Source organism: Lissotriton helveticus, chromosome 8 (genome assembly GCF_964261635.1).
Source record: "Lissotriton helveticus chromosome 8, aLisHel1.1, whole genome shotgun sequence".
NCBI classification, from domain to species: Eukaryota; Metazoa; Chordata; class Amphibia; order Caudata; family Salamandridae; genus Lissotriton; species Lissotriton helveticus.
In genome coordinates, this window is record NC_136069.1 from 498,126,831 (window position 1) to 498,271,009 (window position 144,179).

Below are 144,179 nucleotides of genomic sequence, written 5' to 3' on the forward strand. Positions count from 1 at the left end.
ATGTAAAGTGATCCAATCGAGTTGCTGCGTTTTTATCCCAGATAATGCTCCGACAGTTTACGAGGCCATTTCCAGGTTACATAAGATCTCCGAGTCTATACATGTGGACAAAGGAGATTGGCCGTTGATTGGATGGTTTTGGGAACGGTTATCGACCTGGGGATGGAAGATTCTGATGATCATTGGGATGGCTTTAGCGACTCTTTTCCTATTCTGTCTTTGTGTGCAGTGCGCTCCTGCTATATGTGGCCTCTGTGCTACTACGTGTGCAAGGCGACCTGTCCCAAGAAAGGTACTAAGTAATAGGATTATGCTCCAGCAACATCTTGATGATCTGATGAATATAGACTTGGATTCAGATTGACGTGAGTTTAGGTTATTGCCTATGTAAGGGCAAAGGAGCTTCTGAGGTTCCGTGAATTCTGAACCCGTTTCATAAAGGTCATGGTTTCGTTACGAATTTTATAACCCTTGGGTTCCATTTTGTGTATGGCAGCCATTTTGTGGTTGCCCTCACATAGGCCGATGACTGTGGCTGAACAAGTCCTTTAAGTACATGTACCTCCAGTTCGTGCTGACTCCTGTTTGACCTGAGTGAACTGACCCTGTTGCCTGAAGCTGACCTTGTTAAACCAGTTCCTGCCCTTTAGCTGATCAAGATTAAGGATTAGAGCACAGGACATCGTAAAACTTTTATTGCACACAAATATGCCTTATCCTCCTCACACCTGTTTCTGCTCCTTTCTTTATGGTCTGTTTACGATGGGGATGTGCCTTTTTGGGTTTTGCCTACGCAATGCGTACGAAGTACGCATGCGCTAGCAAAATCTAATGATATCTCTATGTAGGGTCGGGTATCCGCCCCCTCCTCCCATTGGCTAGCTCCATAAATGGAGGCTAGCCATTGGTAGAGGGCTCTGTCTGTCAATCCCAGACCAGATTCGGGGGCGTTCCCGAGAATTTTTCCCTTTTGGCTACGTCACGCTACGTCAGCCAAAAGCTGGGAACGCCCCCGAATCTGGTCCGGCATTGAACCGGCACCCGCCTTCCTGCTTGTGTGAGTGCTTTGTCGAAATATCACAAACGCCGCCATTATAGCGCCTGCATACACCGTTGATGTCTATGGGGCAAAAATACTAACTACACTTGTGAAAGGGCGGAGGACACCGTTTCATAAAAAGATTGCAAACTCGTACAATACCGTCGGTCGGCGTGACTAGGCGTTTATGAGCGCAGGTGAAAGCGAGACAGGGTCACAAAGTGTGACCGGCTGAGTGAACTTTGGAATGAAGGCGCCCCTGGTACACATAGCGTGAAAGTCGACGATTTGAAAGCGCTCGGAAGGCCATCTTGATGCGATCCAAGACCGGCAGGGAAAGATTGCACTTATATTGGGCCTCTCGTGACCCTGATGCACTGTGTGGGTGGGGGCGGGTGTAAGAGTAGGCAGACAAGACATGCCACACGGTCCCTGGGGGGCTGTCGTGAATGCGCTTTGAAATCAGAGCTGGAGAAGGGGTTGGGGGGGGGGCATGGGGGCGGCGCAGCTCCAGCTGCCGATCAGATTTCTATGCAGCCGTGGCAGAGGCAATCCGAGCTCCAGGACAGGCTGAGTGGCCCGACAGGCCTCCCAGCCCCCACTCGCCGCCTCGCCTGCGCATATACCTCCACGCACCCCGTCCTCCATCAGAGAATCATTATGCATTTTAAAGTTAATCATTGAAGTTTTTGTCTGCATGCACCTCTTTATGTATGTCCTCTGCTTTTTGACATGGAGTTGGGACCTGCTTTCCCTTATTCATATTTATTAGTGGAGGTGGGCGTGTGACACGGTTCAAGCATAACCTCAAGCTGCACTCTTTATTTTACACGCTATACTTACATGAAGTTGAATAAAATGCAAGAATACAAATAAGGATATGTTGCTGCTTTGTTGTGTAGATACATATAGTCGTCATTGTGGTGTAGCGGGCTCCCGTACACCTGGCACATATTGCCACTAATGATAGGTGCGCCCCTGTCGGCGTGCACAGATTTCCGGTGATCTTGGAGTTGGAGCAAGGTATTGCGAGTTCTAGTCATAAGGCATCTGATTAACGGAACTTCCGCAAAAAGGTGAGATCAGTTGAACTTTGACCACTGCAGTACCTGAGCACAGACCATGTGAGACAGGAACTGGGTGGTCTGTTACTGTCTAAATTGAGGTTATTATATTGCTAAAGCTCGACAAGGTTTGTTTGCTTATTCTACTTTTTCTTCATATTAACGGTGGGACAGGCACTGTTAAAATTCAGGGGATTTCTTTGTTTTTGCCTACAGAAGCGATGTGAATAAATGCATGCGATTAAAAATCGCTATTCAAACTTGTTTAATTTCTCAGCATGTCATTGAAATGTGCTTGTCATCAAAAACAACAAAGCTTTGCTCATAAAACAATCCAAACATACACCAGAAAATGTAGCCTACTTCCGTAGGCCGGTCCTACCGAATTAATATGTGGTGTGTATACATATCTTTTTTGGGGGTGGGGAATTGGCCTGCTATTTACAAGTAAGGGTTCACCAATCCCACATAGACAGGTGTTTGTGCACTCTTTTACATATAGCCGGCGCTTTTACATAGAGCAGTTTGTTATTGAGTGTTTATGTAGATTGTTAGCCGTTGACTGTTTAAAGCGTGACAATATGTGGTGGCTTCTTTGGCGTGTCTGCTTACAGCTAAATAATTGGGATGTTTGAATCTTCCTTCCCTCTCAGTGGCAGTTAAAACAGCAAATGCCAGGGGCAACTTCTTGACTTATTGCATAGAATGCCTCCCAATTACCTATTGTGAATGTTTTGCTAATGTCCAATGGCTGAAAGACAGAGGTATTTTTGTTTTGATTCTTGCTATGGTGAGAGGTGTCACTTGATCTAGTTTTCTCCTCTGCATGGTGTGTGCCTGCTCCCTGGTTCACAGGCCAATTTCGAACGTTGTCATGTTTGCAATTCTTTCAGCCCTAAAGAGTTTCTGGTGTTGCATTTGCCCTTTATCCAGTGAGAAGGCGTTGTTTCCCTTTATTTACCGTACCCTTAGCTGTCCATGGAGTAGGCCCAGAATCAGCATACCCTCATACACCTAATCCAAACACACGATTTGAGGTAACTTCACACCGAACGTTGTTACTTTGCAAGCACACCTTTGGAGACCAAACGACACCTATCCCTCCCTCACCACACACCTTCCTACTCCATGCATAGCGCATCCCCAAAGCGCAATGCCCGTCCATCCTCTGACACCAAGCAATGAACACACTTACATTCACCTAACATTCAAAATCAATAACATCGGAACACAAAATGTAACCTAGCAACCGACACATAACTCTTTACAGCACACCCTCACACATCCGGTCCTAGCAGACTACTCAGCAGCCGGTACACACATACCTCACTTTACTCAAGGTAGCTTCTTCGCGCGCGCACCCCAAGACATGGTGCACTCCGAGTCCCGTCACACTTTGCCAAACACATCACACAAACTATACCACGATGTGCGTGGCATGCCTCCACGCACACATCAGGATACCACTCCATGCACATCACACACACTCCCTGTTGTCGCCCTCTGCCAGCACGCACCGACTCCTAGAACTATATGTATGTGCGTGTGGGTATACGTAGAGTGTGAAACTACTCGCAGTGTGTGGGGGGGCTCTGTGTGGGTGTGTGTTGGGGGGCTCTCTGTAGGATTTTGTGGGTGTCATTTGCGAAAGATAAAGCTAGTGGCATTGCAAATGACAATGCCATTTATTTATGTAAAAAAAAAAACATAAATAAAAATAATGTCAAGAGCATTGCCAATAGCTCAAACTTTAACAAAGGCAAAACCATTGCATTGTAAATGCTTGTTTTATTATGGGTTCGTTCGACCTGTCTTAAAAAGAATGTTGGGTTTGACCAATGATTGATCATGGGCCGGGTAACTGAAAAATGGGTTTTACCATCATGCGATACTTTTGGTGTGGATACATGTGATTGGACAGTTTGTAAATGTAAGGTATTTGTCTGAAATGTGATTTTTGGCATAAAAAGGGATGACTTGCTTTGTAAAATTGAGCAGTCTCCTGAGAACTCATACCGTGATGACTTCTAGGACTTCTGTTACTGGCTGCAGCCAATAAATTTGATCTTTGACGCCACCAAGAACAGTCCCGTGTCTCTGTATTCTAAGACAGGTGATACCCGAAGACTTTGGGCATGCCCCTGGCGCCGCCGGGTCTTAAATAACCCGGTTCTTCATCCCGAGTGGAGAGGGGACGGAGGCGTGTGAGTGGGCTGAGCTGGGGGGTGATGTTCCCACTTGGGGGTTAATAGAGGAGGGGAGGAGGGGCAAGGATGGGCAGGCTGTCTGATTGACAGGGATGCTGCCTTGTGAACGTAGAATGATCCCGAGTGATTCCGGAGCGGGGACCTATGGGTGGGCTGAGCTGGAGGGAGATGTTCCATTGTAGGAGTCAGCAGAGGAGGTAAGGAGGAGGCTGGATAACCACGTTTTCTGATTGGCGGAGGGTAAGCGGAAGGGGGAGGGAAAGAGTTACAGTGGGGGACTTTGGGTGAAGGCTGTCTTATAACCTGGGAGTGAGTGGAGAAAGGAGGGGTTGGGTTGCGAGGGGGGTCACGGGTTGATGCCGAGGTGGGTGTCTGGGCAGCTGCAGGATGGGTCTGATTCGCCTCCTGTCGTGGATATCTATCTGAATGAAAGGCTGGGATGGATCCGAAACCTGAAGTGGTCAAGGGGGCTTCTTTTAGTAAGAGGAAGAGAGAATCGAAGTTCACAAGGTGAGCGTTTTTGGCCTGAATTAAGACTGTGCCATTTGTGAAAATAGTAATGAAGATATATCCGTTCTTTAGCTGGAGATTCGGGAGGGAGGTCGTCAGTTTGCAACTGAGGGGAGTGGAGGTGGTTTTGAAGATGTTTAGAGTAGAGTGCCAGAAGTCCGGCCTGTCCGTGTGGAAGATAAGGTCCATTTTGATCTGCCCTCTGGAGAGGCAGTAGTAGGTGTCAGCGAATAGAGTCTCGGAATGATGTCTGAGAAGTTTATGTTTGAAGAGTTTCTTCGCTTTACTAGAGAGTTTGGAGGGGAAGGCGATTCCGAAAGAGTTCGGACCATGGGGAGTGAGGTGATTTGAAGTTAGCGAAGTGGCAGCAGGATGCGAGTTCGGTGGCATTTTCCTCAGATATGAGGGGGTCGGGTGTGATCCGGAGGGAGATGGGGAGGAATGCTGAAGAGGAGGGGTGAGAGAGTTCTTGTCAGGCGGGGGGGAGGGCGGTGAGTAGGAGGGGTTGCTTCTTGAGGGGAAGTGGGGTTGACTCTTGTGGGGGGTTCTCCCGTGGGGGAGGAGTGGTAAGGGGGGCGTGTTGGAGAGGGGTTTCTCTAGGCCTGAGAATGGGCAGTGTACTAATTGTAGAGGATTGTGTACTCTGGGGTATTGATGGAGGTTTAACCAGAATGTAGCATTAGGGATTCTGCTGGAGGAAAGCTGGTTTCATTGATTCTTCTGGCGGACAATATAGGAACAGGCGTCAGGGTCCTCTCTCTGCCGAAGCTCAAGAGATTTGGACACTTTTGATGATCAACGCCCCATTTGTTACTGTATGTTGGCTAGTTTCATCCTTTGTTGCTATTCTTGTAGGTGAAAACTTTTTCAGATTCAGTTGATGCACAGGACTCTGTTACTTGTTGGTTATTCTTAGCTCAGGACTCTATTAATTAATGGCTAATGAGTATTAGTGACCTTATTGCGATGAGTCCTGCTGAGAGTTGGCTTTCAACCTTTGATCGCTATGTAGTTAATAGCTTGGCCTCGGTGTCCTCTTTGGCGGCCATTTTCAGGACAGGCATAATGAATAGCCTTAGTAGCGCTCAAATTGTCAGCCGTTGCTCAGGTGAGTCAGTCTAGCAGGTGATCTGTGTTCGTTAGCTCCAGACTTCTGAGCGCTGGCAGCTGAGTTGGTGAGAGTTGGCTTTCCTTGTTTAGGGGGCTCCGAAGTTATTAGCTTGTCCTCACTGATCTATTTGGTGGCCATTTTGGGGACAGGCGTGTGGTTGTGACTGAGTAGCATTAAGATTGTCAGTCTTTGCTCGAGCGAGTCAGTCTGTGCTCGTTTGCCCCAAGCTGCTGAACAGTGCATTTGATTTGAAGAGAGTTGATTTTAAACTTTAGGGGGCTATGTAAATATTCGCTTGTCCTCAGTGTCCTGATTGTCGGCCATTTTGGGGACAGGTGTATTGTATTGAATTTGTGGGGCTCAGAATAGTCAGCCGTTGGTCGAGGCAGTCAGATTAGCAGGAGTTCTGCTCTCAATTGCCCCAGGCTGCTGAGCGCTGGCAGCCGATTTGGAAGCAGAGGCTAATCAGGACTGTGGAGCGAGCTGCAGCTCTCTATTTAATGGGACTTTGGCGGCCATTGCAGAGTCAGACACTGGGCACTGGGAACTCTCACCTCGGTCCCGGGCTCCTCTGCCGTCACCGCGCGACCCGTGGCTCATCCGCAGCAACGCTGTGTTCGGGCCCCCGATCGTCTTGCCTCGGCGTGTCCTACGTTGTGTGTCCATGTCTACATCTTTGCCCTTCATGTAGAGTAATATAATCAGCTCTATTGCCTGAGGTCTTTCTTTATTGACAGATCGAACATAATAGTTAATCAACAAAGTTGAAATTCGTCATACAAACTTCTATCACACACAATATAAAATACATTAAAACAAAAACTTATAATATACAACATTTTAAATCAGATTCAAAAGCATAAAGAAAATTCATCCATATAAAATAGCTAAAAGTTCCATAAAAGTGCTCAAACACAGCGCCCTTAGCAAGAAAATTTGCAATTAGTAAATTTCATTGTGATAAGCAACCATAATCATAAGAGCAAAATTAAGACAAGAATAAAGTGAATGTGTGCCAAAGGGTGAAGCTCTCAAAATATGTTGATAACAAGTGGGGTGCTAATGACTTTGGGCCATATGTATCAACAACCCGATTTGCGATTCTGAATTTGCGATTTTTTGCGAATCGCAGATTCAGAGTCGCAAATCGGTATGTATGTAAAAAATCGCAAATAAATAGTGATTCGGTAAATATCGCTATTTATTTGCGAGATCCCCAAATGCGATTCCTTAACCTTAAGAAATCGCAATTTTGAGATTTCTTAACGGAAAAAATTGCAATTTTGCAAATTTCGCAAATCAGCCAATCGGAAACTCAGGTGCAGCATGATGACATCACAACCAGGAAGTGACTCACTACCCATGCTACACCTGAGTTGCTGATTCAGAGTCAGAGTGAAGGAGTGTTGGAGAGTGAACTGTGCTTCTGAATCAACATGGCTGAAAGTGGATACATGCCCCGGCAGGAAACCCAGCAGCAGGAGGGAGAAAGTGCAAGGAAGAGGAAGCAGAAATTCTCTGAGGCTGAGCTGGGGGCATTAATCCAGGAAATGGTGCCAAATCATGAATTACTGTTTGGCAAGAAATCTCTGAAGGTACTGGAGGCCCGTAAAAGGCGCATTTGGGCTGACATACAGCATAAAGTGAATGCACTGGGGGTGACACACCGGAGTGTGGATGAACTACGGAAGCGCTGGTATGACCTGCGCCAGGGCTCCAAAGAGAAGTTAGCTGCCAGGCTGGAGTAGTCCAGGCATACCGGTGGAGGGACCTCTAAAGTGTCGGACTCAACACCTCTGGAGGAACTGGTGGAGGGGACCCTGCAACCAGAAAGCATGAGGGGTGTGGCTGATCTGGACAGCTCCGATCAACGAGCATCTGGACCAGGTAAGAAGCATGCCATCACACCCCTAACACCCCCAAACACCCCCCAGCAGCGACCTAGGGGCAGGGAAAAAGATTTGTACTCCAGAGCAGGTACACAGGCAGACACAGCAATGCATTATGGGAGATGTAGTCACATGAAATTCAAAGTTGTGCATTTTCAGTCAAGCAATTCAAAAATAGCATGTGCAGGTCAGGAAAGGGAAATAACTAACAAATGTAATCCCAAACTGTGAAATTCATTTATTTACACAGTGCAAGTGAGTACAGTTAATAATTGTGTACAGCACCATCAACAACACATCCTACAGGCAGTGGAACTGTGAATGAACGTCCAAACTCAGGAGACGCATGGCATGAGGAACACACAGATGGGGAGGACAGCCCTGTCAACCCTCCAAAGAAAAGAAGGAGACACATAGTGAGACCACTACCACCAATGGAGGACGAGGCAGAGGATAGTGATGAAAATTTGCACTCTGATAACACACAGCCACAGCAAGAGGTCCGTGCACAAGACCACCAAGTCCCACAAGGCACAGGCAGGCGCAGACGTCACACAACCAGCAATAATGAAGGTCGGGGTGAGGAATCTGTGTTTGCCGGCCTGGAACTGAATATGTTGGAGGTGCAGCGCCTGCAAGCGAAAAACATAAAAGCATTACAAAGAGAGGTGAGGGCAGGCTTCAGGGGAATAACAAGTGAACTGAGGGGTGCCATGCAGGCGATTTGTGAAGAAATGCGCGCGGACCGCGCTTCTAGGCGCCGAGAGCTGCAGCGCCTGGATAGATATACACAGATGGTCCGGCGGAGAAGCTGCATAGGTATTGCCATGAGGGGTCACCGAGAAGGAAGTATTTTCCAAAGGGTGACACCGCCCCCCCTGAGACCATGGAGTGCTAGTAGGCACCACGCAAAATAAGCAGCATTACGTCACATCGTATGTATTAATTACGCATGCCTTTATTAGTAGCAGCGTTGTGTGTTGTATTTATAACACTTTATATTCCTATCTAGGGATTTATAGGAGTGGCATACACAGGGCTGGTCCCTGTGTGGTCCTGAAGATAAGCTAGGGGAAGCTTTGAAACATGTCGACCGCACACTGATCCCACCTCCATTACAGGTCGGAACACAGTGTCCAACCCCATTTTTAATATACCTAACCTAGGAGCAGTAATACATTTGTTGAGGCCCACTAGCAAGGTATTTTTAATTTACTCACACTCACTCCACTACACTTTGCACCACACATAGTCCTTCACAAAACAAGTGCTCCTACGTAATTTGCAAGTCGCAGCACGCCCCTTTTCGTAGAGAACTGGGATGGCCCTAATGATGAAGCATGTCACCGTGGGGCAACCCCGGTGAGTGAGGGGACTCTAGAAAGAAATTTTTCTTTCTTTTTTGTCTCTACCTGACCATATTGGTCAATAGGCCACAACACAAGCTAGGTCCCGGAACCCAATATCTTGGGTCCCTTTTTTTCTCGATATACTCGGCCATTAACTGCTTGGCCTCTGCCACAAACATCCAGACCAGGCGCAGCATAGACATGCAGCCGCAGTTTGCACATGGTAGCCAGGATATAGCTACTGCACTTGTGCAGGTAACATCTGCTGTTGACGAGCTGCAGGCAGTTCGTACTACAGGGCCTGGAGTACTAACTCCCAGTGAAGAGGACGCACAGTCAGGGCGGAGCAGCAACACCCCACCACCCATCATGGAGAGGCGCCGTAGTGGCAGGAACAACAGGCCTACAACGTCCAATTAGAATAATGCTGTGCATCATCCAACAGGGGCCTCAGCTAGGCTGCACCGCACATGAGGTGTTTACTTTGATACCACTGGGAGAGGTGATCTACAGACTTGACTTTACACTCACTCCTGTTTTCTATATAGCACTGTGAGTAAAACATGTGCATGACAAATGGAGTGTGACTAGTTGCCATTAAGGACGTGTGACATTATATCTCCTGCAATTAAGGAATAAAAACACAGTCACACACATAAGATATGCCATTGTGTCATTTTTTCTTACCTAGAAATAGTTGCGCGTAATCTCTTCACGCCTATGGCGCCCAGCTGCTGCACCAGCTACTCCAGCTACCATATGTCCTGGCCCAGGCCCCTCTACGTCAGAGGATTCTGATTCACTCAAAGGCACTGGTGTGCCTTTCCTGGTGGCAATGTTATGCAGCATGGCACATGCTACCACTATCTTGCAACATGTTTGTGGGCTGTATTGGAGTGCACCTCCACTTTTATGGAGGCAGCGGAATCTGCTCTTCAGTATACCGAATGTCTGTTCGATGGTGCCTCTAGTTGCCATGTGTGCCCTGTTGTATCTGCACTCCCTAGCATTGGCAGGATTGAGGTAGGGCGTCATGATGAAATCCCGGACTGCATATGCACTGTCACCTGTGGGTTGAAATGTTAATGGTTAGTCACTAAACTGCACATGGTAGTCAGTACAAATGTGCCCTATGTTTAAATGCCTTTACCTAGTAGATATCCCTCACCAAACTCCCCTCTTGAGAGTCTACGTTATAGCCCACTGTGACTGAAGATGAATGCGACATGTGTGCTGCCTGGATACTTTGCTACTGTGTCCGTTATGATGCGTTTGGTATCACACACCACCTGTATGTTTAGTGAATGGTAGCATTTCCGGTTCCTTAAGGTGTATTCATTGTTTGAGAGGGGGATATTGCAACATGTGTCCCATCTATGCATCCTATCACGTGGGGGAATTGGGCAATTTGGTAAAAGTCCTGCTTGGTCTGGTCTAGTGCCTGTGGGGTGCTGGGGAAGTAAATGTGGTGTTGCATCCTATGTACCATGGCATCAAGGAAAGCATGGAAAAAGCGTGATAGGGCACTTTGCTGACACCCCTCCTGCTGAGGCTATCACACCCTGAAATCTACCTGAGGCCAACAGGTGTAGTGAACACAGGACCTGGATGTGAGTGGGGATGGCTTGTGTCCTGCGTGTGGGGTGTTCTAGGAAGGGTCTGAGTTCTTCAATTAAATCATGAATACTGTCTTCATTCAGTCGATAGTGGGTCTAGATGTCCTCCTCAGTGCGCTGGTAGATGGTGATGCGCGCACGGAATATCCTGTCCTGGCGTCTCCTCCTCTGTGCAGCAGCTCTCAGTCGCATCATCCTGGCTATCAGGTAAAGCCCCGCCATTGTGGTAAAAAGTCTGTTGCATTCTGGTACTGCTTAAATAGGTTGCACCTGGTTACCACTTGCACCCACTTGGTGGTAATTGCGATTCTGTAAATTGCGAATTTCTGAAAATTGCTAATTGCGAGTTTTTCATGCATACCATTGCAATTTCTTATTTTGCGATTTTCCGTTAGTGAATTTCGCAAACTAAGAAATCGCTAAAATAGGTAATCGCAGGATATCCGCACATTTTTCATTCTCGCAAAATAAGGAATCGCATTTTATGGGATTCCTTGTTTTGCACAACATTTTCCTACATGCATACCATTTAGCAAATTCGCATTCGTAAACACCGAAATTCGGCGAATTTCGGCGTTTGCGAGTGCGAATTTGCTTGATACATATGGCCCTTTGTGTCTAATCAGCCTAGCTGAAAAGAGGAATTTAGAAACTGCAATCACTATTTTCCTTGTAGAAACGCTTATGCAAATTCTGACCACATTTATAGGATTTGGTAGGCCCAAAAAAGATGACACATAGGCACTATCCACCTAGACCTTGGTTTAGAGTACATTGCACAGAAGAATATTAAATGATCTTCCATCTCCTCAGCATGACGGAATGGTTTTGGACACAAAATAGACTAATCCTGCGATGACGTCAATCAGCTCACGGTAGCAATGGGCATAATGCCACACCTGAATTGTAAAAAGAGGGTTTTTGCACATGCAATGAAAAGATGTCTAGGAATTCCTCAGCTCATGGCACGCCTTTATGCAAAACAAAAAAACAGGTACAACTGCCCGAGGAACTTGTTTACTTATTACAGGCCTCGAATTGTACCAAGAACCTTGATTTAACCACATCTGCAGGGAATGTCGAGATAAAGGAAGGATCATTCCAATAATTGTCCATCCTCAAATCATTGAAGGACTCTTTGACATAGACAAACTACTGGAACTTCCGATTATTATGTAAGCTCAAGATATTGATAAGGACATCTTAATATGGCTGTAGTTCCTCTGTAAACCACATAAAAAGCCAATAGAATGTAGGACCTTGTCTAAACAGCTCTGAAATGGGTTTGAGTGAAAAATCTAGTCCGAGGAGAACTAAAGGGGTGCCTTTCCCCATGGACGCACGGAATTGTATAAAGTTATTCACACCAACCCCTAGGAAGACTGCAGAGAACTGGCCCATTGCTTGAGCCTTATATATTTCAATTTCTGGAAGGATCGGCTACCAAGGCGCCCTCTTTGAAATCTAAGGATAGTTAAAGCTCAATGGTTAATCTGGAGTTTTTAGAGATCTGAGGGTGTCATTGCCATCCAGTTTACAGAGTTAGGCACGGCCGGCTTTAACTCTTAAAAAGTTTTTATAAAGTACAAACTTTGACTAAATCAAACAGTCGTCCAATCTAGCAATTTGTATACTAGGTGTGGTAACGTGTGCAATCAAACCTGTCTGGCCATTGTTGTTGTTTAATGGCTTTAGCACTGGCGGCACCTGGTACGGCAACCATATTTGCCACCACTCCATGACCTCCTCCTCTGATTCCCTCAATACCACCGGACAAAAGTTCCACTGCATCTCTCCATAGCCCCTCTCTCATTTGTTGTAAAGGACTGGTGAAGGCTGGCTTTACTAATAAGACTGTATAGCTCTATCCAAACAATCAAAATCTTTGTAGCAATATTAAGAATAGATAAGACTGGGGGGAAGTATAACTTCCTAACTCATTTTATGTAGTTTGCATGCAGTTCTTTGATGACAGTTTGTAAAAGACACTGTTCTGTGTTGGGTTTGTATCTCGTGACCTGCAGAAACAAGAGGATCTCTGACAAGAGCAGTAATCCACTAATTTATCCTAAAAAAAAACAGATCTGTGATCTGCATTGCATGCGTTCTTTGCAGCAGGCATATTTACCCTATTCTACTTTTTGGCGAGGCAAAGCTGCCACTGGAAAAAACTCTGATCTTTCTCTCTAGAAGAAACATTAATCACAAGAGTTATCTTGATATTTGTATTGCTGGTTAAATGCTTAAAGGACAGGGAACACTAGAGCTGGTGTTTTAAAATCACAATTTTTTGCTAAACACAGCAAACCCCTGGGCTCAGCGCCCCACCACCCCAGGTCAGCCCCCAGTCAGCCACACCAGTAGCACCACCCTAAAGTCAACCCTGTTGTCAGGTATTTCACAGAACATCCTAAGGGGTTGGTCTTTTTGGGTATGTTCATGTTCATGGAGATGCAGAAAGATGGTTCCCAAAGCTTTGAAGGCAGGGGAACCAGCTTACCTGCATATCCACCATACCCAGCGCTAATGCTGACTTGTAAAAAAGGCGAAGCCCATATTGTCACTACAACGTCAAAAAAGGGATGTTATGGTGGCGACAGGGGCTTGTAAATATGCCCTTATGTTTGGCCATAAAGGCAAATTTCAGTGAATATCGGGTTATACAGGTGTGAGCAAAACTATGAATAAAAAAGTTTGACAACTCTCCTTAATCAAATATATGATGCATTGTTTCAGAAAGACAACTTTTGATGAAAACAAACATTTCTGAGATAGCTTCTAGCGGCATGGTCATTTTAATGCACCAATACATTTTAGAATAATTTGATGGTGTCTCTTCAATTCTTCCCTTCTGTTAACACAAATCCGGCTTCTGCCTTCCTCTGAAGTTTATGAGACTGACATGGAGGGTACTGCTGACCTAATTCTCAGTCAAATACCTGAATCTGTTTTTATATTTAATGTTATTGCACACTGTGATCTGTATATAACATTTCTTAGCACAAAATGCATCCTTCCAGCCATTTTGGATGCAAGGAAGCATTTTTACTCTAAAAAATAGAGCTTAATGCAGAATTACTCTTCTCACGTAATTTCACATAATCTCGAAGAATTTTTTGATAATTCTGTGTTATTATTCTAGACGGAATTCGCGTAAACCCACGAATAATGACCACCCTACACCTCCCCTGAATGTGCATGGTGTGGTTTGCTTCATATTGCTATTCGAGTTGTTAGCCATGAGCTTACTCAACTATGGCTTGCATCCCTTAAATAAGGAACTGTTTTCTGGAATAAACCCTTTTCAGTGAGAGTCGATACTTTAGCTCCACTAGATGCAGCATTTTACGAACAAACTGGGTGGCGACCAATGAGCTAGAACAACACGTGTATCAATTTCAGCTCCTTAGGTAGTTTGGTTCTGCACATAAACACGGTGCTGATTACACTTCACAGGCGTCCCACTGCGGAGGCCTGAGTGACAGACTCATTTGCTCGGACTGTCGACCATTTGCCTCCAGCAACTGGTTGATTGGCCGGGCATGGACCTCATTAACATATGTCTGCACGGGTGGTGTGTCCCAAGGGGATAAAAGACCACATTCCGATGCAGCAGTCACAACTCTGCCTGCAGGGAGAGAAGCCGCTTTAAGAAGGATTGATGCTGCAATAAGTTACTAAAGTGGCCGGGGTTTCGCTGCGGCACAAAGGAGGCTACTCGTGCTGAAACTTCAGACAAACTTTTAAACGTCCCGCGCTCTGAACACTTTACTTGTCTCGAGAGCCGGAGGCGAAGCTCCAGTTAGCGCAAGGATGGTGTAGTGACATCTTCATAAAGGGGACGAACTCCTTGAAATGGTATTCAGGTATTTATTCGAGATGAACTTCAGGAGAAGCAAAGTGCATGCAGTAACACAAACAGGAACAGCATAAATGAGATCATAGCATTCCTATTCAGTACAGAGCAATGCAGTAGATTCCATTACACATAATAATTCTAACAGCTCTTAAAGTAACATGCAATCACCACACATCCCCCTTCCTTAAAGCACAAAAGAAGGAAGAATAAATAATAATCACTGAAGAACAAAATCATCAAATTTGCTAACATGCAATCACCACAGATGGCTTCCAGCCAGACCTCTCTCTGGAGGGCCATTGTGACCTTGCTACTTGCTCTGACCGCCCCCCTGTCCCTGGCAGACACCTCGCGGTACTTCACCTACGAGGAGGACCCGCCGGGCTCCGTGATCGCGGTGCTGTCCGAGGATCTGCTCTTTAACTCTGCGGACAGACCGGACAGCAGCTTCCGCCTGATGAAGCAGTTCAACGCGTCCCTGATCCGCATGCGGGAGAGCGACGGACAGCTCTCCATCGGGGAGCGCATCGACCGGGAGCAGGTCTGCGGGCAGACCCCGCACTGCACCCTGGCCCTGGACGTGGTCAGCTTCTCCAAGGAGCAGTTCCGGCTCGTGAACGTGGAGGTGGAGGTCCGGGACATCAATGACAACGCCCCCCGCTTCCCCAGAGCCGAGATCCCTGTGGAGGTTTCAGAAAGTGCCGCCCTAGGCAGCCGCCTTCCCCTGGACATCGCCATCGACGAGGACGTGGGGACCAACTCTGTGCAGAGTTACCAGATCTCCGTGAACAGCCACTTCAGCCTGGAGGTGCAGACCCGGGCGGACGGGGTGAAGTACGCGGACCTGGTGCTGGTGAAAGAGCTGGACAGGGAGAACCAGGGCACCTTCACCCTGGAGCTGGTGGCCAAGGATGGAGGGAGCCCGGCCCTGTCTGGCACTGCCACCGTCACCGTCCGTGTGCTGGACTTCAATGACCACAGCCCGGTCTTCGAGCACCCCCTGATCACCGTGCAGCTGCAGGAAGACGCCCCATTGGGGTCTCTGCTGCTGGCCCTGAGCGCGGCTGACCCCGATGAAGGGGTGAACGGACAGGTGGTCTACGGCTTCACCTCTCAGGTCTCCCCCGAGGTCCGGGAGCTCTTTAAACTGGACTCCAGGACAGGGCGGCTGACTCTGGACGGACAGGTGGACTTTGAAACCAAGCAGACCTATGAGTTCGATGTGCAGGCGCAGGACTTGGGCGCCAACCCGCTCTCTGCCACCTGTAAAATCATCGTGCACGTCACTGATGTCAACGATAACGCGCCCAGCATCACCGTGACCCCCCTGACCTCCATCACCGCCGGGGTGGCGCACATCACTGAGGCCGCCAGCAGGGAGAGCTTCGTGGCCCTGATCAGCACCCTGGACAGAGACTCGGGCCCCAACGGGCAGGTGCACTGCTCCCTCTACGGGCACGAGCACTTCAAGCTGCAGCAGGCCTACGAGGACAGCTACATGATCGTGACCACCGCAGCCCTGGACCGGGAGAAGATCTCCGAGTACAACCTCACCATCGTGGCCGAAGACCTGGGCTCCCCGCCCTTCAAAACCGTCCGTCAGTTCACCATCCGGGTCAGCGATGAGAACGACAACCCGCCCTTCTTTGCTAAAGCCGTCTATGAAGTTTCTGTCCTCGAAAACAACGCCCCGGGCTCCTTCATCACCACTGTGGCGGCCAGAGACCCTGACCTGGGGCACAACGGGAAGGTGACCTACACCCTGGTGGACACCGAGGTGATGGGGGCCCCCCTGTTTACTTTAATCACCGTGGACCCGTCCTCGGGCTCTCTGTATGCAGTGAGGCCTTTTGACTACGAAAGCCTGAAGGAGATAGAGGTGGAGATAGAGGCCAGAGACGAGGGGCTGCCACAGCTCTGCACCCGGGCCTTCATCAGGATCAAGGTTGTGGATCAGAATGACAACCCGCCCTTCATCACCTTCCCCCCGCTGAGGAACGACTCTGCCGACATCCTGCTGCCCCTCAGCGCCCCGCAGCACTATCGAGTGGTGCAGCTCAAAGCGACGGATGAGGACGAAGGGGTGAACTCCGAGCTATTCTTCGCAATACTGGATGACCAACAGGCCATATTTGCTATCAACAAAATGTCAGGAGAACTGTATATGAAAAGTCGCCTAGGCGCCTTTAGAATTGCAGACACTCTATCTGTTGCCGTTGCTGTTTCTGACAGGGGGACGCCACCTATGTCCTCTGTCGTGTATCTTAACTTAATTATTTCGGACACAGCGCCATCTAGCGACCAGCTCGTGACCTTCCACTCTACAGCTGTGATACTAGACACCTCGATTCTTTCCATTACTTTGTTGGCCGGGGGCTGTCTATTGCTTTTTGCCGCTATAATCTCCGTTGCAACAAAGTGCAAGAAAAACACAAAACATATTTCACGGCGCAAGGAAGACAATTTGCTTATCACCACTACTCATCCAGAAGTCGGCAGCTCCAAAGACAATGATGCCCTTTCAGAGAGGATTCACCTTTCAGTCAGCACCGAGTCTGAGTGCAGCGACGACTTGCCATGTTCAGGTGACAGCCGAGAGTCCGGGAGTCTTTACACAGCGCGTGACAATGACAGTGGCGCAGACGTGAAGGTAAGACTCGTGACCGTATTAATACTGCCTGTTTCTCCTTCTTCCTTATAGAGTCAGGATATTTGCCACCCACAGAGACGGAGACCCATACTTACTTTCATGTCCTGCCTGTCCCTTACCTTCGGAGGCGCAGTATCACACTTAACCGACTGGTGTACGTTAATTGGAAAACACGACACATAAAAGCCATCGACACATAAAAGCCGTCGTGCTCTACGCACCCCTTTAACAGACTGAGCACAGGGGCGTCGCTTCCATTGGTGCAGCAGGTGAAGTGGCACCGGACCCTGAGGTTTGAGGGGCTAACCGAACTATGATTATTGCCGCACTTTATAATTCAAACAACAGACGGGGGAGGGGCTTTCTTCCTTGCACTAGGGCCTATGATACACTGATAAACACTGCTGCTTGGGTACCTGTCAGCTGAAAGCAAATGTTCCTGGAGAGGTCAAACACAACACATATTTACCTACACTAATTCACCACTAATCCTTTTTGGGTTCCAGAGTGGCCCATTGAAAAGTGCTATAGGAACTCATCAGGGGTAGCAAGAGCTATATACATGCAAACCCTTCCCTCTTTCATCCCCCACTATGCTTTTCAATCCAAATAACAGACTAACATGTCCACCACTCAAATTAGTTTCATATTTTACTATACTAATTCACCACTAGTCCTTTTTGGGTTCTGAGTAGTGTGCTATTCCCCGAAAACGTGCGTTGATGCCTGGTCAGGGGTAGTAAGTGCTATATAAATGCAATTACATTACAATAGAATATGAAACATTATTAGCCATAACAATAGACTACAATGCATGGGAGCACATGACACATGGGTCACTCAGCTACCTTTTTTGCCACAAACTGTGTTTACCTACAGTATAACTCTCACGAAACACCTCCTTGAGCGCTGCTGTGACACGATCTTTCAAATTAATTTCATTTTACAGGACACGGACACCCACATATTACATCAGAGCACGCCTGCATAGAACGAATCCTCCCGTTTCGAAGTTAAAAGCCCCTCGGCCTTAATGGCTGTGCTGCAGCCCTGTCTTACAGATCAGAGCACATATTGTCATGGGTGGAGTAGGGGTGAATAGGGGGGGGGGGATCAGGCCTCTCAAGGAGGCAGTCAGTCGCATTCATTGATAAAAGCTTTGATTGTTTCACTCCATATCCCGTCTCCACCCCTCGACCCTTCGGACTCTACGCAGCACGAGTTTATGACACCTCTTACCGTCAATGAAAGCAAGAAGGTCATTAATAGTCCGCAGTTTCAGGGGGTTTGTGCCAATCTGATGTTTATTGGTTGTAAGGTGGTGGAAAGGAACAGAAAACGTCTTTGTTATTCACTACGTCTTACCCTCACACCCTGAAAAAGAATCAGCACATGAAAGGGTCTTTCTAGTGAGCGTGCTGTTGACGCTTTACGAAGGAGACCCAGACACAATGCGCATAAGCGCGCTTCCTGTAACCTAAAGTGCTGCCATGGGCGCTGTGTTGCAGGCCCCGTACGCTTGAAAGTCAAATAGGATTAGGGAGGAATAACTTCCAATCATACAGCGCCCTTTATTCCTCATCGCTGTCATCCGCAGGGTACAACCTCTTTCTCAACACCTAATGCCTCCACATTTTCATTAACGTCTCTCACGCAGGAGTCCGTACTTTTCCTCCTAGCAAGACTTCAAAACACCACCTGACCCCTGACACATTCTAGCACATTCTGCTGGGGGTCGGAGGTGTGGCTTGGACGACCGGCAGGGGTAGTAGGTCAAGGTATAAATAGATGACTTGGATAACTTACCTATCGCACCTTGATTCCTGGCTGCCCCTGACGACCACCGATGCGCCATGCTGTTCCTACTTTCAGTCCTGGAGGAGTTCCAGGGTTCCGGCCCACCATCCCTGTAGCTAGCATCCTGGAGTGGAGTTGTTTGGCAGGGTAGGAGTCATGTTTGGCCATAAAAGTGCGGGGGGATTCACAATGGAATGGGGTGTGAGGCCATTAGTTCTAACCAAGGCAGTGCTACTACGGTTTCTAGAGAGTGGCTGGGTCGCCCACCACAGATTGTACCTAGCCTTCCTAAATGGCTCTGGGGAAGTGATTGGATGGTGACTGCAACAAGGGATCAATGTATGGCCCTGATGCCCAGGCCCTTCTCACAATGCGTGCCAGTAGGCATCCCTTCATTGAGGTGGCTCAGGCATGATTGTTTTGGGAGGTCCAGATTTTCTGTCGTCCCACACTCCCTCCATCTTGAAGGAGCAGTTGAGTTTGTCTTATAAAGTATAATTTATGGGGGCAGCCGCAGGCTGTATCTGGGACCACAAAACAAGTCAATTGAGGTGGTAGATACCACAAGGGCCTGAGGGGTGGTCACCGTGACTCCTTTGGGAATTCTATTGGATATTACGTGCATTAGTTATTGTGCATGTTATAATACACAACAATGTACAAACTGTAAATAATATCAAATTGTTGATTCAATGTTGTATTTTGTGATGTGTGGTAAATACAGCCTGAGAATGGTATCTTCTATAATGCAAGGATGGCAACTGGCTAGCCTCTGGTCATTTCTGTGTGTGATCCTCAAATAATTCTTGGCTGGTGATCACTCTCACAGGTCTCACTATGGTCTCCACCTGTGGTCTTTCTTGTTTCTTCACTTTGTCTTGTCTGCAATTCTACCATAATGCAATCCACAGAATGTTAATGCTTGTGCCTTGTAGAGTGCGGAAGGAACCTGTCAGGTACATTTTTCTTTTAATGCTTGTTTTCTTGTTCACAGGGTTCCACTGCCACTTTGTTCCATTCGGTCTCTCTCTGGAGTGAAGGAAAATCCACCTCAAGGTAACGGCGACCTTCATGTTTTGTTACATGAATTAACAGGGGCATGTTTATATATTATTTGAATTTTGTGTGTATGAATGTTTTGCAAACCAGACAACATTTCTAGGGTAAACTGAACAAGGTGCATTTTGGGAACCAAGATAATGCACCAAGCTTTTTACACGACTGTTCCTTAATAGCTGTCCAACAAGCTACATCAATACTGCCCACGAAGAACTTTACATTCACAGTCTGCCTGGCGTTTATTCATTCCACACACCAAGCATGCCTTAGCGCCGGGACACTCTCGTAGTAGCTGTGCATTTTAGGAAATAATGTAATTCATTCAAAGACCCAGAGTGCTATTCTCTCAGAATATCGACTTTAGAATATCGTGCGAGCAAAATATTGTGAAAAAAATATCGTGGCCCAAAATATTGTGGAGTAATGTTTTATAGGTTTTCTATATTTAACTTCACATCAATTTCTTTTGACACTATGGGGCTCATTAGGATTGCGGTTTTTCCGCATCCTCTGGGCCGGCGGAATCCACCGCCGGCCCGGAGGATGCGGAAAAACCGCAGCGGACCCACCGCCACATTAGGATGGCTGGTGGGTCCTGGTTTCCGTCCGCAGCTTTTCCGCCGCGGTTGGCTTACAACCGCGGCGGAAAAGCTGTAATATGGTGACGGTGTCTCTCAGACACCGTCCACCATATTAGGATGCACAGAAAGAAATGCTTTTACACGGCGGATATTTCGCCGTGTAAAAGCATACAGTGCTTGACTGCGGGGGCCCGTTGCGGGCCCCCTGGGTGAAGGGGGGGTGGGGGGTGCACATGGGGGGTACCTATGGTACCCCCCTGCATATGTATGCAGCAAGCGGCTGGCACTGCGCGGTGCCTGCTGCTTGCTGCATACATATGCAATGTATGCTTTTTTAACATTGCGGCGGGTGCAGCTTGAAGCTGCACCCGCCGCAATGTTAAATATCCAGGATGTGACCGCCAGGATGGCGGTCACATCCTAATTTGCACGGAGGGACCGCCGCAGCCCATGCGGACGGTCCCTCCTACTCTAGGGTGGCGGACGGACGCAAGTCCGTCCGCCATCCTAATGTGCCCCTAAGTGTGTGTGTGTGTGTGTGTGTGTGTGTATATATATATACATTTTAAATGTATATTCAAGGTGTGTGGATGTTCACAAAAGTAAATCTCGACTTTTCTATATGCACTTACCCCTCAGTATTTTGGTCCTTGACATTTAGGCCTTGTAATTTTGCACCCAGGATGTTTTTGCCCTCGATGTTCTATCATACACACTTAAAAGCAAAGCTGTGTACACATTACTGACCCTGATATCTGGACGGTCCCTCCTACTCTAGGGTGGCGGACGGACGCAAGTCCGTCCGCCATCCTAATGTGCCCCTAAGTGTGTGTGTGTGTGTGTGTGTGTGTATATATATATACATTTTAAATGTATATTCAAGGTGTGTAGATGTTCACAAAAGTAAATCTCTACTTCTCTATATGCACTTACCCCTCAGTATTTTGGTCCTTGACATTTAGGCCTTGTAATTTTGCACCCAGGATGTTTTTGCCCTCGATGTTCTATCATACACACTTAAAAGCAAAGCTGTGTACACATTACTGACCCTGATATCTGAAATAGTACATGATCGAGTCCTTAACTACCCATCCAATGCTCTAATCTGTTACACGGAAATCTGGAACATAACATCTACAAATGCCAACCTTTTAGCCACACCAGGGCTACCTTGTCCCATTTCCAGGCTCTCAGCTTTCTTTGTCCTAGACTGCCTGCTCTTCAGCTCTCGCCTGACCATCATGCCAGAGTTCACACCATTAAAAAGACGTCTGCTAACATTGCAAAGTCAAACACTGCCTAATCTGATGTAAATACGTGCAATACAATCTTTATGTTACTTTAGGTATTAATAAGGCACTGCAGTAGAAATGCGCTTGACATCATCAGTCTTACTCATACAACAGTGCATTTTAAGGGAGGGGTGTGGTGCAGCAGCAGGAGCTGCTGCCTCTGGAGCGCAGCGCTCACGGTTCGATCACTGCTCGCAGCTCAGTTCAGCATCATGTGACTCTGACAGTAGCTCACGTAATCACCCCGGCAGCCCCCAGCACCTTGAAACCCTTTGGGGGATGATATGTTAATGTTTTACAAATAGGAATTTAAAGAAACATAAAATGCGAACAGTGTGAACCTTCGACTAAGGTGGGTCAGGGAGCCACCTTACATAGGGTGACCAGATCTTAAGAACAAAAAAAAAAAACGGAACATTTTGCAAAAAAAGAAGAAGGACTACAATTTTACATCAACAGAGGGACGCAGAATGACAGCTCTCATCAACTTAGGAACACAGAAGAGGCACTAAGAACATACATTAAATGTCATTCCTATTAAACGAGCATCATACCCGTTAATTAAATTGTTTACTTTCAACAGCTGCTAACTAGCACAGCTTTAGAACACCTAAACGGTGCCTCTCACTGTTTTCATTTGACCCCCTCTAAAAACCGGGACATGAACCAAAGTTGTCGAAAATCAGTCTGGACAGCTGGTGGAAAACAGGGACTCACCTGGCAAATCCCTGACGCCTGGTCACCCTACCTCACAGTACTCACGTAGAACGATAGTGCTACGTAATATGTTTCTGATTGAAATGTTGCACCTGCTAAATAAACACATTTCCAAAGGCACATAGCAGTGCAGACCTGTCAAGTGCCTGCCCACATCTTTCCCAGCGGGAGTTTCAAAATTGAAGTGATTTATCGAAGCGGGCGTCTCCCCACGAGTTCTGTGGACTGCATGAAAAAGGTGCGGATGCCAGTACTTTCGTTTGTTTTGGCCGTTATTGAAGCGCGCGCATCTATTTCGGTCGCACCACAGCTGTGCCGGTTTCTAATTGCATTGAGGGCACCCGGGCCACGTGCTCATCATGTGAGCGTGCCGTGGAGCGCGGCGGTCCCTCAGCTCCGCTCCGGGCCTTTCACTCCCCGGCCCCAGGGTATAAGCGCGTGATACCGCGTGATAGCAGCCAGGCTCACGGCAGACGTTCTGCTTCACTGTGGGGCTCTGATTATGTTTTTCATACACCTGCGGTCTGTGCTGCACTGTTTTGTCACGTGCTTTAAATATGTGTTTTTGGCATAGAGCAAGTACCAGTGCACCACATAGGGCGTTGGAATAAACTAAAACATGACGTTACCACTTTAGAGACAAACGACCATTACCTGTTTGAAAACATATAGCACTATAGAAGTGTAAATATCAGCGGATATGTTTTATTCAGTGCTTAATTTGCAAAAAAAATAGGTGCCAGGGCTCTCGTCAGGAGGCCACTGCACCTTGTGCCACACATTGCCCCAGCCAGTGATAGTAACAACACAAGTACTACCAGGGATCGAGTCGGGGTACCACGCGGGTGGACAGCGTCCCAGTCCCCGTGGACGGCGTCCCCGTCCCCCCTGCCAAACAGCTGGACTTCACTCTTTGACCTCTCTGGGACGAGGAGCTCGGAGCTCACAGCATGCTGCTCACGCGCTGACTTCTCAGATGCAATCTCATCTAAGGGGTGAGCGAGGGGAGGCAATGAGCCCGATGGTGCAAGCCACCTTTCGGACGTCACTTCCTGTCGTGGCGTCACTTCCGGTGACAGCGTCACCCCAATTCTTTTTTTAAGGACTTGTGCCCTGAGCAGCCGCGGGCCGTGGAGGGAGTTACGGTGGGGCAGGGAGGCGGGGAGGGGGAGTGGCAGGGTGGAGAGGGCAAAAAAAGGCATATGGATAATTACAGGTAAGTAAACAATTAAAATAATAAAACGAATTTTGTAGCGCGCACTGCATCGCGTTTTATTAATTAAATTGTTTACTTACCTGTAATTATCCATATGCCGGTTTTTAGCCCTCTCCACCCTGCCCCTCCCCGCCTCCCTGCCCCACCGTAACTCCCTCCACGGCCCGCAGCTGGCCCTGAGTATAACATCCACACTCCTACAAGTGTGACAATTCAGACGATTTCAGGCCCCCAAAGCTATAAGAATGGATTGGGAGGCAGCTAATTAAAAAAAAATGTGTATTGAGTTAATAATTAACTGTTGTTGTGGTCATCTCTAAGTTAGCCAGACTGCGCTCCGTGTGGCAGACTGCCACGTGCCCTGGTGCTGAAAATTAAGTGTCGGTGCTGAGCACCGGAAATCACTGGCTCAAATTAAGCACTGGCAGGGCATTACGTGAAACATTATAGACATTAAGAACTGCATTGGTGTGGAGGGCAGGTTGGTTCCATTAGTGCAGCAGGTGCAGTGGCACTGGGACCCAGAGGCCCACTGAATCCTGTTTATTGATGTATTTGTATTTTACATGTAAAACTGCGCCCAGGAGTCCAATTTCCTTCCTTTACTAGGCTCATGATACATTGGCTACACTGGAATAAAGGCGCCTTGTGAGACCCTTAAAAAGGGGCTGCACTCCCTTCCTGTCACACTCCTTGCTCGTCATCACCAAGACACTCACAGACATACAGACCTGCTGCCTTGCAACTCTTGAACCCTCCCTCAAGAAGCACCTCCATCTCTGACTTCATGATCTGCCCCATGCATGTCCTTTCTCCCCCTCTCTGCTGCTCTCACTCTATTATAAAAGAATGTGGGTAGTTCAGGCATTCTACTCAGGAGTGACCATGTGGTAGAGAGCTGCTGAAAATGTCACATTTTGTGGTTCTTTTGTCTCCATAAAGATGAGCAAATTCAGCGACCTGCAGGGGAGAGGACAGGGGGTGGTGCCGCAGCGTTACTTACAATTTTACCTATTCTTTGTGGTTTTTTGGATACCTGAGGGAGTTTTGGAAAGTGTTGAAGATAGTTCATATCTGCCATTGCACTGCTCCATTCAGGCCTCCAGATGCCCCTCCCTCGCGTGGGTCTTTGGAGGCACTGTTGATATTGTGGAAATTGAATCGGTAACCTCTTCCTAGTGCTGCCTTTACTGCAAGATGTCACAGTAGCGAATAATAAAAATGTAATTCCCCTACTCATGCTGGCGGATTCTGTGCACAACACCTAGATGTATATATGAGCGCTGTCAATATATCGTTTTCATTAATGGGTTGTAATTGACATTAGATAAAAACAAGAGCAAAGTACAATATGTCCATGATATCAAAAACTCCATGGTATGACAAGTATCCATATATAATATTATGTTGTGTAAACTATCCATATGCAGTTTTATGTTAAGTATGCCCACACAAAATATCTTCTAATCAGATCACTTATGGCGGGGAGTGAAGGCATGGGAAAGCCATGCAGAACATGGCCTTATGTCCCACAGCTCCTCAAACATGCTGTACATTAAAAATTAAATATATCCTGTGTCCTGCCACCCACCATACTTTCTCTCCCTTCTCCTACTCATATATTAAAAAAGACACCTGGCATTTTACTTCTCCCCATTCCACTCTAAGCAGTAGTTTGCCTTCTCACTCAAATATATGACCCTCCTAAACCATACTTGATAAAAAGATTTCCCATTCCATCCAATCCCATCCCATCCAGTCCCATCCCAACCACCGATAAGACAAGCAAATCTATTGGAAAGAGAATCTTGCCAATAGATTTCATATGACACTCTTTTGAAAATGGGTAGATGGCTTCTTAACCTCTGAGATACCTTATTACTGGTGCATAATTGGTAAAAAAAAAGCAGTAGAGACACATAGCTTTCCTTGGAAGCCTTCTACAAGCACTGCCAAATGCTGTGATGTCGAAATCCAAAGGCTGTTTGATCTTTATTTAACTACACGCTTCTTTTTTACACCACTTTAAATTCCCTACCCGCAATGTATCACTCTTGCAGGTTTTTCATCTCTGCTGCCCCCTTTTGTCCTATTTTTCTCATTCTCCTCCTTACATTTTTTTTTCTACCCATATCTCTCTTGCTCTGAGAAAAAGATCTTGTCTCCAAAAAATGACTGCTGGTGCCCACCACTTGAAAACAGCAGTTCAAGTTAAGCCCATTTTATTAATCCAGATGAAAAATGTTACCTGATGGAAGAAGGGCCGCATTCTTGGATGCAAGATACCTAAGTTATCAATTACTTTCCTTCTTTTTGCACAATAATATAAACATTGCCTTGTAATAACTTCCTCACGCTGAAGCTAAAAGTAATTTTATGCTAAAGGTAATTTTATTATGACAGCTTACACCGGGCTCAAGTGCCATTTCACCGAGCTGGCACCCAGCCGCGGCCCGTGGAGGGAGTTTCGGTGGGGCAGAGAGGCGGGGTGGGGGAGGGGCAGGGTGGGGGGTGCTAAAAACTGGAGTATGGATAATTGAAGGTAAGTAAACAATTTAATTAATAAAACGAATTTCGTAGCGTGCCCTGCATCGCAAAATGTGATGCAGGGTGCGCTACGAAATTCGTTTTATTTATTAAATTGTTTACTTACCTTCAATTATCCATACTCCGGTTTTTAGAACCCCCCACCCTACCCCTCCCCGCGTCTCCGCCCCACCAAAACTCCATCCACGGGCTGTGGCTGCTGGCACCTCTCTCACGTCATGACATTCTATCACTACATAAGCTTCCATGACACATCATTGCTTTCAATAATCCGATCCATGTTGCAGTAAAATAAATAAATAATCCACTCTATTTTATGGTATTAATGATGTTCCCACACTCCTCCACTGTTTCTCCAACACTAGAATAGCCTTCTGGCTTATTTGCCCAAATGTAATGGCACTTCCTATGATAAGAATTTATACCAACTATTTTTATTGCATGTCTCTGTGTCCAGGATCAAAGATTGTCCATCTCCCCACACACAATAAGGGAAGAGTTCTTGTTCATAGGAGCACAAAAAGAACAATTGATGGACAGAATGCTGCACAATTTAAACAAATCACCCCAATACAGAGATCTGGGCCTATAGGACCCGTACCCCCCCAGGTGGCTCCCGTACCCCCCAGGTGGCTCCCGGCCCGCCCCGTCTGAACCCACAAATCAATACTTGATGACCAGAGCAGTGGGTAAAAGAGGCCTTGTTTATTACAAAGCATCACACAAACATGACAATATATAATTAATACAATTCCATACGATATGGATTTATCAAATTCTATCTATATGATATTTACATTTAAATTGGTCATAAATTCATCAGCAAGTCTGACAGAACACAATTTATATACACAAAGAAGTTGTCTATTGCTCCAGCACTAGGGGGCCTTCTGGCTCGTGTCCCCCAACCAACTGAGAACCATGCAAGGCGCAATTCCCCTGCTCACAGGGCTAGCGCCGTAAGGAGAAGAGGACGAGGGCCTGGGCAAATTGCCTTAAATAGGCCCCCACCCTCTCCTCCCCCCTCATTGCTTGTCCGACCGGAAGTGACGTCACGACGTTGCCCCCTAAGTAATTCTTGTTTAGTCACGCCCAATACCTCGATGAGGAGTCGGGAGGGCGTGGCCGGGTTCCTGGGGGGCTGTGTCCTAATGGCGCGCTTCCTTATAGAACGCGCTTTTCCAAATCCATTGTTTTTTTTAGCTATTCATGCCATTCCAGTTCAGACCCAGCCATGTGCAAATCAGTCTTGACCCTGTTCCCCATGGGAACATTTCAGCCCGAACCACCAGGCCAGGTCCTTCCTAGACTGGAAACAAACGCCTTGAAACCGGTTTCAGGGCATTGCCCCTCATCAGCCAGGCTAGCTTGACTCCAGTGGCATGTTTGTTTTGTTTTGCTTTGCATTCTTTCCATCATCTGTGTGTCTTTTGCTTTCTCGCCCTAAGTGCGCTGGGTATGCCCAGATGTGGGTCCCGGGCTCACTGTGTCACTGGATTCAAGCTAGCCTGGGTGATGCCCCGAAACCGATCCCAGGATACTTGGATCCGGTCCAGGGAGGACCTGGCTTGGCAGTTCGGACTGGACTGTTCACATGAGGCACAGAGTCAAGACTGATTTGCATATGGCTGGATCTAAACTGGGGTGGCATGTGAGCAAAATAACAATGGATTTAACCCAGGTCTATAGATTGGGGGTGAATGTCTGAATTGCTCTGCATTACGTCCATCATCTGTGTGTCTTTTGCTTGATCGTACGTGCAACATGGTCTATCTGGTAAAAGTATGCATCAAATTATTGCATTAGAAACACTAGACACATTTTAGGCGAGTGAACACTTTCAAAAATACAACTTGAAAGACACATAAGCCTTAAGCAGAGTAGCCTGGAATTATTACAGCGTCCCAGAAAACCACAAAAACGATTGCAATTGTCATTGATAGTCATTGGTCCGCCCAAGGCATCAGAGAGCCTCAGTTGGCTGTGGCCTACTGCAGCTTCTCTTGGAGGGGCACTGGAAATTGCATTACTCCTGCTCTGAGGAATGGCGGTGCTCAAGTGATTGTTTTCATTTTCTCCCAGCGGTCACCTCGATCAGTTCAGTGCGAAGGACAGCGGGAGAGGCGACAGCGACTTCAATGACAGCGACTCAGACCTGAATGCAGAGGGGCTGAAGAGGCTGCCCGAGGAGACCTTCAGACAGCAATCTGGTAGGTGTGAGGGGGGCTCACCCATTATGGTTTCTGAAAAGGAGGGGATCAAAAGATTTACACCTTTTAGTACATACACCCTAACAATATGGACACAACTCCCTGTAGGTACTACACAATGCCACTGCCCTTCTTTAGATTTGCTAGGGGATGCAATAAATGTTGCATTCTGTTTATTAATAGTAATGTAATTTTTAATCAATAATTAAATATCAGGAAAACCCTTGAGCACTGCTACCAGCAAATACTTGGTGGTAAGGTAACTACTCTGATCACAACTGTGAGTAGGTTGCGATAAAGACCATTACTGCATTTTATATCCATTGCAAGTGCGGAAAAGCCTAAATCAGGTGTAAGACTGTGTCTCATTACTACGGCAATATAATTGCTCCATTGACCCATTGCCTCAAATTTAGCACTGAGCTGCAAATGAAGGTCTCGTGTCTTAGGCATGCACATCCTTGACTGTGTTCTGAAACAATCCAATATACTGCAATATGTGTACGGCTGGTACTATAAGAATACCCTTACCAATAGATAAGATATACACAACAGGGGCCTTTGTGCATGCTGTTTTCAGAGATTAGTCAAGTCACAGCAGAATGTTAATCGAGCTGCATACTAGTACAGTGGGTAGCATGCCCATTCTCCCACAAGATTCATACATAGAAGAAATTGTTTTAATAGCTTCTTTCACTAAAGGACCATCCATTCGCTACACAAATGCCTAGTGCTGTGTGTTTTCAGATTCCCACACTTTAAAGTAACCACAGTATTGGCACACAGAGGATAGGAGTAAACTGGTAAGACTTGACCCGTGCTAGTAACGTGGTCCTTTGCGCGGCCTAGCTCACCCTGTCCATGTTTGAAGGAAGCATTCATGCAGGGAATTCGCTGATTGTTTGCACTCCTTCCTCATAAAGGATGGGAATGGAATGACACTAAAATTCAGCTTTTTAAACATATATTGACTTTCCCATGATGATATAGCAGTCCATTGAGATTTGAGGTGGACATCAGCTGTGTGGTAGGTTGTAGCAAGGTTTGCATTCTCTTTAGGATTGCTTGTGTGTCGTTCACATACTTGGCGCACTCTCAGACGTGCGCAATAGTGCACCATACTTGTCAACATTTGGTTCTGAAAAGCTTAAAAGTGGCATTGTAGAGTGTCAGTGGTGTCAGGCAAAGGAAGATCTGGCATAGTTGTAGCTTGTTTGTCAGAGATGATATTTAGGGAGTAACGTTTTTCCTGTGTCTGGAGGGCCCGATATGAATGTGGGCTCACTTATTTATAGCCAGGATTTTTCGAGTCTTTCGGATACCTGTTTCGTGAAGTTCTTGCTTGAGGATTGGTATAACCTTTTAAAGTTGATGAATTTGATGTTGAACTTTCATAGGGGTTCAGAGTACTCTTAAGCTAGTGCGGTAGGATTTGTGAGTAGTGCACACTGAGGTGACTTTAAAAGTCAATCCAGTTTCTTTAATAGCAACTCTAGCTCAACCACATTTTAGTGTGAACATGTTTCTTTTGGCTTATTAGGACATTTGAATGTTGAGAGCTTCATTGAAAATAATGGAGCAGCAGCAGCCTATATGAACTGGTATTGGCCCACTGCTTTCAATACAGCCTTTGCATTTCTCTTTCCCCTGCCTCTCAAAAATATATGAATTAGGCAAAGGAAAAAGGAAGGCAGAGGCCATGCAGGAGGACATACTCAGCTTTTACTCTTCCGTCCTCTTGTAGCTCGGTGGTACTAAGGCTTCAGACAGCCGCAGCCGGTCCATTGGGGCTGAGAGGCCACACACCCCTCCCATCTTTTGCCTCTCATGAACAGTGTCTGTCAGGCTGAACAAAGGTCAGCTTGACAGTCACTGTTCAATTTCAGGTCATGAAGCCAGGAGCCAGACATGCGCTAAATGCGCAGGCTCCTGGCAGGCTTAGCTGACATTTTCTGGGCTGAGGAAGTCAAAGCTCCTGTGGACGTGACCTCCTCAGCTCAGCAAAGGTCCGTGAAACCCTCCTCTCAATGACGAGGAGTAGCGTCACTGATTGCCTTGCACCTGGGCTCTTTAGTTTTAAGCCCTGAAGTGCTCAGGGTCGAGTATCATCAGTGACACTTCATCACAGACTGACCCCATCCCACACTGTGATGATGTTGGGACTGCAGCCTTACCTCCTTAGGTCAGCCAATGAGGGAAGGCAGCAGTCCCAAGCCTCCTGGGACCTCCGAGTCAGAGCTGCAGATACGTGTGTTTTTAAAACAAATTAAGGTTTGGTGCGTGCGTGTATGTATGAATGTTTGGTAATGAGTTTTGTGAATGGATGTGTTTGTGTGCGTGTGTATGTGTGTCCAGTCGTGCGCCTCACCTCCCTCTTAAAATCACTGACCGCCACTGGCTTCAAATGGAGGAAGGGTTGAATGTTGCTTAGCTCCTGAGTCTCCCTGGCTTGGCTGACCTCCTTAAAGCAGTTCAGCCAAGCCAAGGAGAACCAGAGACTGACTTCACTCCCTTTTCACAGATTTAGCTGTGAATGTTCAAAAGCTAACAGCCGTGGCCATGCATGCGGCTGTAGAACACTCACAGCATTAGCTGTGGACAAAGGATTTGAAGAAGAGGAGATTTCAACTTCTTCTAGCTCTGTGAGGCCTTTGTTTTACTAATTAGAACATTCTACCCTGATGGGTGGAATATTCTAATAGCTTTATAGCCCCCCATAGCTGGGCTGTACCGGCCACTACAGCCCTGCTTCCTTGTCCTGTTGGAGCAGGCCTTTAATGGCCAGAATAGCCTGCTACGGTATGCTATATAAAGTTATATTAGAACATTGGATGGTTGAGATCTCCATTGAAGACAACTGAGTCTCTCCGGGCTCATAATGGCTGGTTTAAGCCTTTTGCTCCAACATTCCAATTTCTGTCTTTGTTTCTTCCTTTTTATTTAGAACATTTTCCCCTTAGTGGATGGAATGTTCTAATAGCCTTATACCTCTTCTACCTCAGACCCTCGTCTGCAGTTCAGCCTATAACTCAGGCTCAGGGCCTTTAACAACTGATATAGCCCTCGGCAGCAGGCTATATTCGTGGATCACACTTAGGGGCTCATTTACAAAAAAGTCACGCGGTGCAGCTCAGCAAGTCACCTTGTTGTGCTGCACTGTGTGACAGGAATGCACCATATTTATGGCAATATAGAGCATTCCAGTCCTTTCCCTTGTGCTGTCACCCATTTGGCAGCCTAGCACCAATGCAGGCACCCTTGCAACATGGAACAAGGATGCCTGTGTTGCACGCAGGATTGTTTTTGTGCAGGAAAGGGCATCTTCCTGCATAAAAAGCGTCCTTGGAGGCATATTCCTCTTTCGATGTGTGCACCTACTGCATCATGGCATAATCCTTTCTCACTCCCATGAAGCATAAAAGTTGAGTTCAAGGACCTGATTGTATAAGAAAGCTGAGAATGTATTGCTACTCTTGAAAGCACATTTGACGAGGGCAGTCTCCCCTCCACATTTCTCACTATTAGGACAGTGTTTGGGGCTTTTTACCTGTCTGTATAGTATCTGTAGCTGGTGCGATATGGCAGCAGTGCAATAAACCACCATTTAATAATTGCTGTTATACATGCTTCCTCTGACCCTGTTATGTTCATGTAGCGTGAACACTACATGGACATATTGATAATCTATAGAGCACGATCTCATTGTTAGAGATGCATTTCTTAGCTATAGGATAATTTCCATTCTCAGCACTCTCTATCACTTCTGCCTATGCATTAATATTGACAATTGCCTTGATGCTTGTTCCATAAATAATATCCTTGTTCTCCTGTCTCTTCTAGGTGGTCTAGTGCATGAGGAAAGAAGGATGTACGAGCACACAGGTAGTCTATGCAGATACCCACCTACCCAGTTCCAGAGAGGCCACTGCTCCTCAGCCCAGCACCAGAATGGACACATGCGTACGTACTCTTACGCTCCAGTCTATCAGCACCACCATCAAATCCAGGAGAAAGGCTGCCACGTGCAGCATCAGCACCTGCGAGATTCTTACCATGTTCAGATCGCGCGGAGCGTGAGACTCAACAGTGTCTACGAAAAAGTGCTAGTGAGCCCAGCGCCTTCCATACCACCAACAACATTACAAAGAGGGCGCCAAGAATTACAGCACTCCTCACAGACTCTTGAATCCACCGTAAACTTGAACACTTTAGTAATAGCTACATCTTTATAAGTAGGATTTCTCATACCAGTAAACATGTCACTTGACTGCACTATGGCATGTTTATCAAGCTACTGTTGTGACTTACTGACGCAGGTGAAAAAAATAACAAGTTCAGAGAATGTGTCGAACTGAGGCCACTACATAAATTCATTGGCTTCCATTGCACCGTGAAACACTTCTTGTATATTATGTACATATATGTGCTCAAAGAAAGTCGTAAAATGTAAACCATAGATCAAACTCTTGCTAAATTTGTGGAAGTTGAAGAGGCATGGCTGTATTGACATCTAGCTGCTGATGTATATATTGTTTTGAATGTACATTTTCAGATAAATATAATTTTTTTATGTTACATTTTTTAATAAAATATTTATTTTTTAATGCTGGCTGGAGCGGTGGTCATTTTATTTCTGGCGCAAATTGAACAAGACCCGCCTTATCAGACTGCAGTCTTTATCACCTGATCTACATTTCTTCATTAGACTCCTCCGCTTTTGTGCATGCACCATCTGCTCCACTGCTCTTCACACAATATCATCGTTGCAGACATGAATATCTTAATGGTCTACTTTGTGCATCAAAAATTATCTTATTTACTAACTTTAGCCAGGATGTGTTAGCTGAATGGAATAACGAAACCCTTACAAGGCTCAATGTTAAACCCCATGGTCACAGGTTTGAACCTGGGCAGCACATTTCAACTATTAAAATGGGCGCCATCTTGCAGTGTACATTTCATCATACAACTGAAATGAAGACACAATAGTCAATATCTGTCAGATCAAACCCATCATTACCATACAATGGAAATAGCTATAGAATTAATTTAAAATACATAAACAAAAATAATATTTGTGTAATCGCTGGTGTCTGAGATCAATTGTTATGCCATGGTCCCCTTAACGTCCTGAGTTGGGAAATGGGAGTAGCATTATAAGTCAAATACAAATAAGCACAAATGTTCAAAGGCTGATGCTCCATCATCCTCTGTAACATGCACAAGTGTAATATCTTCATCTTATATCAATAACAAACTTCTATATTTGTGCTACTCATGTTCAAGTAATAAAGCCCAAGTGGGCATAATCTCAATAAAGTAAGACAGGAACGTGTGGGATCATATCCATATCTGATTTGTGTCTCTTCACCCTTAGTCAAAATGGGAAGATTAATCCTATAAAGTTGGAACTCACGTCAATCTCAAATGAGGCATATCAAGTAATGTAAAAAACATTACCCACTCCGGTACCCAAAGTGAGAAATCTTAGGGCAATCTTAGACTCTAAACTCTCCTTTACTGAACGGACCAGCAAGATTATTTTTCTGTTAAAACCATTGAAGAACATTCTACCCTTCATCCCTCTCGAATAACAGAAGTGGTCAATATCTCCCAGGTCCTGTTGAGATTAGACTACTGCAATGATCTTTACTTGGGCATGCTGTAGGGCTCCCTTAAGAAACTTTAGAGAGTGCAGAATACCTCTGCACGCCTCCTCAAGAACATAAGACAGTTCAAACCAGTCTCAAATTCCCTGGAGGAGCTTCATTAGCTCCAGCCAAAAAAGAGAGTGGCTGTCAAAACTCTGTGCACAACACATACATCTCTAGCATACTGGCCCAGAATACCTAATGAGAACATTCTCTTGGTACTCTCCAAAACTATGCCTTCGACAAGCAACTTCACAGTGATGTTCCCAAAATTCACAAGGCTTCCTGGGGTGGTAGAAGGCTCATCTACTCCACCTGTCAGCCTGGAATCAGTTAACCTGGCACCTTGGATGCCTGCCAAATCTGACGTTTTTTAGAAAACATCTCAAAACCAGGTTCTTTATGTTCCCTCTGTAGTTTCCCTGTATTTAGCCATTTTCAGCACAGTTTCTCTTGCAGACGCTAGCACCAAAATGCCCTGGGGCATATGTCACGCTTTATAAATGTAAAATTTCAAACGTTATACAGCACATTCTCAAAGGTGAGTAATTATTCAGAATCATTTGTAAGAAGAGCTCGTCACTTCAATTCAATAATCCATCCATCAGACTTGTCCAAGTACCTATGCATCTGTACAAACCATATTAAAAACCAAATAAAAAAACATATGTACGCACTCCAACTCCTAACCTCAAAAGTTTAACAAAAGACAGCATTTAAAGTAGATCATTTATACGGCACGGTCAGAATACCCCATATGTACTGATAGTTCTTCATTACAAATTAAGCGTATAGGAATCAAAGTGTCCAATTCTTCAATGAAAAGAAAGAAAAGCTGCTCCGGCTGGGTGGAAGCAAACAAAGCATCCGGCTGGTGCTGCACCCAGAATGGGTGCAGGCAGAGGAGCTGGTGGTTCCCCTGCTGCTTGCAATTGCTCTGGGTGTATCAGGAGGGAACAGAACAAACACAGCACTTTGCTCTTTGTTTAGTCCCCTGGGGATGGAGTCCCAGAGCCATGTAATGGCTCGGGAAGGGGTCCACATTCCCCCCTCCCCTATACATAATGATGCGGCCCCTGGGGAATGGGGAACCCGGGGCCTTGCAATGGCTTCAATAAAGATACAAAACCTGTACCCTGGCCCACGTGGGGGAGGGGGGGATTAAAATTGAAAAGGGTGGAAACCTGTCTTTTTTATTTTTTGTTTTAACAGGCCAGCGGATCCTTGGTTCCATTGCATATCTGCGGTCCTATTAATGGAAAAAAATCTCTGGCCCCAGAAGGGGGTCGCTCTAGGTTCCCCATACCAGGCCAAGAGGGTCAGGGTATTCCTACCCTGCTCCCCAATATTTGTTTTTTACCTCTTTGTAGGCTTGAGGACTGAGTCCCTGAGTCCTAAAATGGCTGCAGCAACATCATTGTTGATGTTATGGCATCCAATTATATCTTATGTTTTGATCGGTTGGCTCCGTGGATCCTCTGTGAAATAAAATATACACCCCAAATGGGAGCAACCCAGTTTTCCCTGCCCAGGAGAGTGCTGGCAGGGAGTTTCAGTGCTATCCAGGCAGGAAACAACTCAGTGTCCCTGGGGATGGTGTCCCTGGGACCATTATATAGCACAGTGAGGTGAGGCCCCATGTCTCCCTCATCAAATGAAAAAAAAGACCTCAACCCTGGAGGATGAAGTCACTGGGGCCTTGAAAATGCTCATGGAGGGGTCCATACAGCCCTGTAGCCATTACATAGAAAAAACAAGCATTTACAATGCAACGGTCTCGCCTTTGAAAAAGTTAGAGCTATTGGAATTGTAAATGACAACATTTTTATTTAAGTGTTGGTTTTGAAAATAGATAAATAAATGGCACTGTCATTTACAATGCCAATAGCTTAATCTCTCGCAAATGCCACACACAAACACACAGAGTCCCACACACATACATACCTACAGAGCCACACGCAGAGCCACACACACACACACACACACATACACAGAGCCACATACACAGACACACACACAGCCCCCCCTCCCCCCGTCGGGACGCACCTTCCAGGGCCAGCATGGACGGGAAGTCCTTGCAGTCTTAGATGACCAAAGAGCTGTAAAACACCAACATCTGTTATTACGGACGTTTATAAAATTACAAGGTTCAGAAACCCCCATGCTGTTATGCCAACTCTTGCCACCGCCGAAGATGCAGATGCGGCCCCGATCACAAGATGGCAGCAAGTGCAGCAAAGCATTAATGTATGGCCTCACATTAGGCGAACACGTACATGAGAAGGCAAACCCCCTAAAATAGTCTTCGCAGCATGACACCTTTTGGTGCACTGGACAGGGCATTTCAAACGGACCAGAGGGACCGCAGCAGAGACAGGGCCTTGAACCCTGCTAGTGGTTTTTAGCCAAAACAACGAGGAGCATATCAGAGCAGGTTCCATCATGTGGCCCGCAGAAAGGCTAGGGTGTGTCCAGCGCCCATATTGCCCATGCATTAAAACATTTGAGACCTTGGGGGACAAGTGAAGGTTATTATTGTTTTATTTATTTATTTTGTCTGGGCTGGACTGCTGCTTTCATCCTGACCCCAAGTGTTTTAGAGCGGTGCCAGGAGAATGAACAAACAACCAACGGGGCCCGAACTCCACATGAGTAAAACTCAGATGCTGCCTGTAGGCACCCAAGTGCAACGCAGCATGGAGCCACATGCGCGAACCTGTGCTCTCCCCCAGCCCTTGGCAGACAACCATCCAGCAAACTCCTCACCCACTGCAGAAAGAGGGCCCTGTTTCGGAACCCCTGCCGGCCCCCATGCGCCCGCACCCACAATAACAGTGCTTGTAGGGGGCAAGCACATCGTGATTGCATACCCCTCATACTTGTGCCGGACTATGCATGCTGTGTAAATGCTTACGGGCGATGGACGAACTGGGAGATTTCAAGTCAGGCTTACTTCAATCCTACGAGGCCAGACCCAACCCACAGCTGTGCCTAATTAACAACCGCCCGCATCAAACAGACATGACGGAAAGACAGCAGGAACCTCGCACCCCCGGCCTACGCCCACAGTTTATCACAAGCAGAGAACCAATGGCCTGAGCGGGGGCCTAGAGATACTTATTTTGACAGCCTTTTGCGTTTCATACAGTGCTTTACATGACCGCCTGTTGCATTACAGGAGGAAACAAATTGTTGTAGGTTGGGGGAGATTCAGAGACGTCCAAGCAAGCCTTGAACATGGTTCTGCAGCTCCCCAACATTAAAGTCTACGGCCCTAGCCATTAGGCCAAACAAACGAGCAGCAGCAGAGCAGCTGTTTACATTCCTCAAATCAGCTGTATGTATATATATATATGTATCCCAGGCCATGTAATCCCAACGTACAAAGCTCTGGGTGAAATTCACACTCCACTGACCCTGCTTGCAACCACCCAACTCAATCTCACAGAAGAGAGCCCTGGGTGACATGCACGCGCTACGCATGCAGAAGACTAGAATACCCGCTGCCCTAAATAACAAGAAACACAAAGGGTTTTGGTGATTTGCGTAGATTTAACGAAAAACGGTATCTCCCAAAAGCAAAATAACGAAAGGCATATTCAGAGTAACACAAACTATACCACTTTGCTACTTATGAAGGAAACATGCTCTATAATACATTTCTTCAGGGATGTCAGTTACACTTAGCTGCTCTGCTTTCAGCTGCTTTACTGCATGCTGGTCGAGAGATGCGCACACTCCTTCCTCTGTTCGGCACGCTCGGTCATCTCTCCGTTCTACTGACTCAGTCCTCAAGGCTTTAATTGCGTGGCAGACTCCCCGAGGAACCTGACACCTGAAGACATGAACGAAGGACTAAAACGGCATGAAACGATAGTGTATCAATCTAAAACATGCAATAGGCTACACAGAACCGTGTCGACAATATATGTTACGCCATCTAAAACTGACCAAAAATAAACGTGCATGAAAGAATTACTAAAAAGTCAGCTGATGACGTACATTCAAGATAGGAATCTAAAGCATGCAACAGGTCAAACACAAAAGCTGGGCAAAAGTGAAGGGCCATAGCGGCCATCTTAGAATGGAAATATTTTAATGCTATTAAACGGAGGTATTAATGATTTAATTTAGGATCACCAAAATCTAATGCATTCCATGAGCATTTTAGACTTGAATCAAATGATCGGGAAAATACAAAAGTCTACCTAAGCACTATTATTACCAATCTAATTTTCTTCAGAGCACGATAAATTGTATTACTGATTACGGAGTAATGCAATACATTTCGTTGGTAATGTAATTACCACTGGCTCCCCGGTAACATATGATGCACGCAGGGTGAGTGTTATACACAGACTGTCGACTGAAAGCACAGCACGCCCTGTAGGAATTCGGGGGGGTGTTTTTCGTGCTCTCCCCTTCCCATTGGCTGGAAGGTAAAATTCCAGCCAATGGGAAGAGGAGAGGGCGGGACTTAAAAAAACACACGGAAACGCCCCCGAATCGCGTTTTCACGGGGAAAGCGTGATTGACAGCCAATCTCTTCCAATGGCTAGCCTCCAATTTATGGAGCTAGCCAATGGAAGACAGAGGCGGGACCAAAGCTCCATATGTAGGACATAAGATTTCGCCCTGGGCGGAGCACTGCTTACGCAGTGCTACGCCCAGGGCGAAACCTAAAAAGTTTATCTGTCCCATGGGATGGGGTCCCTAAGGAACTAAAAAGGCTTACGGAGAAGGGCAGCACAAACCCCCTCCTTATTAAAAGAAAAAAAAGAGATTGGCCCGAGGGGATGGAGTCCCTGGGGATTTTAAAAGGTTTGAGGAGGGGTCCTGCTCATCCCCCTGCCCAAATGAAAAAAAATAAAAATATATATATATATATATAAGGTAGATTTGATTAAGATAGCGTTACCAATTGTAAAATTCCCATTTCGGATTAGAACAGACTAAAATAGCCACACAATGAATGAAGTCGAGTTTAGTTGTTTAAAGGTTAAATTTTATGGCAACTAATTGAACAAGCATTTACAATGCAATGGTTTCGCCTTTGGAAAAGTTAGAGCTATTGGCATTGCTCATGACATTTCTTTTTTTTTTTTTACTTATAAATAAATGGCATTGTTATTTACATTGCCAACTGCTCTCTCAGCCCACACAGCTCTCTCAGCCCACACAGCCCACACAGCCCACACAGCTCTCACAGCCCACACAGCTCTCACAGCCCACACAGCTCTCACAGCCCACACAGCTCTCACAGCCCACACAGCTCTCACAGCCCACACAGCTCTCACAGCCCACACAGCTCTCACAGCCCACACAGCCCACACAGCTCTCACAGCCCACACAGCTCTCACAGCTCTCACAGCCCACACAGCTCTCACAGCCCACACAGCTCTCACAGCCCACACAGCTCTCATAGCCCACACTATGCTGCTGTCTCTAAGAGAAGCACTTCCCAAATTCAAAACAGATCTCAGTTTCAGAGATTCATTCCCCAAATGCAACTACAGACATGTGCTTTCCCAAGGAAATATACTGCAAAAATAAAACAAGCATTTACAAGTGGGGCCGGAGACACGGACAGCGGGAGGGGGGGCAGGAACGGGCACACAGACAGGGGGAGGGGGGCGGGAACAGGCACAGGCACAATCAAAAGGCAGAAGGCAAGAAAAAACAAAACAAAGTTGTATCTGTTATTTTGGTGCAGGCTAGAACCCACTTGCATGAGCTAGCTGCACAAAGGCGGAGTCTCATTTCAGGCCTGGAGGGACTCCCTGCACAGGGAGGGAGACTGGGGACAGGCCTGAAGGGACTCACTGCACACAGAGGGAGACTGAGGACAGGCCTGGAGGGACTCACTGCACACAGAGGGAGACTGAGGACAAGCATGGGGGGGACTCACTGCACACAGAGGGAGACTGAGGACAAGCCTGGAGGTTTAGAAAAGGTTAGAAACTGCGCAGAGTATCTCTCTCGGACTTCTGTGTAACTGGAGCTTTGCAAAAAATGGGCAACATAGGAAAGCAAACATTAGCAAAGCCAATCCATCTAGCGTTGGGTTCCAGGCTTTGGGTTTGGTTAATAGTTGTTCTGTATTGCCATCGATTGCATAAAACGCCGCCGTGGAAGTTGCCAGGCCTTCACTAATATTTAAAAAAAATATAAACACGCATTTTTTCTCTAAACAAACACAGTGTCAAAGTGGCCCCTGGGGGGTGCTACTTTGTGTGTGGATGTGTTCATTTTGACAGGGTTTGCTTTTGCCCTCGCTCAGGATGCAGTAAGCCAATGGCTGAAGTGGGCTGGGCCAGGGGGTTCAAAGCAGCGAGCAGAAGAGAAGTGTGAATGGCACAACAGCAGACCAATGGGTGAAGAGGGCTGCCTGAACGCCCTATAAGTAAGAGCAAAATATATGATATTACTAGAACGAGAAGATCTTGGTTCACACCACACCTGAAAAACAAACAATAGATGAGGCTTCCTCAAATATGGTAGTCCAAAATCGTCGCAATGTATCCTCTTCCGACGACCTGCAACTACTACAATTGATGTGCCCTACAGAGACGTGTCAGCAACGACCCTTGCACTGCAAACGAAACCCTGCTAGCTGCACGATTAATGCACGCGCTCAGCGTACTCTAAATGCGGAGTACACTCTTATACTCCCTCGCTGCACTGTACACCCCCTACGGCACTCCTCAATTGCACTTTACTACATCACCGGAGCACAAGAGGTGCCTGCTGTGTTCGAAAATCATGCACCCGTGCTGCACTTTACATACTGCACCCTCAAACATTATTTGTTGCACTTTAAATGGACGCACTGTCCCTCTGGGTGAGGACCTGGCTCCCTTCTCACAGCACTTTACTCGAATACACCCTTCTGCACGTAAGGGCACCTATGTCAGCTGCGCGTTATTCAGTAACGTATTTAAACGTACACTCTGCAGCACGTTCAAAGCACATTACTCATTTGATTTTCACTTTAAATTCACACACTAATTCAATTTAAGCTCGTGCACAATCACTGGACTTTAGATCAATATACCCGGGTCATTTTGTGTGTACAGATGTTGCCTGCACTTCAACTCATTCCAACCGTAAATACTATACTAGACAACACCGCTGCACTTCGGATGAACACGTTAGCACACATTACGCGGTACGCTTATAGTGTGAAGCCGAAGTGCAGGGAATCCCTTTCCTTCCACTGCTTTTTAAAGGACATTTTTTCGACTAAAGTCTCCTAAACGTTCCCGTGGCATTTCGAGATCACACCCATATGCACTTTGCTATTTATTAATAGGTTGCCGAATGTATTTAAGGATTAACCGCCCCAACTTTTTTATCAGCTCCACTTTCACTTATTTATTTCCCCTCTTTATTTTTTTTTTTTAGGTGGGGGGTAGCCTAACGGACAAAACTGTTGACTTTGAATCTGAAGAACCGTGTTGGAGTCTCAGAGTTGGCACAGCGTCCTGTGATTCTGGGCAAAACACTCACTCTCCCTGTAGCTACAAAAAATGAATGTGTCCTTGACTGTGTAATGTAGCTGGTGCTAATGTAAAGCGCTCCGATACCTTCAGGTCGAGTTCATGCTTTATAAACCTGCAACAAAAAACAGTTCTTGCAGCGAGACTTTGGACACCACTTGTCTGCTATGCAGGGAATACAAGCTTCATGTCACACTCAACATCCAGACCCTCTCCACGTTACATTCTACATTGCACTTTCAATGACTATCCCCGCCCAATGCACTTTACAGCGGTAGTTACGGGTGGCACTTTGAAGGGATATACCCGGGACCTCCACAGAGCTTTGCACTGGTGGTTACAGGCGGCACTGATTGGACATCGCCGCACAACCCTCCAACCCCAAAGACACATCACTTCACTCCAGTAGTTATGGCGGCACTTTAAATATTGCTGCTGTTAAAGCTTTGACTCCGCCCTTCAGACCTGAACTTTGACGTCACACTCCACTCCACAGCACTCGGGGTCGTGCTCACTTTACACCTGCAGTGAGGCCAGCCGCACCCTGTTTAGTGGGCACTGGTCCCTATATGGCAATTTCATGTGTTTCACGACAACCACTGTACACCACACCGTGACCTCAGGAGAGCTGGGCCTCCAGGCTGCGTCCCTCCCAGGCAAGAACCGAAAGCCCCCCCTGGGCCTGCTGCTGCCTGACAGGAAGACACAGATCCTCCCGACATGGTCTAACAGCTACCTGAAACCTCAGGGTGTCGCCGCAAGAAAATACTGTGCACGCTGCTTTGCTGCATTATGCAAAAGTAAAACGCATTATGCACCAAGTACAGGTACATAGGTTTACTAGTATATTGTTTTATGCGTTACAAAGCCACATTACCTTTTAGGAGAATATGGCACACAGTGTATAAAATATAAAATGGGTAGATGATGCGCATGCGTGCTCGGCGCCGATCATGTATTTTATAAGTCTAACCCATGTACGTAATGCAAGGGGGGGGGGTGGAGTGTTGGAGGTACAGTGTGAATTCTGTTTTTAAAGCCACACAGCATATTGTCAACATTACCACAAAGATACAAATACAATATCACGAATAATGTGTACGTGAATAAAGGGGCATTAAAATCTATATATCAGCGTGCATTAAAACATGTTTTTCGGGCACACGGACAGCGGGGGGGGGGGCGGGAACGGACAGCGGGAGGGGGGGCGGGAAGGCACGGCGCCGATCATGTATTTTATAAGTCTAACCCATGTACGTAATGCAAAGGGGGGGGTTGAGTGTTTGAGGTACAGTGTGAATTCTGTTTTTAAAGCCACACAGCATATTGTCAACATTACCACAAAGATACAAATACAATAGCACGAATAATGTGTACGTGAATAAAGGGGCATTAAAATCTATATATCAGCGTGCATTAAAACATGTTTTTCGGGCACACGGACAGCGGGGGGGGGCGGGAACGGACAGCAGGAGGGGGGGCGGGAAGGCACGGCGCCGATCATGTATTTTATAAGTCTAACCCGTGTACGTAATGCAAAGGGGGGGGGTGGAGTGTTGGAGGTACAGTGTGAATTCTGTTTTTAAAGCCACACAGCATATTGTCAACATTACCACAAAGATACAAATACAATATCACGAATAATGTGTACGTGAATAAAGGGGCATTAAAATCTATATATCAGCGTGCATTAAAACAAGTTTTTCGGGCACACGGGCGGGGGGGGGTCGGGAACGGACAGCGGGAGGGGGGCGGGAAGGCACGGCGCCGATCATGTATTTTATAGGTCTAACCCATGTACGTAATGCAAAGGGGGGGGGTGGAGTGTTGGAGGTACAGTGTGAATTCTGTTTTTAAAGCCACACAGCATATTGTCAACATTACCACAAAGATACAAATACAATATCACGAATAATGTGTAGGTGAATAAAGGGGCATTAAAATCTATATATCAGCGTGCATTAAAACATGTTTTTCGGGCACACGGACAGGGGGGGGCGGGAACGGACAGCGGGAGGGGGGCGGGAAGGCACGGCGCCGATCATGTATTTTATAAGTCTAACCCATGTATGTAATGCAAAGGGGGGGGTGGAGTGATGGAGGTACAGTGTGAATTCTGTTTTTAAAGCCACACAGCATATTGTCAACATTACCACAAAGATACACGGTCGGCCGCGGAATGGCCAAAACAAACCTGGACGCCAAAAAAAAATAAACCCCGCCCACGGCCGCGATGACGATGTGAAAAGGGTGGAGAGGGAAAGAATCGTCGGGAACGCCCACCAATCGCCTCGGGAAATGACGGACAGTTCTCTCTTCCAATGGCTAGCCTCCATTTATGGAGCTAGCCAATGGAAGAGAGAGACTGAACTAAAGCACACAGTGTAACTCAAAAGATTTCGACCTGCGCCGAAAAGCTGCGCGGCGGAGCTTTTCGCCAGGTCGAAACCTAAAAATGGGTTGGTACAGCGAGTTATAATCCCAATATTTCTAAAGGGTTTCATTCGTTTAAATAGGCACTTGCCTGAATAATTGTGGAACCCCTGTCTATGTATGTGTTTTTGAAAAAATACGAACTGTTTATGCACTTGCACATAATTGAAAAAATGCTTTTTATTAGTTTCTAATATTATATTAAGGATGTTTTTCTTTGGGATTTTAATATTTTTCTACTTTTGTACTGGCTTTTATGCGAAACAATAAGAGTTTTTGTATTTCTGCTGTACCAAAATCCCATTTACCTACAAATGCTAAAATGGCCGCCAGATTTGTAGATAACTGAACAGACCTATGTATGTCCTTTTACAATGTCTACTACTTCACCCATGTACTAAAGAAGGGTTCAATGGCGACGCAAAACATCGTGATCAAGGGAGCTTGACTCCCGAAACGCGTTGATGTAACTGAAAATAAATAAGCCTGAAATTAACAATACCCGTGAGTGCCGGATGATTTCCACAGGTAAAATGGAGCAGAAATCCTATTTTGAATATATATATATATATATATTACCTACTGGCGGTCGCCAGTAGGTATATATAGTTAGGATTTTTTCCCTATGGGATTTTTGAAAATTCTATGTCTAATAACTTTGGCGTTTGTGGACGGAATTGGCTGAAATTTTCAGGAAAATGGCACGTTTGTTTCTGAGCAGCCCTTGAAAATTTGGGGGGGGTTCGTCAAGGGGGGGCCGAGAAAAAAGGGGGGTCCCAAAACGTGTTTTTAACATTGAGTTTTCCATAGGGCGGTTGGCCTCACTTTTAGCCCGAACGGCTGAATGGATTTGCACGAAACTTGGCAAAATTGTAGGGACTGGTAGCCCGATGTGCCTTTTGTAGGTCTCAATATATGTGCTTCAGTGGATTTTGAGAAATTAACGTTCAAAAAAAGATATATATCTGTAACAGCGGACCGGGCAGCGCTCCAGTTCGCGTACTTTTCGCGCAACGGAGCTTTGTGAAGCGAAGCTGATTGGTTCTCCGGCGTCTGTAAACATTCCAAACAGTCCGTAGCGGCCGCCATCTTGTCTCTCGGTAGGATCGAGAGACAAGAGGAGGCCAAAGCGAAGGGGCAAATGACCATAAGGGGGCATAGTAGATCCTCGCTGACCCCCTAGGTTTGATGTGGAGGTTTTAAAAGGGCCCCGCGGGGCAAAAAAAAAAAATAATAATAATAATCGAACGGCTGAATGGATTTGCACGAAACTTGGTAAAATATTAGGGACTGGTAGCCCGATGTGCCTTTGCTAGGTCTCAATATATGTGCTCCAGTGGATTTTGATAAATTAATGTTCAAAAAAAGATATATATCTGTAACAGCGCTCCGCTTCGCGTAACGGAGGTTTGCGAAGCTGATTGGTTCTCCGGCGTCTGTAAACATTGCAAACAGTCCGTAGCGGCCGCCATCTTGTCTCTCGGTAGGATCGAGAGACAAGAGGAGGCCAAAGCGAAGGGGCAAATGACCATAAGGGGGCATAGTAGATCCTCCTTGACCTCTTAGGTTTGATGTGGAGGTTTTAAAAGGGCCCCGCGAGGCAAAAAAAAAAATAATAATAATAATCGAACGGCTGAATGGATTTGCACGAAACTTGGCAAAATTGTAGGGACTGGTAGTCCGATGTGCCTTTGCTAGGTCTCAATATATGTGCTCCAGTGGATTTTGAGAAATTAACGTTCAAAAAAAGATATATATCTGTAACAGCCTCCGCTTCGCGGAGATAAAATTATATCTGTATTACCTAGCTGTTGCTAACACCAGTTAGCGACGGCTAGTAGGAGATAGCGACCATCTTGGGCCCCACTTTGCATGTGAGTGATATTTATCACTAATGACATGCAAAGTGGGCATGCCAAGATCATCGCTATCTCCTATTATCAACTTCTGGAAATATTCGCGATAAGCGCGAATATCTCCAAAAGCTAGCACCTGCCCTGAGCAGTTCTAAGGCATGTTATCCAATGGGAGGTGGATAACATGGCTAAGAGCATTAGCTCGGTAATGCATGAATATCGCTGAGTTTTCAGCGATATTAATGCATTGCGGTAGTTTTTTATCGTATTTGCGATAAACCTTGATAATAGCAAGGTTTATCTGCGATAACTTCTGACGATGCTTAGCGGTAAAAAAATCGTTGCTAAGCATCGTTAGGGATAAATATCGCTTAACTTTGGTAATATGCCCCAACGTCTGTTAACGTTCGATTCGAAGGAAATCAGGAAGTGTTGAAAAACATTGTCTGCGCCATCTTGCCTTTTTTCAAATGCCACACTTTTGTCGTGCACGGCAGTCATTTTAGATGCCTTGACCAGACCCACTCTGTGCACGCTGTCGATCCTTAGCATGACTCCCCACCCTCGCAAGCATCTCCCCCAGACAGTGGTCACCCCCGCTCTCTGTCTTCTGCATGGGTAATAAACCACCCCCCATCTGCGCTGCTCTTCCCTGAGAATCACACCCTGTGCCCGCCCGACACCTCCCTTTCGCCCTATTCACTACCGCACCCTCTGACACTCCTTTTCCTCTGTGTCCGATTGTCCAGGCCGGTCCTAGGGTATCAGCTAGCCCTGCAGATGTAGTTTATGGCCCCAGCTGTAAAGAATCACCCCTCTTCAAAGGAGTTATAGTAGATCAAGGCCCACACTCGGTGAGATCCGTCACAGCAGACGCGTTCCTATTATCTGAAAACCATCCTGTATTGTGATTGGGGAGGGGACCGAGCCTGAAGCGGAAGATTCCAGGGATGACTCTTTGTACATCAAAGTTTTTACAATTATGTGTCACATTAAAAATATATAGCACTCCAACAAAGTAGTAAGATTATAAAACTTTAATAACTTATAAATATATACAAGAAAACAAAAACAGTAATAACATATAAACATTTTTAGGGAAAAACAACGAAGTAGCGGTCGGCTGTGCGAATAGTCCCAACGCAGCACAACGTCCAGATTTCTGGCGTGGGGCGTCGCGGGGGGTGGGTCATCAGTAGCAAACTGTTGTGCGAATAGTTCCAAGGCAGCAGAACGATGGCACCAAGGTGATGTCCAGTAAGTTGCCGCACTGGTTTTGGTATCCTACAATGCTGCTCCGAATAACGGCGTGGGGCGCCCCGGGGGAGGCGGCGTGAACGGGCCTCTCCAGGTGGAGTGTCATCTGTTGTAGTGGGGCGCCCCTTTACCGTTTCAGTTGCCATTCCGTCCGTTTTTGGTCCACTGTGTCAAAAGCCGCAATTCAGCTGAGTTGCGCCCACTCTTGCGGTGCAGCGATAGGCGGCTGTCACAGGACTCTCAAAATGGCGGCAGGCTCTCTCCTTTTTGGGCCTGGTCCTCTGAAATGGCCCTGGGACACCTTGGAAATCGGACGCTTGTCTGCTAGGTCTTGGACCCCATTCTCGAAAGCGTCCCCTCCGCCTTGAGGATTTATCAAAAGTTTTGGGGGCCCCCGACTCCTGTAGGCTTCTGGTGGGGAGCGGTTGCCATGATTGCTCGCGGAATGACCACGACGGAGCTACGAGATGGTGGTGCTCTCATGCTGAAGCCAGCTTCAGTCTGAAACATCCAGAAACAAGGTGGGGCTTTCATCGTTTGGGAAAAAAAAAAAGTTTTCATCCAATGAAAAGTGTTGTTTTTAGGTCATATGATCAAGCCTTCCATCATTAGGAAACCAAAAGTAAAATGAACCAATGAAAAGTTTTATAAACAAGTCACATGACCTGTTATGCGGCATAGGGTATAAAATGCGGAGAAAATACGTTGGCACGTGAGGCGGCGTCAGTAGCGGACCGATGTGCGAATAGGCCGAAGGCAATACAACGCGCCAAGATCCGGATGGCACCGAGGTGGTGTCCAGCAAGTTGCAGCACTGGTGTGGCCATCCTACAATGCTGAAAGTCGGCGTGGGGCGCCCCGTTGGCCTGTGAGTTTGCGTCAGTAGCGGACCGATGTGCGAATAGGCCGAAGGCAGCACAACGCGCCAAGATCCGGATGGCACCGAGGTGGTGTCTAGTAAGTTGCCGCACTGGTGTGGCCATCCTACAATGTTGAAAGTCGGCGTGGGGCGCCCCGTTGGCCTGTGAGATGGCGGCAGTAGCGGACCGATGTGCGAATGGGGCCAAAGGCAGCGCAACAATATTTTCGGAATAGAAGACACCACAAGGCGCTGAGATGCCAAGATCCAGATGGCACCGAGGTGGTGTCTAGCAAGTTGTGGCACTGTGTGGCCATCCTACAATGGTAAAAGTCGGCGTGGGGCACCCTGTTGGCCTGTGAGATGGTGTCAGTAGCGGACTGATGTGCGAATGGGGCCAAAGGCAGCGCAACAATATTTTCTGACTGACACCACAAGGCGCTGAGATGCCAAGATCCGGATGGCACCGAGGTGATGTCTAAGTTGCGGACCGATGTGCGAATGGGGTCAAAGGCAGCACAACAATATTTTCTGTATGGAAGATACCACTAGGCGTTGAGATGCCAAGATCCGGATGGCACCGAGGTGATGTCTAGCAAGTTGCTGTACTGGTGTGGTCATCCTACAATGCTGAAAGTCGGCGTGGGGCGCCCCATTAGCCTGTGAGATGGCGTCAGTAGCGGACCGATGTGCGAATAGGCCGAAGGCAGCACAACGCGCCAAGATCCGGATGTCACCGTGGTGGTTTCATAGTTGAGAGGCACTTCATCTGCAGTGGGGCGCCGAGATCCGGATGGCACCGAGGTGATATCTAGCAAGTTGCTGTACTGGTGTGGGCATCCTACAATGCTGAAAGTCGGCGTGGGGCGCCCCATTAGCCTGTGAGATGGCGTCAGTAGCGGACCGATGTGCGAATGGGGCCAAAGGCAGCGCAACAATATTTTCTGAAGAGAAGACACCAAAAGGTGCTGAGATTCCAAGATCCGGATGGCACCGAGGTGGTGTCTAGCAAGCTATGCAGTTGAGTTGTGTGCGCACTTGCGGCGAATAGGTCGAAGGCAGCATAACAATGTTTTCTGAATAGAAGACACCACAAGGCGTTGAGATTCGGTTACCACCGAGGTGATGTCTAGCAAGTTGCCGCACTGGTGTGGCCATCCTACAATACTGCTCCGAATAACGGCGTGGGGTGCCCGAAGGGGGGGGGGGGGAGGCGGCGTGAACGGGCCTTCCTAGGTGGAGGCTCGTCTGCTGTAGTGGGGCGCCCCTTTACCGTTTCAGTTGCCATTCAGCTGAGTTTCGGCTGCTCTTGATGCTACAGCGACAGGCGGCTGCAACAGGACTCTCAAAATGGCGGCCTGTTCTTTGGATTTGGGCCTGGTCCACTAAAATGGCCCTGGGACACCTTAGAACTTGGACGCTCGATTTTTTTTTTCCTTTCCTGTACATGCAAAAAAAGGTAAATGCCCGGTACGTTACACGCTTCATCTGCCACGATGAACTCTCCAGAGGAACCGAAAAAAAATATAGTTATGGTAACTATACCATGCATCGTCATATGGAGAGGTGGCACCAATTAATTATAGTGCTGCATAAAAGAGAGATTTGGAGGAGAACCCCTGACCTGCTAGTACATTCATCAAAGAAGTGGCACTGACAGCATCAGAGGCAAGGGAAACGGTCCCAAATATTTAGAAGAACTTTGGAAAGATTAAAATGACATGTTTAGATTGTGGCAAATTAATTTCATGTGGACAGATGAGTGTTACTCTAATAAATACAGCATATGAACATCATCATAGTCGATGGTTGGTAGAGACATTTTGACTATATCCTGGACCTGCCCGTCCTCGCCCAAAATGGCGCCGGAATAAATGGGGCTCGTAACTCCTTGTTGTGTACTGGTTGCAGAACCTTGAAATCACGAGATACGTATGCAGTTTTGAAGCACATGGCGGGCGGGGACGAGAATTGATTGAATATTTCGACATCCCTATTGATATTAAGTTCTGATGTGTTATTGATTACTGTACTATTGAAAGTTCGAATTAACGTCACCCATGGTACTTGCCCGCAAATGTATATCTAGATAATTTTATTGTAACTGGCCCTGTCGTATTTTAATTATAAAATGTACGTCCACCGATTCCGTAACTGTTAGACACCTTAGTTCTTGCAACCTAATGGCCCGCCCGTTACGTTCCTCTACAGTGTAAATGTCTACTCATCATATACGATTACAGTTTGCTCCGTGGCCGGCCCACGTGGTTATAGGCTCGTATTTGTATAATGAAATTTTCACAATAAAGGTTTTTAAAAGAAAACATGGTAGTATTATATACATTGGTAAAGTTTTTAATAATAGTCACTGTTTTAGAATCAGTAAAAGGCAAGTGAAATAAAGCAGACCAATTACATGAAGGGTAAAAGGTATAATTCGAAGGAACGCAGTAAAGATAAATGGTCAAGGGCTGTTGTGTTTTCTACTCCTGCAACATAAAGTGATCGATAAGAATCTCATATTCAGGCGTATCGGCGACTAAGACAGCAGGTCGACCCTCTTTTGCTCAACGGCTCCGTCATGGGACGAAGAAACGCTCTTTTTCTCGAAAAAAGAATATATTTTACTTGCAGGACAGTTGTAAATTTTCTGGGAAAGTACATTAGCCTGGAACATTATAACATATATTTAAGAAAAAATAATGTTCGAAAGTAATAAAAAGCGTAATTTTTAGGTCATATGACCAAGCCTTTCATCATTAGAATAAGAAAAGTAAAATGAACCAATGAAAAGTTTTATTAACAAGTCACATGACTTGTTATGCTTACGTTACGCGCTGCGCGCCCCGGATGACTTCCGGATGCGCTAACGCGGCGCGTCATATGACGCATTACGCGACAACGCAGGTCCAGAATATAGTCAAAATGTCTCCACCAACCAGCGGTTGGAACACAACCCCTTTCAGCAGGCTAAATAGTTCTGTTAAATGACAACAGAAGGGACAGGCAACAAGAACCATCAGTCAAAGAGGGGAGGGCTAGTTCTTCTCTACCGGGTTACATTGGGGCGCTACCGGAACTGATCGAATTGGTAGTCTACAGTGTTTCTGGATATTCAGACTGAAGCTGGGGTTAGCATGAGAGCAGCACCATTTCGTAGCTCCGTCGTGGCCATTCCGCAACCAATCATGGCAGCCGCTCTTTATCGTTATTTTGGGCGGGGTGGGTGGCGGAGCCAAGCTGTTTTGCAGCCATCATTGTGTGGAGTTCAGTTCATCTCACTAGTTTTGTATTTGTCATGAGGGGTTGTTCCTAATGTTTCTATTTTAGCGAGGTCAAAAAGAGATCCCATTAGTGGCCTACTGATTTTGCTCGATTCCTTTTCTTTTTTTTTTACACGATTGTTCGTTATCTGCGAAGACTAAACAGAGTATTGCGACTCTGTGTTTGTTTGTAAATAGAGAATGAACCAAAGAGAACCAATTCTAAAACAGTAAATACTTGGATAACAATCAATCAAATGGAGAGAGAAGCAGGCACGACGTATTACAACGGGGGCAAAGGCCTTCGTTAACTACCCTTCACTATGTGCAAAGAGAGAGTACTCCTAATAGAAATGAGGGGGGGGCACCATTCAAAGCAGATCAGTGTGCATAAACACGAAAATGTTTTCACTTACCACGTACTTGACATTCGACAGCTTATGATATTTGCTATTAAAAAACCATTGAAATTCACTGAAAAAACCATAGGTTATAGACCATATATAGTTAGGAATTAGCATTTACAAAACCTTGAAAATTCACTGAAAAAACCATAGGTTATAGACCATATATAGTTAGGAATTAGCATTTAAAAAACCTTATTTTACTCACACAAAACCATTGAAATTCCATATATAGTTAGTTGCACTAACTATATATCGCGCACCCGCAATCCACTGCTGATCATGTCACATATTACATCATTCATGACATGGTCAGTGACATCACTGATGACATCACTGATGACATCTCAAATGACATCACTGATGAGATCACTGATGACATCATCCAGTGACTGTGTGTTTCTGTAAAGTTTAAATATGTTTTACATATTGAAGAATGAGTAGATGTATAAGTGTCTGGACGAAGGATTTAGTAGGTGCATGACTGAATGTATGAGTGAGTGATTAAATGTGTCTCACTGAGTGCATGGGTTAGTGACTAAACTGTCTTAATTTGTGCATCATTATGTCTGTTGTTCTGTAAACTGCTGCATGTGTTGATCAGTAGCTATATGATTAACTATATGGGTTATTGATTGATTGTCCAAGTATTTGTATGGGAGACTGAGTGTGTGTGTGGCTGGCTGGGAGGTGTGTGACTCTGTGCAGATCAATGTGTACTTGTATCAATGATTGTATAAGAAAGTAAGTATGTGTTAGTATATGTTTGAAAATGTAAGGTGCTCTATGTTTAACTGTATAGACAAGAAAATGGAAGTGTGATTGATTCTTTACAGGACTGACTAGGTGTGTGAGTAACTCCATGGATGAGTGGCAGAGTGTGAGTGTCTGTATAGGTGTATGAGTGCATATGATAGTGATGTAAAGATGAGTGATTGTATGTATGAATGATTGTATGGGTGAATGAGTGAATGTGTGTGTAGACGTAGGAATCAGTGAGAACGTATGTAGTAACTAGTATTGGTGTGTCAATGGTTTCAAAAATTATACTCTGTATTTAACACTGGGTGAAACAGAGGTTATATTAAAATGTGAGGAGATGCATTGTATTGTCACATGAATGATATCATCAGTGATGTGGTCATTGATGTCAAATGAGATGTCATCAGTGATCTCATCAGTGATGTCATTTGAGATGTCATCAGTGATGTCATCAGTGATGTCACTGACCATGTCATGAATGATGTAATATGTGACATGATCAGCAGTGGATTGCGGGTGCGCGATATATAGTTAGTGCAACTAACTATATATGGAATTTCAATCCTTTTGTGTGAGTAAAATAAGGTTTTTTAAATGCTAATTCCTAACTATATATGGTCTATAACCTATGGTTTTTTCAGTGAATTTTCAAGGTTTTGTAAATGCTAATTCCTAACTATATATGGTCTATAACCTATGGTTTTTTCAGTGAATATATATATATTTTTTTTTTTTTCCACCCGTGATCAAGAGGTAGGCTTACCTCGAAACGCGTAGGGGCTGTTTATTTTTGCCAAATAAACCTTGAGCACTGAAAGAGAAATTTGGGCCTCGACTCTGGTATCTTTTCAAAAGAGGACTACACCAGGTATTTTGATATATATATATATATATATATATATATATATATATATATATATATATATATATATATATATATATATATATATATATATATATTCACAGAAAAAACCATAGGTTATAGACCATATATAGTTAGGAATTAGCATTTACAAAACCTTGAAAATTCACTGAAAAAACCATAGGTTATAGACCATATATAGTTAGGAATTAGCATTTAAAAAACCTTATTTTACTCACACAAAACCATTGAAATTCCATATATAGTTAGTTGCACTAACTATATATCGCGCACCCGCAATCCACTGCTGATGATGTCACATATTACATCATTCATGACATGGTCAGTGACATCACTGATTACATCACTGATGACATCTCAAATGACATCACTGATGACATCACTGATGACATCTCAAATGACATCACTGATGACATCTCACTTGACATCAATGATCACATCACTGATGATATCATTCATGTCATAATACAATGCATCTCCTCACACTGTAATATAACCTCCGTTACACCCAGTGTTAAATAGAGAGTATCATTTTTGAAACCATTGACACACCAATACTAGTTACTACATACGCACTCACTGATTCCTATGTCTACACACACATTCACTCATACAATCATTCATACATACAATCACTCATCTTTACAACACTATCATATGCACTCATACACCTATACAGACACTGACACTCTGCCACTCATCCATGGAGTTACTCACACACCTAGTCAGTCCTGAAAAGAATCAATCACACTTCCATTTTCTCATCTATACAGTTAAACACAGAACACCTTACATTTTTGAAACATATACTAACACATAGTTACTCTCTTATAGAATCACTGATACAAGTACACATTGATCTGCACAGAGTCACACACCTCCCAGCCAGCCATACACACACTCAGTCTCCCATACAAATACTTGTGCAACCAATCAATAACCCATATAGCTACTTATATAGCTACTGATCAACACATGCAGCAGTTGCACAACAACAGACATACTGATGCACACTTTCAGACAGTTTAGTCACTAACCCGTGCATTCAGTAAGACGCATTTAATCACTCACTCATACAGTCAATCACGCACCTACTAAAACCTTCATTCAGACACTTATACATCCACTCATTCTTCAATATGTAAGACATATTTTAACTTTACAGAAACATAGTCACTGGATGTTGTCATCAGTGATGTCATCAGTGATGTCATTTGAGATGTCATCAGTGATGTAATCAGTGATGTCACTGACCATGTCATGAATGATGTAATATGTGACATCATCAGCAGTGGATTGCGGGTGCGCGATATATAGTTAGTGCAACTAACTATATATGGAATTTCAATGGTTTTGTGTGAGTAAAATAAGGTTTTCTAAATGCTAATTCCTAACTATATATGGTCTATAACCTATGGTTTTTTCAGTGAATTTTCAAGGTTTTGTAAATGCTAATTCCTAACTATATATGGTCTATAACCTATGGTTTTTTCTGTGAATTTCATTGGTTTTTTAACAGCTAATATCTGTAGCTGTAAAATGTATTCTTCTTTAAATCCAAAAATATATTTTATATGTTTATGAATAATTTTTTTTTAAAATATTTTTTTTTCTTCGTTCCCGCTTCGCGAATCGGGAAGCTTCCCGTTAGCTGACCTTGATGCCGCGAAATAGACCGCGAGCCGGTAAACGTTTCTTTACCGCAAGTGCCGCGTTAGAAAACAACATCGTGACGCCTCCCGTCCGCATGACGTTTCACGTTGTCGCGTGATACGTCATATGACGTGCTACGTTAGCGAACTGGTACGCGAAGCGAGTGCCAAAGCGCAGGTTTCTGGAAGCAAACCGGGAGGCCCTGCAAAGCGCTTAACGTAAACACAGCAAGTCATGTGACTTGGTAATAACACTTTTCATTGGTTCATTTCACTTTTGGTTTCCTAATGATGTAAGACTAGGTCATATAATCTAAAATGAACACTTTTGATTGGTTGAGAACTCTTGTTTTTCCCAAATGATGAAAATCCCTCCTTCTTTCCTCACTCTGACTTTCATCATTGTGAGAGAAAGACCCTTTGTGATCACTGAGCAATGGCTTCTTTAGTAGCTTCAGCTGGTGCTTCCCCACCACCTCCACCACATCCAAGGAAGAGTGGATCACCTGCTCAAGTTGTAATTCAACAAGAAGAAGAAGAAGAGGAACAGGAGGACGAGCACGAAGAGAGGCAGTTTTTGCCTGAGCAGCCCAAGACGTCTCACCGGAAAGAAAACTTCATTTGGCAATTTTTTAAAATTCCCAAAGGTCAGAAAAAAGTAAATGCAAGATACGTAACTTGCCTTATATGTCAAGATAGACTGTCCAGAGGGACCGACAAAAAATACAGTTTCGGAAACTACACAATGCATCGCCATATGACTAGGTGGCATCCTAACAACTACAGTGCTGCACAGTTTCGGAACGACCTAGATAATCTCCCTATTATGGCCAGAAGATCTGTTGTACCGGAAGTAACGGGGCCAGAGGGCAGGGAGATGGTGCCAAATATACAAATGAGATTTGGTGAAGTAAAACACACCTGCGTATTTTGCGATGGATTCATTTCCTACGGAGAAAGAAGCATCACTCTGATCAACAGAGCTATTGACTATCATATGCAAGTTTGTCCGAAACGCCCAAAATAATAAATACTTCTTTTTTTTGTTTTGTTGCTCCTGTTGAGCCCTTTACAATGAATCGTTTTCATTGCCCCCTCCAAGAAAAACCCAAAAAAATATAAAACTGTTCCGAAAAATTCAAAAACAGTAAAAAAATGTTCAGAAAAATAAAAAAAAAGTTCTTTTCAGAACTACCTCCCCGTTATTAAAAAATTGGTACAATATTTGGAACTGTGCCAACCTCTATTTCTCTTAGTTCGCTTCCTAGTTCGCTCGCTGGTACGCGAACTGGAAGCGAACCAAAAACAGTAAGTATAAGGGAAGGAAACACACACTTATGTTAAAAGAAAGACAGCTATAGGGGAGTAAACTAGAGATACTATTACCCATAATCCACTACTGATGATGTCACATATTACATCATTCATGACATGCTCAGTGACATCATCAGCAGAGGATTGCGGGTTTTTTGGCAACATGCCTTATCCACGGTTTAATAACGCTGCCTTTTGCTTTATATAAGTTTTCAAATTGTATGAAATATATACCAATGGGTCTTTATGAACCTTTAGGTAGTGCTTTTGTTCATGAGGTCTGGTCGCTTCCATACACATACAGATGTTTCAAAGATGATCAAGAAGTTTATCTGAATGGAGAGGAATGCACTGAGACGCCAGATCATTCACTAATGTGTAGGCACATACAGTTACACGATTCATGCAACAAACACCAACCAAATATGGCTTGCGTGTTGCAAGGCACGCCAGTTCCTGCTATCATCCCCACGTTCAAGTTGTTGGAAAATGGTAGTTATTTGATGCTCAATAATGAAGATTGTTCTGAGTTAATTAAAAGTATTCCTTTTATCGTAACAGTAAGTGAACGGGTTATTTGCTGCAGAAATGTTCTATTTCCTCCCACACATGAACATAGGGAGTTTTCAATCTGGCCACAAATACCAACCTTGGGACACGTTTCAACGGCATGACAAGAATAAGAGCTCTTTTGTCTCAGAGAGAGGTGGCCTTGAGTTCGGCCCGTGAAACTTTCGTACTTCACATAGCGAACACCCGTACACAGGTTTGCCTTTCAATTTCAGCAACATGTTTCCGACTATCTTTAACGCATCCTCCACAAAATCCCTGGCACACTTTTTTAAAGTTGTTACCAGTGGTCTCGTGACTTCATTTGAGAAAATCTTTGGAGTCATCCCTGCTCCCTTTCATTCCATTTTCTCCACTCTGGTTCGTGGATTGCATTTTTACTTGCATTACCAGCGGACGCTCTTGTGCTTTTTTACATTTTTAAATATGGATGTCCCTCCTATGCAACCTCCGACCCTGCAGCTGCTGACACTGTTCCGCAATCGCATGCTAGAATATTATGGCACAATGCCGTTGGCGATATTAAGCACGGCATATGGATTATCTTTTCGGTTCTCCTACTTCACCTGTGTCCAGCCTGTATTTCACTGCCTGACCTGTGATTTCGATTGGGCCATTGATTTGTGTCTCTGCGGACCGGTTTCTCCTGACGTCGACTTTAATCAGCTGATGACTCCTATCATTACTCACGAGTTGATTTGTCCTGGCGAAAGGATTATGGCTGTGGCATTGATGCATGGACTACTTGGTCCCTGGAATTTACTGGCGGCAGCACAGTCTTTCTTGGAACACAGCTTTCTTGAAAACCCACCGAGCTGTCCTCTGATGGTGATAGAGGATCCGGTGCTGGGAGAGCACGTATGTTCTTTTCCGCTTTTAAATTGGATGGCTGAACTGTTTTCGGATGAAGACGGTGACTTCCTATTGGAGGCTGTTGCAGCTTATTTTGCATACACAGTTATGTCATAGACCTTTTTCATGTTTGATATGCTGAGTACTAGCATTTCATTGACAATTCATTGACTTATTTGTCAAGTTTTTATTATTTACCTTGCCTATTGGCTTAAGACTCGATAAAGTACTTGGCTGTTTTATTTTTCTTTAGCATTGAATTTTCCTAGTTTTTAATGCTTTACCTTGCGGACCGTCCACATATAAACTTGCAATCTGCTCTCATGAGATGGCACTTCTATTATCTTATTCAGTTCGTTTCCGGATCATGAGGAGGTGTCATCTAGGTCCTGGATATCTTTACACCGTGTTAAGTTAGCATGGGCTCATTACCGGTTTAAACGCCATTTTTCCTTTTTTGCAACTTCTGCACACGACACTTAGTTGTTGCTTTAGCTTTCCACCTAGTAGTTCATCGTGGTTTACATGAGAATAATATGTTATTGGTCTACTATCTGCTTTACTTGTTAAACTATATCTGTACAGCGAGTGCTAAAGTTTCAAGAACAACACGATACAGAATTGTTATGAGGTCTGATCTCCACGACTTCATACTCATAACATAAGTGCAACTTCTGCCAATTCTGGGCATGAGGCGGGTTTTATATTGCTTTGCCGAACACACATACACAACAGTTGATGCGGTTCACATGAAGAGAGAGCTGGTGTATGCTGATGTGATTCCTTCAAATCTAAGACACTAAAGTATGGACACGCCCTAAACCAACACAAAGAGACCTTCTTAGCAAATAATATAATATGTGTATTAGGGAGGGTGAGATATAAGCAGCCGCGGGCCGTGGAGGGAGTTACGATGGGGCAGGGAGGCGGGGAGGGGGAGAAGCAGGGTGGAGCCCTCTCTACCTTGCCCCTCCCCCAACCCGCCTCCCTGCCCCACCGTAACTCCCTCCACGGCCCGCGGCTGCTTATAAGTGTTGCTAACTCTTATTCATTTACAGCATGTTAACATACTGTCACCATTCGCTTTTTATGTACTAGTAACTATGCTGGTAATTTTGCTACTGATAATATGTGTACTTGTATTCTCCACCCTGCTTCTCCCCCTCCCCGCCTCCCTGCCTCACCGTAACTCCCTCCATGGCCCGCGGCTGCTTATAAGTGTTGCTAACTCTTATTCATTTACAGCATGTTAACATACTATCACCATTCACTTTTTATGTACTAGTAACTATGCTGGTAATTTTGCTACTGATAATATGTGTACTTTTATTATCTAAGGTACTACGCCTGAGAAGACGGCATTAGAAAATAAACATTTCAAATACACATGTGTTCTTCTTAACTCCATGTTCTGGTTTCTAAGAAATATATAACGACCGACTGTTCATGAGTTCCACGTATCCTGAGGTACTATAAGTTCATATTCTGGATTGTCTAAACATTGAGAGTTTGTTATATCCAATGTGACACTGTACCTAGCTTGCTAAATAGTTTTTGATTACTAACGTGAGTTTTGGGACACCCTAATTCGCCGAGGTTCCAATCCTCTGTCCACAGTTCTGTGTGAGAACAGAAACCCTGCGACAGGGGCACCCCCGACCCTTGCTGGAGCTTCATCACACTTGCGATACAACTCCAGCAATGCGCCACCTTTACGGCACACATACATCACGCATCTGTGCTGTTTTTGCCCCATGATGCGCCGCATTGTAAATGCAGCACACCATAGGTGACGGAACAGCGGCACAGAATGACTAACACATCCCTGGTGATGCGCCAGTCATCATAAATCTATCCCTATGCTTCTTATCTTGTTAGAGATGAACCGCCATATGTATCATCAAAGTTATTTGCATTTCCTAAATAGCGAACTTTAAGGAATAAATAGCGATTCTTTACCATTCCTAGTTTGCGATGAGCTATTTGCTAATTAGCCGAATGTAGCCCAATGAAGCCCAATGTAGCCCAATGTAGCCCAAAGATGGCCGCCAGACACACAAAAAAACAAATGTAGCCCAAATATCAGCCAGATGTAGCCCAACTATAGCCCAGTGACAGAATGACCAATCAGCTTCGCAAACCTCCGTTACGCGAAGCGGAGCGCTGTTACAGATATATATCTTTTTTTGAACGTTAATTTCTCAAAATCCACTGGAGCACATATATTGAGACCTAGCAAAGGCACATCGGGCTACCAGTCCCTAATATTTTGCCAAGTTTCGTGCAAATCCATTCAGCCGTTCAATTATTATTTTTATTATTTTTTTTTGCCCCGCGGGGCCCTTTTAAAACCTCCACATCAAACCTAGGGGGTCAGCGAGGATCTACTATGCCCCCTTATAGTTATTTCCCCCTTTGTTTTGACCTCCTCTTGTCTCTCGATCCTACCGAGAGACAAGATGGCGGCCGCTACGGACTGTTTGGAATGTTGACAGACGCCGGAGAACCAATCAGCTTCGCTTCACAAAGCTCCGTTGCGCGAAAAGTCCGCGAACCAGAGCGCTAACCGGTCCGCTGTTACAGATATATATCTTTTTTTAAACGTTAATTTCTCAAAATCCACTGGAGCACATATATTGAGACCTACAAAAGGCACATCGGGCTACCAGTCCCTACAATTTTGCCAAGTTTCGTGCAAATCCATTCAGCCGTTCGGGCTAAAAGTGAGGCCAACCGCCCTATGGAAAACTCAATGTTAAAAACACGTTTTGGGACCCCCCTTTTTTCTCGGCCCCCACTGGACGAACCCCCCCCAAATTTTCAAGGGCTGCTCAGAAACAAAATGTGCCATTTTCCTGAAAATTTCAGCCAATTCCGTCCACAAACGCCAAAGTTATTAGACATAGAATTTTCAAAAAACCCATAGAGAAAAAATCCTAACTATATATACCTACTGGCGACCGCCAGTAGGTAATGTTAATGTTAATGTTAATGTTATGGAAATTTGTGTAGCGCACGGCTGCCCCAGCCAAGGGGCGTCCCGGCGCTGCGAACAGACAAAATGCAGAGAACAAATAGCACAGATAGATGACAGATTATTGAAAGAGATGAGTTTTGACGGCCTTTCTGAAGGCTAAGAGGTCTTGAGTCCCCCGTATGACTTCGGGCAGACTTTTCCATAGCTTGGCAGCCAGGAAACTAAAGGATCGGCCACCGACTCTGGCCAGTCTAGTGCGGGGAATGGTCGCAAGATGTTGTCCCTCTGAGCGGAGCGATCTTCTAGGGGTGTACTCAGACAGGAGGGGACTCAGCAAGGGGGGAGAGGCGGTTTTAAGAATTTTAAAGGCTAAGCATAGAGCCTTGAACTGGATCCTTTTGCCCACCGGGAGCCAATGCAATTTTTTTAAGGCTCCAGAGACGGAAGAATGGCGAGGTAGGCCAACCAGAGCCCTGGCTGCCGCATTCTGGACTCTCTGTAATCTGGTGGTTTCAGCCAGGTTCGCTCCCAATAGGAGAGAGCTGGCATAGTCCAGTCTGGAAAGGATCGTCGCCTGAACAATGAGCTGGCGGGTGCGACAGTCAAAGAACTTCAGAATGGGCCTGAGGTTACGTAACATGCCAAAGCAAGTGGCAGCCACTTTCTTAGTATGGATGGTAAACTTTAAAGCCGAGTCGACCCAAACTCCCAGATTTTTAACACAATCTTTTGGCTTAGGGGGTGGGCCTAAGATGTCAGGCCACCAGTTGTCTCCCCAGGATGCGGTGTTTTTCCCCAGTAGCAGAATCTCAGTTTTTCCGGCGTTTAGTTGGAGAAAATTCGCCGTCATCCAGTTGGTGATGTCAGTGAGTGTCTGTTTAAAATGATGGGCTTCCAGACCACTGTTGTTGTTCAGAGCCACCACCAACTGGGTATCGTCTGCATAGGATACCAGTGCCATTCCATTCCTTCTGGCCACCTCCGCTAAAGGGCGAACATAGACATTGAACAGGGTAGGGCTAAGGGACGAGCCCTGCGGCACTCCCTGTCCAATGCTATGTTCCTTCGAGATGTAAGGAGGGGTAGAGACTCTGAAGGACCTGTTAGACAGAACGTCTCTGAACCATCCCAAGGCTACCTCTGTAACTCCAATTTCCTCCAATCTCGTCAAAAGGACCTCGTGTGACACCGTATCGAAGGCAGCACTGAGGTCCAGCAGGACCAGTGCTGCCGTACCGCCGGTGTCAAGAATGGAGCGGAGGTCCTCAGAGACACTGAGCAAGGCTGTCTCGGTGCTGTGGCCAGCTCTAAACCCGTGTTGTGAGTCATCCAGAATGTTATTGGTAAGGAGGAAATTGGACAGAATATTGTTGACGTGTGCCTCGACGACTTTGGCAGGCCAGGGGAGCAAGGAGATAGGCCTGAAGTTCTCCGGAAGTGAGGGGTCTAAGGTGGGTTTTTTTAAAATGGGAGAAACCCAGGCCTGCTTCCATTTGGAAGGAACACTGGCGGTGGAGAGTGATCGACTGATGATGTCACGGATGTGTTCTGTGACGAGTTCGTGGGCTTCACAGAAAGTGTCCGGTTTTAAGGGGTCTGCCGGAGATCCGGATTTAATCTTTCTGCAGATTTTTAAGAAACTCTCTCGGTCAAGTGTAGGCAAGGAGGTGAGAGAAGGCCCGGTAGTATCAATGGTAACCGGTGATGTCACTGACCATGTCATGAATGATGTAATATGTGACATCATCAGCAGTGGATTGCGGGTGCGCGATATATAGTTAGTGCAACATTTCAAATACACATGTGTTCTTCTTAACTCCATGTTCTGGTTTCTAAGAAATATATAACGACCGACTGTTCATGAGTTCCACGTATCCTGAGGTACTATAAGTTCATATTCTGGATTGTCTAAACATTGAGAGTTTGTTATATCCAATGTGACACTGTACCCAGCTTGCTAAATAGTTTTTGATTACTAACGTGAGTTTTGGGACACCCTAATTCGCCGAGGTTCCAATCCTCTGTCCACAGTTCTGTGTGAGAACAGAAACCCTGCGACAGGGGCACCCCCGACCCTTGCTGGAGCTTCATCACACTTGCGATACAACTCCAGCAATGCGCCACCTTTACGGCACACATACATCACGCATCTGTGCTGTTTTTGCCCCATGATGCGCCGCATTGTAAATGCAGCACACCATAGGTGACGGAACAGCGGCACAGAATGACTAACACATCCCTGGTGATGCGCCAGTCATCATAAATCTATCCCTATGCTTCTTATCTTGTTAGAGATGAACCGCCATATGTATCATCAAAGTTATTTGCATTTCCTAAATAGCGAACTTTAAGGAATAAATAGCGATTCTTTACCATTCCTAGTTTGCGATGAGCTATTTGCTAATTAGCCGAATGTAGCCCAATGAAGCCCAATGTAGCCCAATGTAGCCCAAAGATGGCCGCCAGACACACAAAAAAACAAATGTAGCCCAAATATCAGCCAGATGTAGCCCAACTATAGCCCAGTGACAGAATGACCAATCAGCTTCGCAAACCTCCGTTACGCGAAGCGGAGCGCTGTTACAGATATATATCTTTTTTTGAACGTTAATTTCTCAAAATCCACTGGAGCACATATATTGAGACCTAGCAAAGGCACATCGGGCTACCAGTCCCTAATATTTTGCCAAGTTTCGTGCAAATCCATTCAGCCGTTCAATTATTATTTTTATTATTTTTTTTTGCCCCGCGGGGCCCTTTTAAAACCTCCACATCAAACCTAGGGGGTCAGCGAGGATCTACTATGCCCCCTTATAGTTATTTCCCCCTTTGTTTTGACCTCCTCTTGTCTCTCGATCCTACCGAGAGACAAGATGGCGGCCGCTACGGACTGTTTGGAATGTTGACAGACGCCGGAGAACCAATCAGCTTCGCTTCACAAAGCTCCGTTGCGCGAAAAGTCCGCGAACCAGAGCGCTAACCGGTCCGCTGTTACAGATATATATCTTTTTTTAAACGTTAATTTCTCAAAATCCACTGGAGCACATATATTGAGACCTACAAAAGGCACATCGGGCTACCAGTCCCTACAATTTTGCCAAGTTTCGTGCAAATCCATTCAGCCGTTCGGGCTAAAAGTGAGGCCAACCGCCCTATGGAAAACTCAATGTTAAAAACACGTTTTGGGACCCCCCTTTTTTCTCGGCCCCCACTGGACGAACCCCCCCCAAATTTTCAAGGGCTGCTCAGAAACAAAATGTGCCATTTTCCTGAAAATTTCAGCAAATTCCGTCCACAAACGCCAAAGTTATTAGACATAGAATTTTCAAAAAACCCATAGAGAAAAAATCCTAACTATATATACCTACTGGCGACCGCCAGTAGGTAATATATATATATATATATATATATTTGTATATATCCAGTGGAAAAAAACATAGGTTTCAGGAACGTTATAGTTAGAAATTAGCATTTAAAAAACACAGAAATTCACTGAAAAAACCATAGGTTTCAGGGACATTATAGTTAGTTGGACATTTCACTTGTATAAAACCAGAGAAATTCGGCCGCTATAGTTAGTTGAGCTAACTATAACTCCCATCCCCGCAATGCACTGCTGATGACGTCACATATTACATCATTCATGACATGGTCAGTGACATCACTGATGACATCACTCATGACATCTCAAATGACATCACTGATTACATCATTGACGTGACAATATGATACATCTCATCATGCACTAGCATCTACACTATAACATCAATAAAACCTATGGTTTTTTCAGTGAATTTCTAAGTTTTTTTTAATGCTAATTCCTAACTATAACATGTGTGAAACCTATGGTTTTTTCAGTGAATTTCAAAGGTTTTTTAAATTCTAATTCCTAACTATAACATGTCTGAAACCTATGGTTTTTCAGTGAATTTCAAAGGTTTTGTAAATGATATTGTTTCAATGTCTTAATTGTTATATTTATTTTTTTGATACTGATTTACTACATTTTTTTAAACTATTTTTTTTTAGATATTTTTTTAATTACATTATACATTACATTACAAAATATACTCTCTCAGAATGAATTACTTTAGTTTAAATACTTTGCATATAGGCAATAGAATTTTAAGTACAGTTGTTACAGTTGTTGCAACGGGTAACACAATTTCAAACACAATGCAACATTGAGCTCAATGGGGATTTCTAGTTAAATGCAATTAGTTACTTTATGGATTACTTTTCTAACCACAGGACTGTATCCTAGATTCAGTCCTGGGAAATCTCCTGTAAACAGTTGAGTAAAAGCGTTTTGGTTACAGTAGTGATTTTTAAGGAATATTATTGTATTTTAAAACTTGACACTTAGAAACCTTTTCACATAGAATCACCAATGTAATCCTATGGGAGGAAATTCACTTAGCAGGTAAGTAGTGTTATCGTTACTTTTCCTTACTCAGTGGTGGATCCTGGATCCAGCACGGGTGCATCTCCTGTAAACAGTTGAAAGAATGTGTTTAAGTCTTACTGGCGATTTGTAAGGAATATTTGTAGTTTGTGAAAATCGACACTTAGAAACTTTTCCGGTGAAAACCATGCAATGGATTCCTATGGAAGGAAATACAACTTACTGGTAAGTTCGGTTAGAATTACTTTTCAGGGTCAGTGCTGGGCTAAAAGATGCAGCACTGTAGTCTCTCCTGATAACAGGTGAGTAAATCGGAATTTGTAGTTCGGCTGATTTTATAGGAATATTTGTAAGTTTAAAAAATCGACACAGAAGCTTTTTCAGCAAAAAGCAGGCAATGATATCCTATGGAGGGAAATTCAAGTTACTGGTAAGTATGGTTAGAATTACTTTTCAGGGTCAGTGCAGGGCTAAAAGATGCAGCACTGTGGTCTCTCTTGATAACAGGTGAGTAAATCGGAATTCGTTGTTCGGATGATTTTTGGTGAATATTTTAAAGTTCCAAAAATCCACACTTAAAAGAAGTTCCAAGTGAAACCAGTCAATGTTAGCCTATGGAAGGAAATTCAAGTTACTGGTAAGCACGGTTAAAATTACTTTTCAGGATCAGTACTGGGCTCAAAAATGCAGCACCGTGGTCTCTCCTGATAACAGGTGAGTAAATCAGAATTCGTGGTTCGGCTGATTTTAGAGGAATATTTGTAAGTTCCAAAACTCCACACTTAGAAGAATTTCCAAGTGAAACTAGTCAATGTTAGTCTATAGAAGGAAATTCAAGTTACTGGTAAGTACGTTTAGAATTACTTTTCAGGATCAGTACTGGACTCAAAGATGCAACACTGAGGTCTCTCCTGATAACAGGTGAGTAAATCGGAATTCGTTGTTCGGCTGATTTTACTTTGGTCCACTATTTATAGAGCCACTTTCCTACACCATCCCCTCCCTTCGCCCCTGTGTAAACGCGCCCTGTGTCCGTTTTAAGTTGGGAGATTAAGTCCCCCTGAGTCCTGTGGGTCCCTAGGGTTCAACTAGCCCTCTAGGTACCTCCAGTAAGCGCCACAGAGCTGCATTGCAGAGAGGTGTAAAAAGGGCGTGGCTTCTGAACACCTCTCTACAACGCAGCTCCCTGGCGCATACTGGAGGTACCTGGTTGGCTAGTTGGCCCCCAGGGACCCTCAAGATTGAAGAGGAATTAATTCCTCAGCTTAAAACGCAGGGCGCATTTGCACAAGGGTAAAGGAAGGGGGGAGGGCCTGAGGTAACGTGTGCAAACATGCCCTGTGGCACGTTTTACGTTTTGGAATTAATTCCTCTCCAATCCTGAGGTCACCTGGGGGCCAATTAGCCTACCAGGTACCTCCAGTATGCGCCAGGGAGCTGCGTTGCAGAGAGGTGTTCAGAGGCCATGCCTCTTTTTACAACACTCGGCAACGCAGCTCCGTGGCGCTTACTGGAGGTACCTGATGGGCTAGTTGGCCCCCAGGGGACCTCAGGATTGAAGAGGAATTAATTCCCTAACTTAAAACGCGCCACAGGGCGTGTTTGCACACATATCACCTCAGGCCCTGACCCCTACCTTCACTAGTGTGCAAACGCGACCCGTGGCGCGTTTTAAGTTGGGTAATTAAGTCCCCCTGAGCTGATGAGGTCATGATGAGCTGAGCTGAGCTCGTCATGACCGCCATGGTGCTCACACGTGCGGATAATTCCCCTGCTGTGCTGAACGTTCTGTGGAAATGGGCGTGGTCATGACGAGCTCAGCTCATCATGAGTACAGCACCACCGTGCAGCACGACGAGCCACGCTCGTCACAAGCACCGTGGCGCTGCGTGCGGGCCCCCTCCCTTTAGCCCCGTGGGGAAATTAGCCCCGCGGCAAAGGGGTTAAAAACAAAGAAATTGGGAAGAGATCGCGTGGCCCCACTCCCGAGGCCATAATTTGTCCTGGGGACCCATAACCAGGGGCATGGCCCATTTTTTAATTTTATTTTGGAGGGGGCTGCCTTGCCCCCCCTCCTGTTGCCATTTATGGCCCCGGAGACCCCATCCCCCCAGGGCTGGCCTTTTTTAAGAAAATTATCTTTTTTTTTTATCCCCCGGGGCTGGCCCTCTCCGTTGTGGGCCATGGGGGGTCCCCAATTCCTCCACGGTCCCAGCCAGCTCCTCACATCCTGCGGGAGCAGGCATTGCTTTTCCACACGGTGAGCAACTAACATGCTGCTCCCATGTGGGAAAGCAATCTGCTGTGCTATTTGGAAGAGAGAGCAGCAGTTTGCAATGACAGGTTGGGTGCCGCGAGGCTCCCGCCCTGTCATTGGAAAACTACAGTGTCTAGGGGGTGGGCAACCCGGGACACTGTAGGAGCCGGCCCTGGAGGGTTGTTGTCCCCGAGGCCTTGATCAGGCTCCAGTAGGGGGGCCACGTGGCCCCCTCCCACATTTTACAAAGCCCAGGGGGTGGTGGTCCCCAGGGCTGACCGCCATATTTGAATATTTAGTGCCCCGGGGAGGTGGCAGTATCTGGGGCTGAGGGGCCCTGAGAGCCCCGCACACCAAATTTTAAGAAGCCCCGGGGGTGGCAGTGTCTATATGGGTTATTGATTGGTTGTCTGAGTATCTGTATGGGTGCCTGAGTGTCTATGTGGGTGAGTGGGGATGTGTGAATCTGTGCATAGACGTGTGAGTGGGTAATTCACTGGGTGTATGGCTTCAAGAGTGCTTCTGTGAAGGGCTTTATGGTTGGGTGAGTGTGTGTATGGGTGTGTTGGTGAGTGAATGGATGTCTCAGTGGTACTTGTGTGAGTAACTACATATGTCAAAGGCAGTAAATGTGAGTGTTGGAGTATATAAATCACTATATGTGAGAGTGAGTGATTGTGAGGGTGGCTGTATGGATTAGTGTGTGCATGTATCAGTGATTGAAGAGAGTAAGTATGTGTTAGTATCTGTATGAATACGTAAGGTGGCCTGTGTATAACTGTATAGGTGAGTAAATGGGAGTGTGAATGATTCTTTGCATGATTGACTAGGTGTATGAGTAACTATGGATGAGTGGTGATGTGTGAGTGTCTGTGTAAGTGTATGAGTGCAAATGATAGTGCTGTATTGATAAGTGAGTGCATGTATGAGTGACTGTATGGGTGAGGGAGTAGATGTGTCTGTAGATCTAGGAATCAGTGAGTGGGTATGTAGTAACTGATATTGGTGAGTCTGTGGTTTCGAAAATGGTAGTCTGTATTTTAGAGTGGGTGTATCAAAGGTTATATTAGGGTGTGAGGAGGTGCATCAGATTATCACAGGGACGATGTCATCAGTGATGTCATTTGAAATGTCATCAGTGATGTCACTGACCATGTCATGAATGATGTAATATGTGATGTCATCAGCAGTGCAATGCGGAGGCGCAAGTTATAGTTCGCTGAACTAACTATAACGGCAGAATTTTTCTCGTTTTGTACGGGTGAAATTTCCAACTAACTATAACGACCCTGAAACCTATGGTTTTTTAAGGGAATTTCTATGATTTTTTAAATACTAATTTCTAACTATAGCGTCCCTGAAACCTATGGTTTTTTTCAGTGAATTTCAAAGGTTTTTTAAATGATAATTTCTAACTATGCCTACAGAGGTAGTACATGTGAAGAAAGAGGAAGAAACGCTCAGAAAGAAGAAGAGAAATGTAGAAAGAGGCAACAGTCCAGAAAGATGAACAAAAGTGCAGAAAGAAGTAAGAGATACGCAGAAAGAACCAACAGAGGTGCAGAAAGAGGCCTTGTTTCAAAGTGATCCTGTGCCTCCAACCTTTTACTGACTGGTACTGATGGTAACTGACTCTGCCTAACCTGGCCTAGAACCAGCGCATCCTAAAAGACACTTAGAATACAGTGAAAACACCTACATACACTAGGGAACACTATGCATTGGGGTACCCCTGTGATTGGCATGACCTCCTCTGTAAGGCCCTAGTGCATAATAGAGCAGGGGGGTTAAAACTACCTCTAAGTCAGAGGTGCAATAAGATACTTCTTTAAGTAGTAGTCACATTTGCAGAGTGGTGGAGAAAGGGTGCTGGGCCCGACCAGCTCTCAGGAATTCTGCTGCGTGGGACTCACAGAAGGTACCAGGAGGGCTTTTTTTTTTTACAGAGTTTTATATAGTGCAAACTTGGCCCGAATCGGGTATCAGAGCTCTTTACATAGCACCAGTTGCATTACATGAGGACACATTAATTTTTAGGTTGAGCCTAGCGTAGCACGCATGTGCTGCTCTAGGAGAGGGCCTCCTGGAATTACTCCAAACTTCCAAGTGACTTCTCCATGTGGGTCTGACTCCTCCTCTCACACATTTTATTGGCCTTTGCGTGTGGCTCTAAAAAAATGAAAGCACGCAAATGGCCAAAGGCGGGGGAATGTCCCGTCTTTTCTGTAAAAATTCACTCCCATGGCCTATGGGTCTCGGGAGCGAGCCGAGGCGCGCAGTGTGCCAGCTGCATTCCAAGATCAGGTTACTAATTAACCAAGCGTGGTCGCTTTCACTTTTGCGACCGCTCTTGTTCCAAAAGTTAACTCCCACGGAGTCAGCAGTTGCACGCATGCAGTCCCGACGTATGGAAGGCCATCTAACTGAAATGCGAGTGCACTCTGATGAGCTGTGGGCAGTTCTGATTAATGAGCTGTAAGAGCTAAGTGGAGATTTTCTTCCTCTGTCACGGCTTACTTCACACCTCGGGCGACTCCAGTAGAATGCAGAGCACTTGGATTTATGCACACTGAGTTCTCATGGCCTTCCCTGCACCGGAGCTGGCATGGCACCAGCTATACGATGACATAAACTGGACAGATTTTCACGACTTTTGGTATTCACAAAGGGTATTTACTATTTGGAAATGCCCTTTGTGAATACTGAAAGTCATAAAGTTCTACTTTCGGTATTAAAAAATGGCATTTACAAGTAGTAAATGCCCTTTGTGAATACAGAAAGTCATAAAGTTATGTGTTGCATGGCTAAATACTTATAAGGTCCCAAAGGCGACACCTATTGGCTATGTCATGCTTGTTTTTGTTAGGCACTGGGAGATTAAGTGATTTGCCCAGAATCACAGGATGTTCAGCTTCATTGCCGAGACTCAAACCCAGTTCCCCAGATTCGAGGTCAACCTCCCTAGCCATTAGGCCAACTCCTCTTCCCCTCAGGTGTAAAGTGGACTTCATCCCCATCCCGTATTCTTCCAGGAGGCGCGTTTGAGAGTGATGGAAAAAGGAGGGAATGTCCTCCGAAGACTACTTAGCAATCCCACTGTGTGGGACTTATTCGAGGTAACAAGCGGGGTACTTGGCCCCCAAGGACATCCTTGGGGGCCAACTACCCCTCCTATTTCCTCCAGTAAGTCCCCCACAGCAGGATTGCTAAGTACTCATAACAGGCCACATCCCCTTTGCCCACCACTCTGCAAACGCACTCCCTAGTGTGCTCTTGTATGGGGATTGAAGTCCCCATAGCTGCTGGGGTCATTTAGGGGCCAACCAGCCTACCTCTTACCTCCAGTAAGCCCCACACAGTGGGATTGCTGAGAAGTGGACACAGGCTGCGACCCCTTTCTCCACCACTCTGCAAATGCGCCTCCTGGTGCGTTCTGAGTTGGGGGATTAACTCCCCTTGAATACTAAGGGTCCCTGGGGGCCAACTAGCCCACCAGGTACCTCCAGTATGCACCACACAGCTGGATTGCAGCGAGGTGGTCCGAGGCCATGCCCCCTTTTTACACCACTCTGCAAAAGCGCTTCTTGGCGCACTGCTGCTCGGGGGATGAAGCCTAATTGTGTCCTGAAGTCCTCAGGACACAAGAGGACCTCATCGCCCCACCAGCAGTGTGTCATGAGGCATGATTGCAGAGTGGTGTTAAAAGGGGCGTGACCTCGGACCACCTCTCTGCAATCCAGCTGGATGGTGCTTACTGGAGGCACCCGATGACGCCCGTGCATCCTTTTTGTTATATTTCCTCAGCAGGATCCGCGCACCCAGCACAAATTCTGCCGATTAAAAAAAATATATGCTTCATTTGGTCCTGGGCTCCTGAGCAGGCCTGGGGGGTCATGGTGTTTCTACCCTGCCCCCTTTTCTTGTTTTTCATCTTTTTTTCACCCTTTCTCTTGTGACTCGGTTACTGAGTCACAAGATGGCTGCCAACACTTCCTGGTTTGGAGTGGTGGCAGCCAATCAGAGTGGAGCTCGTGCCAGGGAGGGTTCGCGAACCCACCTCAGTGCTCAGATATCGACATTGTTATTTCTGGAATTCCTCAGCAACTACTGAATGGATTTATATCATTTAAAAAAGGGTCTCTTTCTGAACCTAGAGCTACCTTTTTGCCAAATTTGGTATCATTCCGTTCAGCAGTTCGGGCTGTAGCCTGTTCCAATTTTTCCTATGTAAATTAACATGGGGAAAACGTGTTTTGTGTCCCCCCTTTTTTATCACCCCCGCTCAACATTTGACCCCGAAACTTTTAAGACAGGAGCTGACCGGAGCAGGCCATCAGTTTTGAAAATGTTGCGAAGGTACGTCAAACTGCACCAGAGATATTAGCAAAAGAAAAAAACACTTTTTAAATAGAAATAAGGTCCTAACTATAACTACCTATTGGCGGCCAATAACACACAAAATCCCTCCATCCAAGAAGCAGATTAGGGGACACACCGGGGTATCCAAGATTTAATTTATTTTAGAACAGCATAATGCGTTTCAGCGAGTGTGCCTTTTTCAAATGCCTCTCACTTCGTGGCTGTCTGTCCACATTCTTTGTAAGTGCTGCCTGATTCTGATTGGTAGAAGCAATATATATATAGATATAGTAGTAAATCTGAAATGTGTGGAGTGGCTGCCCCTTTCACATTTACAGCTCAAGCAGGGGAGTCCTTCAAAGGTTTTTTTTTCTATTAAAAAGAAATTTCTTTTTCATACGGGTGGTGCCTCTCAGGGATATCACCAATCCTTCTGTTTTTTAAATGTTGTGGGGGCTACAGGGAGCACAGCAGCCTCCCCTTGGAACATTAAAAAAAATGTTACAGTAAGTCTCCTGGGTCATTAAATTCATTACCTCAAGAGGGTTACCGTACTTTCTTAAAGCACTCCGAGCAGAAGTTGCATGCTCTTCAGCTGAAGGGCAGAGAACGCTTGTGGTCAATACCATGACTTGTGGTTTCAAGAATGTTCAAGAAAGACTTAAAACATGTTTGTAATTGTTTTGAAAAAAATTATTTATTGTGTGACAGTGCCTATCATTAGTGATTGCCATGTATATACATGGAAATACATTGGTTTATAATTATAGATAACATATTGTGTTGATTTATTGACAAAGCCAATAAATCATCTTTATATATTTTAATATGCTGAAACATTGTAGGCCTGCTTTTTATATTTTGGTGTTCTTACCCTATGACAAAACCAATTACTTAAAATGACATGCTTTATTTTGTTACATGCTACTGAAAAAAATAATGGACAGAATGCTGAATACATCAAACATTTACCCCCAGTAAAGAGGTCTGTGTTAAATCCATTGTTTTTTTTGCTCATTATGCCTCCCTAGGTTAGACCCAACCATATACAAATCAGTCTATCTTTCAAAAATATTTTTATTGCATTGTAAACAACAAGAAATGTAGCAGCAGTACATTGTATACCATTTATGTGTGGCAACTCTGGGGAGGAAACCTTTACAAGTGAGATATGTACAGTATCATAGCAGGAAGAAATTGAGTGAAGCTCATGCCCTGTATGAATTTTTCCCAATGCTAGTGGGACCCCTGATCATGACCCCCATGGTCTGAGCTGTGGTCAGTGTTCAGGCCTCTGTGGGAGTGCCATCCGTCCCAGACCCAATCCCATTTGCATGGACTACCGCGCCCCAGATAAATTGACTTTTCATTTCTCATAAAGCAATCCTTGTCCCTTTCCAACTCTATTGTGGAAATGTGCCTTTTTAGGAGCACACCTGTGCAGGGTTCACCCTTCTCTTTGTCCACGCAAACCTGGCTCTACAGGAGCCATTGTGTGAAAATGGTAAAGGAATGAAAGGCGTTCCTCCCTTTTTCTGATGAGCTGGCATCATTCCACACACCCAACAGTTGGTAATGTTTGTAGCATTATGGGTGTGATGCAACATTTGAATGGACGTATTGTTGAGATAAAACAGTCTATGCTTCTGCTCGTGATAAGGAAGAGTGTAATGGTGGTGTTCAATGGGGACAGGAGTAGTAGCAGTCAGTGGTTTTCGAGCAGGAGCTACTCTCTCTACAACCCATGTTATTATAAGAATGAGAACAACAAACAAATTGAGTCCAATAAGGAAAATACTCTTTCGATCACAAACTCTTGCAGCAGTTGGCTTCTTCTCCTTAGGCATGTTCATCTCGTTGTTGAACAACAAAGCAGATGGTGTCCTAAGGTCTTGGGAAGACTTTGGTTTCTTCACTGAGGTTGAGACGAGCAGTCACTAAAAGGCTATCCCCCAGGGTTTCTCAGCAATGAAGTGTCTTCCTTCCGGGGTTGCAGCTGATATCGAGATGCATCAGGCATCGTGTGGTCTGGGTAGACTTCTTCTGGTCCTTCAGCTGATGTGGCTTGTCCTTTCTCGGTGTCCAGGATATTGTGGTGATCTGCCAACACAGCGAGGCTTACTAGGTCCTGCAACACCTTCCGACAGTGTGTCGTGTGTACCCAGTTCTTCTGAATTGTCACCACGAACCGCAGTCCTGGTAGCCAAGAGCACCTGTTCAGGGACTCTCTATCTGGGTGCTAGGGAGCTGGCTCTCTGGAAGGATTTTGTCAGCACCCAATGTCCAGGGCGCAAGCAATGGACCTCACCTTGTGACCTGTCTGGAATAGTCTCCCAAACATGTGATAAATAGAAGACAAACTGTCAGTCAACTGAGACAAGTAGTCGTTCATCAATATATGAGGTACATCATGTATAGGGTGTGGCTTAGGAATCCCCCAAATAATCATTGGCCTTCCAAAACCCACCTCATACAGTGTGAGGCCAGATCATCTTTGTGGTACCGACCTCATAGATAGTAAAGCCAATGGTAGCACATCAGGCAATTTCAAAGATGTTGCAGCTTGTATTTTGGCCAGTTTTAGTTTGAGGGTAGAGTTGTAACGTTCCACTAGTCCCGCTGATTGTGGGTAAAAAGCAGCATGAAACTTCTGCTTAATTCCCAACCCTTTCATGAGATACTCAACAACTTGCCCGATAAAATGGGGTCCCTTGTCACTCCATAAAACTCGGCAAATGCCAAACCTGGGGAAAAACTCCTTTAGGAGCACCTTTTCTGTAGTGAGAGCTGTATTATCATTTGTGGCATATGCCTCCACCTATTTACTTAAGGCACAAACCACTACCAGCACATACTTCAGATTATTACAGCGTTCAAGCTGGATATAATCCATTTGCAGAACCTCAAAAGGTACAGTAGGTATTGCAAACTCTCCTGCTGGAATTCGTTTTCCCTTTCCAGGATTATACTGAAGACAAATCAGACAGGACCGGACTCATTTTCTAGCTGTACCGACAATCTCTGGATGACCCCAAACTTACATGAGTTGCTTTGCTATTGAGGTCATTGTGGTAATTTCTTTATTCCTCCAACAGCCCTCATCGTGCAATGCTCCCTCCTTGGACCATTGGTCTAATTCATCGACAGAGGCAGATTGTTGCATGTCCAGCACCTCTTATCTGGCCTCATGCCAATGTTCAGCCTGTGACTTACCTACGTACATAGATGTAGTACTTTGTTGCATTGCAGTCTCACGAGCTGTGTAATGTGCAAAGGCATTTCCTTTTCCTATTGTATCAGTTACTTTCTTGTGTGCACTACACTTAACAATTGTCACTTTCTTAGGATATATCAAGGCAGTAAGGAGATCATGTACTAATTCCCCATGCACTATTTGTGTCCCATGTGAAGTAAGAAATCTCTTTCCTTCCAGAGTTGCCCAAAATCATGAGCAACTCCAAAAGCATATTGACTATCGCTTTAGATGTTAACAAGTAGATCTGTACTAAGCTCACATGCTCACATCAGTACTATCAATTCAGCTGCTTGAGCCGACTTCTGTGGGATGGGAGCTCTCTCAACTACTGTCTGAAGTGTTTTAATTACATAAACAGCAGATGTCATGTCATCAGGCAACTTCAGGCAAGACCCATCAACCCACAGTCCCCCATCAATGTTAGAAAGAGGGTTATCTTGTAGGACAATATGACCCTTTGTTCTTCAGTAAGGGATATACAGTCATGTAGCTCTTGTGACTGAGACTGGGTAGCTGGAAATGGCAATAATGTAGCAGGATTTAGAGTCAAACATCTTTTGAATGTGATATGAGGGGCCAAAAGTGTCAATTCACATCCTGTCAAATGGGCCCTAGTCAATTGTTGTGTTTTCATTTGATTTAACAGAGAATCAACTGAATGGGGTACTAGCACAAGCAAACTATGTGACAAGACTATTCCCTCACTTTGATGTGTGGACACAGCTGTCTCTGCCACCACTCAAAAACAAGCAGGCAACTGGATCAAGGACAGCTGAGAAATATGTACAAGGACGCTGCTTATCACCCTGTGTCTGAGTTAAAACTGAAAGAGCACAACGTCACTCTTGTGTACATAGAGTGTGAAGGCCTTGGTGTAGTCTGGAGTTCCTAATACTGGTGCAGAACAAAGAGCGTGACGTAACTGTTGAAAAGCATTCTGGCATTCAGTAGTCCATGGGAGAGGCATTGGAGTGTCTTTAGTCAAAAGGGCCAACAAGTGTTTAATAATGTGAGAAAAACTAGGGGTCCACTGCCTACAGAAAGAAGTAAGGCCAATCAGTGCACGAACATACTTCTGAGTACAAGGCACCGGCGAGTCAAAGGTAGTTTGAATGCGGTCTGGTGTGAGTGCACGTCCCTCCTTAGACAGGAGGTGACCTAAATAGGTAACCTGCTGTCTACAACATTGCAATGTCTTCCAAGAGACTTTATGATGATGAAAAGCAAGGAATGAGAGCAATGACAGTGTACCTTCTTCACACTGTTCAGGGGTATCGGCAGCCAACAAGATGTCATCGACATATTGAATAAGAGCCACCCCTTTTGGTACAGGAAAGGAATCAAGCTGTCTTTTCAATGCCTGGCTATACATGCTAGGACCCACCCCTTTTGGTACAGGAAAGGAATCAAGCCGTCTTTTCAATGCCTGGCTATAAATGCTAGGACTCTCTGTATACCCTTGTGGAGCTCTACAGAATCTGAAGGATCAATTATTCAAAGTGAAGCCGAACAAATAGCGGCTGTCAGGATGAATAGGTATTAAAAAAATGCATTTTTCAAATCAATGACACTAAATGTAGTTGCAGTAGGAGGAACCATAGTAAGAAGTCGTGTGATGTCAAAAACTACCGGATATTGGGGCACTACAATTTTGTTGACTTCTCGTAAGTCAATGATGAATCTATAAATTTTTGTGTCAGTGTCTTTTTTCAAAATAGGAAGAATAGGGCTATTACAAATGTTATAAGGAACTTCTTCCACATCTCCTACTCTGATCAAATCCTGAACAATATGTATTAATGCTTCTTTGCCTTCCCAAGATGTTTTATATTAGGGCAGTCTAGGCAGCAAAGCACCTTCCTTCACTTGAATACATACTGGTGGAATAACCATCTGTCCCACATCTGTATCCGATGTAGCCCACAAAGTACTAGGTAATGATGCCACAGCAACATCCTCTTTAATGAGACAAGAACTCTCAACCATTGGATAGTTATCATTTAAACTAACACACACACCTTCTGGGGAACAACGTATTGTAGCATAGAAATGTTAAAGGATATCGATACCCACAATGTTATCCGGCGTGTTAGGGGAAAGCAAAAATGGACATGCTGCAGTGAATTTATCAAGACTAAATGCAAGTGGATATGACAGTGGGCTCAGTGTAGGTGTCCCATCAAATCCTATCAATGTTATCATTGCGCTAGACAGGGAAGCCCTAGGACCCAATTTTGTAGACAGAGCACTACGAGTAGCTCCTGTGTCAACCAGAGACTGATCAGCAGAGCCCAAGACATTTGCATCAACATAAGGACCTTTCTGATCTACTGACACCTCAACCGGTTCCTTACCCAATCCTAGGCATTCCTATGCATAATTAGAATCCCCAAGACCATCGGTCAAATAATCAGACATTTGATATTGATTTTGTCTATCGAAGGTATTAGAATAATTTGGGTTGTGTTCAGCTGCCTCAAATCTGGTACGATTTCCTATTCCTCCCCTTTGTCCTGATTTCCCTGGGTGTCGTCTCATGCTTCCTCTACCCCATTGATACTGCTGACCTCGCAAAAGGGGGCACTCAGAATGTCAATGTCCAATCTCTTTACAATAAGCACACTGATCAGAAGACAAAGTTGCTCGAGAGAAAGGGGGTACACCAGAGGTATATACTGCACGTCGACCTTTACCATTACCTCTGAATGGTGGACCATAGACTTGAGCCAACATAACTGTTGTTTTTAAATCCTTAACCTTTTTATCCTCTTTGCCTTTTGCTTCCAATTCCTGATGCTCATAATACTAGGCCATAGTCAAAAGGGAGACTGGGGAAGACATAGTCCGTGATCTCTCGCTGGTCTTTAGGCGACTAGCTATTTCTGGCAATGTGTTAGCGACAAATTTGTCGACAAACAGATGCTTACCCATGTCATCTGTCAATGACTGCCCACTAAAGTCATGAAATGTCTCTTCAAATCGTGTAAAGAAATCAGAAACTGACTCATCCACTTTCTGTTTACAAGATGCTAATGTTGTTCAATCTTTTTTCTTAGGGAGTATAAGACTTTTTAACTAAGTTACAATAGCTTTGGGAAGATCTAATATTGCCTGTTGTCGTTTCTGGGCAGATTCTCTAGCCACATCTATTTCCTCTAAATGCACCCAAGTATCACCATAAGCTGCAATATTGTCTACCTTTCGAATTGTTCTCCACATATCAGGGGGCAAAATAAGTCCAAAAAACATATCGATATCTGGCAGGGTCATAGTGCAGGAACTAATTGCTCCTTCCACTTCTTCATAAAAAGTGGCCAGATTTTTCCGTGGGTCGGGCAAAGCAGCTTTAAGAGCCATAACATCTGATCTACTCCAAGATAAAATATCCCTTTGCATCACCTGAAGTTTTATCGTCTTCTGTGCCCGCAGCCTTCGGAGGAACATACAGAGGCGTAGCTTCGTGCATTGCTTTCACGGTAACTACAGTATCACTAGTGTCTTTATCTGCCCCTGCAGCACCTTCTTGTCGCACCGTGGACTGAACTGTTTGTTCAGTTGTATCTTTGCAAGCTGCTTTTTTCTCCTCTCGCACACGGAATGCGGCAGTTTGCATTTTAACCACTCGCATAATTAGATCGGGCATCTGTGAAGAAAGAAAGGTGCCATCACTTAATTGTTTATAATCAGAATTTATATCAGAGGGCTCTAGATTACCAGAATGTTTTCTAAAACTGAGTATTACTTCCCAAGTAAACGTCTCTACAAAATATAACTGCTCTAAATCTATCCACTGCTGAACCACTGCTATGAGTTTTGGAGCAGAGGCATTCCCATGAGCTGCTTTATGAGCAGCAGATCTAAGAGTGGCCTTGCATTCAGTAGTTAAAGTAGAACGAGTAAGGGCGCCCATCTTGCTTAACTATATCTTTCTCATCTGAGGACAAATGCTCCTTGTCAGAAACTAATTCTCAGGGGCACTAGGGAATTTCTACAGGGGTGAAGGTCTATCTAACAAGATGGAATCATCTTGAGGTTTATTAAGTATGGGATAAATAGGGCGCCTAATAGGGTACTGTCCAGTTACCTCTAAATGACGCTCCCCTTCTTCTTTATCTTTTATTTCCTTCACTTCCTTATTTTTTAATTCTAACGCTTTTTAATATATCGTTTTTTGCTGTTCTTGTTCTGCTATAGCTTCTTCTTTCCTCACTCTGTCATGTACTTCTTTCTCCCACATTGTTTCACATTCAAACATATCTTGTCTAGTTTTCTTCTTAAATAAAAACTGCTCTAAATATTGAATCTTTTTAAAGTCAAAGGACCCATTCACAGGCCATCGTAAATCAGGATCCTTTTTCATATATTTGTTCCACAGTGTACTATACATTATGGAAGAAATACCGTATTTAATGTATATATGCCTATTAGGTGTCTCCTCTGGGGGAGCTGGCTGACTTCTTTCTAAATCCATGTTGGTACCTCCAAGACAGCAACACAACCTACGAAGTGCACTAGGAGCAGGAATGCTGCCAAATTATAGTAAAATATTACTTATCCCAGATATATCAAAGTAGAGAAAAATCTCCACATTACCTGCCTTTAAGTATTGAAATAGGTAAACAAACAAACAAAACCAGAATCTTGGCCAAGCAAATTCAAAATCAAGAGTGCCTCTTCAGTGATCTTACCAAACAAAAGTCTTCAACCTCCAACTGCCAATCTCTTGGTCGACCTAATGGTCACTGCAAAAACGGGCGCCAAAGGAAATCTCAGTTGGAACCGGCCACAACCTGATGGTCAATGTCAAGAAAAACGGAAAAACACTTCGGTCTGCAAAGACAAGGGTCTCCGCATGCAGGACGTCTCATCAGCAAGATTCAACTCTTCCGTCAAGACCACTCCTTCTGGCGGCCGCATCTCCGATGAGCTCCACGAGTCGGGTGCCAATCTGTGGAATTGTGCCTTTTTAGGGGCACACCGGTGCAGGGTTCACCCTTTGTCCACGGGTCCTTAGACCAACAAAATAGAGATTGACACTGAAGCTGAAATTCAAAATAACAAGTTTATTCACTCATTCACTCATGAGTGGGACCACGTCGATACAACACCCTCAAGTGTTCCAGGAGGTAGTGGCTTGAATGCACAGACCATGGGGCTTTTATACTGAGTTTGTTGCAGAGTATGCATGTAGACTCAAATAGAAGGTACACACATTCACAGGAATAGCTACAGACAAACATGGACAGATGGATATCACTTAGTCAGCAGAGTGGGAGGGGAAACAGAACGGCTTACATCAGTAGGAAATGGTAGACAGTTACATTCTCAAACAGGTGCATTCTAACAGCTACAGGCCTTTCTGAGCTCATACATTGTTCTGGGTCAGTACTGAAGGAGTTCACTATAGCTGATGACACAAGCAGATTTGAAAGGCAAGCAAAAATGAAGACGGAAGATATACATAGCTGACAAAATGGATGCCACAAACAAGATGGCTCCAGCTCATGCTAACCCCAATCATTTTTCGATTTCCACACTATCACCATCGGAGCTTCTCCAGCACCCCATAAATGTGCAATGTTTCGTTTGGTGACCACAAGACCTAGCTACAGTCACAACTTGTAATATCTTGGCAGTGGGTCGTCCACCCATATATGCGGGAGACATATTTTTGCCAGGTCTGGGGGTGCCACCCTGTGACCTCCCCCATAATCCTCTGTAGTTCTATCAAAAAGGTTTTCACAGCTGGACATGACCATACAATATGGAAGAAGGTGCTCCTTTCACTAAAGCCACGAAGACATAAATCCATCTGACAGCGACCCATGGCCCGGGTCACAGTGCAGGAGTAATATGAACAGTGCAGGATGCATAGCTAGGTCAAGCATAACCCTGTATTAATCAGACCCTCCAGGATTTCGTGATTTTGCGTTTTGCCGTGAAATCTGCACTTTTGTAAAAATGCAGCGATTTTTACAAAAGTGCCCACGAAATGGGCACTTTTGTAAAATGCAGCGATTTTTACAAAAGTGCCCGCGAAATTGCATGTACAATTGTTAAAACCCATGGACAACTGGGCAGTAGGTAAATATCTACTTGTATGATACCACAAAACTGGACAAGCCCTTTCGCCCCTTGTCTCTATTAGTTGGGCAACACCAGTGACTTCTCTCACTCTGTCTCAGCTCATTAAAATAAATCAGGACTCATTTCAAATTGTCTAGGGTTACCATACTTACCTTCCAGGGAGCTTCAGCTGACTTATGTATCGTGGCTCTGTTTAATATTTATCTGACATGCAACAACAGACATAGGCTGGTAGGTAACCTCTTACATCTTCCCTTGAAGAACTCAAAACAAGATGGGGGATGAGAATAAATTTAGGAAAAAAGACTACTGCTCCTACATCCTGGTTGAATATGTGTTGTGTTGATGCTATGGCCTATTCAATGGCCTCCAAGAAGAGGCAGGCTCTCAAGTGCCTTATCAATGGTTCCCATCAAAAGACAAAGTAGAATGTACTCTTTAAATTTAGCAGAAACGCAATTTCTCACAATTGATCTCATTATTATGGGCAGCCAGAATCTTCAGAGCAGAAACCCTGGGAGGTACCTGTACTCTTTGAAATTCAAACTGCAGCCTGTGATTGCTTATGCCCAAGACGGGGCCCAATCGGGATAGTCTAGGATCACCATCTCATTGGTCTGGATTAATGTGAGCGTGAAAAGAGAGGGACTAGCCAGAGGCCCGTACATTAGTACTTAACCAGTAATTCGGGATTCAGCCTCTGAGATAAAGGTGCTATATGGCTTTGAGTCAGGGTGCAGTGACTGTGTCAATTCATAAAATAAATATAATAGTGTATTAAAACCAGGAGATCTGAAATGCACTGTGCAGGCCCTCCAGGATTTCGCGATTTTGAGTTTTGCAGCAGAATCGGCACTTTTGTAAAAATGCTGCGATTTTTTCAAAAGTGCCCTCGAAATGGGCACTTTGGTAAAAATGCCGCTTTGGCAAAAGTGCCCGCGAAATTGAAGGGTAGTGGCTGCCGACCCAGGCTGGAGGATGGCTATAAATGCTCAGGCTATATGGTTTAACACACAGTATGCCCAATTACAGCGACTGGATGGAAGAAAATCCCAGCGGGTGACAGTGCTGTATGCAGGAAAGATGACAGCCAGCAGAGCAATGGGCAGCATTTCTGGTTGACAGGATGCGGATGAGAGTGAGGCACGGGCTGTACGGGCAGTTGTGGTTTATTTTATGCGTTTTTATATAGCGTGGACTTTACCCGAAGGTGTCAGAGCGCTTCACAATAGGAACGTTAATGAAAATTACAAGTGAACAAATTACAAAAGCAAACGTTAAGTTACATGAGGTAATAGTGACAATTGTGAGCAAACAAAATACAAGAGGTAGCAAACGGTACATTACAGGAGGAAAAAAGTGACATGTGTGCAAGTTACAAGGCGTACACAGTACAAGTAGAGGTATACTACTGCAATACTTGGCAGACACTCAAGTTCACAACTGGTCACAGACCTAGCGACCTCTTTTGGGGGATTTGGTCGGAACTGTTGATTCGCACCAGGATGCGCCTAACCGGTTAGGTGGGATGCAGAGGCAAGAGCGCCCCATTGCGGACTGTGATGGGTGTGGCAAGGAACAAACTAGCCACTTGGCATGGCAGGCGGTCAGGGTTGGTTTCTGTCTCTCGCAGTTGAGTGCACCGGGACATTTTACCATCAGAAACGAGCAACAGGCATTGCTGAGTTGGATACTGCATCAGGTACAACATCCCTCCTAACCAGGTTCAACAGCCTCCATCCTGTGATTGTCGTGGTGCTCATCTCTGCCTAGACACTGACAATAAGTCTTTCCTCTACTACAGATGACTGTCACCCCAGAAACACTCCATTGCCAGAATGTTTTTCAGCAGATAGGTGAGAATGGAATTGTACTATGAATCAGTAATGTGATATCCATGCATGGAATGTCATGTAAAATATGTAAACTGCATCCTACACAGGACTTTTTTTGGGCGAGGGAGGCAAACGTAAATCTACAGCACTACATACCAAGAAAAGATGCCCACAGGGTAAATAACAATCCGTTCGAGGCATGTGTGCTGTATTTACACATGCTGTAAAGTAAGACACGTTCTAAGGGAGGAGTGAGATCATGATGCCCCTAAGAACAGGTTAATGTAGAATAGGTAACACCATGAAGAAAGGCATGGATATAGAATGGTGGGAGAACAGCAACACTGAGTACAACCGGGGACAAACTTGAGCTGAGTGAGGTCGCTGTGGGCTAAAACACCTCCCAGGGGCTGAAGTTAATGTCAGACCCTCCAGGATTTGGCAAGAATGAATGATTATGAGTAAAATAAAGTGCCGCAAAAATGCCGCTAAATTTCCATATTTGTGCCGCTAAATTTCCATTTTTGTGTCGCTAAATTTGCTAATCCATGCCGCTATATCCTGGGGGGTCTGGGCACCTCTTGAAATGCTCCTCGCACCTCCTCTCACTCCCCATCATCACAGTCCCCAATATCTCCCTCTCATTTAGTCCTAAGTGTAGAGAAGATGTTTGGTGAATTATTAATTAGTTTCTTGTAGATGAGCCAGACAGTTTCTTTTGGTAGCGCCTCCGAGAGCACTCTGTCCTTTATAGGCGAGGAGTCTGGGACAGAAGTGCCACTGGGGATGTGTTTCCTGAGGGCGTATTGGAATTGTATACACCTGAAGACCTCAGTGGGTGCCAAATCATATTGGGCCTGCATCTACGCTCAGGTAAGAATGTTGCCATCCATCCACACATTACCCACCATGGATATACCTATGAGGGTCCATACTTAAAGCCCTGTAGACCGCGCACTTAATTAAGTGAACTACTACACCACAATGGGGTCATTTCAGTGGGCTTCTCCATCCAGCCCAGGAATGTTATGACTGTCTTCCACACCCGGCCTACTGCATGCGTCTGAGGCAAGAGATTCTCGGCTCCAATCGAGTTATTGAATACTCCCTATGTACCCTCCGCCCCCCATTAATATCCTCTCGAATCTGGAGGTGGGATCATCCCAGGTGGCGAATACCCAGCCATTCGCTACTGCTAACTGTGTCACCCAATAGTATTTCTTATCTCAGGGAGACACCTCCATCGTACACCCCCGCATCTACTTGGAGAGTGCTTTGGGTATTGGGGCGGTGTTCCACAAAAGCAGACGGTGGAGGTTTTATGAAAGAATTTATCGGTGAGGAGTGTTCTGCAATGCATAGAGCATACGGGGTAAACTCATCATCTTAAACATTGCCGCTCGTCCTAAAAGGGAGAGTGGGAGAGAACTCCAATATCGTACATCAGATTCAAAGTGCTCGAGCTGGGAACAGGTTTAGTTGATGGAAGAAGGTGGGGTCCATGGTAACATGGGTTCCCAGTTATTTAAAGCTCCCAGTGGAAAAGGGGGAGACAGACTCCTCTCGGTAGTGTGGACATGTGTATAAGGGATTTGTCCCAATTGATGGTGAATCTGGAGTTTGGCCAAAGATTTGCAGAATGTGGGTCAGTCGGGTAATTGTCATGGGGGTTTGTTACATAGAAGAGGATGTCATCAGTGTATAGGGATGTACGCACCTCCCATGATTTCCCACAACTAATGCCCCTCACTAGCAGATCCTGTCAAACCTAAGCCACCAGCGGTTCCAGGGCAAGTGTGAATATCAGCGGGGAGAGTGGGCACCCCTGAAGCACTCCGAACATGTATGTCCATTCCAGGGTGTCAGAACGCCATAGAGGCCTCCATGGATACTCATTGTTGATACATCCTCATTCTGTGAACCTGCCGTATCCCCTTTAGCCTGCCTAGATTCAGACGTGTCCCTATGTTCAACATGAAGCTGGACTGATGTGGGTGGACCAGGGAAGTGATCACCTGTTGGAGTCTATTGTCCAGAAGCTTGGCAAGGACTTTTATTTCAACACTTCGGAGGGAAATGGACAATACGAACTGCATCGCTCTGAAGGTTTCCTGGCCTTATGTGTTACAACTATTGTTGCAAGGCCCTGGTCCTCAGGGAGCACGCCCACCCCTCGCGCCTCCATTCACATTTTAATTATTTAAGGTGCCAGCTTGAAGGCAAGACATTTGTAGAGTTCAATAGGGAGCCCGTTAGGCCATATTGCCTTGCCCAAGCTCAGTGATCACTACGCTTGGCGTCCTTAAAATGGCTGGCATTGATTGGTCAAGGGCCCTGTGTCATGCTGGCATGCCCCCACACTGCCAACCACTTCGGCGAGTGTTCCAAGACTCCCCTGGCCAAGTGGCAGACCTCAACCACCTGTGCTAAGTGGGTGGATTAGGCAATTCCAGTGCTCAAGTTTTTGCCACCAGGGGACTTTATTCCCTACAAGCCACCAGGACCCCAGGAGGGGAGAAGCCACCAAATGTGCTCAAAAGCACCGCTGACATCGACAGCGCGGGACGGGCTCTAGTGCTTTGCTGCCTGACTGTGTTTGTGCCTGTGTTTGTGCCGCCAGGCAACTTCATTTTCCACAAGCCACCAGGCCCCAGGAGGGAGAGTAGCCACCAAACGCCCGTCATTGCCAGGAAGAGGCAGTGCAGGGCTACCCCCCTTGACTTTAATCCTTTAGCGATTTTATCCTGGTAAGACTTTTCTGGACTCTCAAGCTAACTTTTCTCACCCTGCATTTCCCCACCACTTTGCATAATTGCCAACATTCTCCCTTCATCTACCAATGGGAGCTGCTGGTGGTGTCAGGAAACAATAACCCAGCGACCCACCAGTGCATTTTGTGAAATACATCTAAGCTTCGTACCACCAGGGGCAGCAGTTGAGACATTTATACTGTGTCCATTGACTCCATGACTCCCTCTTTTTAATTATTTATCTGTATCTTTCACAACTGGTCTACTTGATCGACCTGATTTTTAGTTGCATTTATAATCTTGTGCCCTAGACTACCCTATCCCTATTTGGCTTAGACTGGGGCGTGGTGGATTTGCTTTGAACATGGGAAAGCATGCTTGTGTAGTAAAAAAACACCCTCATGCGCTCATTCCTGCGCCTCTGCCTCAAACCTCAATCAATAGGATGCTCCAGAGGGCTATTGGAGTGGTAACGACTTCAATAGAGCTGATGGGGAGGCGCCTGCCCATAACCCCAGATATCTTCTGTCAGGTGCCTGAGCCAGCTACCCCCAAGCTATACCCCTGAGTCCACATCTAGGGAAGTAGAATCTACATCCGAGCCAATGGAGTCCCTTCCACCTTCACCTCAAGAACTGCCAGCAAAGCCAGTAATCTGTCAAGGAGGTAATACCGCTAGCTCATCCTAGAATGGGAGGCGTAAAACTGGAACTGGGGCAGGTGCTAAGAGAAAGAATAATAATGAGTCAATCCCCAGCATAGTTGAACTAGTCCTCTCCTTCAGGAAACAGTTAAAAACCTTCCTATTTCCCTAAATCACTCCCTTCATTCTGTCCTCCGGACCAGTAAGTTCAGCCTAGCGCTGGGAGGCCTTCGGATAGCCATGCGCTCTACAAATGCCCTTTTCATTTCATTTCATTCACTGGGAGAATGATTGAAATTCCTAGTAACCCTCAAATGGTTCCTGATTGTCCTTCATGGGTGAGGAATTTGATTGTAGATCTAGCGACCCAGTTGAGATCTATTGTAAAGGAGGAGATTGCTCACTTAATCAAACATATAGGCACAGGACATATAATGGGTCATAGCAGCAATGCCAATTCCTATGATAGCACTACCCAAGTTCTAGGGAAGAGGCAAGAATGTAGCTCCCAAACAGTTAGAGCAGGCCAATCCTCCCCAGGTAAGTGCGGTCCCTTGAGGGCTGCACTTCCTAGTGTGCCAATGTGCGCCACCAGGGCTGAGAATTTCAATACTGAGTCAGCTGAAACTATTCTGTCTCACTCAAAAAAGCCAGATATTCAGACGACCCAAGATACGAGGACAAAAAGAATCCCCAGGAGTCTAACCTATGCGAAAGAGACCAACAACCCTGTTTCCAACAAGGAGGATTTATATAGAAGTAGGCCCACCAGTATAGAGCACAGGGTAGGCCGGGAAAGGGCGATCCATGTAGAGCTGGAAGAGAGAGGATTACGAGTACTGAACCTGACTTAAAACCTACCCCCCAGCCTCACTTCCCTATGTTAATACTTTGACAGGAGTACCCAAGATCAAAAATAGCCAGATGGAAACTCAGCTGGACCTTAGTAATAAGTGCCTCTTTTGGCTGGCTAAGCATAAACAGTTCTCCTACGATAGGGCAGTGGAGATTTTAATGGTTCGTAGCGTTGGCTGGGTGGGTAAGAATCTAAAATCAACAAAAGGGGACTGTATAGTCATCAATTTTAGTAATCCCCTGACCGTTCATACCCTAGCACGACAGATCTCCGGTCCCTATGCACCACCCACAGGGGTCAGAGTTTATACTCTGGACTATTTTTATTCCCACACCTACAACAAATCTGGGGCCCTAAATCCAGGGCCCCAGATAACTGGTTTCAAGAACAACCAATTGCAGACCTACCCCCCAGACCTCTTCTATTTAACATTCCCGTAGCAAATAGATTTGGGGCTCTTGAGGAGGTGGACTGACTCACGCTGAAAAATGGTCATGTTTCCAGTTTTGGGCTTAGGGGGTCGGCCGAGGAACCTGGGGAAAGCAACAGTGGACAGCCGAGCCAGAATACCCTCTGTGGCAATGGGAATGATCAGGGGGTCAACAATTTGAATTCCATCGGGAAACCTCAGGTTCTGATGGCACATAAGAAGATCGGATCAATAATTCAGCTCTCAGTTCTTCCGATTGTTTAAGTTTTAGCCCAACTAGGAGTGGACCCATTGGGAATCGCCCCATGGCCCAGCTAGAGATTTCCCAAAATCTTAACCCTAACAGCCGTAATGCCCTAGGCGACAACTCTAATCCCGACCATCTGCTGAGGGTCTTATCCTGGAACATTGCAGGTATAAAAAGTAAACTGCACTGCCCAGATTGGGGCAAATTTGTAGGCAAAAATGATGTGTGTATGTTTCAGGAGACTTGGGCAAGGGAAGACATTGTGAGGGTGAGTTATGCAGGTTTCAATGTGTTGGCTGTGACTTGGGTTAGAGGCAGACCCTCGGGGGGCCTATGCACTTGGGTTGCCACCCACTTGGATTGTACTGTGAAGCTGTTGAATACTATGTCCAATGATATCCAGTGTACTGTACTTACCTTTTCCTTCTAGTTTTAAAATTGCCTTTATTAATATATATTCCCACCCTGTAATTATTAGCCAGGAATCAGAGACCATAGACCACCTGAAAACTTTTATCGATTCAGCCCCCCTGAATGCAAGATTGGTGGTAGGGGAGATTTTAATTGCCTATTCGAACCCCTTGCTGCCCACCTGATGCTTCTTCTAGTGATGAGGATAGTCTATGGCTAATTCCTGACCCCCAAATTCCACCGTTCAAAGCCTGGACACCGTTGGCATGCCAGATGAATGAGGTAACACTAACCCATTCCCTGAGAGTGTGCAATGGTCGCACCAAGTCAGATCAGCCAGGGAAGTCAACTTATAACAGAGAAGGGCAGTCCTCCCTATTGGACTACATTCTAGTGGAAACCAGATTATGGCAGTGGGTTGTTGACTTTGTTGTCCTGCCGAGACATGACAGTGACCACAACGCCCTGACATTGGAGCTGGAGGTTCCGGGCCTTCATAATCCCACGGCCACTAGTACCCCTGTAGATAACAACCTAACAGTTGCTAACAATAGAAGGAGAATTAGATGGGGGACACTCAAGCAGTCACCAGATAAGGTAGCCGCACTATATTCTCTAATTATTCCACCTCTAATTGAACTGGAGGAAGCCGCCACGGTACTGGACTCTCCCCAAACTATCAGAAGAATAGAGGCATTGCACATAGAATTGACAGCTAGCCTGACTAATGTTTTTAATCCTCTGACATATTCAAAGGCTAATAAGGGTGCCAAACAAACCTGGTTTAATGATGCCTGCCGCAATACAAAGAGAGCACTCATAGATGCCATCAAAAGTAAGGAAAGAACCCAAATAAAAAATGTAAGGGCACTTTACCGAGACAGTACCAGGCTAGCAAAGAAGAACTGGGAGCTAGATAGATGGGATAGAACAGCGCTTTCTAAAAGGGGTATGAAGGCGTTCTGGCAACTGGTGAGTACAGATAGTAGAGAAGAGGAGCCAGTCCTAGGGCCGAACATTGCTGAAGCTGCATGAAAGTCTCACTTCCAAGATCTATATTCCACTGAGGAAGTTTTATATCCAAAAGACGAAACATCTCTAGCAACCCCAGGGATTGTTCCTGAAGAGGCTCAGGTGTTTACTCTAACAGAAGGTTTAAACGCGATTAGGAAGCTTCCCCCTGGCAAAGGTCCCAAATTAAACAAGATTCCAGGGGACCTATTTCAGGGCGAACCAAATATTTGGGGACCCTACCTTTGTGTGATTTTTAATGCTGTCCTGAGTGGTATGAATGTCCCGGATACCTGGCTAGGGGCTGGCATTTTCCCAGTTTTGTAAGGGCTCACCTTTCCTGCTGACTAACTACAGGCCGATCAGCTTGATCGATGTCACCCAGAAACTGTTTGCACATATCATCCTCGATCGCCTCCATTCATGGCGGGAAGAGTATGAAATTCTGAGTGCGTATCAAGCCGGTTTCACGAAAAACATCTCCACTATTGACCACATTTTTAGACTCCAATTATTATATTGGAAGATGGTGTCAATAGAGGGTGGCAGCCTCTATTTGATATTCGTCGATCTGAAAATGGCCTTTGATTTGGTACCTTGAGACAAACTGTGGGAGGTTCTCAAGCAACTGGGACCCCCCCCCTCCTTCTCTCATTGATCATCAGACTGCATTCTGGCAATTTCACCCAAGTAAGGCACAGGAAACATGGGGAATTGACCCCTCGCTTTCCAATCAACAGAGGACGTAGGCAGGGGTGATTGCTTGCCCCTATCCTGTTTTGTTTGTTCATCAATGCTCTCATGGCCCAACTAAATGAGGTGGAGGACAATGATGCCCCAAAGCTGGTGCCCTGTAATGATGTTTGCAGATGACACTTTGATGTTATCTAAGTCACCTATGGGCTCCCAGAGAACTCTTGGTAGTTTTTCAACATGATGTAAAAACAGGGGGCTGGAGATTATACATAAAAGACCAAATGTATGTTCTTATACCCAGCTAAAACTTCTCGACCAAATCCCTCTTTAAATGGTACTCTGCTAGAGAGGGTGACTGTTTTTGATTATCTTGGAGTCACGCTGTCTGAAACATTTGAATGAGGTCCACAACTAGTCAAAGCAAGCTTGAAGCTAGCTCAGATGGTAGGGAGAATTACAAAAACCCTTAGGAACTCCACCTTCAAACCGCCTCGCCCGGTGACCAAGATATATAAAGTATAAGTCAGGAGTGCAGTAATGTATGGGGCTGAACTTTGGGGACTTCGTCCCACTAGTGGACTGACCACAATAGAGAACACATTTATGAGACAGCTGTTAGGCCTACCGCCAAGTACCCCCCTCATTCCCCTATGCCTGGATCTAGGCGTTAGACCTATTGCAGAAGAGACTGGACTCAGACCATTAACCTTTTGGCGTAGACTGTGGGCAAACACAGAATTAGCAGTCTACCAGTCTGAACTAAAGGGGATTTTAGGACTTCCAGGGCCGGGCAAACTCCCATGGTTTTTTCATATAAGAGATGTTTGCATCAGGATAGGCATTCCAAACCTATGGAGCAATCCCGAGGTGGTGTGTCTGTCAATCTCACGTCTAGAACTAGTAAGAGCCTATAGATCGCTCAAACTAGCCGAAACCCAGGGGAACACTAAACTTGGTCACCTAACCGCTGACTTCCTTAACGTAAAGCAGAGTATCACTTTAATCCTTTTCTGGAAGACAGACAACCTACCAGTGCAAGGAAGCTATACATTCGGTTTAGATTAGGGACCTTGCCGCTTCGTGTATTCACGAATAAATGGCTTAAAGCCCCTTCCATCGGGTGCCCTGCTTGCAATTGTACAGATGAGTCCGACATTCATGTTCTCTTTTTTTGCCCTGGCTATATAAGCCAGCCAGACGGCGTTGGCTTGTACCACTTTGCAGAAACTTGGGATGTAGGCAGTATTTAGAGGCATATAGAATATTGAGAACCGATCTCCACCCACCCATAGTATTCGCTGTGTCCCGATTCCTGAATTCCATGTGGCATAGTCGTAGGGTCCTGATAAACCTACCACTGCAAATATAAACATCTCACCTTGCACACTCTGTTACATTTTAATTATTTACATTTTTTTTACTTATTTATAACTCGTTTCTTTTTTTTTACCTTCAAAAACGTATAAAATTGATGAAATATTCGATCAACTTGAAATGTGGCCACCTTTTTCTTTTTTTTATGTTTGTGTTCCTAACTAGGATAATTGCTATGGTAGCTGTTCAAGGTCGTGAAGAAGCTTTCTGTTTTTAGACCAATCCTGCTTTTGATGACATTTTATCTGTGCTCAAATTTAAGCTTTGTTTGTACTTGTATCATCTGCTTTTTATGGTCTTTTTGCACCGAAATAAAGTTTGTTGGAATGGAATCCCAGGTACCTGTCTGTGCCACATAATTACCTAGGGGTCAACCCATGACTTGTGAGGGATATAAGGAGTCGAATTCTTGATAAGGATGCCCACCCCTATTAGTCCCTTGTTTGACCAGAGTATGCCACAATGGTGTAGCCCCTCTGGACATTGCTTTACAAGTGTTGCCTAGTAGGTGTGTTTCTTGCAGAAGCACCACATCGGGTCAATGCTTACGAAAGAATTGGTGGACCATTCCCCACTTAATCTTGTTGCCAAGCTCATTTACGTTCCATGACAGTATTGTTAAACGTGCTTGGGGACTAGATGTCAGTGACATGATGTGTGTAGAAAGTCAATGCATTTGCTCCCCACAGGAAAGGGTGACTCCAGGTGGTGTCATCAAACAATACACTGTTGCTGCTCTGTGATATAACTAAAACTACCCCATGTAAACTAGAGAAACCTCCCACCCTGCCCAGTGGAAACTTACCAGGCCACCCAACCCCAACTGGAAAGGCACATGTCACCCCTGAAAAAAGAAGCATGTTATTTAACTTACAACTGAGGGGTAAAATGACCAGGACAGCCCCACGCCACTATAGCACCCATGATTCCTCCATGTGGAGGGACCACTTCTTTCATGTTTTACAGAATGTAGTGAAATTTAGGCACTGTTCAGTGTACCTGAGTCTTGTATGGCAGTGTCCCAATAGGCTGACCTGTGCTCCCCGGGAAATCAAGCCCCCGCATACACAGGATGTCCCAGATAATATAGATCTTCAAGCCACTGTGACTGCTGCCAGTGAGCTTGCATGACCCTCCGGCCCTTCTCAGAGGCCCGGCATGGACACAACCCCATCCAGCCACATCTCTATGTCCTTGTTGCTTTCTCTGCCACTCCAAGGTGAGTTGCCACCAGTGGGCCTCTCTCCTCCCTCGCCGCATATGCGTTGCTGATTCATTTGTCTTTTACTGCTACCTGCAGTATGCCAGCACTCCAACTATTACAGTGATGCCTCTGGGGTGTAAAATAACCAACATGTTTTCCCTTGTGCTATTACTCTAAGTTTGGCCGGGCAAAGCATCACGTATTTGATATTGCGGTTCAGCAAATCTCTCGCTTGACGTCTGTAAAGCTCCTCCGCAACTGTTGGACCCTGAGGGTAAGGTCAGGGTAGAGACTGACCATTGCTTCTTTGAATTTCAGGTCCTGAGTGTGCCTTGCTGCTTGCTTAATTGCATCTGTGTTCTCTCTCAACTGAGAAGAATTTTGATAGACCCCTTGTTTGAAGCACAGTGGTAATAACATTTTCAACAAGATATCAGGACAGGATTCCTCTGCTCTTTCTGGAATCTCCAATAGGCAGATATTATTCCATCTCGATCTTCCTTTCATGCCCTCCAGACGCACCTGCATGGTGGCATTATCTTTAAGTAGGGAAGTCACCTGTTCCTGGAGCTGTTCAGTGGCCTCACGGATATCTGCAACTGTCTTTCTTGTATTGCAGAGTCAGTATTTTTCCTTATTGAGCTCTGCTCTCATCAGCGACATCTCCTCCAAGTGGAGGGTCCAGTTTTGGTTCTAGAGTGCCCTTAATGCTTTGGATGGCTGCCATTATCTCTCAAAGCGATGGTTCTTGGGCATCTTCGTCCGGCCATTGTTCACTCAGCTTGGCCCCGCAGTTGGCATGTATGGGCGCAGGGAGGGCATATTACTCTATCTTACTCTGTTGCATTTTGTTCCCCTCCTTGCCTCCTGCCATGGTAGAGAGATGTGTTCTTGAGGCTGCTTGATAGCCTGCTAGAGCCCAGAACCATTCCGCAATGTCACACACAGCCGCCTGCCAGTCTGGGCACTCAGGGAGCGAAGAAGTAGGGTGCTGGACCTTGTCCCCCACCTATGGGCCCCCCACAGCCTGTTGGTGTAGCTGCCTAGTGTGTGGGCCCCCAGGCTTCACCATTGGTTGTTGAGCCCCACGTGGGCCTGATTTGTAGGTGGAATGGCAACAGATCCTCCAAGTAGTCCACATTTGAGAAGAAATTGGCCCTGCCCAGGTCTCCAATATTTGCACAAAGTGTGGGGCGGCAACTATCATCACTTGCCGGCCCCAGACCAATACCCTGCATTGAGTCATAGCCCCTCCACCTCTCACCTCAACTTGCCTCAGTTTCATAGGCATCAGTCCCGCGAAGCGCCTCTGAGGCCGGCAGCTCATCTCTGTATCAGCCTGCCAGTCGTGGGAAAATGCCACTTCTCAGCATGGCCAGGAAGGCAGACGGTCTACAAAAATAAGGGCCTCTGCCCCTCAGAGGATCCACCGTCTCCCTCGCGGCATCTGCTCCATGGGGTACCACCACGGCCGGCAGCATGCCTCTCTCCTCGCCAGCCCAACGTGGAAGATGCCGCACTCCAGATGGGCCAGGAAGGTGGGCAGACCGCAGAAACTGGCACATGCACCTTTTGCAAGTTCGGTGGCCACTTATACTGCAGTCACCGCCTCGCCAGGATGGGGCACCAGCCGTCACCCGCTGCCACCCTCCAACACCACCACAGCCCAGGCTTATCCAGGAAAGCTGCTCAGTTGAGGCAGGCTGCACCCCAGGTCTCCAATCTGGAAAAGCTCTAACATGGTCCTGCAACTCACACCGACACCGTCTGCTGCGGGAAGGGGCCCGGAGGGTGGGGACAGGTTCCCCCACCAAGTACAGAGGATGATGGAGGATGGTAACGGGTAAAAGTGACGCGGGCTCAGGAGCCCTTTCAAAGAGTGTCCGCCATGTTTGACCATTGGCCACGCCCCCATGAAAATCAGTCTTGACCTTTCTCCTCATGGGAAACGTCGAGTCTGAACTGCCAAGTTGGGTCTTCCATGAACCGGAAGCAAGCATCCTAGAACCGGTTTCAGGGTATAACCCCTCATCAGCCAGGCTGGCTTTAATCCAGTGGCACAGCGAGCAAGAGACCCACGTCTGGGCATACTCAACCCACTTAGGGGGAAAAATGCTGCACCAAAAAATGTTGGACGGAATGCAGAATAAATCAAACACTCATACCCAGTCAAGAGATCTGGGCTAAATCCATCATTCTTTTGCTCACTATGCCACCCCCGGTTTGGACCCAGCCATATGCAAATCAGTCTTGACCCTGCTCCTCATGGGAACAGTTCAGCCTGAACTGTCATGCTTGTTTCTGGTCCAGGGAGGACCTAGCTTGACAGTTCGGGCTTTGTGTACTTTATAGTTTACTTTATGATGCTATTTCCTATTCATCTTATGTGAGTGGCTGTGTGACTGTGTGTATCCCTGTGTGAGTGTGTGTCTGTGAGCAGAGGTGTAAGTAACTGTATGGGTGAATGAGTGGTCATGTGATTGGCTCTATGAGTGAGTGAGTGGGTGTGTGATTGGCTGTATAGGTGAGTGTATGTAGCTGTATTGGAGAGTGAGTGGCTGTGTCAGTGACTGTATTGGTGAGTGAATGGATATGTGAGTGACTGTATGAGTGAGTGGGTGTATGTGTGGTTACATGGATGAGTGAGTAGCTGTGTGACTGTCTGTATCAGTGTGTGAGTGGCTGTATAAGTGGATGTATGAGTGAGTGATGTATGAGTGAGTAGGTGTGTTAGTGGCTGTAAGGATGAGTGAGTGGTTGTATAAGTAGCAGAATGGGAGACAGAGTGGATGTGTTAGTGGCTCTATGGGTGAGTGAGTGGGTGTGTGACTAGTTGTATGTGTCTCATAATGGGAATGTGAACTGTGAGCTAAGCTGGCAAACCCAAAACTTTAAGTCTAGTATCGACAGTAGTAGACCTAGTTAACGTCTGGCCTAGGCCTTTACTGCTGTAGGTATTATTCCAATGCGCAGAGCCTATTGGGAAGATAGGAACTACACTACATGGCGCCCAACGCGTTTGGAAAGGGCGATAAAACTAACGTAAGACATTTAGAGTAACTCAGTCGTGCTTTCTCACTCAGACCCCTTTTCCCAAATACTCCAAAGACGTCTGGAGTGGGTGAAAGGTTATATCCGCCAGACCTCGCAGGAGGGAACTCCTATGTATGGTTCTTGGTATAGTCAACGTTGAAGGATAAACAGTTCCAACATATTGTGCATCTAATCTTTGTTTCCATAAGAAACCTGATCTGCAAACAAACAAAATAACCTTCAGGACAGTAAAATGTCAGAAAATGAAGAAGAAAGAGAGGCAGTTAGATTAGCAGCTGACATAGCAGAAGCTGATACTGCACTACAAAATGCAGACCCGGATATAATACTCATCCCGGTCATTAAAAGAAAATCTATAACCTTGAAACTTATAGAAAATGGACTGACACCTAGAGGTGGCACAGTCATATTCGTAATTGAGGCACACGAATATCGGCAGACAGAGGTATATTATTCATGGATACATTTTCCAGCAGCAAATGCTGTAACAAAGTACTTCCACTATTACAAAATAGAGGAACCTCCTAATGAGTACACTCCTTTCGAGGAGGTGGAAGTACCACTCAAATTCCAAGAGCATTTGCTCTTATTTGATGCCGCCCTAAAACATAATAATCACATCACCAGGCTCGGTCCTTTAGGTAGACCAGGAGCAACGTGGCCGGTCCTAGCCGGATACACACCACATCCAGACATCAATGGGATGTCTGCAGCAGAACTGTTAACACAGCTAAAACAATTAATAAAAATTCATAGACAATTAGTTCAGTATGTGATGCGGACATCGACAATTCAGCCAGCGATTAAACTTCCACAGCTGACCCCTCAACAGGGGAACACACATAAAATTACACCACAGAACATCCAATCCTGCCTAGGTAAAGTACCGGCTAAACGGGAACAAATACCATTCTGGTTGGCACAGAAAATTACCCAAATAGAGGCGGTGTTTCCTGACACCACCCCGCTAGAAAAACACAGGATTCTGACTATCTGTCTCCCAATGGGAGTCGCACCACACATAGAGGACTGTGACACTTGGGGTACAGTCTTTGCTTCCATCTACACAAAAACGCACGGTGTTCCATCCATTTCGGTAATACCAGATGTGCTAAAACAAATTCAAGATGAATATGGTCCTGAACCCGCTTTAACTCTTGGTATGAAATTACTGAAAGACTTCAAGCAGGTCTCGGCTATATTATTAGCCAACATAAAAGGTGAAGCAGCCAACGTGGCGATCCGCCAGAGGTTAAAAGAGACAGATATAGCAGACCAACCAGCTGAAATTGCCAGAATCATAGAAAAATCCTATGAGGAACTAGGTAGGGACAGTTTAGGTGGAATACCAGTAAAACCACAACTGACTGAAAGTCCAGAAAAAATATTTTTTAATAATAATTCACCAAAAAAGAACTGGGATGGAAACAAACAATCCAATCCTAAAGAAAAGAAATTCCAGTCCAGAGGAAGGTCTCCTAGGCGAAGGGAGAAATCTCCGAACCAAAGACACAGGTCACCCCAGAGTGACCCCTCTGGGAAAAGATATAACCTTAGAAATAGGGATAATATAAAAAAACCTGATAGATATCAAGACATTGATACGCGTCCCTCTCAATCTTTTCAGACTTCCTCGCAGAAATCGGAAAGAAGAGGACGATCAGAACAAAGAGAAGAGCACGTCAAGTCCAAAGACAAGGAACCTGCTCAGCTAAAAAAGAAATTACAATTTCCAAAAAAGAAGGTAGCCAGTATCAAGGTAGTTAACAATGCCGAGAATACTGAGGACACAACTGAAAAACGGAGAGTGGGCTCAGACAATGCTAGACAGCGCAGCAGAAGTGAGCATAGCTCGCAAAGTCCTTATGAATCATCTGGAGACAGTGGACACGAATGAATATCTTCAAGTGGAAACTGCAGACACCAGGGTTAGCAAACCTCACAAGATATACGAGATAACATTACGTATAGAGGGAGATAAGACTAGGAAAATAAGGGGACTATTTTGGGATAATCGCTCCAAGGGCTATGACATCCTTCTAGCTGAAAAAGACTGGCCACCAGAGTTTGTCAGGGAGTGCCCTCATGGCGAAGAAGTAATTATGCCTGCCTTCTCAAATCAAATTCCAATTCATAAAAAATACACACTTGCTAGAAAGTGGGCAGTGGCTCTAGCACCTGCTTTATATAAAAATCATGTAGGATGGGATGAGGACTCCCCTCCTCACAAAATCCAGTTAAAATCACAACCTACTGCACAAAGGCAGTACCCAATTAAGCAAGAAGCTAAAAAACAGGTAAATGAAATACTAGATCAGCTAGAATACCAGGGGGTGATTGAAACTTGCACCTCACAAATGAACAACCCTTTGTTTCCGGTCTCCAAACCAGACAATTCATATCGTCTAGTTTTGGATTACCGCCACCTAAACACATGTTGCAAAACTTTTGCAGTGCAAAACTCACACAGTGCTGCACTAATGAATAACATAGTGCGCAAAAAATACAAAACAACCTTAGACATCTCTAATGGATTCTTTTGTCAAAACATAGCACCAGAGAGCAGATATTTAACTGCATTCTCAGTAAATGGCACTCAAAAACAATTCTGTCGGTTAGCCCAGGGGTACAAGAACAGCCCGGGGGTATTCTCAGCGAGAGTAACAGAATTACTTCAACTATATGATGATGAAGCATTATCTTATGTCGATGACATTTACTTAACAGATGATGACTTGGAGACTCACTTGAAAAGAGTGAACACCATAATACTTGGGTTCGCTGCACAGGGTTACAAATTCAACTTTAAAAAATCCAGAATTGCCCATCTGACAGTCCTGTTCTTAGGATATGAATTATCAAGCGAAGGCAAAAGCCTGGCTGACAATTTCCTAGAGAAATGTGCCGTACTCCAAGCACCTAGAACACTAAAAAACTTACAGTCGATTCTAGGCTTCCTAAATTTCGGAAGAACATACATTGCAAATTACGCAGAAAGGGTCAAACCCCTTTATGATCTAATTAAACCAGATTTTAAAAGATCCAATTGGACTCAAATACACACAGAAATTTTGAGATCCTTACAAACAGACATGCTAATTAAAACAAAATTAGAAACACGTGATAACACACGCAATCTTGTGATTCGAGTCAGTCATCCCAGGGAGATGCGGATTCACATACCTGACCTCTAATGAGGGAGAAAAGGTACCGATTGCATTCAAATCACACTTGTACACAGAAGCTGAACAGAAATTCAGCAACAAAGAAAAAATTGTTCATGCAGTTCAAACCGCAATTGCTAGAGAGAAAGATCAAGCGGACGGTAGACATATCACAGTCAGAACAGCAAAATCAGCCTTTGAGGCACTAACAACACCGTGGAATTTACCAACAACAGCATTGAATCCGGAATGGATACAATGGGTGAATTCTATCACAACGGACAAAGTATACTACTACTTTGATCCAGAACTAGAAGAATTAAAAAATCTAGAATATGAAGAAACATATCCTCTGCCAATCGACATTCTGCCTTTACGACATTACGCCTGTGTAATCTATACAGACGGACATGCTCAACCCTCCGTTTGGGGAGAACAAGCATACAACCCCACATGTGAGATTACAAAAGAAGTGTGGCGCGGAGGTAAACTAAAACCTCTATTAACAAAGACACACTCAGTAGAAAGTAATTCAGAACAACAAACTGAAATATTAGCTTTAAAAATGGCGCTAGATAATGCGGATCGCGAATTCCCGACACTTATAGTGTCAGATTCATATTACTGCGTCAAATCATATAACAGCGATTTGCAGACATGGATTCAAAACGGTTACAAAGATGACACAGATGCACCAATAAAGCAGAAACTGCTCTGGGAACAAATAGCTCTTTTACAAAAAGAACTACCAAAGACTCACGTGACTCACTCACTGAGTCATCAGCGTGATGGCGTTCACGTTGTAGGGAATTCATTGGCTGAGACAGCCACAGCGGCAGCCACTAAACCGGCTCCCGTAGATCGAAAAAAGCGTACATTAAAATACATTGACGGTGAAACAGTGCTGGCAGTGAAAACGGCATCAAAAGGCAACTGCTCAGCGTTACCGATCAACTATCCACTCAATTACACATACATAATCGATGCAAACTCCGTCCCTTTTGCTCGAATCCCTGGAGTGGGGGATAGAGTGATTCCAAACATGGACAGGAGAAACTTGTTAATCGCAGACGCACACATGGGCGAGGGTCTCAGACACCTTAAAATAAAAGATTCTCTGGAAGAATTACAATCACGGTACTGGTGGCCAGGCATGAGCCTGCGTCATACCATGTTTGTAAAAAACTGCCCAAACTGCAACAGAGATCGCAGTGGGGAGAGAAACAGTTTAATACCTCGTCGTTCTACTCCAGGAAAAATCAGGAGTAAAAAGGAAGGGTTGCGATTAACATATACAGGCTAGTTCCACTTATAATGTAGATCACCAGCACTCGGCTGACGTCCGGACTGTTATACAAAGATTTGCGGGTCTAAATGACATATACGCTAAGCGCATGCTACATTTGACTATTGTTTTCACTCAAGCCATCCAGCCTGGGGGGAAACATGGCCAAATGAGCATAGTCCAGCGGGAATCTTCTCACTTCCTTCCTGAGGGTACGGGATGGTGTAAAGAAAAAACCAAGGCATAAAGCAATCTATAGCGGAAAGGATATTAGGTTCGGGAGCTGGGTGGGTCAAACATCTAATAAGTGTCCAACGTAGTCTCAATAACTTGCCAAGAAATTCTCTGAAGGGATTCAGTGCGTACGAATTATTATTTGGAACTAGGATGATGATCTCTGACATTGATAGTCAGACTTCAGTGGTGAAAGAAAAAAGCTTTGATATCAAAGACCGTTTGGCTATTTTGCAGGACTAAAACAAAACAAGAAAAGACCTGAGCAACATAAAGTTGAAACAACAGCCAACAACCACTGAAGAACCACCACCTGTCCCAGCAAGACCTATCTGGATTCCAAAAGTCGGGGATCTAGTCAGGGAAAAGATCGCGGTAAAGAAGGAATTTGGGCCTTCTTACAGAAAAGCAGTTCCTGTCTTGTCTGTCAACGGGACAAGATCAGTTGTACTACCGCCACTTGCTGGTAAAAAGGAGAACCGAGTTGTATCCATCGACCTGGTAAAACCACAACATGTGGCCGATAACAAACAGTAGGCCAAGTGGATTCCCAATAAGTAGCAGAACACCAAGGTTTGCTACCAGTACAGAGGTCCTAACGAAGAGGCTCATCACATTCGAAACGCCTACAGAAGAACAACAAGGACTATGCAAAAATGCAATAGAACTAAGACCTCTGAATACCTAAATAAAAACATTTAGCAGAGACACACCAATCTATAATGAAGTACCAAGTGAAAATGCAAGAAACAGAAATCCTGAACCAATTGGAACAATTGACAGAACTGCATCCGGCTACTTCATTAACTTCGATGATTCCTCTGAGGGCTTCAGCGAATCAAAGACACAGCCATCATCAAAAACCTTTAAAGACAAAGCTAAGGAACTTTTGAGACAACTGAAAGAAACATATCTGATTTCTCCATGGATTGAATTTTGGGTGGGTTTTGGTGCATTTATCCTCATACTTTGGCTCATCATGGTACTTACTTTGGGACGCTTCATTGAGGGAAAATATGCTAAAATGGACACAGCAAGTCAGAAAATCAACTTGATCCTCAAACCACACACATCTTCACACGTCGAGAAAAGAAAACTTTCTTCAGCCAACTTCACAGCCAATCCGATACCTGGTGGGGTAGCTTGGGACAACACTGACTATGAAATTTATGGTCCGGTCGAGATCCTGAAATATCCACACCAAATTAAGATCTCATTGAGTGACTTTGCAAAACCAAACTCATTTGCTGATGATTGGGACTTCGAAAGCATTAATAACATGATGTCTGACTTAGTAATGTCTGCTAAATTTACCAAACATGATTATTTGCAGGGTTCTACAAATTATGACAGTATGTATTGCTATAAGCACTATGGTAACCACTTTTTACATAGATCTGCACAACCTAGAAATGTTTTAAATTATAATCAATGGGAACATTGTGCAACACCTCCAAAAGGGAGCTCAAGAACCGTTTACGACAAATATTCATATTTTTCAGGTTTTAACACAAGTAATGCTGAAGCATTTTATTTTAAATTGTCAAACAAGACAGGAACCAAAACCATAATAACCAACACAAAATTGTTATATTCAGACTCATTTTTTGAACAAATGAATACTTTTGGATTTGATTATTGGGACAAAAATGTTGAATTGAAAAGTGTTTGGGGTACAAAAGAATGGCAAGTACAGGGTATAGAAGCTTTGTTTAGAGCCTGCATGATCCCAGAACAAATGATATTTTTAAATGACACTGTTCAACAGACCACCTGTCTTGGCTTAGCCAAAATCAAAGATTTAAATAAACCGTCTATTCCAAAGCCAATAATGTTTAGCAATAACTCTGATACAGATGAGGAGATAGACGTAAACCAAATATTAAACCAAAACAGAACACATCCTGATTGGAAACTGTGGTTGATCTGGCCCACAGATACTAATAACTGTCAAGACAGATTCCTGAACAAAACACAGGGGTTCAAAATGACCAGGCCAGACCCTAGATATCCTCAAAGACATCACCCAGGGATAATAACCACCTACAGTGTGGGCAAATTATGCCTTCAATGGCTACAAACTTCCACACTGGCAGAAATTAAGCAACACCTAACTTTACTTACTGATGGTGCTGACTTGCGTGATTTCACTTTGGGACCACGCAAACAGCGTCAAAAGCGTTTCATAGCAGCCTCTGTATATGCAGCATACAATGAGGCCTGGAAGGTTACTCAAATTGAAACAGCAGAGAGAATACGGGAAATTGACCGTATTAATTTGGAAAAATCACTTTCTGTAGTGGACAATGGGTTAATGACTCTGTCCTCCAGAATTTTTTCTTTGGACAGCATTGTGTCGTCAGCAATCGATATACTATCCCAAGACTTACTGCTATTACAACACGGTCAGTCACAATTGCGTTCTATTATACAGCTTGGCTGGACGTTACAAAATCTTCGTTCAGGCTATGTGCCTTGGCGTTTAATCAACACAACGTCACTATTCCAAATCTTTAACCTTACTGATAGACAAATCAGTATGGCGCAAAAGGGTGCTGATTATACAATCTTGAGCATTGAAAAACTAGAAAGATTACCAATGACAATGTCAGAACGACCTGTCAATGAATGGATAATACATGGGATAATAAATATTCCAATCTCAACCTTCAGGTTTCAATACTGCCAAAAATATATACAGGCTGGCATGTACGAGAAATTGGGAAAGGGGTACCTTAAAACAACATGGAACCTGCCCTATTCACATGCATGTGTCAGTAATAAAGGACAGAAAGTGTTTCTTAGTGGCAACAATTTTGCGATGTCACTGAGTGGCACACTTCTGTGTAACGGAATTAGTTTGCATGGAGCCTGTGAAGGGAATTCATACAACCTTTCATGTCACCAGCAAGGCGCACCTGCAACAGAAATAGAACCATTCTTTCAAAGACTCTATAATGGGAGTTACATTCTTATTGTAGACCGCAGATGTTGTAGTCTTATGCCCGGGACTCCTTATCTAGTAACTACTACTGCGAAGGTCAAGTGCTGTGGACGCTTATTGTTCCCCAGCTCCTTCCCAGACAGGGAGGCAAGGGCATGGCCCGATTTGAAAATTACTTCTATTCGAATAGATACTTTAAGCAGAATGAAAACAGTCCTTCTTCAGACGCCTACCAGGCTCTCGTCATCAAAAGAAACGTATGATCTACAAGTCGCAAGGACGACTGCAGAGATACATACATTATTATCAACTAATTCCCCCGTACATTTCGCGGAAATCCTGAATGAAATCTTAAATATTTCTGATACCAATGGGGTCTCAAAGGTATTTAAGACAGTATTTTCAATGGCATTAACACCATTCAAAGCCATACTGGGTATTTTTCCAGATTTCGTCCATTCGATTTTTGGCGGACTTCCCCTGATCCTGGGACTAATTGCAGGAATCCTATTCTTAGTCCTTATTTTTCGTTATGGCAACCCATGTCACAGACAAAACTCTTGCGACAAGGGAAGAAACAATCCTAGCCATTGGATACCGGGACCGGATATCAAAAATCCTGGGACTCTCCCGGCTTAGAGACCTGAACATGACTTGGTTTCTATCATTTCGACCAATGTGGCAAAGATGTGTTTTACCTGTATTGAGGTGTCTGCTATGCGGAGAAGAATGCGTGTTAGACACCTGTCTGACGCTACAATCGGATGCGCCGATGGATGCAGAAACATTGTTGAGCCCGATCAAGGTTCATGCTTTGTGCTGCCCTCAAAGGCTACCAATCCTGATGACGGCATTCGTGGAAGCTTCACCACTCCGATTGATGGGTAGTGAAGTTCAAGATGAAAGCAGCATCGAACAGGTACGACCTTCTGTCAGTAATGCAAATCAGAATGTCAATGGAGACAATCATGCGCAAGAATGCATGATTACACCTATTTCCGAGTTAGTGGAACTTTCCCAGGAAGCTGTTGACAGTTTTTTCGAAAGCCTAAATGATATGATGTTCTCACCCGAACAGTAATAGAGACTTTTGAGCAAGCTCGCACACGGCGTTCCCTGAATTCGGCCTTCAACTTTAAAAATAAAGTCACATGAACATTTTCGCTCCAGTTCACGGACAGCAGTTTTTCCAGCAGCCCCAAATATTTTTGCATATTTTTCGGGACACTATCTTCTGCTTAAAGTAAGAACTATTCTTAGAGAACTAAGGTTTCCAAATTTTAGATAGCTTATAGACATTAGCTGCCCGCTGGCATGTTCATAAAGATATTTTATTCTGTGATGGAATGGTCTCGAAACTTTTTTCTGTAAGAAACCATTTCATGTGTAATTCTCATATACCAAATAAGCAATAATGTATACAAATGCGATTACTTTGGCATTTTTCTACAGCTTGAGTGCATACCATATATATATGTCTGCAATTTTTTTTCAGTATATTTGAAAATTTCAAAATGCATTTATGTATTTTGGGGTGGTAAGGTATACACACTACTCTATAGTATGTTGTACTATGTTATACTATGCCTAGATTAGTAAATATGTCCATAGTTAGCGTGGAGTGGGTGTCATGTATTCCTATAGGTCCTGAATCGATCCCCCTATTCCTGACCCTATTCTAGTTAAACAAACCAACAAGTTAACTAGCAGTCAGCCCATGAGGCAGAAAACCCCCATGATGCAGATACCGTTATCTGACGCAGTCACACTACGGCACAGGAACGTGTTATCTGATTAGGTCATAACACTTGAGATCTAATTAGACAAGCGATATTCCTCCAGCCCCTGATAAGGCATACGGAGTTCTCATAACAAATCAAACCTATGACAACCTGGCAAAACCCTGCGGCCATTGTTTTGATTTCACCGAGAACTTTAGTAAAAGAATGTGCTAACGAGCAAGTCGTATGACATCTTTATTGACGTATCTATGTCCATCCTTACGTCAATCTCGGCACCTTAAAGGTATAAATATTACCGATCTTGCCATATGCAAACACACGCGTGGTGACGAGACGGAGCAGCCATACTTGCCGAAGCGAAGAGCAGAGCAGACCCCGCTGGCAGCAGCCCCGCCTTCCTGACGCGCTGAGAGACGCGCTGCTTTCTCCTGCCGAGAATCCAGCACCGGCGTTTCCGGGTAGCCCTCGCAGGCAACCTGGAATATCGAGACCAGAGAGAGAGATACCATTCCTCATTCATCCTAAATTCCAGGTACAGAACTGAATAACCCCTCACAGAGAATTCTTTAGTTATTCACTTGGCAAAAACAAACTTAACTTAAACTGTAACTATCTATTCCCGCCCACGTATTAGACTTAGGTCAGGTACACGGGTAGGCGTATCTAGAAACACCAGTTGAGTACGTTTAGTCAAATGTATATGTGTATATAATATATTTTATTCATTTTAAAACATCTTATGGCTTAGAAACCATATCAATGTTTTTACAGTATTATTTTATACTATTGCTTTTAATGTATGCACTTTACTTAGCTATAAGTATTGCAATAATATCGATCCATTTCTCTTGTATGAGAAAAGAGACTGATCAATAAATAACACCTTTTTATTGAACACGCCCGTCTCTTCCTTTTCTCTACATTCTGATGAGACTAAGAATGCACGTACTGACTGAGTAAAATAATTTGCCTTTTGTTCACACGACTCTCGAGATTGACTCTTGATTAGGGGAGAGCAAAGTTGTCATGTTCTATGGTTGTCAGAAACTAAATCCCTTCTTGTCTAATCAGGGAAGTTAATTCCTCCTTGAACATTCGAGAAAGTTTCTAGTGAACTCTGAGCTAAGCTGGCAAACCCAAAACTTTAAGTCTAGTATCGACAGTAGTAGACCTAGTTAACGTCTGGCCTAGGCCTTTACTGCTGTAGGTATTATTCCAATGCGCAGAGCCTATTGGGAAGATAGGAACTACACTACAGGGCTCTTGTGGAAGGAAAGGGGATTCCTGACCTCACACGGCACACCCATCCTACATGGAGATCCAGTCTCCGCTCTGACTGAAGCGGTCCTCCTTCCCAAACAACTTGCTGTAATCAAATGCCAGGCACACAAAAAGGTGATGGACATCATTGGGCAGGGGAATGCACTGGCCGACATCACTGCCCGGACCACAGCCGAGAACAGGACAACGACACGCATGTACGTGACCAGGTCACAAACAGAAAAAAGGAAGGACGCTAGGGAAACTATTAGGGACATCCAGATGGCCAGCTCACCACACGAACTGACTGAATGGGCACGGGTGGGACTGAAAGACGATGAAGGCTGCTGGCGGACAAAAGACACGAACAAATGGTTGCCACCCAACTCGTACCTGATCCCCATACTGACCATGGCACACTCCCCTGCACACATAGGACCTGCCCCTATGGCCGAACTTGTCTCCAAAGTTTGGCACAATGACAAGATCACAGACTCAGCTAAACGTCTGGTCCAACAATGTCTGATATGCCTGCAACACAACCCTGGGAAAGGAACTGTCGTACCCCGGGGAGGGTTTGGGGTCCCCAATCACCCATTTGAAATCCTACAGATGGACTACATCCAATTAGAAAGATGCCAAGGTTTGAAGTATGTACTTGTTCTCGTATGTGCATTTAGCAAGTGGGTGGAAACCTATCCAACTCGCGACAACACTGCCATTGCTACTGCAAAGGTATTACTGAAGGAATTCTTCCCTCGCTACGGCCTTTGTCGAATTTTGTGGAGCGACAATGGCCCCCACTTCGTAGCCGAGGTTATCCAACTCATCTTGAAGGGGTTGGGTGTAAGACAAAAGTTCCACGCAGTCTTCCACCCCCAATCTGCTGGACTGGTTGAACGACATAATGCCACGCTGAAGCTCAAACTAGCAAAGATAGTAGCTACCACAGGACTGAAATGGCCAGACGCTCTCCCACTGGCATTGCTGTCAATGCGTTCCACCCCCACCAAACACCACTTGACCCCTTACGAGGTTGTTTTCGGACGGCCCATGAGCATCTGGTCTGCACAGAAACCGACATCCATTCACGACGTCCCGGACGCCCCTATGTCTGACTATTTGTACAATTTGATCAAAACACTGTCTATTATCCATCAACAGGTGCTGCAGGCCATCCCGATGCTTCCAGGGGCCCCGGACATGACATCCAACCCGGTTATTACGAGTTAGTCCGAAACTTCCAGCGTGCAAAGAGTCTGGAACCTCGGTGGACGGGCCCCTGGCAAGTCTTGATCACCACCCGAACAGCTCTTCGAGTGGAAGGGAAGCGGAATTGGCTGCACGCACACCATTGTAAGAAAATCTCCTCAACCCTGACGACGACCGAAGACGTGGCCACCCAAGAAGAGCTCCTGAACAAAGACCGACCATCCCTAAGCTGTTACCCTGATACAGAGACACTTGAATTGGCAGAATTTCCCTATCCCACTGTGCCATCCAGAGAAGGGTATAACCTGCGACGAAAGGAGGGAGCTTCGGCTAAGTAGACCACTGACTAAGTTACAATTCTCAGAGCGGTGGCCTAACACTACTAAGGCTGCCAGGAGAGAAGTCAAACGAAGTTTGTGGTTGTGCCCGCTACCGAGCCCCTTGAAAATGATGGAAGCACCTGACACGAAGATGATGGAAGCAACCAGACATCCGAAGACCCACTACAGAAACCCAAAAACTGACAAAATACACAGCTCAAAGACTATTGCCCTCTTTATCGCCCCTCTCTTTTGCCTCCTCCTCATGACCACCCTCTGGATCATGGAAGAGAGCGCACCAGCTCATAAGACATTCCTAACTACTGCACAACCTACCACCGTGAAAGAACACGATCTAGTCTCTCTTTCACCCCAACTCCGAGAAAGACATAAGGAGTTCTGGAACAACTCGTTCGTGCAGTTGCTGCACCAACACAACCTTGCCGCCAATGCCACAAATTGCTGGATCTGTGGGTTGTTACCACATGCCACTGGACATTCCATCCCCTTCATCCCTTCACATTTCTCTGTTCATGGTTCCTGCCTTGCTTGGCTGATCCTCTTGCAAGAGAGTTACAGGGATAATGCCACTTCCAGCAAAACTATGTCGCCCTTTTATCATGGGGTCTGGCTGAACAAAACAGGAAGAAATGCTGCTCCCTTCTGCCCTCTGACATTCAATACCTCTATTCACATGGACATCCCTGCCAAAGAACTGGTTGAAATGCAGGTGTTCAACAACCCAGCCAGACCCACCTTCTCCTACCTCCGGAAACGAACAGCTGCCACCCTGACCATGGCCCTATCTGTCGTCAATGTCTCAGGCCTTGTATGCATCGAAGGTCTTGGGACACAAATGGTGGGCCGCAGCGCTTGCCGCATCACCAGAACTTTGGACTCAACTGATCCACCCTCTTTCGTCACCTCTCCGAACATGTACTTTGTCTGCGGTACAAAAGCCTACACTTGGCTCCCAAAGGGCTGGGGAGGTACCTGCTACATTGCCTTCATCCTTCCTCCAACCTATGTGGCCCCAGCAAACCATCACCGACAAAAGCGAGCAAAAGACATTGAGCAAGCCGACTCTGCCGGAGCACAATTCCTGGACGCAATGAAGGGACTTGTTCCGCTCTGGGGTCCGATGGCGAACAGCCGTGCCATCCGACATTTGACCCAGGCAGTTGAAACGACGATGAACATCACAGCTGGCATCCTCACAAACAATACAGCCGAGCTTTAGGCGGTCCGCCTGGTGGCCCTTCAGAACCGCCTTGTTCTAGATGTGGTTCTAGCAGATCATGGAGGAGCATGCCGTATCATTGGGTCCAGCTGCTGCACCTACATACCAGACAATTCGCCCTCAGTTTACAAAGCCATTGAACACCTCCACAAACTTTCCTCAGAAGTTCATCAGGAACAAGAAGAATGGTCGCTTGGGAGTTGGTTCTGGAGTGCTGTAAAGGACTGGGGGGGGAGGTTGTTTATGATCGTATTGATACCGATTGTCGTAATATGTGGATTCTGCCTGGGTGTTCAATGCTAGCCACCCCTATGCTCACTTTTTGCTAACTGTATCTGCTCTAAGACTCTGGACTTCGAAGCTGAACGCATGAAAGCTTTGTATGAAGTAGAAATCCGTAATATGATGGGGATAGACGTAGATTGACAAGCTGGCTAGATATGTTGACAAGGGAGGACTGTTAAAATCTAGATTGCGACGTAAACATTATCGGCGCCATCTTGTCCCTTTTTAGGCTCATATGTGCGCGTAAGCAGCAGCCATTTTGAACGCCATGGCCTCTCTGCCCACTGCCGATAGCCAGCACGTCTCTCTCTCTCCCTCCCTGACCTCGCAAGCATCCCCCACGCACTGACAGCCCCCGCTCTCACATGCTTGGGCCATAAACCGCCCCTTCAGCGCGGCCCTGCCTCGGAGCCACATCCCATACCCGGCTAACACCTCTCTCCGTCCCTTTCATGACCACACATCCTTTGATGAGCCCAATCCTCTGTGCCCGATTGTCCGGCCCGATCCCAGGCCATCACCTGGCCCTGCGGATGCAGTTTATTGCCCCATACAGTAGGAAGCTGTCCCTCTTCAAAGGATCTATGATTGATCAAAGCCCCCACCCCATGAGATGCGATCAGCCGCACACATTCTGGGAGTCGGCGGAATATCCTGCTGCGCGACAGTCATCACCTACTGGGATCGGGGTGGGGACTTCTACTGTAAATATGTGTGGGAACGGGCTTGAAGCGGGGATTCCGAGGATGTCTTTCCGTACTTCAAAGTATTGACAAGAATGTGTTTCATGCAATAAAGCCATAAAACTGTGTATAAGAGGCTAGGCTTCAGAGATGCGATTAGAGCACCTCGAGAAAATACCCTGCTGTCTGATTTGACGTGTTCTGCTCCGTCGGAATAAACTTCTGTTTCCTGCCTTCCAGTCTCCAGCGCCTGCCTCATTGTTTGATAATCTCAAGTGGTATAAGAGGCGACTAACGCCGGGCAATACTTAAAGGTTATCGGTTGGAATCTGCCTACCCTTTTACACTACTGTGTACAATCCCACAAGCACTCAAAAACCTCACCATCTCATCCGAAGTTAATTGAGTCCCGTTATCCGTTATCAATTTAACGGGAAAACCTTCTTCTCTGAAAATTTCAGATAATAAGCAAATGGTGGACTTAGTCGTTATCTCCCTACAATACTTTACAATCAGCCATTTAGAAGTAACATCAATCATCACCAAGGCAAACTTCAAATCAATATTCAGACTACTAACCGGTCCAATGAAATCCATGCACACCGTATGCCAAGGAGATTGAGGATCCTCAATCGTCCCATGCGATACCTGGCTGCCTACCTTCAACCTCTTCTCACTCTCCAAACAATCCACACACCTCTCAACCCAATCTGAAACATGCTGATCCATAGCAGGCCACCAGAAGTACTCCCTCAACCGCTTCTTAGTAAGGGACTGACCTAAATAACCTTCGTGGGCCAACTTGAACAACACAAATCTCAAATCATGTGGCGGTATGAATGTATCCCCTTTCATCACTATATTCTCCTCTTTATCAAAAATAGACAGTTCGTCCAAAACCTTTACAAACGGTCTGACTGCAATCTCAAGAGTGCTTTCACGCCTCACACCCTTTACAATCAATTCCTTCACACTACGCAACACTCCATCCTTAGACATACTCTCATTCCACTGTCCCCTTCCAATTGCACCAGAACAAAAATCAACAACGTCACCAACTGCCGTAACCGAGCCCTCACACAAAAGTGACTCCACTCCTGAACTATCCACCTCCTCCCAAGGCAACAGATGCCTAGACAAACCATCTGCCTGATTATTCTTCCAACCCGGAATATAATCTACTTTGTACAAAAACTCCTGTAGTCTAGCAGCCAATCTTGCCAACCTTGCCGAACCTTTTCCTGCGCCACCCGGTGACAAGATCCTTACCAGCGGTTTACGATCCGTCTGTAACCTGTAATGGAATCCCCACAAATACATCCTGAAGTACTCACAGCCCCATGCAGCCGCCAGCGCCTCTCTCTCAATAATAGAGTAATTCCTCTCAGAGCCAGTAAGGGACCTCAAAGCAAACGCCACAGTCTTGACACCAGAGGAGTGCACCTGTGCAAGCACCGCGCCCAACCCTACAGCACTTGCATCAACAGTCAAAACAGACTCCCACCTCGTGTCAAACGGCGTTAAAATTCCAGCATCACAAATCTCCTTCTTTATTCCAACAAACGCTCTCTCCTGTTTTTCTCCCCACAGAAACTTGCAACCCTTCCTGAGTAACTCTCTTATTTTCTCTGTTTTGTCCGCAAAATTGCGCACAAACTTGGCATAGTACTCTATAAGCCCCAAAAATGACCTTAACTGGTCTCTGTCAACTGGCGCAGGTGCTCTCCGTATCGACTCCAACAAATCACGCTTAGGCCTGACCCCCTCCGCCGACAAAGTATAACCCAAATACTCTACTTCTTCAACAGCAAACTTACACTTCTCTTTCTTCAAGGTCAAACCAGCACACTCCATTTTGTTCAGGACCTCCTTAAGAATGATATCGTGTTCTTCTTTAGTCTCCCCAAACAATAATACATAATCCTGAAAATAGACAACGTTCTTTATCCCATTCAAAACCGAGCCCATCATACGCTGAAAAACCCCAGCGGCCGAAGCCAACCCAAAAGGCATGCGGGTAAATTGGAAGACACCCTCCGAAGTAATAAATGCCGTCAAAGGCTTTGACTCGTCGTGCAGCCTAATCTGGTGATACGCGCTGCGTAAATCCAATTTCGTGAAAAACCTACCTCCCTTTAATAACAAAACCAACTCATTAACCCCTTCCGCGCTAATGACAAAGCCAGCTCATCATGGGCGTTACCTGCGCTACGCGGATGACGAGCTGGCTTTGTCATAAACAAGCCATTTTTGAAATTCCAGCGCACAGCGGGAATTCGCGGTAGCGCGGAAGGGGTTAATATTAGGTAGGGGAAAACTACCCACAATTATGTTACGGTTCAATGTGCGCAAATCAACACAGAACCTGTATTTGCCCTCCGATTTCGTCGTGATCACCACTGGCAAAATCCAACTCGACGTCTCAATCTGCTCAATCACACCCTGTTCCAACATGTCACACAACATCTTCTTCACCTCACTCCTAGCTATTATGGGCACCTTCCTAACCTTATGCTGCAAGGGAAACGCATCAGGCTTGAGCATGATCTTGTGCACGTACCCCTTCAATTCTCCAATCTCCTCCTTAAACAATTCAGACATCCCATCAACTATAGACTCCGTAGAAATCTCCTTCACCACCATCACCTGAACCTTAGCTCTCGGGTTAATGATGATATGTAAGTCGTACTGGTGTCCCCACCCTAAAATTGGTGGACCAGATTGCGCCACATAAACCTTCCCCTTAAGTGATCTGCTCTTAAATATAATGTTAGAAAGCATGTACCCCATGATGTCAATCCTCTCCCCTTGGTACCCACTAGGATTAATATCTTTTGGTTTCAATACAACCTCCGGCCACTTCTCTCTAAACAAACACTCTGGTATAATAGTCCAAAATGAACCAGAGTCCACCATCAACTCAGTCTCCTTCCCCTCAATCACAAACATAGCTTTAGGTCTCACCCTTCTCCCAGGTTTCATGTCAGATTCATCATCACTCACACAATTTTCTTTAGCTCCCTCAACTCCAGCACCCAAACTGGCACACACACCCTCGTCTTGAATAACAGCCACCTTCCCTTTACTTACATGCTTGCACATTTTGTAAAAGTGGCCCCGCCTCCCACATTTTTTACAATCTTTATCTAATGCAAAGCACTTCTTGTACTCCGCAGTATGGTACGTACTACCACACCTCGAACACATTTTGTCTCGACTCCTATACTGATCAACGCTATTGGAAGCATTTCCAAATGTCCACCCCACACTCTTCTCACTCCTCTCATAGACTTTTTTACTACCTACAGCTGCAACCCCCTCAATCTGATCCACACACGACACATTCTCCTTCATACCCTCCTTACGCTCCATTTCCTTCATACACGCACTCGACTCCTCAACCACCTTCGCAATATCTATCGCGTTCTGTAGCGATGGATTCTTTGAAGCCCATAGTTTTTCATGTATCTTCTTATTTCTACACTGCACAATGAGTTGATCTCTTATCATCTCATCCCTGATGTTCCCAAAATTACATTTAAGAGACAACTCTCGCAAACGAGTGACGAATTGAACAACTGTCTCATCCTGCCTCTGCGGTTGGGTGTAGAACTTATGTCTATCCATCACAATGTTAACTTCCTTTGAATATTGTTTTTTAAGCCGTGCTTTAGCCTCCAAATAAACATTTGTTATGACCCTTCCCTCTGCATTTGTACCAGAAGGCAAAAATGTGAATGCGTGCTGTCCTTCCTTCCCCAAAGTACTCAATAATAGGGCCCTCTCCCTTGTGGCACTGAAGTCCTTTTCGTCTAGTGCCTCAATATAATTCTCGAAGATCTCGATCCATTCTTCCCATTCAATGGGTGGATCACCACTCTGCTGCAAAAATAAGGGTGGCATCATCACATTGTGATTCTCCATAATGCCAACGCAATGTCTCTCAAACAGACCAAAATCAAAATCAACCCTCCAAAGCAACTGAAGTCTCCTTTCCGAACTCCAAACCCAGTCCGCTCTTCAGTCTCATGCAATAGGGTGCACTTCCCAACAACACTCCTTACTTGCAAGGAGCTCAAATGAATCCCAAAATTCTTTCTCTTCAATACAACTTAAAAATTCTTTACCAGTCTGCTCCCGAAGTTACCATTTCCGCCGCTTGCTCGATGAAGTCACTGTCTTTTTTCTGACTGCCCAAGAAACCAACTCCTGCCTGTACCGTCTTCTTCGACTTCCACGTACTTCACCTTGCGCGACAATCTCCGTTGCTTAGCGACGCTCTTGCAACACTCAAAATGGCTGCTTCGTGCAGCTACGTCGCGCACGTTCGAGACGCACTGCGTCACCACCTTCCGCTGCTCCAGGACGTTGTGCACGCTCGTGACCTACCACGTCACCTCCTACACTGTACCACGCTCCTCACGTTCTCACTCCAATGTGACAGGTCTCACACGCAAACTAGAACGTCTGCTCTGCAACTTGCGGTAAGCGTCTTTTAAATGTTTCAAAAGTCGCACTTGAGGCTGCATCCAAACAGTCTACAAAATTTCCTCCGTTTAGATTAAGTACTCACTCAGGTCTAAATCGAACCACCACAGTCAATGGTTATTCTTCCTTCCGATCACGATTTGACCTCTTTTGAAAGCTTTCTTGGTAAAACCACTTTCAACTGCAAACACGTTCCCTTCTTTCTTCTCAGTTTCCAATTTACGAATCAACAGTCACTTCAAAATACGAAGATCTCCTTCTCTTCCAGTCAATTCCTTCTCTGGAACGTAAAATACGTGCTTCTCTTGCCTGTACCAAATTCCGCTTTATTCGCCTCCTATTCTTCTTTACACGCGGGATCCTCCACACCAACTGAGTTGCTCAACTCACTCTGTGTCCTTTTCCACACCCTGCTAGCCAATCGTCGCCAGCTGTTGTAGGGGAAGATACACTGTCCACAATAGATTATTATAGATTATATAATATTTATTAAGAACAACAGAGATAAGTTGGTGTCCCTCTCCAGGCTAGCAGGCAACTGCCCAGGGAAGCCAAGACATGGAACACCCCTACTATGAAAGATCTAAAAGGAACACAGCCTTTAAAGGGAAAGCACAACATAAGTTAAATGAGAATACAACACTGTGCATGACAAAATCTGCCTAATGATACACATGGGACAAGTGTCAAGGTGATGTGTGCCGCTTAGTGCCCCATCACACATGACATGCGTCCACAGGTCATCACACATCGATTGTACAACAAGATAAGATGCCCTGTGCTATATCACTGGCTGCCATACCTAGGGCCTGCACATGAAAGTGTGCAATGACAAGTACTTGATAGACATCCTTGTGCGAACCGTACCCCTACATCCCTGCCGTGTATGCGCCTCGTATCACTATTGTAATGGTGCCATACATGAGTGTGTGAAACGCCCCGTACCCCTGCATTCGCATCACCATGTGAAATGCACCGTACCCCTGCGTGTGAAATGCACCATGTGAAATGCACCGTACCCCAGCGTGTGAAATGCACCATGTGAAACGCACCGTCCCCCTGCGTGTGAAAAGCACTGTGTGGAAGATACCGTACCCCTGCATTGGCATCAGCATGTTAAACGCAACGTACCCCTGCATTCGCATCACCATGTGAAATGCACCGTACCCCTGCATTCGCATCACCATGTGAAACGCACCGAACCCCTGCGTCTGAAACGCACCATGTGAAAAACACCGTACCCCTGCGTGTGAAACGCACCATGTGAAATACACCGTACCCCTGCATGTGAAAAGCACCGTGTGGAAGGCACCGTACCCCTGCATTGGCATCAGCGTGTTGAACGCACCGCACCCCTGCATTCGCATCACCATTTGAAACGTACCGTACCCTGCATTCGCATCACCATGTGAAACGCACCGTACCCCTGTGTCTGAAACGCACCATGTGAAACGCACCGTACCACTGCGTGTGAAAAGCACCATGAGGAAGGCACCGTACCCCTGCATTCGTATCATCATGTGAAACGCACCGTACCCCTGCATGTGAAACGCACCATACCACTGCGTGTGAAAAGTACCGTGTGGAAGGCACTGTACCCCTGCATTGGCATCAGCATGTTAAACGCACCATACCCCAACATTCATGGCGTGTGTGTGCAGCTTGTATCACTATTGCAATGGTGCCATATGCGAGCGCGTGAAGCGCACCGTACCCCAACATTCATGGCCTGTGTGGGCAGCTCGTATCACTATTGCAATGGTGCCATACGCGAGCGCGTGAAACGCACCATACCCCAACATTCATGGCGTTTGTGTGTGGCTCGTATCACTATTGCAATGGTGCCATACGTGAGCGTGTGAAACGCACCGTACTCCAACATTCATGGCGTGGGTGTGCAGCTTGTATCACTATTGCAATGGAACTATACGCGAGCACGTGAAACGCACCGTACCCCAACATTCATGGCGTGTGTGTGCGGCTCGTATCACTATTGCAAGGGTGCCATACGTGAGGGCATGAAACGCACCGTACCCCAACAATCATGGCGTGTGTGTTCGGCTCGTATCACTATTGCAATGGTACCATACACGAGCGCGTGAAACGCACCGTACACATGTGTGGTTCTCAAAATTACTTAGAGGACACATAGGGGACGAGTAGTAGGCCCTGAATGCATCCTGGGTGTCATGGATACTGAGGTTAGAGTAGCTATGTGTCCAACAGGTGTCCTGCAAAAGTCAGTTGGCCCAAAAAATACAATGTTGCAAACTGATTGTTGAGCTGAAGCTCAAATTTTAAACGATGCGAATGCTGTCAGAGCCGTATGTTTAATGGGATTGGAGGAAACGTACGATGCGAACAAATCTGACCAATCACTCTGTACCCCTCGAACTAAAAGCCCCTCAGCAGCACTGATTTAAGGCAGCATGAACCCCTGAGAGGGCACTTGCCTGCACAACATTGGAGTGGACCACACTGCTACTGTCTCTGCATCCTCTGGCATATCATGGCTCGTACTATGGAAAGGGCCCCTGCCTTCACTGAGGAGGAGAACCAGGCCCTCCTGGACAGCCTCCTACCACAGTACAGCAAGCTGTATGGGAGACCAGAGGAGCAGGTGAGTGCTGACTCCACTACCTTTGACTGTGCACTTGTTGTGTGAGTGTCACAGCAGGCATTGTGTATTGGTGGGACAGACATGCAATGTGTTTTGGAGTGAGTCTCAGGGGGTGTACAAGGTGGTGTCTCTCATGCAGAGCATGATGTAGTTCATGTGTGTTCACTCCTCACTTGCATTGTGCTTACTGTGACATTCACTGCATAGTGAATGACACATTCAGCCGTGCCAGACCTCGGTGGCTTTATTTCCAAATGTCCTGAGGTGGAACAGTGGTCCCCCCGGAGTGACAGGTGACTGTACTCACAGATGTTTATGACTTCAGGGGACCTGTGGTGAGGTTATCCTAATGATGTGTACAACCTCATGGACATTGATGTGTGTGAATGTGCCTTGTCATGTGGGTGAGTGTGTATGTGATGTTTTACACCACTGCTGCATGGCGTATGCAGCAGCTGTAACCATCTGATGTGACAAGTAAGCAGTGCTGTGAGCCTGACTTGCAGGACTAGCACGACACCTGCGACATCCCAGTGGAAAGTGGCACATGTGCAAAGTGAGGGTTGTCTCCGCTGTTGTGAGTGACAGGCGAGTGATCTGTGCCAGGGTGTGTCTGTGTGGTCTGCAGAGGGTTCTTCAGTGGAGTGGGATATGTGACTGCTCCGCACGTGCTGTCCCACACCCTGCAGTTGCATGTGTTGCCCAGTGTGTGACATAATCAGTGAGTGTGTTGCACCCGTTGCGCCATCTATTGGCTTTCAATGCCATGTAGTGCATTGTGGCTTGCACACAGGCCAAATTCACATGGACAATGGTGCAAGTCCTGTCAGCATCCTATGCCCTGTTCACATTATCAAAGGTGTGCAAGTGTGTGTCTCTGGGACATGGAGCATGTGTAGTAATGTTGTTTCACTGTGTCTTCCTGACAGGTAACTGCCTACGAGAAGGGGGAAATCTGGCGGGACATCATCAGGGCCGCCAGGTCTGCGGGGGGCCCTCGACGGCGGCTGCGCAACGTGCAGTAGAGGTGGCAGGACATCCTGTGCTGGTCCTGGCATATCGCCCGGGTCCAGCTGAAGCTGTCACCTCCACGCCGGCATGGTGGACGCCGTCACCTGACCCCCCACATGCTCCGTGTCCTGGCGGTGGTGTTCCCAGACCTCGATGTGCAGTTGCAGGAGAGACAGCAGCAAGGAGGGGGTAGATACATGGATGTTTGTTGTGTTGTGTGTCACCTGCTTTTTGAAGTGTTCTGAAGCCTGGCTACATTCCCACAGTTGGGGTGTCTGCTCAGACAGGTTATATGTGCAGTGTCTTTTCAGTTCCCCATAGTCACCTAGTGCTCATTTTCATCCCTTCCCCTCCTTAACATGTGTCCCCTGGTCTGTGTGTAATCACATTTGCACATGTTCATCTAGGGTTCAAGAAAATAAGACTGAACATTGATTTCTGCGTGCATCATTTGGGAGGGCGGTCTGTGACATGTGTTGGGACCTTGCCTGTGCCATGACCTGTGCACTGTGTTTGGCCTTCATATTTGTTTCCACTGATGATGATTCTCAACATAGGAGTGTGAGGTTTCAACTGCACACCCTTGCAGCATGCATGACCTATGTTGTGTTCTCAGACATGATGTACATCAGTGGGAGATATGCATAGTGCCATGACGGTTACTCATGGTACAGTCAGCTCATTCCAGACCCACGGATCAGTGTGCCCACTACATCCCCTGAAACACCCTGGCCTCCTAATCGTGTGTGTCATCCAACACTGTGCCCATTCTATGTGGGTTCAGCATGGGTCTGCCTCTGTGGCATTGGTCCCTGGCATAGTTTGTATTTTTCCTGTGTCTGCTACATGTGTCCACTGGACAGGGATACAACATTTGGCTTGTGCGTACTCACACTGGGCAGTGCCTCTGTGCCTATTCACAACAATCTGTTGATGGTTGTTTGTCACAAATATGCATTGCCAGCCCCACGGGGTGAGCTTGGGTTACTTTTGGAATTGTTTCTGCACAGTTTTTGTTACCCCGATTCAGAGGTCTCACTTCTTGAGCTGTATCAATCACATTGACTGAGGGATGGGGGTGTTGAGCAGGAGAGGTCTACATGGGCCCGCCTGATTTAGCCTTGCCAGGTCTGACCTGTGGGTGAGAATTGGCTGAACAATGATTCACCATGCCCTGCCCCTATGATGGTAGCCAATGATTGCAGTTGGGGCTTGGCAGCCTATGTCATTTTGTTCCTGACATGATTCAGGCTCATACATTTTTGCCACATGTATGTAGTTCAGATGCAACGCTGTTTTGTCTTAGTGTGCATACTTCTATGTTGACATTTTGCCTGGGGATAACGGTGTGTCCACAATGCAGCAACGATTTTATTCATCACAATTGCTGGCCCAATAGCTTAAGCATTGTCCAGAGTTGGGACATGTGTGCCACTCCACATGACAGCTGGTAGGTTTTATGTGCAAGTAACTGTGTCATCAGGGAATCGATGCCCATGTGAGAACTGACATATTTCAAGTTGTGCCACATAAATGATTGTACCTTGGCACTCACAACACTTGTTAAAAGTTGTTCATGTTTAGAATGTGTTAATATGTCGAATTGTGTAAATGACACTTATGTGCCTGCATGATAGATGTCTCACAAGGTAGTGCACACAAAACGACATTTCCACTTTCTTGAAAGAAGCTGGCACCTATTCAAAGGGGCCAGTGTTAGTGATGAATGGTGTGCCTTGATCTCCATATACATGTCCCCACAGTGGTCTTGAGGTCTTGAAACTCCTTTGTTGTCAATTATACAAACTAATGAGTGTCAAGACATCAAGACCTCCGTTGGACCATGTATATGGAAAATCTGCAACGCCATTTGTTTCTAACAGTGTTTTATCTTAAAGGGTGCCAGCTTTTTCAATGAATGTGTAAATGTTTTTATTGTGCATTTCATTGTGAGACATCTTTCATGCAGGCACATACGTGTTCTCTTCACAAGATGGCGAATTACCACATTCAATACATGTTGATTGTGTAAACTATGGTGAGTCCCAAGATACCAACATTTTTTTTATCATTTATTTTTTGCCCAATGTACTTACAGGGCTCAGAGAGTGGTGTCACCTTGGGGAGTGAGGTGGGTTAGTTTGTCCTGAGGGGCACCACTACTGTTTATTTCTTTGTGAACTTCAGGTGGCATCACTTTATTGTATTGATCTGCTCTCCTGTAAACAAACCCTAGCTTCTCTGTGTATTTCTCATTCAAGTAGTGGCCTGGTGTGTTCTTTGGATCATTGTGTCCAAGTAGGATTGTGTCTATACCAACTGGGCAGTACAAGGCTCAAATATGTGCAGAGTTATCTGGCTGTTACTCATGATGCATGGCATGATTTGCAGTGTGACCTACTAATTTTGTGCTCATGTGTCAGATGTGTACAGGTGGCTGATGCATTTCTGTTTCTTCTCCTTGTCCACTGCATCATCACCAGAAACAGGAGGAGACAGCTGCACGGACCAAGAGGAGGGACCCAGCCACAGTGCCACCAGTGTGGAGGAGTCAGAGGGAGCCAGTGGCACGGAGGGTGAAGGGAGTCACTCTGCAGACCTGTTGGAAGGCGAAACATCTGACCACGCCGACTGATCCGATTCTGGCTCCCTGGAGGAGGGAGAATATGCAGCAACACCGGGCAGCTTCACAGAGTCTGTACCCGCCCCCTTCAGCACCATCTTCACCCTCCCAATTGCTCCCGTCCCTTCTGTCTTTGCAGCCCCGCAAGTCTCCTTCCGTCCCGGCACCGCAGCCCCTGCCCCTGTCACCCCTGCTGCCCTCAGTGCAGAGTCTGTGGACTTACTCCGCCAGTTGCATGTTGGTCAGGCATCGATGCTGAGTGTCCTCCATGGCCACACTCAAATACTGACCCAGTTGTTGTCTTTCATGGAGGGCATGTCAGCAACGATGTCTAACCAACGTCGGATTATGCAGTCCATGGAGGGAATTGTATCTAACCCCCTTCTGACATGGCCAATAATGGTAGCGTCCAGGAGTCATCTGTGTGAACCAATAAAAAGGAGCCCGGGCGGATGTGACGTTAGGGAAGCGCATAAGTCAGGACTCCGTGAGCATCAAGTAGTGTGCCTGCGTTTCATTACATTGGCCCCATGAAAAGGGAACCCCTCGTCAGCACAATACTTCTTCCGGTGTGTAGGACACGGAGCACGTTCCCGACACAACACTGGTGATGAGGATGTGGGCGGAGCTACGCTACACCTGCTCTGTGGCGGCTGCAAGCGCTGAGGGAATGCATGGTGTGCTCGTGCCACGGAGCTTGACTGTGAGCGGCGGAGTCAAGCGGGTCTGAGGCAGTCCTGTGCCACACTCTGGTGAAGCCGAGGGAGCAACAGGACTTGCAGCATCAGGGCTGCCCAGGCACTGGTGTCATCTCGCCAGTAACATCATGTTGGAATGCCAGAGAACTTGGCCGAGTGAAAGTAAGTGCCAGTCCCTCACGTGCCAGGCCCCACTGAGGCAGGAGGACCCTTCATATATGGGAGTGCACATCAGCTCCCCCCATCGTCTCCGGGCACACAGAGATCAACACACAGTCGAAGCTGCCATCAGAATCCAGGGGGTGTGGAACTGCTCAGCTCCGTCGGCAGTGTGAGCATCTGGCTGCCCCCATAACCTGGCACAGATCCGCACAGTGGTACGCAAGAGAGGGCTCACCATCCACATTGCGGCCACTATGAGTGAGCCCAGAAGGGTACCATGGCCACAATACCGCCGATTGAGCCGTTCCTGGTGGAGGGGCCACCCTCCGCCCAAGCACCCAGATGGAAAGAACAGCTAGAACGGATCCTCCTTTTCTTCGAGGCCACTAAGGTGGATAATGACCAGAAGAGGACCATGCTATTGCATCTGTGGGGCAAAGACATCTACAGGATCGCCAAGTTGCGAAGCGGCCCTCAAGACGCATCTCACCCTAATTGCCGGCCTTTCAGCGCACTTCGGGGCAGATTTGTGATGGGAATGCGCCACGTTTGCGTCACGCAACTGCGGCGTAAACGTGGCGCATCCCTACGACCCATTTACAACGTGACGCATCTAGGCAGATGCGTCACGTTGTAAAGCCCTGCGCCACTTGTGGGCGTTCCGGCGCAGGGTGGGCGTTCCGGGGCAGGTGCGCCTCGCAAAAGTGGCTGAGTGAAATCTATAAGATTTCACTCAGTCACTTTCAGGCCAATGCTGCATCAAAACCCTGCGCCTGCTTGAAGCAGGCGTAGGTCTTGACGCAGCATTGTATAGATGGGGCACCCCTGAGCCTTGCTGGAGCTGCATCGCGCTTGCGACGCAACTCCAGCAATGCGCCACCTTTACGGCACAGATACGTCACGCATCTGTGCCGTTTTTGCCCCATGGTGCGCCGCATTGTAAATGCGGCGCACCATGGATGGCGGAGCAGCGGCGCAAAATAACTGGCGCATCCCTGGGGATGCGCCAGTTATCATAAATCTGCCCCTTCGAGCCCATGACGAAACAAGACTACGAACGCAATGCTCATTTTCTTCCCATCTTTAGCCTGCTTCAACGGATCTTGTGTTCATTGGCGAATCCCTGAGGCCGTCGCACTGTTTGGTGCATCTTTAATTTGATGCACAGTTGGTGTGCATGTTTATGCGGTATAATGGCAATGAGCCAAATTGTTTAGTTTACCTAGTGTTAGTGATGGGACAGAACCAGAATTAATACGGCGCATCCGCAATAGCAGCAGTGTAAGCACTACTCGTTTCACCCCTCCTTTCCACTGTTTCCTCTCCATCCCCTTTCCTTCCTTTCTCTTTACATAGGTTAAATAATCGGTCCACTGCAAAAATAAACCATAACTAAAACACATTATCATTTGCAACGCCAATGGCTCTAGATTTCACTAATGCAAGACCTATTGCATTGCAAATGCTTGTTGTTTACCAGCAATTCTGTCATTAAAGTGAAAACCTTGCTAGGCCCACTTTTTTGCCTCCCCTCCTCCCACCCCATTTATCTGGTAAAATCCATTAATGTGAGTTATAATTAGAAATTGTATTCATTCATGGAGTGTTTTTAAGAATGGCATGAATTCCTTATATATGACTGTTATTCTGTTTTCTGCGTATACTTTTTATGGTCCTAGCGACCGAAATAAAAGTTTTTGAAACGAAACGAAAACCTTTCTGTTGGAACACGGACACATTTCGGTGGAAAGATCTTTTAAACTTATAAAGTACTTCCATTGTATTTCTTCTTCTATAGAGGAGAACACATCAGCATTGAAAAAAGCTATTAAATACACGTAAGCCAAAATAAAGCAAAAGTTTCCAAAAACATATTTCCATACAGAAATTATGAAACTGTACCAAGATTACTTCCACGCATTTAAAACTGAAAGTAAAGGTCAATGAAGCGTTGGCGAAGAAATGGAATCTGCGTCGCTAGACCAATTTCAGACATGGTCCTCTGCTGCCACCATGAGCATCATAGACCCCATTACATGACAAACCATCATTTTCTAGAATCTTTTTGTCTCTCATTTGGCCAGAGGTTTTACAGTATTATCAATCTATTTAGAAAGTCAGTAAATGAAATTAGGGGACTAAACAAAGCTATAATAATAACACCAGCTGCAGCAACCAACAACAGCAACAGTCAAATTATAACAATCACTGATTACATTTGAACCTATTGCGCGATTAGCAGAATATTTGTTCTCGTTTTCAAGAAACAGGAGCATAATATAAAAGCACATGTCAATTAGATTTGTTTACTTATAAACATTTCTGATTTGATTGCAGTTAATTAACGGGTCCTTCTCCGTTCTTAGCCGCATTATTTATAAAGCATTAAAGGCTCCTGTGGTTCGTAATCAGCCACGTTTATTACAATTCTCATTATAAAATCAGGCATAAAAATACAGGTTGATTAATATACAACCCGAAACTAATATCACAAAATCACATTTCACTTATGCATGTGTTATTAGTCTATATTACTGTGATCATTAATTGACATTTATGTGAGTGGTTGTGTGTGTGTGTGTGTACATACATTGTTATACTTTATACAGAGCCACTGGAATTATACGATTCTGCGGCTGCACCGTTTTTTTTGTAAAATTCAGGGGCCTCATTTATGGGGCATTGCGTCAGTTTTGCGCTTCCGATGCGTTACTTTTTGTGACGCATCAGCGGCGTAAAACATTCCTCCTGTTGCGCACTATTTACAAAGTGACGCATCTAAGCAGATGCGTCACTTTGTAAACCCCCTGCGTCAGGTATAATGTAGGCAGAGGGGGCGTTCCCCCGCAAAAAGCCTCGTAATAGTGACGCAGTGAAATCTATGAGATTTCACTGCGTCACTTTTAGGACGCTGTTGCGTCAAAATCTTGCGCCTGCCTCACAGCAGGCGTAAGACTGACACAAGCCCTTTCACATGGGGCTTTCCCCATGTGAAAGGATGCATTGCTGGAGTTGCGTCACTTTTGTGACACACTCCAGCAATGCGTGACTTTTGCGCTTACAGATACGTCAGAAATACTGACGTATCTGTAACTCCTTGCGCCATGATGCGTCATACTATAAATATGACGCATCATTGGTGTCGTAAGGAGTGTGCAATGGAAAGTGACGCATTGCTGTTTTCACGCAGCGATGCGTCATTTTTCATAAATGAGGCCCCAGGATTTGCCACATTTGCCACACAATCCTTCATCTGCTGCATAATCTGCAGATATAAACAAAAAAATATTTCTAGCTCAAACGGATATCAAGTTACTAAAAATCATGCTGGTATGTGTTCACACTAATTGGAAGACCCTTCGCAAAGGTTAACTGGTCCTCTTTCACCTGCCTATTTGTGTATTTGATTGTTGAACTGGTGCTAATAAGGAGGAATCTTTGCCCAGACTGTATCACTAGTGTTAAAATTACAAAGTAATTAAGTAATATTATGAAAACAAATTACTGAATGATGCTGCATATTTTGCCTCTTTTTGCCGCATACTTTGTTCAACCCTGCTGCATAATTTGGTGCACCCTGCTGTATAATTACAGTGACCCTGATTATAAAACCTGCAATGTTGCTTAACTGCATATGCACTAGCAATCCCTTACATAATTATGAGTAGTATAAACTGAACCTGTGGACTCTACCAAGCTTCACAGCACATTATGAATTTGCCGACACATGCCACAATTTTTTTTAAATACAATGGGGCTTATTTACAAGGCCCTTGTGCCACTTTTACGTCATTTTACCATTGTTAAAAATGACCCAAAAGTGGTGAATAAGGCCTTGTAAAACTGCCCCCATGAATTTTGATCTCCTCATGAAGATCAGGATTGGCAATAGCCATCATACAAATGTAAGGCCCAGAGTCATTAAAAAATTCTCGCAGCACAGAACACTGTGTTGAGTCAAAAGGAAAGAGCAGAACAGTGCTATGTTGCAAGGGTTTGTGCATTCTGTAATGAATAGTTCTTGTGTTGGAAGGAGGCCCTTCTTTATAAAAAATACCCTTTAACACTTTTCTGCTTTGTATGTGTGCTGTACAATGCAGAATGCATGCAAATTAGGAGAAATAAAGAGAAATGAAAATATGTTTCCTCGTTACAACTGCCTCTAGGAGGAGTAGGGATTTGGACCAAATCCCTGTCCACAAATGTTTGCAGAAAAGGCTTTGGGTCAAGACCCATGGGTGGTTGCATGGAAATGCACCTGCACCATCCAGTGAGTGCTCTCTTGAGGCAAAGTAATGCAAAGCAATGCATAGGACGACTTTGATATACTTTGGGAAAATATCCAATGCAAATTCTAATTTGCGTTGGATAGTAAATGCTAACATAATATTTTGCATCGGGTTTGCGTTAAGAAAAAACTCAAAACTGTTACAAAACTTTAGTAAATCTCGTCCTAATAATCTGTGATTAACAATGGTGAGGGGTAGCAGAAGTACATACAAAGCTATACTTAGATCCCATCCAACCATTTATACCTTTATATTTACTCCTCTTCATAGTAGAAAGATTAGGGTGATGTGATCTGGTCATTCTTTTCACTTTTACATACTCAGAACAAGTGTACAACCAGACATAGATTGATAAAGACAATGGGCACATTTCACAGAGGTGATTTGAGATGAAAGTCTAACTTTAGGACTTTTGGTACTCACTAAGGGCATTTATGAGTATTACATTTAGACATTTGTCTCAGTTAAACTTAAGTGTTGGTCCTAAGCATAACTGAGACCAAAACTGACACAAAAGTCTAACTTTGCTACTCATAAATGCCTGTTGTGAATACCGAAAGTCGTAAAGTTAGACGTTCATTTCAGTTTACCTTTGCGAATCGTCCTCAAATACACTTTGAAAACTCTTTCCCAAAGTTCAGTGATGCACACAGTATAGGTACATTGCAAGTAGAAACAATACAAATTTTTCACAGAGAGGACCAGGCCTGCGCAAGTGGTTTCAGTCTAGTTTCTCTTAACAAGAGCTGTATCGGGCTGAACATCAAATTCAGCCCTGGTTTAAAGCAGTCCATTTTACAGTAGGACAAAATTCGAATTGTACCATAAGGGCATGGTTGTTTTATGACATAGTGCTGACAGACTGGACAGTCTGCACTAACTTTGAGGAATTTCCATTGCTGTGTTTCCCTCCATTTTTAGGTCTCGCCATGCAGCACGCATGCGCTGCATAGGAGAGACCTAATGCCATTGGTACCGCTTTTTCAGCAAAGAAGTGCACGCGTTTCATTGCTTGCAATGCAAACGGGTGAACGTCTGGAGATTTCCTTGCGGGAGCGTGCGGCACCATCTGGTGGCACCATATGGTCACATGCTCCCTGCAAGGACATTGCGCATGTTCCCTCCCCTGCTGTTGAGGTGCGCGCTTGTTCTCCACTGCGTCGGGCTGTCAGTTCCCCCGGGGCACAAGGAGGCATCCACTTCTGTCTTTTTGCTGCAATCAGCTGCCCTGACAGAAGTGGATGCCTGCTTGTGACCCGGGGGAACTGCAGGACTGCTCTTCGGCACTGAGTCTCTTGTTTTTAGTTGGTTTGGTTGTCCATGAATTTCTTCCTACAACTGTGTGCCCGCACAAATAGATAGATATTAGTACTCTCTACGCTTACATTGAAATATGAGTAACTTTCTTTGGTGTTATTGACATCTATTCGTGTCCCTGGAGAGTTAAATATCAGTATTAATATGAATTTACAATATTAAATTCCGATATTCTTTAATCCTGTTTTTAATGGTGTAGTCTACTTCATTCGGCTTTAGCTTCTGCTGTTTTCTGTGTGTCCCTCTCGGTCAAAACAATGTCCTGTTTCGTTTGCTTCCCTTCATTGATTCGATGTTGCCGTCCAGTGAAATCTGTGATTATTTTAGTTTAAAGAAGTGTGAACATACCGCTGCAGATTGAAGGCGTTTTTTAATAACAACACCTCTGAACAGGGAGCTGGATTTAAAGTCCCGTGGATTGAAACTGACAGATATTAATAATAACGAACAAGTTTGAAAATAATTAAGTCATAGAGGAGCGAGATGTAAGAATAACCTGTTCTGCGGCAGATTTTGTAAAAGAAGACTTATGCTGCTCTTTTTTATGAACAAAACAACCTACAAAGCGGCGTGCCTCATTATTTTGCAAATACCTCATATGTTTTCTTCATAACGATCTCTTTTTCTGCTCTGGAAATGATCAGAGTGGGTCAATATGTGGAAAACCGTGGACATTGGGGAGAGGGGTTGAAGTGTGTAAAATGGGACAGCCCCTGGTGGACCCGCAATGACAGTAACCCAATAACATCTCGCCCACCCCACAACACACAGGGGAGAGGATGTGGTCCTTCGCCTAAACTGCCGACTTTGGTGTAGGAAACCAGGGTTCAAACCTCGAGGTCGAGTCCACATTCTATGATGCTGGGCAAATCACTAGGGGCCAGATGTAGGAGCCCTAATATCGGTCGGTAACGGCCGAATTCGGCAGTTACAGACTGGTATTAGGGTTTTCTGATGTAGGGGGCCTATATTTTACAGATTCTGTAAATTTACCGAATCGGTAAATTTACAGAATCGGTAAAATACTGAATCGGTATATTTACCGATTCGGTAAATCCATATGTAGCTGACACTCCTAAGAGTGCCACAGGCCCTTCAGAGTCGGTATTTTACCGCCCAATCCTATTGGGTGGTAAAATACCGAATTCAGGTGTGCATGCACATGTGTGCATGCACACCTGTGCAATGTGACACACAGACATGCCCTTAGGGCATGTATGTGTGCCACATGTCACACAAGCCTGTACTTGGGGTGCTAGAGGGTGTCAAAGTGACACCCCCTGCACCCTTACAGAATTCGGTATTTACCGATTCGGGAAATACCGATTCGGTATTGCCCATTGATTCCTAGGGGATTCAAGGCCCATAGGAATCAATGGGCAATACCGATTCGGTATTTACCGAATAGGTAAATACCGAATGTTACAGATTCGGTAATTCTAAATAAAAACTTACCTACATCTCCCTCCTTCTAATTTACCGATTCATAAATACCGAATTGGTAAAATTCGGTATTTATGAGTCGGTAAATTAGAGTTACCTACATCTAGCCCTTAATCTCCCCGTACCTAAATGTGTAATGCAAATACGGTGGTCATGTAAAGCGCTCCAATACCTTCGGGTCAAGTTCGCGCTATATAAATATGCACAAAAAGAAACACCCCGAACTGTTTGGGCAAGATGTAAAATGTGCAAGCATGGCTGCCTCTGTTCTTACACTTTTGGCTGTATTTCGATATAAACCAATTATGAAATAAATCTGAGAAATGAAATCTCTGCAGTGTTATTTTAAATCTGAGTTGTATCTAACTTGTGCAAGAATCAAGATATACGGGCAAAGGGTTACTCTTTGAAATCGGGATACGTGTTTTACCATCTACTGCATTCCCTTTATTTGCTCCTGAAATTGATTGCATCTTAAGAATATAGGGGATGCAATCAAGCGTCCGTTGTTGCTGACATCAGTCCTTGTTTAATGAACCTGTGGCGTTAGCCCGTGGCCAGGTGGGAACCGCCCTTTCAACCAGCAGTAGTAGAACTACTTGTTAAAATACTGATTAATGTTAGACATGTTTACAGTAATCTAATCGAATGCCAATCGTTTCCAAACTGTTTTGTTATTTGACATTAGACTAATATGTTGTGACGTCACGCAACTCTGACGTAGGCGCGTGCTGACGGAGGCGGCGATGCTTTACCAATATGTCAAAGCTTTTGTTCAGCCCGCTGCTGTTCTCTCTGGTGCTGTGAGAAACGGTACAAATAGAGCAAGCGTTTGGATGTGCCCATGCGGTGAATGAACAATGCGCAGGCGCCTCTGTCATGAGAATAAATCAGTGACTCTTAAGATTTTATATAAAATGTAGTAATACTTTTAAAGGGAGAGTACAGGTACTTCTCAGGGGCAAACAGGTACTCTTAATTTGAGAGTACCTGCACCTCTAAATTTCCATTTAAAGTCGTATACTACCATGTGACACTCCCTGCAGATAGTATGGCCTCATAGCACCTAGAAGAGACAGTATCAGCAGGAACTGGAAGCAGAAGTTTACAAACGCTCCTTGGGGTGAGGGGTAAAGTTCAAAGACCTGGGAATCTGCTCTTCCTTTCAGAAACCATACTAGCGCATGCCAGTCCCTAACATGCCACTTAATGACATGTCTGGTGGGACTAGAACTGGCCAGGGACTGGAAGCAAATGCAGCCCCGGAAAGTTTTGTTACATCAGCCTCGCAAAGCACTATGGGGCATATTTACAATAAGTGGCGCATCCCTGCATATCAGCAGGGATGCGCCACTTATTGTGCGTCATGCCTCCCCCACAATGGATGCACCGCATTTACAATGCGGCGCACCATGAGGCAAAGACGGCACAGATGCGTCACGCATCTGTGCCGTAAAAGTGGCGCATTGCTGGAGTTGCGTCGCAAGTGCGACGCAGCTCCAGTAAGGCTCTAGGGTGCCCTATCCTTCAAATGCTGCGTCAATCCTTCTGCCTGCTTCAAGCAGGCGCAGGGTTTTGACGCAGCATTGGCCTAAAAGTGACTGAGTGAAATCTTGTAGATTTCACTCAGTCACTTTTAGGAGGCGTTCCTGCGCAGGAGCGCCCGCCCTGTGCAGGAACACCTCCTTATGGCGCAGAGCTTTACAACGTGACGCATCTCCCAGATGCGTCACGTTGTTAATACCCCGCACCATGGTGCATCTTTTGCGCCGCCGCTGCATCACAAAAGTGACGCAACGGCGGTGCAAAAGAGGCGCAAGGGGCTTGTAAATCTGCCGCCAAGCGCGCAGGCTGCCCCGTGTGATCCTCTGCATCGAGATTCAAAAGCGGTTCTTCCGTCAGGCCAATTAAACCATGATGACAGATGTTGCAGTTTTAAAACTTCTGGGTCTACCTCAGTACCGGAGAGCATGAGTCCGAAGGAGTTAAACAGACCCACGTTGTAGTGCCCTGCGGCACCAAAGCAGGGTTCAAAGAGCTGGGATAGCACAGTGAAAAGCAGAGAGCAGCGACTGGTGTCGCAAGAGCCGAATCTGCCAACAGGTACCCGGACAGGCCAAGCGGAGAGGGTAGTGCATGGTGGATCTGTGGGCATGGGTGAGTCTCCTCCATAAATCATAAATCCCGCCCCCCGAGTCCCGAGACTCTGTTGGCTCTCCTGTTTAAACGGTATCCAAAGATTAAAATCAATAACTCCTGCAGAGGTGCCAGGTTAATCAATGCTGGGATCAGAAAAGCTATTTTAGTTTCCTGACGGGGTTGGTGAGACTTGTAGCGCTAGAGAGGGGGAGAAGCCATGGAGTATCAAGGGTGCCTTGAGCCCAGGTGCAGGCAGCAACACAGCCCTCCCAATCCGCTGGTTGGATAGTCATGTACAACCATAACTGGTTTTCAGTGGACCTCTAACACTCCTTGGTACCCGGTGCCATTGCACCTGCCACACTACTGACAGCTACGCCCCAGGAGAAGGAGGATTCTAAAGAAAAGAGGAGCTTTTAAGCATTAAAGAAGTGAAGAGACCGACAGGAGGCGAGGGAAGGGCAGCAAGTCACTCGCCCCTAGAGCATTAGGAACATATTTTAGGAGTGCCTTTACGTGAAAGCTCCGAGCCCTCCCCTCATCCGTGGGCCGTATTTATATTTATTTATGCATTCTTATGTAGCGCGGACATTACCCAGGGGTGTCAGAGTGCTTTATAATAGAGCGGAAGAAGTCTTGTTATCTCACCTTCACAGTTTCATTTTCATCCCTGCTTTCGTCCTATGTCACTGTTTTCCTATCTTTGTCTCCCTCCTTCTTTCTAAATTTTTTACCGGTCTCTCGCCTGCTCTGGGTTGAATTCTGATCATCAGTAACAAATCCGGAATCCATAAAATCTATGTCCGTGGCCACTTCATGCAAGCACCGCCTCAAATTAAGCTCTGATTATATGATACTGGGCCATTAGTTTCCAGTTGAAAACAGCACCTGAAGAGACGTTGCACTCATTCATGGGGGGTAGGTTGGGGGAGCAGGTTTGAATGGAGAGAAGGCGCTGGATGAAGGAAGGAACTGCCCTCGGACATTCCAGAAAATACGAGCTCATGGCAAGGGCACTTCGCTGCACACTGGGCTGCTGCATGGGGAGGCATAGAGGCAAGAGGGCCACTGGGCGGGCCCAAGGCAGGGTTGACACAGGGGCTCGGCTCATTCACTTTCTTTCCACAGTTCGCAAAGGATGCGTTTAACGAGAGAGAACTGTGTTTTTCTCATTTTTAAACTTCTTCACAAAGTGACAACATAAGGAATAAGTAAATCAATAAAGCTATTGGGTAATTTTGTTAAGTGGATGGTTGAATATTAAAGTATATTCTGTGTGAGAAAAAAAGTCTTGACAAACATGGCCGGTGGCTCTTTCAAAACAACAGCATACAAATATTAGTTGCCCAAATGCCCGGTTTGTGGTTGACTGGTGAAACACAGGTCTCCCACCTTCTCAGTGGTCATCCGCTCTGACGCATTCCTTGCACATCAGTAAGGCGGCCCTCCTGGCTATTTTGTAGGGGGTCCACATCATTATGCGTTATTGCCTTGGTTTGAGTCTGTGCCTTTGGCGTCTCCTATGACTCCAGAGGGTCTTCACGCGGCTATCCAGATCTGAAAATCCATGCTGGCACAAACACTCTTCATTCCAAATTCCTAGACTTCTTGTATTTTGTCCAGGCTTTACTTTTAAACTGGTCTTCCCTGTGATGTTTTGCCTGTGCCACCTAGTCTGTTCTTTTATTGTGCTGCTGTTTACTTTTTAAAAAAAGACTGGGAACTCTGGGTCCATTTGGTATTTCTCTGACATCTAAAAACATCTGAATCCCAAGTTGTCCCTGGCGTTGCTCCTCCTTTTCAGTACTATTTTCGATGGCTCTTTTTCAGAGAATCTGAAAGCAGTCATTGATTTGCTTCCACCTCTTGTAGGGGGAAAATGAGACAGAGAATATAAATAAGAAAGAGTTAAAATTCAGGTTGAGTGAGCAGAAGAGAAAGGATTAAAGAAGGAAAAAAGTTGAACAGAGATGAGACACCAGCGAAACCGCATAGTTACACACCAAACAACATATTTCAACTCCAAAATCCACAACATACCTCCAATCTCTACCATATAGTGTCACCACCAGAGCACCAAACATCATTCACCACCACCATTTTGCATCAGCGCACCACCTAAGCATCACGTCAGTCTTCGCTCGGAATCTGGCATCTGTTGATTCACCCCAAGTGTCCGTCCACTGCTCGTATTGTAATCAAATTATTGTTTTCCAACCTTCACTCCCCCGTTATTTATGTCCCTCTACCCCATAACAAAAAAAAAGATAACAAAGAAGCATGAGAACAGGCAGAAAGAAGTTGCCAGCGGTGCTAGTAAAAAAAAAGTAGAAGACTTTTTTTATGTTAAAATCATTTTATAATCAGGTTTTTTAGTTGTATATAATGTCTTCTTCGTTTGTATAAAGCAAACAAAAATGCTTAACACTTTTTATTATAACTTTTCAACATAATGCACAGCAGCCACAATGCCCTACAACATAGCCAAAAGTGCTGGCTAAGCACATAATGTCCCAAAGGCGAGACCTATTGGCTATGCCAATGCTTGTTCTCTTTCTTTGGACTCACTTTGGAGGTCCAGCCTCGGATTCATCTATGTTATTTAAAATGGTAACTATGCTGCCTTTTAGAGCAGCCATGTAACATGGGAATGGCCTGCTAAGTTTTGGCTAACAGAATTTTGAGACTGGATCTTAACAATAAATCCTAAAGAGTTATTGTAAATTCTCTTTAAAATGACATGCAGCCTGGTTACTAATGCATTTCTGCACGAGGAGTACATTTTTTTTTAACAAATCAGGCTTTTTATAAGTATTCTCGATCAAGAGTTGTGAGAAAATTTACAATTAGTATTTTCCTAATCACAGAATGAGCTATGTTCAATTATTATAATTATTATAGCTGTCTGTGAGTGAGACCTCATAGGGCTCACCCAGTAACATAATGACACAATAGGCCTCAAAATTCAAGCAGGAAAAATCAAAAAGTAGCATTTTAGAATCCCTTTAGTTAGTGATCATTAGTTCATTGTAAGACCCCTTTAAATACATATTGGACATTTTTCAGGTGAAAAAATAGGCCTTTCAGAGGACGACACACTAATGTTGGCAAGAAGTTAGGGAAGGACGAAGTGAGACACGCGTGCAGTTTGTTTAATATGCACACTAGATGCTACTTTTCCTATCTATTTTTTACATTCAAAGGCCAAATAGAGCCCTTGAGTCTCCAACTGCATGCATGGGTGTTAACTATGTGTAGCGAAGAGATGAATATCTCTTGATTGCTCAGGAGCTGAAAAAGCATATAAGGGGATGGCCTGGAGCCTGGCAGAGGCTCTGCTTATGGAAGCCTCTTCACCACCATGTTAGGTGATGTATGTGAAGCAATTGAAAAAAGAAAACTTAAGAACCACATTAGAGAAAACCAAAACATAGAAAGAAAATTTAAAGGAAAGATAAATGAATTGAAAATTAAAGGATAACATTTTAAAAGAAAGATTACTTTGAGGAAACATCCAAAATTACATCAAACTTGGTAGGCGATTAGAACTACTGAGAGTTTTTTGGGGCTCAGGGATGGGTAATGTTTAGGGGTGGTGAGGGGTTTTAGGGGCCAGGAAAGGGTGGCGTTAAGGCATGGAAAGGGGGTTTTAGGTTTAAGGGATTGGTGAAGTTAAGGGTCGATGAGGATTTTTTAGGGTTCACTGATGAGTGGAGTTTAGGGGTTGTGATGTGTTTTTAACGTTCAGGAATGAGTGGAGTGCAGGGGTGTTGAGGGTTTTGTTGGGTTCATGGAAAGGCCGAGTTTAGGATTGGTGAGTGTTTTTAAGATTCAGTAATGGGTAGAGGTGGTGAAGAGTTTTTTGGGTTCTGGATTCGGTGGAGTTTAGAGTGGTGAAGGGCTTTTAAGGATTCAGAGATTGGTGAAGTTTAAATGTAGAAAGAGGTTTTTAGGGTTTAGGGATTGGTAGATTTTAAGGATGGTGAGAGGCTTTGGGGGGTCATGAATGGGTGGTGTTAAAGGGTGGTGATGTTATATCGTAGGGTTCAGGGATGGGTGGAATTTGAGGGTGGTCAGGAATGAGTTGGGTTTAGGCAAAGAAATGGGTTTTTAGAATTCGGGAATGGGTGGAGTTTAGAGATAGTGAGTGGTTTTAGGGCTCAATGATGGGTGGAGTGTATCGCAGAAACGGCTTTTAGGGTTCAAGGATGGGTGAAGTTTAGAGTAGGGGATGGGTGCACTGTTAATGTAGTTAGGTTTTTTTAGGTTTCTGAGGTGGATGGAGTTTAGTGGTGGAAAGAGCATTTAGAGTTCAGGGAAAGCTGTGTTTTAGGCATAGTGAGGGGTGTTTAGGGGAGGGAAATTGATGATCTCTAGGAGATGTGAGGGGTCAGGATAGATAATATTTAGGGAGGGTGAGTGGTCAGCAAATTGAAAGCATCCAAACTTTTGTTTGACAAAATAAAAGCTATAAATCTGAAATTCAGTCCCCTGAAGTAAAGTACTGATATACATACCTCCAACAAAACTGTTTCTTAAAGTAAGACCTGCAAACATTGCATTTACATCTTAAAAAGAAAAGAAAGCATCCAAAAGCCAATTTCAATCAAAAATATATTCTATGAATTGGGTTCTATGACATTGTGAATGCCATTTATTCTGAAAACTTCCATTAAAGGGTTAGCTGAAATTGTTTCTCAGCAATGGTTTTTCATTAACTCATTTTTCCATGAAATTAAATAAAACTATATTAGGTTTTCTCTGTGTAAATACAGCTGGAAATGTTTCATTCGTAAGGCACAAATCATGAACAGGCGATATACATTTAATTGTAAAAGAGGTGTAACCTGCAATGGAAATTGTGGTTTGAGTTGATAATATCTTTCTTTTAATGGCATAAGGTTTTCCTATTACATGCCAAAGCCAGAGCTGCTACTCTTCCTCAGAACCATATTGAATCCTGGAAGAGAAAGGAAGGATCTCGGGATGAAGAGGTGACTCTCAGAATCATAACCAGATGATCACACATTGACAGAGGAGTATGTACCTTGCTGGAAATGATGTGAGCAGCATGGGGTGTCTACTGACTGTAAGATGCTTGTGTGACTTTTTGAGAACCCTTACTGTCAGATTCTGTCTGCACTGTGGGGCTCCATTCTTGTTGAAATGTTAGTTTTGGAGAGAACCTAGCACATTGGGTGTTTTAGGACCTCCTACAAATATTGTCAGTGTTCTAATGAAACTGGCCCCAAGAATTGCAACAACCCTGATATACCCTAGAAATATTTATTCAAGATCAGGTCCTGTCCTTCAGTTTGAATCGTGAACAAGTTCAACAAGTTTTAGTTGTTGATTTAGATCATCAAAACCAACATGACAGACCACCACACATAAACGGTTCCCACTTGAATAAAAGATTCCCACACTAGTCTGTTGATCACTGCCATCGGTGACTATTTTAGTGTGATACCTGCAAATACTTCCCACTTTCTTTATCATTGCAAATTTCAAGTCTTCAACACCCACATTGAGCATGGATTGCTGAGTTCAACTCTTAATTGGAATGCAGATTTGAAAATGATTTAAGGAGAATAGGTTTGTTATTTATTTCCATTTACCCCTGTCCCTTTTCAGAGAAAACTTAACAAGTTTCATTGGTTGTTTTCACTGGAGCAGCTTTTGATTTTGTACACACCTTTCTTCTTGCATAATCTTCAATATTGCTTTATGTTTTTGACAAACCATGTAATTGAACCATGAAGCTATTCATGTCCTTTTATTGCACTGTTGTTTTGTTAGTTTTACACACGTCTAGATATATCCTCATTTTCTCTTTTACAATCCACACACAAACGCACTGACACACAGACACACATGAAGTGATATTAACATTCATGACAGTTTAGGGAAATTCAACAGCATTTGAACATTTTAATGTGGATCCTATGTATCAGGTATGGAAAATAAAAAAGGTAATGACATGCAAAGAAAAAAGAGGAATTCAGGAATGGCACTGTTTTAATATCAAATACATAAGATCCCAAAATGGTGTGCTAGATTTGCGATTAGGATATGGGAAGAAGGAAATGAAATATAGGAGTTGGGTGATGTTTGGAGTTAAATATTCCAGAATCTCAGACGGAGAATTAGAGAATATCTAGATCAGGAGATGGGTATTGCTGGAGGTAAAATGGATGCTGATATCGTAGGGTACTGATGCTTACAGTTTACTTGGAAAGGAGTCAGGCTCTTGGTGTGAGCTGTATCCAAGCATAGTCAAAACTCTGTCAGAGGAATATTCTAAGGAAAACAACTTTTACTAGGTTACGTTTGCTCATCTTTGGCAGCAGAACAAAAGAACCATGACAATTGCCAAAGAAGATTAGTGACCTACATGCCTACAAAGCAAACTTGTTTCTTCAACTGGGTAATGTTATTAAGACATCCTAATGCCCTGTTCACCGCCATTTTTTGCTGATACTGGTGGTAAGTGGCTCTGCTGACAGGTCCAGGTCAGTGCTATGTTTAAAACACAACACATGTATAAGAGACAGTATACACTACGTATTATGGTACATTTACAGTTGGCCGGGCAGACCCTATAAGTTCCTGGTAGGTAATACGGCAAAGGCAATGAATCTACCTATAAGCCCCTAGTAAATAATAGGGCATGGAGGTCTTTAAGCCGAGCAGATTGTATGCACTTTGCATGTTTTCACGGCTGAGTGGCTATCGGTCATTTTAATTGCAGCCTTGAGTTGCAGACTGCCGGTACAAGTAAATTCTTACAATTGGCTTGACCTACCCTTTAAATCCTGAGTAGAAAATTGGGCAGGAGGATTAAAACTACCTATAAGACTGTAGTATATAATAGGGCATGGACGTTTAGAGGCCAGCCCCTTTGTTTGCACTTGCAGGCATGCACTGATGAGTGCCTGAGGTCATTTTAAAAGTCGCCCTGCTCTGCAGCACTGCTTCAAAAAGTAAATTCACTGCAATCTCAACTTCGGTGTTATGGGCACTTTAGAAGTGATAATCCACATTATGTTTTATATTAGGTACCCCCAGGTCTCCCCTAGGTGTCCCGGGGTGAGGGGTCATGTAACTATAAGCAGGGCCTATTTAAAAGTTGTTTTATAAACCCTAGTTTGGGACATCTTTCCACTTTATGTTTTCCCTATTGTAGACACTTAGCCCAGAGGCTAACATTACAATATTTTATGCACACATAATTATTGCTAGGAAGAGAATTAAATATTATTCAAAGACTTAGACGAATGGTATTGATAAATCCAACAGACTGCCCTTGTCGAATTTCTCATAACTTGTACTGAAAATAAGTTATAAGACTTTCTTGTCTGTAAGCTAAAATCCAGCCTTCCTGCAATCTTCCCTGATTGGCCATTGCTAACAGGATTAACCAGGCTGCCTTGAATAGGTGATATGTTGCTATCCCGAGGAGATGCTATGTGCTGGAGAGAGCTCTTCTCTACTAATGCCAGAGCAGGGTGGAGGGATCATAAAGCATGAGGCTTCAAAGGAACAAAAGACAGGCAAGGAATGCCAGGCCTATTTTATTAAGCTAGATAGCAGGCTTAAGGAAGGTATTTGCAGATCTTAGGGGGTGGAGATCAATGGACATGAGCCACACTCGGAGTTAGTTTAGTTAGTTCTTACTGCTCTGCTGAATTTTCAGCCATCATGGATTATGGAAGAATGGTGCTTTCTGGAAGAAGAAGATATCACACTTTGGATGAAGAGGCCATGACCCTGTGTGGATTGCCTGCATCCCATTGGTCAGGGTCGCCCCCTCTTGATGCCAAGAAACTGAGAATACACATTTAATAGATATATAGCCTCTCAGTTCTGCTGCCTGAAACTAAGGAAAAAGAAGGACTGACCTGCTGGAATCTGAATTTGCACCCAAAGGCCTGCAGTTTTCTGCCGCTAAAACGGCGATAATTTTATAGCCTGTCTTGATAATATGCCCCTAAGTTATTGAGACCTTTACTGGACCCTATACCGTGTTACCCCTGCCCTCTCTATCTCTCCCTCGCTTCACTTCCATCTCTCTCCTCCCTTCTTTATTTGTATACTTTTCAATTTATATGTCCATACTCCTCTGACGCACTTGACTTGTTTGATCTCACTGTTCAATGTTTGTTTTTACCTTCCTTGTAAAGCGCTCTGATACTCTCGGGTCCAGCAGCGCTATATAAAACCTTTGAAATAAATTATTGGTGGTAAGTGCATACTTACCCCTACCAATAACACACTTTCCAACATTTGATGTTCAGCGGTGTGGATGTGTACATGTGTTTAAAGGACACCATACAGTGGTTAAGTAAGACTCTAAATTGCCTTAGAACTAAACCTTTGATTTTGGATATTTGGGAATTTGGACCACACTGATTTTTAATCTATTGTTTTGTTTTTCTACATTTGTTCTAAGTCTGCTTGATAGTAGTTGAGATCCAAAACTAGGGATACCATGGAGCTGGATCTGGTATACTATCTGAACTCAGAGTAACTGAACATAGTGTAAGGCTAGGGGGCTACCTGTTACTAACAAATTTAGGAAGGTTGAGTTTGTTAGTTTCATGAAGGCCTGGGCCAGGTCAGCCCCAGAGAATGATGAGGAGCGGAAAGCTGACACCTCCAACATCACCCTGGAGGTGGGTGAGGATGATGCCTCCTCTATTGCTTCCTGTGCTAGCTACATAATTCAAGATGGTGAAAGGAGGGTGAGGTCCCCCACACAAGAACCACCTCTGTCCCTGGCAGATAGGCAGTTAGAGGCCCAACTAGTTTTAATAGCTTTGGAGCAGAAGAAACTGGAATTGGCTAAGGAGCAGTGGTAGGAGAAGAAAGCAAGAAGAAATGGTGGCAGTGATAACGATGATGAGGTTGAGAAGTCCAGGGAGGGTGCCTTTGACCAGAAGCTTCCGAAAGGTATTGTAGCCTGGTACACAGAGGAAGATGATATTGACAAATATCTGACTGCATTTAAAAGGACCCTTGAGATGTGGGGGGTACAAATCAAGCATTGGGGTTCACTCTTATGGAAAATGGTCCCAAAAGCTTGGAGGGATAGGCTCCTGCATTTGCAGGGGGATGAGGTAAAATCCTACTCTCCCATGAGGCAATGTTTTGTCAAGCAGTTTGCTTTGACCTCAGAACAGTACAGGGTAAACTTCAGGGACACCAAAACGCAAATGTACAATAATGGGTGGACTTTGTGGACATCTCAGTGATGTCACTAGAAGGCTAGATTAGTGGTAACCAAGTGAACACATATGAGGGATTGTATTTGATTCAATGTGTACAAGAGAGGTTGCGCCATTATCTAGTGGACTCTAAGCTGACTAGCCCTAGAGAGCTGCAGGAGTTATCTGATGAGTGAGATCCTGGGTCCCTTGCAGAAGGAGTCCTCAAAAGACCCACAACAACCTGAACAAGGATGGAGGGCCCTTAAGCCAATCTAAGTTCAAGGGGAGGAAGTATCATGAAAGAATGGTAGGTTCTTTGACCTCTCAAAGATGGGAAAGTGTTTTGACTGTAATCAGCCAGGAGATGCTATCTGCACAAAGAAGCTCCCCACTGGTGGGCAGTCCCCAGGGATTGTTAGTGTAAGTGTGGGGGTGAAGAGTGCCCCAGAGAGGGGTAGGGAAGTGACTGAGGCAACCTTAATGTCCCTGGGCGGAGTGGATATTACTACCCTGGCCGCATTACCTCCAAGCCAAGCATGGATATGTATAGGCAGAGGCCTACCATCAATGGAAATGAGGTTGAGGCTCTGAGAGACACAGGGACCAGTGTGACTATGGTCATAGATACAAAGGTGTCTGAAGATTGGATCCTACCTAGTGGGTTTCACCAGGTGACCTATGAAGACATCTGGACCAAATTCCAGCCAATGTCTATGGTGGATTTGGAAGGGGCATGTGTGACATGCCCTATGAAGGCAAATGTGTCTCATGCACTCACAGTATAGTGTTTATTGGAAAATTATCTTGAAGCATCTGGATGATAAGAGGTGGAGAGAGGGCTTCATATGAGAATATTGGAGCTCACTGGTCAAGGGCACTGGGTCTGGTGAGGCATCCCAGGGAATTCCAGAGGTACAGCCGGAATCTAACCCTAATGGTGAGGATCTGGCATCTGAGAAAGGGACTCCATCCCTCCCAGAGCTGGCAGACTGGGCAGAACTGACAGGAGCTGGTGGACCCCCAGAGATGAGTTTTGTCATGGACAGAGAGACTGTCTCACTCTTAAATGCTTGAGGCGGATTGCCTTAAAGAAAGAAGGGGATGACAGTGGGTTCCGCAGAATCACTGGGAAGATGGATTGATCTATACTGAGGCCAGAAACCTCACGGAGGAGGCCACCAGGAGGACGTTGGTGGTGTCCCAGTACAGACAGTTCATCCTGACTTTTGAGTTATGATATCCCCTTGTTACCACTGCCAGTGATAGGGACTCCATTTTAGAAAGTGGTTGTGGACTTTGTTGGTCCCCTAGAGCCACCAACTGCATGAGGAAGTAGATATATCTGTGTTGTAGTGGACCATGCCACAAGATACTCTGAGGCAATAACCCTCAGAACAGTCACTGCTCCTATAGTGGCTAGGGCCCTACTTGCTCTGTTCATCAGAGTGGGTATCCCAAAAGACGTTGTTTCAGATAGGGGCACACACTTCATGTCTAGCTGTCTGAAAGTGATGTCGGAGGAATGTGTTGTTACCTACAAGTTCACCAGCCCATATCACCCCAGAATAATGGTCTGATGGAAAGGTTCAATAAGACCCCGAAATGCATGATAAATGGGTTGTCTGACACACTCAGGAAGAGATGGGATGTTCTCCTACCATGTCTGTTGTTTGCCTATAGGGAGGTCTCAAAACAATGGGTTGGTTTCAGTCCCTTTAAGCTGTTGTTTGGACACCCTGTTGTGAGGGGGCCATTGTGCCTGTTGAGAGAGTCTTTGGAGAAGCCTATCAAGGAAGCATGGGAAAATGTGCTTGATTATGTACAAGGTCTGAACTCTCGCATGGCAGAGTACATGTACCTGGAGGCCAGCCAGGAGCTCATGAAGCAAAGGTATGATCAAAAGTCTGGAATGCCTGAGTATACTCCAGGACAGTTGGTGTGGGTTTTGGACCCTGTGGCTCCTAGGACTCGCCATGACAAGTAGACTGGGCTCTATCCAATAATTGAGAAACAGTATGAGGTTACCTACCTGGCCGACCTTGACACCCCCAGGAACCCTCATAGGGTTCTGCATGTCAATAGATTGAAACCCTACCATGACAGGGCAGACATGACCTAGTTAATGGTCACAGATAAGGGAGAAAAGGAGGAAACTGAGTCAGTGCCCAACCTCCCATCCAACAAGGTGCAAGATAGGTAAATGGAGGGACTGGTACTCTCTCTCAAATTGACAGATCAGCAGCACAGGGAGTGCAAGCAGGCACTGGGGCAGTTTGCTGGTCTGTTATCTTTGACCTCAGGTATCACTGATTGGTATGTGCACCACATTGACACTGGTGTCAGCCCACATGTCAAAAATAAGCTGTACAGGTTGTCTGACCAGGTCAGAGCCAGCATCAAGGTGAAGGTGTCTAAAATGCTGGGGTTTTGGGTAATTTACCCTCTGACAGTACATCAGCCAGCCCAATGGTACTGGTGCCCAAACATAATCCTCAGGGGGGGAAGGAGTTAAAGTTCTGTGTGGACTACAGAGGACTGAATGCAGTCACTTTTTTAATTTATGTGTTTGAGTTTTATAAAGCACTGGCTAGACCTGGAGGAATCAGAGCGCTTTACATAAGGTTCTCCAAAATTACATCAGTTACAAGTTAAATCTGTTACTAGAAAAATAATTCAAGAGCGTAGAAGATGAAATAAATGGAGCTCAGAAGGGTAAAGGGGTGGGGTAAAGAAGTAGGAGGGAGATAGGATGGAGAGACGAAGGAGAGTCTGCCCAAAGTCCGGGTGGGTATGTGACGGCTGATGGAGAAGTCCACAGCCCAGCTCCTCTATAGCTATCAGGTAGCTCCACCGGGCATCAGCCAAACAGCTAGGTCTCAACTGGAAAACAATTAAAGAGCACTAAGACTGATGCTCACCCTTTACCTAGAGCTGATGAGCTCATTGATAGGTGAGGGGCTGCTAATTATCTGAGTACCTTTAATTTGACTTGAGGCTACCACGCGGAGTGCCCTCACTAAAGGAGCAAAGAAAATGTCAGCTCTCTCCACACTGGAGGGGCCTTACCAGTTCAAAGGGATGCCCTTTGGCTTAAAGAATGCCCCGCCATCTTCTAAAGGTTAGTCAACAAGGTCCTGTTTGGGTTGGAGCATTTCAGTGCAGGTTAACTGGTTTATATAGAAGTGTAGAGTTCCACCTAGAATGATTACCTAAGCCGGAAACAGCGAGGGAGCACACTACTACCCTCTCAGGCAGATCGCCCCTTTGCATTCTGGTACATGCAGTTCGTATGATTCAGGACAAAGTTCGTAAGTATTTTACCAAGGTTGGTGCAAGTAGGTACTTGGTATAAGGTATCTCTAGACACGAGACACAGCTCTTGTTTCTGGATAATTTCCTTCATCAGTAGAGATCAGTTTGGGGTGGCTTTGAAGGCTGCCAAACAAGACTAACAGGCTTCGTTGCCTCTCGGGCACGCAAGTGCATCACCAATAGCTCGTCAGCTATGGAGGCTCACGGGAGCCCTTTAACAGGAAACAGCGAGGGAGCACACTAATACCCTCTCAGCCGGATTGCCCCTTTGCATTCTGGTACATGCAGTTCGTATGATTCAGGACAAAGTTCGTAAGTATTTCACCAAGGTTGGTGCAAGTAGGTACTTGGTATAAGGTATCTCTAGACACGAGACACGGCTCGTGTTTCTGGATAATATCCTTCATCAGTAGAGATCAGTTTGGGGTGGCTTTGAAGGCTGCCAAACAACACTAACAGGCTTCGTTGCCTCTCGGGCGCGCAGGTGCATCACTAATAGCTTGTCAGCTACGGAGGCTCAAGGGAGCCCTTTAACAGGAAACAGCCACCTGTAGGAAGTGCTTCAGGCCATGCAGCAGGCAGATCTGACTATTGAGGCCAGCAAGTTCCAAATAGGGTAGTGTTCTATGGTGTGCCTCGGCCACCGGGTAGGTGGAGGCCATGTACAGCCTCTCCAGGC

The 144,179-nt window shown here is 45.3% G+C and overlaps 1 protein-coding gene across 1 annotated transcript; it reads left to right on the forward strand.

The window, feature by feature from the left end:
• Window positions 1–14,894: 14,894 nt before the first annotated feature.
• LOC144773762 (protocadherin-8-like) lies at window positions 14,895–78,287 on the forward strand. Its single transcript, XM_078658886.1, has 5 exons — window positions 14,895–17,294; window positions 20,086–20,147; window positions 28,586–28,713; window positions 32,554–32,819; window positions 78,279–78,287. The coding sequence occupies exons 1-5, from the start codon at window positions 14,895–14,897 to the stop codon at window positions 78,285–78,287; spliced, it is 2,865 nt and encodes a 954-aa protein (XP_078515012.1).
• The last annotated feature ends 65,892 nt before the right edge of the window (window positions 78,288–144,179 follow it).

Bases quoted from the DNA above. Each gene is read 5' to 3' on its own strand.
- LOC144773762 (XM_078658886.1), top strand. From the start codon at position 14,895: ATGCAATCACCACAGATGGCTTCCAGCCAGACCTCTCTCTGGAGGGCC. The intron at 17,295-20,085 runs GTAAGACTCGTG...TCTTGTTCACAG, and splicing joins ACAGTGGCGCAGACGTGAAG to GGTTCCACTGCCACTTTGTT. The intron at 20,148-28,585 runs GTAACGGCGACC...ATTTTCTCCCAG, and splicing joins GAAGGAAAATCCACCTCAAG to CGGTCACCTCGATCAGTTCA.